Genomic DNA, 120,000 nt, shown 5'->3' with positions numbered 1-120,000 from the left:
ACAATGTGGCTCTTACAGTACTCATAAAGTCCATGGCAAAAGAACTTTATGGGAACCTCAACACACTGAAGAACCTGCCAAATCTTACCTTGGAAAGGGTCATAGCCTCCTTCAAGGAAGAAGAAAGGAAGATAAAGAACAAAGTGGAGGGGGAGAACTCCTTCTCAGAGGAGTTCCCCTTCTTCACAAATCTTACCTTGGAAGGGGTTATAGCCTCCTTCAAGGAAGAAGAAAGAAAGATAAAGAACAAAGTGGAGGGGGAGAACTCCTTCACAAAAAAGAACTTCAAAGGTAAAAAGTGTTTCATCTATGAAAAGAATAATCATGCAAAACCTTTCAAACATTGTAGAAAAACCAACCACAATGAGAACAATTGTTTTCACAAGAAGGCAGAGGCCAATGTCACACAAGAAGAAGAAGAAGCCTATAAAGAACTTTGCTAACTATGAAAACTCATGGGCCTTTTAAAGGTCTACTACACAGAATGTGGCTTGACTACCATTGTACTCTAAGGATAGAACCACGTACAACTTCTAGTGAAACTATGTCATAGACTAGTGAAACCATGTCATAGGCATAGATTTATCCAAATGAAGTGTATACTAGGATAACGCTTGAGGGGGAGTGTTGGAGAACAAGACTTATATCTAAGTACAAAAGGATAAGTGAACATAATGGGCAAGGCTTGACAGATGGTATTTGTTTTACCCTCAACAATTTGCAGATTTTAGCCCTCATCTCTTTATAGATTTCTCATTGGGCTCCTCAGATCATGCCCCATTGTGGATGAATTTGCAGCTTAGCATGCCTCTGGATGATTTGCCACCCCTCTCCAGTAGATTATTGCATGTTAATCAGGCTTATTTCCGATATCACTATTTCCAGCAAATGATCAGATTTGCAATTCATCCCTTGCTTTTGCATGCCCAAGAGGACATGAATTATGCTTGGGACAGCTTTGTCTCTCGTATGCAAAATGTCATTAGGGAGTATGGCAACTGGCATATGACTGAATGGAGGAATGAGGTTAAATGGGCAAAAAGGACAGCACAACAATTGACTGAATTTTCTCAGTTAAGGCCTCTCTCTGATTCAGAAAAGGATTCCCTTTCACATGCTCAGTTTAAATTGACTGTTAATGATCATAGGAAATTGCACAAATGGCAGATTAGGGCAAGAATGAAGCCTCTCATGAATAAGGACTGCTCATCAAAAGCCTTTTTTCAGGGCTTGCATGCTACTCGAAAGAAAAACTCATGCCTAAGGGTAAGGAAGCTAGATGGCTCTTGGACGCACTCTTTCTCTGATCTCCAAGATGAATCTAAGGGTAAGGAAGCTAGATGGCTCTTGGACGCACTCTTTCTCTGATCTCCAAGATGAATGCCAAAATTATTTCCAGAAATTATTCTCCGCTCCTAGTTCCCCATCAAATCAAATGACCGAGGCTAGGACTGAATTTCTCCAATATGTTTCTGGAATAGTGGAAATGGATGAAGCTCTTACCTTGGAGAGACCTTTTACTGACACGGAACTTGATAATGCATTGTTCCACCTCAACAAATACAAGTCCCCTGGCTGGGATGGCCTGGTCAACGAATCTATTGGAAAACTTAGCCAAACCAAACCTTAACTCTGACAAGAACAACCTCGTTAAGGTTTGCTACACAAACTTTGCCAAAACTTCATTCTGATGGAAGAAAGATGAAGCTAAAAACCGAGCATTCAATGCTATTGCAAGTTGCAAGCCTAGTTAATTGGATCATGGTAAGAGGATGTAAGAAAATCCAGAGTCTATTTTTGAGATTCTCCACTAAGAATATCAACAAAAATACATGAGTTAGCTGCCTAGGACCAAGAGGCCCTGGGTTAAAAACCCCACAAGGTGCTTCCTCAATAGCACTGCCTACAGGTGTAAAGAGCACCTAGGAGGGCACCTACAAGCGATGAAAAACAGTTAACTATAGGAGGATCCGGGGGGGAGGGGGGGGGGGGATTCGTCCTTCTCAATAAGGCTATACAAGCCTTGGGCCACTTTTTTTCTAGGATCTTTGAGTTTACAAAAGTTCTTAGCTCTATTTTCATCATTTAACATGAGTGTTTGCTTCTTTCACTTGATGCACTCCCTTCTGTGCTTTTTAATTTGTATTTGTTTAAAGGTGCCTTCCAACAGCCCAACAAACGGTCATGCAAGTTAGAACTCACATGAAGCTGTTCTAGCCATCCAATGAAGCATAGTCCTTCAAGCTAGTAGACCAAGTAAAGAGCTGAAGAACCTAAAGTGTGTTGTATCAAGAAGGGAGACGAGCATAAGGACACAATTCTAATGACAAGGTAGAGGAAGATTAAGGCTCTTAAGCAAGCGAAGAGCTGATCATTGGGTTCCCTTGGTAAGATCACTGAACAGCCCTCACAAAATGGAGCAAGGTAACTCCTTGATTTCTCCATCAATGTCTAAATCCATCCCATGCATATAGTCATCTAGTATGTTCTTTGGAGCATACTATTCCCCAATTAACTTGGTACCTCCGCCTTCAAGCCATATCCCATGCTCTATGTAGTGTACTGGTGACTAGCTTCCTTTGGGTTCTCTTCCAATGTGCAAAAATCCCCCAGTAACATTCTCACATATGGATTCGAGCCTACACCTTAAGCTTCATGCCTTATCCATGTTAAGAAACCATGTGATTAATGGTAGACAACCAACAGTGATAAAACCATTTTGCAATAGAAGTGAAGCCTTAACCTTGGTTGTTTCACTCACATTGTAACCTCTTTAAGGAGAACAAGGCAAACCTATTCTGAACCCCTCCCTTAAAAGCCCCGTGTGTGGTCTTTGTGCCGAGTGGTGCTTCCACACTGCAGAACAACTCCAAAGAAGAAGAACTGGAATAGAAAATCTTGCATTTAAAAGACCATTCATATATTTGGTTCAACATTCAAGTGCGTTCAAAGTAGGAAATATAACTCCCACAACTTCTTGGCCGACAATGGAAGTTCAGGACTTCAAAAGGCATAGTGAAAATGTGATGTTGATTAGGCTCTCAAAAACAAAGATCACACACAAAACAATGCTTCTCACTTGGACATCATTTTATTCAAGTTTACTCCTTGAAAAGTACATAAGAATGAGATGACCTACACTTAAACTTTAAGGCATGTACTCAATTCTTGCAAATAATATGGCATATACGCAAACAAAATTGCATGTCAGCTTTATACACTGAGTTGATAAGGTATACAGACTTTACCAGCATTTAATTGGGAATTACAGTCCTCCACTTACTTAGTAGGGAATGATCAACGACACGCCTATTTTTCTTGCTAATTAGAATCATATCCTCAAATTCTGCATCCCAAATAACTTCCCCATCATACACGCAGTAATGCTGTACATGAAACACAGATTGCATGGATGACCGCTCCAAACCAACCTGTAACATGAAACATGTAACAGGTCATAACCCCGCTTAAACTCAAATAGTTTACTTAAACAATGAAGGCAGATAACACAGCAATTTAATTGAACATGTTATGCATCCGTTTATACACATGCATGTGTATATAATGTGTATAATGCATAAGATAATACCAACCCCCTCCTCCTTTTTATGTGTTCTTTTATTTATCAACTTGCATCAACAGAATTCCGAGTCACAAGTCAAATGAACCAATAACAGCAAACTCGGTCTGATTCTTGGAGAGGATCTCCCACTTCCTTCTCAAAAAGCATGTCTTCAACTCAAAGCCTCACTCAAAAGTAGGTAAACTATAGTGAATACTTGGTCAACACTCATCAAATCTGAGCAGACAATACTTGGTCAACACTCGTCAAATCTAAATGGATTGGTCAACCCTCCTCAACTTTCCTCAAAAACAGGCAAAAACAGTGATAACTTGCCCAAAAATGGGCAAAATTTGATCTAGCACTGACAGTGGAATCAAGTAGCCTTTGTTATTCAAACTCCTGCCTGCCCTGAGGTCCAGTAGAGCAAATTGGAGGGTTCAACAAAGGGGACTACCATATATAGAGAATTCCCCAAAAAATCTAGTGAAGCCTTGTCACTGCTGACATGTGGGATGGCCGTTGCTTGGTTCTTCAAGGTTTGACAAAGAATGCTTGTAGGCTGATTTTGTTAAACAGCGTACTGTTACAGTCAATACTGCCTTTTATGATGGAATGTGGTTTAAGGATAGAATCTGGGTGGACACCTCTCCCTTGTCTAGCCTAGGGACTGCAGAAATGTAGGTTTATAATATACAGTGCTTTTGCAGGATTTGGGGTGATACCATCCACACCCTCATGGCCACTTGAGCCAGAATTCAGGGATCTTCGAGGTCTACAGAGTGAAAGAGCGGCCAGTATATAAGAGAGTGGGATAATGGCATCTTTTTCACTGCCAGTCATATGGGACCTTGTTGGCAGCACAAGGCACCTGATTGGTTTAGATTCCCCCCTTGTTTGGGTTGAAATATCCCTTTTGTATATTTTTTCATACTTAATAGGAGTCTCTTTTTCAAGGGAGGGGAAAACAAGAAGTCCACAGATTTGCACTCCAGTAAAACCACCGATGTTTTAGCAACCTTCATTGAGGCACATGTATTGTGCTTTCGATAAAGCTTTTTTTTTTTTCCCGAGAAAAGATCCTTTCATTAGTTATATAAAAACGCCCGTAGGGCTACAAAAGATCTCTCCTGCTCATAAGAGAAACAGAGCAGTGAATACAGCAAGGCAGCCCGGGAGACTCTCCCCATGTGCTGCAAAATACAAGCATCAGTACAAAGGACTGAGAGGCTAAATCATACAATGGGGGGGGGGGGGGGGGGGGGGGAAGCCAAACAGGTGCTGTAATGCCAACGGGGGGATCCCGTGTGTAAGGTGTAGCAGGGGCCGCTGCGCCAGGTGGTGTGAAAGGCCTGGCGCCGCAAGATCGCCTCATCCGAGTCGCCCCGGATGCGGTCATACTGTCCTCGCAGGGTGTGGATCAGCTCCTGCCAAATCCCCCGTACAGTCTCTACTGGTGGCTCAGTCTCCTCTCAAAGGCCGTGAAACACTGGGCCCTCTAGGTGAACCAGATGGTGAGGCTGCTGATGAGCTCCCATCGTAAATCCCGCTCCTGCGTCCAGCTGGCGGACGAGAAATCCGGTGCCGGAACCAGGCGAGGCTGGCCCCTAATGAATCTGATGGCCTGACTGTCCTGCTCCATCTCATAGCCCATAGCAGGCCCTGACGAAGTCAACCAAGTAGCGGCACCCCACGTAAACATACCCTCTGAAGAGAGGGGGGCCAGAATACGCAGCATCCGCAGCCAAATCTGCTGCGCCTGAGGGCAATCCCAAAGGCAATGTCTCTGTGTCTCCATAGGGTGGCTGCATCGGACGCAGGCCGCCGGAAGACCGCTGTAAACAAGCCAGGTGCCAGCTGCTGAGCCCCTGTGGGCGACCAGCTACTGGAAAGTCGAGATCCTGCGGGCCTGTCGACTAGCCCAGAGCCGAGCCCAAAAATCCTCCAGGAACTCCTGTGAGAGTCCCTGTAGCCGCCAATGCCCCGCTGCAGCTGGAGAGACCATCCTCCTCGCCGTCAAAATATGCTGCCCCAACCGAACTGTATACTGGAAAAAGGTGATCTCTGTGGCCTCAAGGGATGCATAAGGATCATGCCACTCGTATTCCCCCGGGTCCCACTGTAGCCGGGCCAAGGGGCGCGCTGCATATGCCCATATGCGCCAATCCGGGAGCACATCTGCAGGGTCGGGGTCAATATGCCACTTCCGAGAAGCGGCGGCCACTACCCGTATCCTCTGAAAGGTGCACTCTACAACCAAAGGCGACTCCACCTCCACTCTCTGAAGTCTGCTCATCCTGAATCTCATAGTAAAGGCATCTGCCGTCCTCAGTGCAAGCTCTGACAGCAATCAGGATCACAAACTGTGTAAAGGCTCCCATCCACCGTGGGACTGCTGGCTCGAAGGGCGTGAACCACTCCTCTGTGAGTGCCTCCTGAATATCATCCCTCATAATCAACCCCCCTCTGAAGTGACTCAGCCTCTCCACCTGGATCTCCTCTGGAAGACTGCAGAAGGCCTGCCAGTCTCCAAAGCTACGTGCTGGGCCTGCCGCTAAAGGTTCCCAGGCTAGGCGAGGCCGAGAACCCAGCATAGCTCCAGATGAGCGGCTGTCTGGCCCGCTCCTCAACACAAGAAGGAGATCGCTGAGAGAGTCCCGGTCTCAGCAGCTCCCAAGCTCTCAGGATGCTCAAAGCAAATCTGTCCTCCCATCCTCTACTGAGGCCTGTCCTCCTCATCTCTATGAAGATCCAGCGAATCTCTGGTGCCCAAGTGCCCCCTGCTGGGGGAGCCCGAGCCTGCAACCGCTGCAAGAGAAGCTCTTTCCAAGGCTCAACGCCTGGAAGCAGCCCCCGAACAATAAGCTTCCCCAATAAGGCTCTACTCTGATCGACTGGATCTATAATGCCCAAACCTCCCTGAGCCAGCGGAAGTGTAATAACTGCCCATGCAACCTTTGCCCGGGCTGGCTGACCGTCCCGCCCAGACCAAAGAAAGTTCCTGATCAGCCTCTGTACCTGGCTGATGCAAGAGCTCGAGAAGATCCAGCAAGACGTAATGTACCACATGGTCGCTAACAGCACCTAATTTGCCACCACCACCCTCCCAGCCAAGGATAGTCGAGCTATACTCCAATACAAAAGCTTCTTCCGAATGCTCAGAAGAAGCGGGACAATCTGCTGCTCACGTGACAAATCTAGTCCAATCTGGCATCCCAAATACCGCACTGCTGTGCCAGGAGGAATCCATCTAAAACCGGGGTCCGGGCTCCATGCCGGAGTGGGAGCACTACTGATCCAAAAGGCCACTGTCTTGCGCCAATTGATCAATGCTCCTGAAGCTGCACTAAAAACCTGGAGCGACTGCTCTGCCCGAAGAAGATTGGCCTCTTGGCCATGCAAAAATAAGCCCGTGTCGTCTGCAAACTCAGCATCGAGCAGGTCCTCCCCCGGACTGGGAGCTGGAGTCCTCTCAAACCAACCTCCTCTGCCGTCAAATACATGCTCATAGCCTCCGCAAAGAAGAGAAAAAGAAAAGGGGCGAGGGGACACCCCTGACGGACTGATCTGGTCAGCTCAAAACTCGGCCCCCGTCCCAATCAACACCTGGCTACGAGCTGTGGAATACAGAGCCGCCACCCCTCTGATCCATCCTGGCTCAAAGCCCAGGCGAAGCATAGTGCCCTCTAAGAAACCCCAATCAACTCTATCGTATGCCTTCTCAAAATCGAGAAGTATCACGACCAAGTCCTCGCCAAGAAATCTAGCTCGGGCCGTCGCCTCCCAGAAAGTAAAGATGTTGTCAAGGATACTTTGTAGACAGTATTGAGGATCGTAATAGGCCTCCAATGCCGAATATCATCTAATACTCCCTCCCCCTTGGGGATAAGAAAGATCAAGCCCTCTGAAAAGCTCTGTGGCATCACCCCAGTGTCCAAAACATACTGAAAGCCCTGCGGAGGCCTGGCCCCAAAAGGTCCCAATAGCGCATAAAAAAGGCCGGCGTCAGTCCGTCCTCCCCTGGGCAACTATGTTGCGGCAGGACCCTCAAGGCCTCGGCAAGCTCAATCTCTGAAAGAGGCGCACTAAGAACTGTACGCATACGATCTGTGACCCTCCTCTGCACATGGGCCCACACAGTCTGTCTGCATGCATCTCGATCCTCAGTGGCTGGCTCCGCTGAAAGCAAGTCTCTATAGAATGCGGTGGCAATGGCTCTGATCTCCCCGAGCTCAGTAGCTACCGATCCATCCGGTCTACCAAGCTGACAGACTCTTGCTCGAGCATGGCGGGGTCCAGTGATCTCAAAAAACTCCCCAGTCACTCTATCACCAAGCTGCGTCCACTGAGAGGCCTGACGACGATAGTAAAACTCATGTCTCTGCTCCTCTGCCTCTCTAACCTCCTGGCGTGCCTGGCTCAGCTGTGACGCCACCCACTCACATGACGATGCTCCCGCTCGCGAATCTCTCCCAGTCGTGTCAAAGCTGCAACGTGCAAAAAAGAGCTAAGCTCGATGAGACCCTGGGCACACTGGCCTGCTGCATCCTGGTCAGAGCACGCTGCCATGCATCAGTGATCCTCAGTGACATGCAAAACCGGTCCCAAGCTGCAAGCTCCGTGCCGTGCACTGTAACATGACTGCCTCCCACCCTATCGGCCGGGTCCTCAAGCATGTTGAAGTCTCCCCCGACACACCAATGTGCGGCCTCTGGCAATGCATCCGTAACCTGGGTCCAGAACTCTGCTCTGGCACTAGCATGATTGGGCGCATAGACGTTCAGCACGCCCAATAGCTCATCATGCATCCTCAGAATGACGTACTGTGCTCTACCAGGCACAATGATCCCTCGATCCACAATGGCCTGCCGCCATACATCTGCAATGACCATGCATACTCCTCCCTGTCCACCCAGAGGACCAAATCCTGCAGACCAAAAGGTGTCCCATCTACAAGGCATCACCGAACCATATCTCCGGATCCTGCTCTCACCCAAGTGGTGCTCCTGCTCTCACCCAAGTGGTGCTCCTGCATCATCAAAATATCAATGCTACCACCAACCAGGCATCTCTGAAGCTCCTGCCTCAAGCAACCACGATAGCGTATAAAATGTGCTCCGCTAAGGCCCTGTACATTCCATGAGATGATCCTCATGGATGACCTGTTGAGGTGGATGCTGTCTCAGCCGTGCGGCGGGCCTTCGCCGGCGGCTTGGATGGAGAGTAGTCCCCATCCGAGCGGCTGCGAATCTGCCCACCCGGTGTACTGCAAGAATCACGGATCAAGCGCCAGTGGCTGTGGCCCATGGCGACTGCCTCCCGCTCTGACAGAGCAACCTCGTGTATACATACATATCCAGGGTCGCGTGCCAAGTCTGCCACTATGCGAACGACCAAATGTCGAATCCCTGAGGCATCCACACTCCCGGGATCCAAGAAAAAATGAGCCAACTCCCATAGTCGGCCTATCACATCTGTCACCTCCAGATCGCTCACATGATGAGAAAACTCAACTGCCTGAGTCTTCAAAGTGCTAAGAGCGAGCTCTAGAGTCCACTCCCGATCGCAAGGGCCACAGAGCGGGAACGAGAAGGCCACCGCTGAATCAAGTGCCTCCTCCCCGCGGGCCGGAGGTATCACTACATGAACTCGGATGGGTGTTGGCTCATGGGGGCCCTCTGCTCCAAAAAGCCGTGTGAAGGCGTAATCAAAAACCTCCGAGCGCTGTCTAATGCCGAGGCAACTCAGCTGACTGCGGATAGATGATATCCGTGAAGCCCGAATCGGCATGGTAGGCCTCCTCTGTGGTGCTCGAGCGAGGTCGGTGCTCAGCGCCCTCCGAACTGCAGGTGAACGCCAGGGGACTGCCAGGACCTCCCGGGAAGGTGAGGCGGGCGGGGGAGGAGGAGGGGGGGGCGAGGGGGGTGGAGAGGGAGTCACTGCCGAAACCGGAGCGGGGACGGGAGGAAGCGAAGGTGGGAGAGGGGCGGTGGGAGGGGACGGGGGTGGGGGTGGGGGTGGGGGTGGGGAAGGAGGGGGTGCTGGCATCTCCTGGTCCTCAGTCGTCACCGCAGGGGTCTCCTCGTGGAGAGGAGCAAAGCTGTTCCTCACGAGAACCCAGTGAGGCTGAGACTGTGGCTGCTGCTGCAGCGGTCTCTGAGCGTGCTGCTGCGGCTGTCTCCCTCGGCGGCACCCCTGTCCAGGCTGCCACTCCGAGGTCTCTGTGGCCTGAGCAGGTGTCCCGGAGGCAGCCTGCCTAGCCGCATTTGTGGGCGGGCCATCAGGGGCCTGCTGCTATGGTGAGGGTCGGGGTCTCCTGCGAGGGCAGGCCTTGGCCAGATGGCCGACCTGCCTGCAAATGAAGCACTGGTTCGGGAGCCCCGAGAACTCCACTCTCTGATCAATCCATCCCCCCCCTATCCTAGGTAGCTGAATGACCTTAGGAAGGGAGGAGATGTCAGACACCAAAACTCTGACCAAAGGTAGCCCAGCTGCTCTGGCCACCACTGAAGCTGCTTTGGGGCCAGTCTCTAGTATTGAGCCCACCAATGCTCCTAGCCTAGAGAGGAGCGGAAGATACTCCCGGCGGAGTCCAGGGAAGCAAACTGTAACATGAAAGAGGCGCTCTCCCTGCTCAGCCGCTGCTGGGTCAAAGCCGTGCTGCCAAGGTCTGAAGAAAGCCCGAGCACCCCTGATGTCAAGGGGACTCATGGCAAGGACCTTGGCCACGCTCTGGGCGGTCTCGAACTCGATCTGGTAATGTCCATGGCCCAGTAGCTGCACGTCCAGGATCTTGCCCACATCTGCAAGAAGGCGGACTTGGAGAAGATCCCGGATCTCCCCTCTGTTGGGGCGAGTGCCGACTATACGGCAGATGGTGGAATGAGCCTGGAGGCGTTCCACCTCTGCGGTGAGGCTCGCTTCCTCTTCTGGCGAAAGAGAAGGCCTGATGGGGGTGTCCTCAGGGGCGGGCGAGGGGGCTACGGATGAGTCCCTCTGAGGCGGGGCGGGAGGAGCCTCCATCAGAGTCTGAAGCTGTGGCGAAGGCGAGGCGAAAGCGGATATCCTGCAAGAACCGAGCTGCACACCGAGAGGCGGAAGACGAAGGCTGGAGAAAAAAGGGAAAAAACCCCCTGGGGGCGGAAGTCAGCAAAAAAGAAGGGGGGGGGGGTGAAACGGCAAAGGAGAAACCCTAGGGGGGGAGGCGGGAGCTGCGCACAAGAGGGGAGGGGCGGAGGAAAAGAGCTGGCGGAGGGGAGGGGCGGGGCGCTGCAGAGTGGAGGTGGGCGCGAAAGAAGGGGGGGGCGCGAAGGCGAGGAGGGGAGGCGGGCAATGCAGCGAGGGAGGGGGACGCAGCAGCAAAGGCAAGCGGGGGGAGCAAAAAAGGCGGCGGGCAGTCAGCGAAGGAGGGGGGCGCAGAAGCGAAGCAGGCGGGGGTGACAAGGGGAGGTGCGAGGAGAGAGGGGGGGGGGCGCAAGGAGAGAGCAGGCAAGAAGAGCGGGGGGCACAGGTATGCAGGCAGTGCGAGCAGGGAGGGGGGGGCGGGAGCTTCAGCGAGCTGCGTAATTTTGTTCTTACTTGGTCTTTGTACGTGATAAAGTTGAGTATTGCTTTCGATAAAGCTTATGTGTCACGATTGTGACTAACTCTCTTAATCTCTCTTTAATTACTCATTAATCCCTTATTAACTGAATGGACACCTGTGAAGGGTCACACCCTTACACATGGGCCACTATCAAAGGACATGTCTATTCATTAAAAGGCACACCCCTAAGTCCAAAGGACATAACCATTGACTCAAGAGCCACACCCCTTCCCAGGGATGTCTCTTCACTTGTACCCTTTCGGCCTCTATTTAAGAAAGGCCCCTGTCTCAATGCAAATAACTCATCTCAACTCAATCTTTCTATCTGCATTTGTCTTATGTTCGTTAATTAAGTCCAAAGGACATAACCATTGACTCAAGAGCCACACCCCTTCCCAGGGATGTCTCTTCACTTGTACCCTTTCGGCCTCTATTTAAGAAAGGCCCCTGTCTCAATGCAAATAACTCATTTCAACTCAATCTTTCTATCAGCATTTGTCTTATGTTCGTTAATTAAGTCTTAATCATGTTAATAAAGCTATAAAAGCTTTACAGTGGTATCAGAGCAAATTTTTTTTCCTACCCGTGGGTTGTGAAGCCCTCACCCTCTCCGTGGCACTCCCTCGTCCACCCCTCTTCTCGGTGTTGTATGGAGGTGGAGGAAAGATCTTACCTGCAGCAGATGTCTAAAGATTAAGCCTCGCTGAAATTTTTTTTTTCCCCGTCCCAGCCCGATGGGAGTTCCTGCAGCCGTCCCCCTCTGCCCGCGCCCTCGGTGGTCCCGTGAACGCGGCCTCGCGCACCAGGAGTCATTGCCCTCGCGCCTCGTGCCTAGACGGGTCCTTGTTGCCCTTCGGCCTCCGTGCCTGGCCGCCCTACAGGCGAGTTCCACCCGTGGCGGTACACCTACGAGTACTCACTTAATGTTTTGGTGGGTCCGCGTGGCAGTGTTGGCAGGTGTGAGCCCTTGCTTGCTTAGAGCAATTGCCGGCCCTAAGCCCTCGTCCGCCGAATAGCGCCCGCCACCTTTCGCCTTGCTGGTGGCGCCCCTACGAAGCGATACCTCTTCGCTTTGCTGCCGTCACCTTTACACCCATAACTTAAGGCTTATAATTAAGCCTTTTATACACGTGGCTTCCACCAGCCACGTGAGCAGCCGGCAGCCAGCACCGAACAGCCACCCGCCAGTGCAAGGAAACCGCCAGCCGACCAGCGCACACACACACAAAAGAAAAAGGGAGAAACCGACGGCCAGCCGCCGACCATTTAAAAAAAAGAAAAAAGAAAAAGGAGAACCCGACGGCCAGCCGCCGACCAGCGCATTAAAAAAAAAACCAACAAGCGTGCGCGCTAGTGTGAACCGGCACCCCTTTCCGTTGGCGATTCGGCAACAAACCCCCCCCCCCCCCCCCCCCCGCCTGTCAGGATGCCACCCTCTTCATGTACGCCCCTCTTGTCTCCAGCAATGGCTTTCTTGGCATGCATGTTGACTACCTTTCACACTTCTCCGGCTACCTTGTCTATTTTCAAGGTTTCTTTGGCGCGTATGCTCGTGGTAGCACATGTTCCATTGAATGGTTCTTACTAGCGCAATCAAAATGAAGGCATTTCAACTACTCCTGAAGCCTTCTCTGGCAACCTTTTCGTCACACTTGATCCATGGTGAGCCAAAGCCTCCTCAAGTTGCCGGCAAGCAACTCCTCGGCGTACAACACCCACAACAGGTTTCTTGTCCTCAGCACAGTTCTGTAGAGACCACCAGACATGAAATACCTTCGTTCGAGCCTCTGCATGCTCGTCGCAAACATTCTCAGCATTACAACAGTTATGAGAAAGATCCATCTTTGAATCACTATCAACAGAAGCAGCAACATGAAGCTTCCAAAGGATCACATCTTGGAAAGAAATCGACCATATCAAGATGGGCTTACTTAGTGGCACGTGTGTCCGACCCTAGTCGAGTACTTGGTCGTGAACGTCGCAACGTTGGACAAGTTTCCCCTCACGAGCAATGCCCTACATTCAAGTCCTTGCAAGCTCTTGGTGGCAGTGTTGAAGACTTACTCATTCTCACGTTGTGCAAGAGGATCCTTGAGAGGTCTAAGAGGCGCAAACAACCTCAACCTCCCCCTTCTACATTGGAAGCCTTAATACCTGCTCAGAAAGTTGAAGATTTAGAAGATTCTTGTACATGTGTGACAAATACAATGTCCACAACTCCTTTTCTTGCCGTGACCCAGGCAGAAGCAATAGCCTGCTCAACGCCCGTGCAAAACGTAGTCTTTACCTCTGACCAGATACCTGACGCTGTGGTGAATGATGATTCTTCTTCAAAAATGAAGACTCCAGTCCTTACCTTCAGTGGTGCAAAGGATAAATCAGACGCAGACTCTTGCAGCATGACTTCAGTCGCTGCAAATGAATCTTTGGACATAACTTGTCCCGAGAACAACTTTCTAAGCAAAGAAAAGCATATGGAAGATATTTCTTCTTCATCTACGACAACCCTTGAAGACATCCGTGTTCCAGACAAGCCAATGGAATCCCTTTCAGATTTCCAAATGATGGTCACTAACCAAATGCAAAGTTTGGTGACACAATCCTTGATATTGGAGAATCAAGACAGTTTGCTTATGGTTTCTCTAAAGGTAAATGAAGATTCAGTCTTTTCTTGGACAAACCTCGAAGTTACCAATGATGTTAACAAAAGTTCTACTCAAGTTACAGATATGATTCTCATGCTTTTGGTAAAGATGAGACAAGTTGCAGATGCAGTTAATATTTAGTTTGGTATATGCAAGATTGTTATGGTCAACAATAATGCCATGACATGGGATCTAGCAGCTAGAGCTTTGGATGCAGAAGCAATTCAATCATTTTCTCTTCTTCCAGAGTCTCAACAACTACCCCTGGATTTTATTTTAAGTGGGAGGGAATGTCACGATTGTGACTAACTCTCTTAATCTCTCTTTAATTACTCATTAATCTCTTATTAACTGAAAGGACACCTGTGAAGGGTCACACCCTTACACATGGGTCACTATCAAAGGACATGTCTATTCATTAAAAGGCACACCCCTAAGTCCAAAGGACATAACCATTGACTCAAGAGCCACACCCCTTCCCAGGGATGTGTCTCTTCACTTGTACCCTTTCGGCCTCTATTTAAGAAAGGCCCCTGTCTCAATGCAAATAACTCATCTCAACTCAATCTTTCTATCAGCATTTGTCTTATGTTCGTTAATTAAGTCTTAATCATGTTAATAAAGCTATAAAGTGTCGATTGGTGGAATTATCCTGGGTCTACCTAAGCCTAGTAGAACACATAATGCTATTATAGCACGATTTTACCATTTTGACATAGTGGTTTTTTTTTTTTTTTGCATGAGCTACGTAGGTCATTCGATAGCCTTTGAGAGTCAATCAACCAGTCAAGTCCCTTAACCCACTTGGAGAGAATCATTCATGCATATAGAGTCAATAGAAGCCTTAGGGTTTGCATCAGATCATGGTTGCATATTGCATATCATTCATTCCATATGCACATAGACCACATACACCATTGCAGAAGCCCTAGTATTTTTATCATATGTATTAGCATTTATCTCGTATTTTTCCATGATATTTTCAGCATTATTACCATTATTCCATAGTAGCAAGTGGTGTAGCATTTAATGCTACAGTCAGCCAGCTCTTGCAACCAACCGACTAGCCCTTGCTTATATAAATAGCCATCGCTTGCATCTCATTCAAGCCATAGTTGTTTCCGTATGACGTATGATATCATGTCGTACGGAATACCATACGGACTCAACGGACTTTTCCCAAAAAAAAAACACCCAAAAAAAAATTTTATGGGAGTAATGGTTTTGTTTTTGCTTGTCTATGGCTATTTGAGCTTCCTCTGTACTATGATGCTTCCCTCCTTTTTAAAATACTCCATATCTCGAAATTGAAAATATCTAAGTTTATAAGTTTTTTTTTTAACACCGTATTTTATCATTTGATAAGAAAAAAACATATATATCATACCGTATTTTCCTGTACGGTATCATACCCATAGTAACATGAAACGTTTCATCCGTTTCGTCGTTTCGAAGGTTTCGTTTCCTCTGTTTTGGACGAAACGCAAAGGTTTCGAAATGACACTTCTTATATACACATATCAAATTTATAACATAGCCAACAGAAAGATGAAGATGCATGTTTTGGAACTAGTGGGTATGAAATTCATGATTTTGGGAGTAGGTGTTTTGGTATTTTCAAAATTTGGGCAAGAAAAGGAGAGAAAGAGAGGAGGAAAGAAACAAGTTGAAAGGGAAGAGGGAGGTGAGAAGAAAAGGGAAGGAGGAGAAAAGGAGAGAAAGTTGGAGGACAAGAAAAGGAGAGAAAGTTGGAAGACAAGAAAAGAAGAGAAAGAGGAGGAGGGAAGAGGAGGGGTGGACCGTGGAGGAGAAGAGAGAAAGAGGAAAAGGGAAGAGGAAGAGGAGGCATGGAGGAGAAGGAGTGAAGGAGCGAAAAGGAGGAGTGGACAAGGAGAAGAGGCAGAGCAACAAGTTGCGGCCGAGAAGAAGTGTTGGATGCGTCAAGTGGCAAATGGGCAGCAAACAAGGACGGAAATGACGGCAAAAATCGCATTTGCAAAAAAAAACCCCCCGCTTGTTTTTTTGACCTCACTTTACATTTGGGCGAAACACCATTTCGATGGGCAGGTTTCGTTTTGTTTCGAAACGTTTCGTGCCGTTTCGAGAGGGCAAAACGGGTTTTTATGTTACTATGATTGTACCTGACAACTATGATTCAAGCATCTCAACATTCAGCAGTTGGCTCATCATCGATTCAACCTACAGCAAGTAGATCTCATCATTCATCATCATTTGGAGCAAGCGTTTCAGTCCTACAGCACTAGGAGCATCATCGCTTGTACCATCAGCAAAACACAGCATCCACAACATTCAGCCAGCAACCTTGCTTCATCCACCTTGCGTTTTCAGCATACAACAGAATTCAGCAGTCATACATCTCATCGTTTTGCTACAGCCACTTTGGTGAAGGTAAAACGCAGCATTCTCATTCATTCATACTGCATAACACAGAAGAGCGGCGTCAGGCTGAACTCGCTACTCAAGAGCACCAACGAGAGCTCGGTTGAGAGCGCATGTTACTCGAACACCAACGGAAAAGGAAGCCATGCATCTAAAATATCAACACCTCTCTTCGATTTCCCCACCCATAGGTGCCACCAACCAGCATCCTGGGACATCAACAACCATCATCCAAACTCAACCGAATTTTAGTGAGTATGATGGTAAGTGTGATCATTTAGCTGTCAATCAATTTATTCATCAGTTTAATGCTTATTTTCCATTGGCAAAGCTAACAGATTCTCAGTACAAAGTCCACGTAGCAGCTCCCCACCTCACGTGGTGAGGCAGTCACTTGGTGGCAGCAATGGTCTAGTATCCATACAGACCACATCACAACATCACAGGTGTCACAGCTTTTCACTGGGATACCTTTGTCCATGACCTTAAGACTAGATTTCTACCCCCCCCCCCCCCCCCCCCCCCCCCCCCCCCCCCCGTATTTGACTAACCTGGCAGATGAGTTCTATGGACTTAGACAAAACGAGTCACCTGTGCTTCAGTTTTCCAGTAAGGTTATAATGCTCACCACCATTCATCATCCACCACTTCCATGCAGGTTGCTCTTTAGCCATTTGTTGAACAAGGGAGTTGGAAAATAAACCCTCTTTCAACCGAAATGAGGTCATCTCCTTTATGCACTGTACACGATCATCATCATTATTATAGAAAGTGTTTACCACTTTATAAAAATCTTGCACCACCTCAACGTTGGACATCAAATCCATATTCCAATATTCAGGATCTAACATGTAAGCAGCACTGTGCAGTGGTGAATGCGCTCCAATCCATCTAGCATGAAAGTACTTCAACAGAACTTTTCTTTGTCTACTGGAGAATGGTACACGCCATTGCTTTTCCACCACTGAATGCTCTAATTTCTCAGGACACTCCAAACTCCGCTGGACAGTCCACCATTGCATCCATGCTTTTCTCTAGTTCAGGGAGCAAGGAACCCAAGCCTAAGAAAACCCCTGAGGAAAAGGCTAAAGTAGGCATCAGTGGAGGACATCTTCCTCCAGAGGAGAAAAGGAAGTACCAGTCAGACAACATATGTTTTTTCTATCATACCATTGGGCATGATAAGAAGGATTGTCAAAAATGGCAAGCCAAGCAAGCCTCCAAAGAGCCTTCTCCCCCAGTTGTCACAGTATCTCCCACTCCTCTAGAACCGCCTACTACCACCAATGCGGTTCAGCTCTTACCTTCTATGCATCCCATGCTATCGATGGTGCTTGATGCTAAGCAGGAGAGTGAGGCTACAACCACACAAAAAAGCCTGATCTGAGCTTATGGCTCTGCCAAGCACCGCCAGTTCATAGTCCTTGTTGACATGGGTAATTCTGAGGACGCCATCTCTCCCCAGTTGGCTACCAACATGAGCTGTACCTTAGTGCCCTATCATTTGGAGGTGGACGGATTTACACCTCGTCTCCGCACCCACATTTCTCAAAAGGCACAACAGTTTCCTTTTCAAGTTCAAAAGGCCTCATTCCAACGAGATTTCATTCTCTCTCCTCTTTTGGGGTGTGACATGATCTTAGGAATCCAGTGGTTTTGTCAGTATGAACCTATTTCCAATTGGGAGCAAGACACTTTTATTATCTCTAAAGGTTTTCCTGAGCCTGGCATGATTCGTAGGGATAGGAACATTCTTGGCATTCCTTTGATTTCTCATCTCCAAGCCCGATGAGCTATCCGCAAGGAAACGAAAGAAGCATTGATTTCTGTTCATGCTCAGACAGCTTCTATCTCATCAATAACAGTTGTCTCGTCTTCTTCTTTAGTCCCTCAATTGGCAGATCTCCTTTCTCATTCAGACATTTTGCTTAAGAATGATCTCCCATCGAGTTTCCCACCCTCTCGTCATGAGGATCATCATATCGGGACAGAACCTCCTAGCAAGTTTCCCTATCGTCTTTCCAAGACTTTCAAGAACAAGCTAGAACAACAGTCAGTACTCAAACATTTGAAACATGTTCCTTATGGGCGAGTTTTTACAGTCAACACAAACCAACAAGCACTTAGGTGGCTCCCAACGATGCCAAGTACCCAGTGGAGTCATCCGCACACCAAATGGAGTCAGCTCTTCTACCTGCTTGGAGGACTGAACAAGTACATCCCTAGTCAGCATTACCCAATGGCCGATGCTCTTAGTAGAAAAACCCACATTCAGACCATGCAAGAGTCCATGAAATTGAAGTTACCTAACAATTGGACGATGCATGATGTTTTCCATGTTTCTTGGCTAAAACCATATATTGCACTAGAAGTTTTTTACGTTTCAGATGAACACCAGCCAGACGTAGTAGACGAATCAGAGATCGTTGAGCCTGAGCTAATCCTTCTTCATAGTTGGAAGCATGGTTCCGATCGAAGACTCCGTCAGTTCTACACGAACCGAGATCGAGGTACCCATGAAGACGTTTGGCTAGACGAGGAGTTCTTTCAAAAGTACCCCCAGTTATTGGCGGACTACTTGGAAGCCATGAACCTGCCGCCAAGCTAAGCAAAAGGGAATGTCATATGCACTCTGCGCTATAGTGCATGGTGACAAGATGGCTCATCATCAGTGCAACACTCTACAGGAGTAGAACTCTTTAGGTTTCAATATCTGTCGTATGTCGTGGCCCCATTGTAATCCTCAATCCAGGATATGTCAAGCAGAAGCTACGTAGGTCATTCCTTAGCCTTAGAGAGTCGGTCAGTCAATCAAGTCCCTTAACCCACTTGGAGAGAATCATTCATGCATATAGATTCAGTAGAAGCCTTAGGGTTTGCATCAGATCATGGTTGCATATTGCATTTCATTCATCCCATATGCACATAGACCACATACACCATTGCAGAAGCCTTGGAATATTATCCAATATTTTTATCATATTTATTAGTATTTATCAGGTATTTTTCCATGATATTTTCAGCATTATTACCATTATTCCATAGTAGCAAGTCGTGTAACATTTAATGCTACAGTCGGCCAGCTCTTGCAGCCAGCCAACCAGCCCTTGCTCATCCATTCAAGCATCTCAGCATTTAGCAGTTGGCTCATCATCGATTCAGCCTACAGCAAGTAGATCTCATCATTCATCATCATTTGGAGCAACCGCTTCAGTCCTACAACACTAGGAGCATCATCGCTTGTACCATCCACAGCAATCAGCCAGCAACCTTGCTTCATCCACCTTGCGTTTTCAGCATACAACAGAATTCAGCAGTCATACATCTCATCGTGTTGCTACAGCCACTTTGGTGTAGGTAAAACGCAGCATTCTCATTCATTCATACTGCATAACACAACCTAGAATCAGTCCCAATCAGCCCCTTCTCTCAGCCTCAGATTTGCAGCCTTCCTACATTCCATTGAAAGCATGTATAGGCTTGAGATCGGTCATCATTGATGCTTCTACAGCCATGTACAGTTCAGCCCGACTCTCAATCTTTCAAAGGTCTTGCGTTTGGCTTATCTATAGTCCCAAGTCAATCCTTCATTCATTCTCTTCAAAGATAATAAAGCAAGTACTCCTAGCAATAGGAGGGGGGCCTTCAGTGGGTAATTTGGGACCCAATAAGGTGTACAGATCTATCTCTCTCTCTCTCTCTCTCTCTCTCTCTCTCTCATCTCTTAAAGTTTGAAGTGATAAAGTGGATTGCTAAAGACTCGCAAAACTCAGGATAAAGAAGGCGGTGCGAGACTTTGTGTGACAGGATCCTTCATTGTGCATAATTCCGCTACATGTTACAATTAGACCTTGGCACAGATACTCTATGCATATGTCTCTAAGGAACCATCTGATTGGGAGAGAGAAATCCTTTCGATCAAAGTTACCTATGATGTACTAAGTAAGCGTATTACTGCTAGTAACAATTAAGTTATGTTTTGGTATGGGATTCCCTGGAATTTAGAACTCAAAAGTATGTAACTAGACTTAGCAATACAAGAGATTTCAACTCATGCTAGTTATTCTATCAAAGGTGTTCGGAATAGGATAGTTTTGGCCTGATAGGAGCATTCTTCAAGGAATGCTACCCAAGAGGAGGATGCGTGTATATACTTATTTATTGTTGAAATACCTAATAATTCTATGATTTTGTGAACAAAGAAGGATGTTATATACCTTCATAAGGTCAGAAAAATCTGAACTTACGAATTGAGAGATTTGAGAAAGAAATAATAGTGAAGAAGGACAAAGACAAAAACAAAGCATTTGAAAGATCAAAAATAAATAAACTAACAAACCTAGCTACTAAGGAGAGGAAATCAAAAGATGATATCAAACGAAGACTTTTAATTAAGACATTAACAAAAAAACAAACAAAACAAAACAAAACAAAACAAAAAACCCAAAAAAAACAAAAAAAAACAAAAAAAAAAGCAAAAAAACAAAAAACAAGAAACAAGAAAACAAAACAAAACATTTACATGAATGAAAGAAACTTTAAAAAATAAAAAACACACACACACAAAAGCATACACACACTTCTTCCTCATAAGAACTTAAACCTTTTGAGCTAAGATACTAAACAACAACACAAAATGGTGAAACAAAGAACTATGTTAACTCCTAGGGATTTTACCAAATCTTGATGTAGTCGGGCAATTTAACTAGAATTGGCTTTAAGGATTCAAGTTTATCCAATTTTCCAGGTTGACTCCATAAACGATAGGAGAACAAGAGTTTTTCCTCAAGAACTTGTTGTGGTTGAGGATACTGTCTTTTGTTCCACTTGAGCTCGATCTTGTTGCTTGCATGGGCTTTTTTGGAAATAAAAGCTTTGATTTAATCTTGTATATGATTGTTGGATTGTGGAAAGATAAGGCAAAGGTTAACTCAAAAATCGAACTCTTGCAACATTTGAGAATCTATCGAGTTGAAAGCCCCCCCACCTCTACATGCAACCCCCCCTCATTGCGCGCCTTCACACTTCCCGCTGCCCTCACCCCTGCCTCCTTTGTGCTTCGCTTTGCGCAGCCCTCCTCTCCACCTTTTCACACGCCTCCGTCCTCATCGTTGTATTCTTCACTTCGCATGCCTTCGCGCTTTCCCACCACTCTCATCCCTGCCTCCTTTCCACTTTGCTTCGTGAAGGGAGATTAGAGTTAGGGTTTCATGTGGGAGACACATACACAGAGAAGAAGGGAGAGAGAGAGAGAGAGAGAGACATATGTGGGGATAAATCAACTCATGGAATGTGAGTGTGTGACTCCCCTATCACACATGTATATTTGCACTAGTACACATAGTGCACTTAGTACATTAAAAGTACTAAGTGTACTATGTACTATAACTTATGGGCTTGTATACACTATAAGGGTGGGCATAATGCCTTTACCCCAACAACCTCCCACTTAAAGGCAAAGTGCCCTTAAATGAAGGAAAAGAAAAATCAGCATGTACATGATAATATACAAGGCCATATCAAGGCTGAAACTGGCCTCATCCAATGCCCATCAAGTGTCTGCAATGAGCAAATCGCTCTGGAGGCAAACTCTTTGTCAACAGATCAGCCAGGTTGTCATCCGTATGAATCTTAATAAGCTGAATTTGCTTGTTCTCTATCACCTCTCTGATGAAGTGATACTTCACATCCACATGCTTCGTCTTTGCATGAAAGACAGGGTTCTTTGCCAACTGGATGGCACTCTGACTGTCACAATGCAACAATGGAATATCCCCTGTATAACCCAAATCAACCACTAACCGAGATAGCCATAATGCCTCCTTGCAAGCCTCTGTGGCTGCAATATACTCGGCCTCTGTAGTAGATAAGGCAGTGCACTTCTGCATCCTGGATATCCATGACACAGCACCTCTTGTGAATGTAAACACATAACCGGTAGTAGACTTCCGGTTATCTGGATGACCGGCATAATCCGAATCCGTGTAACCATGCACTAATGCATCCTGTTTGCCAAAGCATATGCACATATCCTGTGTGACCTTCAGGTATCTCATGACACCTTTCACTGCTTCCCAATGCTTCTTGCCAGGGTTGGCCATGTATCTAGAAACCACTCCCACTGCAAATGCATTGTCCGGCCTGGTAGCAACCATGGCATACATGAGACTGCCACAAGCTGAAGCATACGGAATCTTGGCCATATCAGCCCTGCCACTATCTGACTGTGGGCTGTCCATAGCACTAAGTTTCACATATGGAGGCAAAGGAGTACTAGTCTTCTTCCCCCCGTCCATATTGAACCTCTGCAAAACTTTGCCAATGTATTCCTTCTGAGACAAATACAACACATGCTGATTTCTGTCCCGAAGTATCCGCATACCCAAAATGTGATTTGCATCACCCAAATCCTTCATATCAAAGGTCTGATGCAGCCTCTTCTTCAAGGCATCCATCTCTTTACGAGATTTCCCGACAATCAACATATCATCAACATACAAGATGAGGATCAATAGACTGCCATCCAAAGCTTTCTTGGTGTATAAGCAGTGATCTATGTCACTCCTCCTGAAATCCTGTGATTTCATGAATGTATCAAATTTATGATACCATTCCCTTGGTGCCTGTTTGAGCCCATAAAGACTCTTTTTCAGCTTGCATACAAGCTTCTCCTTTCCATTCACTGCATAACCCTCTGGCTGTTGCATATATATCTCCTCATGCAAGATCACCGTGAAGAAAAGCAATCTTCAGATCCATCTGAATCAAATCCAGATCATCATGAGCAACCAAAGCTAATACAGCTCTAAGTGTGGTCATTTTGACCACTGGAGAGAAGATCTCATCAAAGTCCATACCATATTCCTGCTTGAAGCCCTTAGCCACTAACCTGGCTTTGTATCTTAGCTTTGCATCAGGTGCAACTTTGAGCCTGTAAACCCACTTGCATGGCAAAACCTTCTTTGCCTGTAGGCAAATGCACCAACTTCCATGTTCCATTTTTGTGCAGAGAATCCATCTCTGACTTCATAGCACGCTCCCAAAGAGCCTTGTCTGCCCTCTGTAAAGCCTCCTTATAACATGAGGGCTCCCCACAGTCAGTGAGCATCAAGTAGTCAACCCCTGGAACAAACCTGTCAGGGGCTCTGGAGGGTCTTGTGGACCTCCGTACCCAATGACCATCATTTGCAGGTTGCTGTCCAGCCTGCACATCACCTATTGGTGGCTCCTGTTCCATGCCATAAGGTCGAAATATCATCCCCGGTATCTCCTCTAACTGTGGGATATCCATAGGGATATCTTCTGCCATCTCTGGCTGTCCATTTGGACCATTTTCAGCACCATTTAAGGGCTGGTTTTGTTGCTGTAATGGCTGATTTACAGCCCTTGGTTGTTGTCCATGATGTCCATCATCATCAAAGATGACTCTGCCAGGCTCCTGTTGCCTTGTAGGCTCCTTATACATGCATGTTTCATCAAAAATGACATCATTGCTGCGTATAATCTTTCTATTCACTGGATCCCAAAGTCTATACCCCATTTCACCTCTGTCACCATATCCTAGGAATATGCATTTGTGAGACTTAGGATCAAGTTTGGTGCGTATTTCCCTGTGTATGTGCATGTACACAACACAACCAAACACTCTCAAGTGCTTGTAGGACGGAGGCTTCCCTGTCCATACTTCCTCTAGCACTCTCCCACCAAGCCTCGTGTTAGGTGACCTATTTATAAGATGAACGGCTGTCATAACAACTTCAGTCCAAAAACCATGAGGTAACGCAGCATGTGACAACATAGAACGGACCTTCTCCTGAATGGTCCTGTTCATCCTCTCTGCTGTCCCGTTTTGTGGAGGATCATAAGGAGTAGAGAGCTCCCTCTTGATGCCTTTAGCATCACAAAAGTCCTGAAACTGTTTGGACATATACTCTCCACCATTGTCGGAACGCAAAGCCTTCAGTGTTTTGCCAGTATGATTCTCAACATGAGCAACAAACTTCTGAAACACTGAGAATGTATCACTCTTCAAACAAAGAGGATAAACCCACACCTTGCGTGTGGCATCATCAATAAAAGACACAAAATATTTTGCCCCTCCCAAAGAAAGCTGAGGCATCTCACATACATCTATATGCACAAGCTCTAACTGAGCATCTTTCTGTCCAAGAGCTTTCTTGTGGGGGCATTGGAGTTGCCTGCCATATATACAATGCTCACAAAACTGAAAACTTGAGAACTTTAGAGAAGGCAAGTAACCAAAACGAGACAATTGCTCCATTCCTTTGACACTCATGTGTCCCAACCGGCTATCCCACATAGAGATTTCCGACAGCTCGGTTGCATTTACATTAGCATGGTGACAAACACCTGCATGCATGAAGTAAAGAGTGTCCACCTTAGAGCCTCTGGCAACAACCAGTGAGCCCTTACTAATCTTCCACTTTCCACGACCAAATGTGGTAACATAATCAGCATCATCAAGCTGTCCCTTTGGCTTTGCATCTTTGCCTTCATCTTTGTCTTTGTCTTTTCCTTTGCCCTTTTCCTTTTGATCATTCTTCCATTTGTAGCATTGCTTTTTGATATGTCCCTTCTTGCCACAATAATGGCATTCCAAGTCCTTTTTGGAGCGGAACTTGCTCCTTCCCCGTTCTTGGATTTTACCCCTTTGCTGGGATCTCCCACGTGCATTCATTGCATTGGACTTTCCAACAGAGTTGTTCTTCCTGTTCGTCTCCTCTTGAAGGAGAGCACCCTCAACATCTGCATATGACAGCATAGCATTCGAATTGCTAGTGGCTGTCTTGAATGTGTCCCAACTCTCTGGCAAAGTGCATAAGAGAAAGGTGGCTTTGAACTCATCGTCCATTGCCAACTTTTGATTGATTACCTGGCTGACAACACCATTAAACTCATTTAGATGGGCTGTCATAGACGCCCCTTCCTTCATTTGAAGACCTATGAGTTTCTTCAACCAATACACTTTGCCTGAGGCACTTTGCTGGGCATACAAGTCCTGCAATCTTTGCCACATTCCCCAAGCTGTCTTCTCTTCACGTATGCTGAAAAGTAGTGTGTCTGACACAGACAACATGATAGTGGATCTTGCCAGCTCATCCATATCTTCCCATTCTTCAGCAGTAAGAGAAGCGGGCATTACACCCCTTTCTTTGATGGGCTTGTGCTGCTTCTTCTGGAGCAACACATTATAGCACTGGGTTTGCCAAATGTCATAATTATGTGAGCCTTCAAGCTTCTTGATGTGAAGCAATGAAGAGCTCTCACCTGTGGTTGCCATACCAATATGCAACCTTTGTCAATGCCTGACTCCCTGCAAGATGTGCAAACACTGCACCAAAGGCACACAAGGTGCTCACAGTTGTTCTCCCAAAGTTTATCTCCCACTGCAGAAGCACAAATGCAACTCTACTCCCACTATATGTGATAAAATCACCAAAATCTGGTTGCTGCAGATTTAGGACAACACCTTAGATGTGCTTTGTTCCCCTTCCAAAACACTGTACAACAGTTCTAAGTGCTCACCAATGATGTACCAAATCTGTACCGGCAAGTACAGCAGCTGAAAATGAGCCTTTTCTTCACTCAAATCAATGTACAGCCATGCCAAAACTTGTACAAAGTTGTACCAAATCTGTACCAGCAAGTACAACAACAATAAATGCTCTCCTGGCTGTCCAAATGAGTGAAAATCAGACTTTTACAGTCCCCACCACTGCATACAACAGTCCCGAACAGAAATTGGGCAAAAGCCCCTTGACTGCAAGTGGATTTCTGAGGATTCAAGGCATAAAAGTCTTGCCTGCTGCTTTGCCAAGCTCAACAAGCATAAAATCTTGAAAAGCCCCTTGATTCAAGATCAATTTCTGATCATACATGGTACATTAACTCACATGAAGGCATCCAGAGTCTTCACAATGCTTCCCCCTGGCCACATATACATCCAATACATAAAAGCCCCTTGATTTACAGGCACATTGAGTGCTTGACAGGCATCAACACATTGCCCAAAGCATCAAATGCCAGTGTTGCCTGCATGCAAATCAACCCAATCGGCACAAAAGCCCTTTGATTTGCACTCCAATTTCCTGCAATTTTGGCCCAAATGTGAGATTGCTCACATCATACAGCATGTATGAATGCCCAATGGCACAATTACATCAAAAGCCCCAAATTTTGACATCCAAGTTCCTGCAAATTGACGCGGAATGTGACCAATGTCACCCAATTTTGCCAATTTTGCTCAAAATTTGAGCAATTTGGCACCTGTACCTGCTCAATTGATGATTGTACCTGCTCAATTGATGATTGGACATGCAAATTCCAAAATTGAAGCAAATACCTCAGGCAATTTCTGATTTATGTTGCAAAAAGGGGGTGTCGATGTATTTGATGACTTGTATGAGATGCTGCTTCTGTTGTGCAGGTACGGATGCTGCTTTGCTGAAGTGCTGACTCGTGCTGATGCTGATGCTGTTGCTGTTTGCAGGTAAGGCTTCTACAGTAGGGCACAGGTGGGTTGCTGCAAGAGCCACAGGAGGCATCGACTGTCACAGCTGGCGATGGTGGGCACAGCTGGCGATGGTGTTCTCAATGGGCGACGCAGGGCAGCTACCGTGTATATACCCGCCCAACGCCTGCGAGCGCTTTTGCTTTAAGCTGCAAGTGGGCGTGAAAGCACCGGGGACGCCGACGACCTGCGCTTGGGCGGGCGCCAGGTGTTTGTTGCCGCCGCATCTTCTCGATCACTCGAAAAGGTCCATAGTACCTGGTTGCAAGCTTAGGATATGCACCCTCTTTGCCAGGCCTCTTTGCAAGTCTTGCTTTCTCAAATTTCAGCAATACCCAATCATTCTCTTTAACATCCAATTGCCTTCTATGCTTGTCGGCAGCCTTTTTATGCTTGTCTTGTGACCTTGCAATGGCTGTCCGCACCTGAGCAAAAGCAATATCCAAGTCTCTTACATACTCATCCGCTGCAAATATCTCATCCTTTGTGCGAAGGATGGGTGGCAAAACCACCTTACCATAAACAATCTCAAACGGGGCCTTTCCCGTAGATGCATGCACCGTGTTGTTGTATGCAAATTCCACAAGCGGCAAGTACTTCTCCCAAGAAGACTTCTGATCCGCCACATAACATTTCAAGAGATCCAACACGGCTGAATTTGCAGCCTCACTTTGCCGATCCGTTTGAGGGTGATAAGCTGATGAGAAGTCCAATTTGCTGTACATATTATCAAATAAGGTCCGCCAAAAGAGACTTGTAGTCCTGGGATCTCTATCCCCCACAATGGACTTCGGCATTCCATGATGTTTGAACACTTGTGCAAGATATATTTTAACCATATGCTCAACTTTGATGGTCTTTTTGACCGGCAAGAAATGAGCTTGCTTGCTAAACCTGTCCACAATTGTCCAAATTGCATCATTACCCTGTTGGGTACGTGGCAAGTCCATAATGAAATCCATTGTAATACTTTCCCATGGCTGCGTGAAAATAGGCAATGGCTGAAGCAAACCTAGTGCCTTTTGCCTATCAAATTTGATCTTTTGACAGGTGATACATGCACGTACATGTGCCTCTATGTCCTTCCGCATACCTGGCCAAAAGAAATACCGCTCAATCATGTGCGTAGTAGGCATTATGCCTCTATGACCAGCATATGGAGGAGCATGGCACTCATCCAAAACCTTTTGCCTTATGTCAGACACCACACATAGGTAATTATCTTTCATGAGATAACCCTCTTTGATCACATATGAGGCATGTGCAAAACCAGCTATCAGATCAGCCCAAATAGTGGCAAAATCAGCATCCGTATGATACAAATCACGCATGATAGACAAGTCCCCATGAGAGGCAACCGAGATAGCTGCTACATACGGCTTTCGTGACAATGCATCGACCACTACATTCTTCTTTCCCGGGGTGTGCAAGATCTGAAAATGAAACATAGAGAGGAAATTGGCCATCCTCATATGCTTCTCTGACAATTTAGTTTGAGTAAGAAAATATCTCAAACTCTGGTGATCTGTCTTCACAGTGAAATCAGTCCCAAGAAGGTAATGTTTCCATATAGTAAGTGCATGAATTACAGCCAAGAGCTCTTTCTCATAAATGCCAAGAGATAGCTCTGCATCATGCAATCTACGACTCTCATAAGCCACGGCATGTCCCTCTTGATTAAGGACAGCCCCTATGCAATTTCCAGATGCATCACATTCCACACAAAAAGGCTTTTGCAAATCCGGAACGATCAACACTGGACCATGAGTAGTTGCATCTTTCAATTTGAGGAATGCATCTCTCTCTACATTAGTCCATTTGAACACGGCCTTCTTCTTTGTCAAATCATGCAAAGGAGAAGCAATCCATGCAAAGTGCCGAATGAACCTGCGGTAGTAAGAGCATAATCCAAGAAAACTACGGATCTCATGCACCGAACTCAATTCGGGCCAATTCCGAATTGCATCAATCTTTGCAGGATCCATCCGCACTCCATCTTTGGACACAATATGTCCAAGATAATGTATCTCTGACAAGAAGAACTCACTCTTCTTTGCATTTATGAAGAGTTTATGCTTATGGAGCTCTTCAAAAACAATAGCCAAATGAGCTTTATGCTCTTCTTCGGTCTTTGAGAAAACTAGGATGTCATCAAAGAAGACACCTGTAAATTTCCTGTACCCACGGAATATGCGATCCATCATTCTATTGAATGTAGCCGGGGCATTTGTAAGACCAAAAGGCATAACAAGATACTCATAAAGCCCAAATGTTGTCCTGAAAGCAGTTTTGTGTACATCCCCAGGCACTACACGCACTTGGTGATATCCACTCTTGAGATCAATTCGGCTAAAGCATGCCGATCCATCCAACTTGTCAAGGATGTCGTCTATGCGTGGAATCGGAAACCTATTCTTGATGGTAAGCTTATTCAAAGCTCTATAATCCACACACATACGAAAGGATCCATCCTTCTTTTGAACCAAGAGGACGGGTGAACAATATGGGGAAGAGCTTGGCTGAACCAAACCCTTCTCAAGAAGCTCATTTACTTGCTTCATGATCTCCTCTTTTTGGGATGCACTTACACGATAGGCTGGCCTATTAGGTGGTGAGCTACCCGGCACAAGATCAATGCGATGATCCTCCGGTCGTACAGGTGGTAACTCATTTGGTAACTCATCAACAAAATAATCATTGTGCTCTTGCAAAAATTTCAGCCTATCATTACAAAGAGTGTTTACATGTACATTATTTTTCTCAACATGATCTCGTACAAAAATCAAGTACGCGAAAACACTCTTTTTCATTACTTTCTTAATTTGTACATGAGATACAAGGGGAATGGTATCACCCTCTTCACCAGCATCAATTACATGTTCTCGGCCTTTATGCACGAAGGTGATCCTGTTAGTCTTGTAAGCCTTGCACGGATCAATACGTGTATGCCAAGGCTTTCCAAGCAATACATCACAGCCATTCAAAGGCGCCACAAGAAAATCCTCATGATCCACATAGCCTTGAATGTGTATGCGCAACTTGCCAAAAATAGGCATGACCTGCACTTCTCTACCAACAAAGGCAGCCCCTGCTTCAATTTGAGGACCCATATCCTCCACTTCAATACCCAAAGCAGCTGCCATCTCAGTGGATATGAAATTCTCCGATGCACAATCATCAAACATGAACAAAGCGGGTTGATCTTTGAGCTGTCCCCAAGCTTTACATACAACCCTATCTTTGCTATCATGTGAAGTGTTGCCCTGCACATCCGGAACCATATGCACATTAGGCTTCGGTACATTAGCATTTTCAGCTTTGTTCTTCTTATTTGGACATGCTTTTGCCATGTGCTCAGTGCTGCCACAAGTAAAGCATTTGCCTTCACGCATATATTGCTCCTTCTTCTCAGCACTAAGACCAAAGTTTGCCGGCTTATAAGGGCGCTTTTTAGCAAACTTATTTTCAGCTTTTGGACCTGATTTGACTTGGTTTTGGTCCCTTTTTGGTGGCTGTCCATCATTTTGCAGGTTTTGGACAGCCCTCTCTTTGCCTTGAAATGAGGGTTTAGTCTTATCGGATCGACTCAATTTGAGTTCCAATTGCTCGGTGGCGGTGGCGGCTGCGATTAATTGGTGTAAGGTATGACCAGGATACATTTGTAATCCCACTTTGTACACGGGTTGCAATCCCGATTGAAACCTTCTCTTCCTTTCCGCCTCGGTGACATGCATAAATGGAGACACCTCCAAGAGCACTTTCCAAAACTTTTAATTGAGCATAGAACCTCTCCTTGAACTCTTCCCATGATCTACCAGGATTCGGTGAGAGCTTCTCCGTGAGCCACCAATGGGCAGCAGTGGCTTTCATGAACATGCTTACATGCCGGATCATGGATTTCTGAGTGAAATCCTCATCACTGAAAGCAATATCAAACTGGGCAATAAAAGCAAGTGCCTTTGATGCATCATATTCTCCATGATATGTGTCAAACTTCACGGATTTGTCTCCGGCTTTGAAGTCACGAGACTTTGATGCATGTGTGTGCATCTCAACATGTTTTTCCCCATGTTTGTCCATTGGGACAGTCCCTGTAATTGGCATTATTTTTGGACCAAAAGGTGATGCATAAGGCATAGATACATGTGCCCTGTAAGCATGAGGCATGGCTGGCCCCTCAACATGCATTGATACATTTTCAGCCATAGCTTCTCCCTCACGAGCACACTCGAGGGCATGAGTGGCATGAGAGATACGCGGAATACCTGCACCAACAGAAAATTGCAGCCCATGTTGCATGTGTTGGTTGTGCATGTACATTTTCAACCGGCAATGGCATTTGACATACATTTTGACCACTGCCATAAACATTGTATCCTTCACGGGCTACATGAGATATTCCTGCATGGCGTGAAGTCACTGATTGTTCCTCTCCCATAGCATGGAGAATCATCCTCTTAGACATAATTTCTTGTTCGGGCACTTGTGGGGATTCCAAGACATGTGGGATGGTTGCCTTTTCTGCATAGGCATCCTCGGTACGAGCCAAGTATGCACGTGCTGCATCCCTTGGTTGCACGTGCTGCATCCCTTGGTTGCATGTGCAACTCTTGAGCAATCATTGCCATTGCATGATCCATATAAGATTCAGCTTTCTTGGTCTTCAAACGGTCATGTACCGATGGATCCTCGCGGTGATAGAGATTCAATTCTTCTTGTTGTGCATGGAGAAGAGCCTGCATACGAGTAAGTTCAGCCCTCAAGACTATCGACTCTTCTTCTTGCATCTTCTCTTGCCACGAGACGGCTGTCCCACATATTCATGTTCCCTATTGTGCACCACATGAGTTTGCTCATCCTGTAAAGCATTGGAGACATGCATTTCATTGTCCCTGCCTCTTGTATTAGCATCTCCAACATTCATTGTATGGCTGTCCATAATGTTCTAAGTGTAGAGATAGCTAGTGTTCACGGTGATCGTCTCTCACGATAGAAGTGAAAGAGAACCGTATGCTCTGATACCAATGTAACTTGGTTGAACACAATGCTAATCAATACACTTAAATACACTAAGATTTGAAGGACACTTGCTCAAATACAAGAAGTAAATTGCTGAATTGACAAGAGGCACACAATGAGCCGGAACGGCCGACCCCTCCCTTGAGTAAATTGTATTACTATTGGAGAAATTCAATACATAGTTTCACGGGCATCCATTGCCAATTCCTCTATGCCAATGCATATGAAATTCAGCATTTAGAAAACAATGGTGTGTCGATGTAGATCACCAAGGAGCTGCCTTGATGCCCGGCCCGACTTCAGTGCCCATATTCTCTACCATTGGCTCTATGTTCTACCAAGCAAGGTAGCAACATCTTCAAGAGCACATAGGACAAGAGAAATACTACACAGGGCGGCTAAACAAGGAGTCCTGCCCTTCTACTGAGTAAGTAATGACAATACATTGTCCAATTACCTTACCAGTCTTCATAGAAGTTGTTGCAAGCGGAGGCCTTCGCGTTGGAAGCTTTAGAAGTGTTGATATCTTCGATTTGCCGCAATCCTTCGCGACAAAAGTCTTCAAGAGGATGAAGGGAACCTTGGAAAGCTTCCCCTATGGTTCAACTTAAGAAAGGAAGGCTGAAATTAGGGTTTTCAGCAAAAAGACCAGAAATTACAGAAAAAATGAGAGCTGTTTTGCTGAATTTCAGTCATTGGGAGTGAGTAGGAGAGTGATTAGCACTTGAAAACACTCTTGGAAGCTTGGAAAACACCCTAGCAAGTTGGGTATGGCTATGGAGAGCTTGGAAATGGAGAGAAATGGTGGAAAAACAGAGTTTTCAGCCTCCAAAAATCCTCATGAAGAGAAAACACGAATTTCTCTTAATAAGTAAGTGAATTGGGGTCCAATCAAGTGAAGGGACATGGGGAGATGCCCATTTATGAGTAAAAGGGGAGGATCAGGTCCTGGACATTGAGTCTTGTCCGCCTCGGGACTTCGGTGAGTGTGAACTTGGAAGCGGTCATAATTTATAAGTGACTTTTGGGCGCCCAAACTTTAATGAAATGGGAACGCACTCACTTATAAATATTGGCTAAGTCCTAAGGACTATTTGAGCCTAGATTGGGTAATACTTACCACCTGTTCACATGCCACACAACCATGTCAGCAGACAGTTTCACACGCACGGTTCACGGACAGACGTCTCCTTACCCGGAACTACACATAGGTCATGCAAGCATGAAAACAGCATGCAATTTCATTTGCAGGCAAGCACATAAAGATGCTATGCAATGCAGCATTGGCATGAGCAATTTCCGTTCATGAAACCATATAAGACCAGGCGTTTCCAAGCAAGTATACGCAATACCAGACCCAGTGGAAAGCCAATCCTCCAGGCGTTTCCGGGCATGCACACAAAGGCACAAGTCCCAGCGGAAAGCCAAGTCCTCCAGGCGTTTCCGCGCATGTACACAAAGGCACAAGTCCCAGCAGAAAGCCAAGTCCTCCAGATATTCCGGGCATGATAACATCAAGTCCCAGTGGAATATCATATCCAACTATACAGCATGACACGTGTCAATCACCTGCATAGGCATATTCCATAAGCCATGGACACCAATCCAATATGTACATAGTGTGAAAGCAAGAGTGAACCATTTGGGTGGCCAAATGGTGACAGAATGTGCATCAATTGGACATCAAAACTGCCTTCTTGAATGGTGATTTGCATGAGGAGGTCTATGTATCTCACCTCATGTTTTTTTTCAAGAGGACCACGCAGCCAAAGTGTGCAGGTTATGGAAAGCTTTGTATGGCCTTAACCAAGCTCCCAGAGCATGGTACGAGAAGATACATGCATACTTGGTTACACATGGGTTTCGTAACACTCCCACAAAGAGCACCCTCTACGTCAAGAAGACTTAGGAGAATTTGCTGGTCATCGAGATCAGCTTGGTGTATGTCTCTACACATGATAATGTGGCATATTTGTTCACGAAGACTCCTCCACTTGAAAAGCTTGAAGCTTTCCGCAAAGGTTTAAGCTTATTACCTTTTGGGGATTGATCAACCATATCCCTGTACGCATTCACATCATCACTCCAGGGGGGTTTGTAGACATCTATGTCATGGGCAGTGGTGTGTGAACACTCTAGGATCAGCTCGGACACTTATCTTTGTACTTGTACTTGGTACACTCATTCCAAGTCATATCTAATAGAGTTGTGTGCCATCTCTTCCTCACAATTGCTTCGCTATGTAAGTGTGTACTGTGTAATGTTGCTGCTAACCCTAATACATGTTCAAGAAGTGTGATTCCACTACCATAGATAGAGGGGTAGCGGTCTCACAACTGGTATCAGAGATGAGCCAGGTTTGGATGTAATATTACGATGTCTAGATGTATTTTTATCGTATGATGGAGCAACAATTGGCCATACCCTTCTATCTCCTTGCAATGATCCTTATTTGACTGGATGTTACGAAAGGCATAGTTCTTTATAGACTACTTCGGCGAGATCTTAAGAGTTCATAGATTGATACATAGGACTCATAGACACTATAAGAATCATGAGGCACCGACGTCAAGCTCAAAATGTTGTACCTCAGATGGAGCCATTGGATAATGATGTTAAGGAGGTGCTCCATAGAAATCAGCTAGGACCCTTATGAGGCGAGGGCAACAACCTTGGAGAGGCAGTTTTGATTTGGACAAATTCTATGGTTGAGTACTTCGATATTGCAGGGTACAATGACAGAAGCAAGATGGCTCTTGCTAGACTAAAGATTACAAGTGTGGCTTGAAGCAGTTGGAGAAATTACATTGAATCTAACTATCTCAATCAAGACCAACTGAGATGTGAGGACATGAAGGCTTCTTTCCCGTGTGGGACTTCGCACATACCAAGTACAATGATACAAGAAACAGACCGACGGCCAGCCGGCTTCGGCCAAGGTGGCTTAGAGGGTGATTACTCGACCGCGGACTAACTGAGATCCGAGGCAAAAAGCAAACAATCATCACCATCGATGCAGCCGTCCCCCCGACTGGCTGAGCCCCTTACAGGATCCCCCCCCTCCCCCTCTAATGGCTGGGAGCTTTCACGCACGACATCCCTCTGACGGTTTTAGGATCGGATAGGGGTCCACTCTCATTTTCTCAGTCAAATGACATGGGCGTCTGACCCTCTCCCTAGCAGAGGACTTCAATGGTGGCTCACTTCAGAGGGTCCGGATCATCGGCTTCCATGGCTAGCACATCGACCCACCTCCATCACAAGTAGCCCGAGACAGGCCCTAGAGACTCTGCGTTTAGGAAAGCAGACCCTTGACGCAAATTCAATGGGACCTCGGTGAGTGGGAGTGGACATACTCTATTAGCCTTGAGAGCCCCACCACCTTTTCACTACTCAACGAGGCTAGGCCGTCGGATACAGATGCATGAGATTGACGGTACACCCGCTTCAGCAGATCACTAGTCCTCCCAAGACATCTTGCCTAGGTTCCTCAGAAGCTACTGGAAGTGACTGTGGGGTAGCTTCCGGCCTCAAAAGGTCACTTTGTTCCTCTAGAAGGTGGCTCACACGAGTTTAACAGTGGGCACGTGATTGGCCATTGGTGGTCATCCAACACAGTGCATGAGATGCAGCCACCGCAGGATTCGCAAGCAATGACATTGCCTTTGGGACTGCCCCAAAGTGCAGCAAGTATGGCAAAGGATTCTTGGGTTATTCACCACCTCTAGGGCTGCCTCCCGCATCATTAGATAGGGGGCAGTCGCCTGGGTAACAGAGTCAAGGCCCGCCCTCCACTATGAGGAGACAATTGATGGCCAGGCCCTCGAGCTCACACACTACAGGATCAACACCCCCGGTTCTCCAATAGAGACATGGTCCCCTGGCACTTGCCAGAGATGGGAGATCATCAACAGCATAGCGGCACGGCATATTTGGTGCACACTATGCAACGAGACCATTGAGGGCTCCCTCACACCCCCAACAGAGTACATCCATGACATATGGACAGATATCATTCATACCATCCACAACCAATGGGAGAAGTTATAGGGAGGTTTGAACTACATGCGAATATGTCGAGAGGCCTTCCTACGACGTACGCATTTAGCAGCAGGGTCCCTTCCTTTCTCGTACATTGGAGGAGACCACACTTGGCACTATAGGCCACCGGTTTCTATATCCCCGCTCCCCACCCCCCTCCCCCCCTCCCCCTCCTTTGTATGAGGTAGTTTCCCTCCAAGAGCAACCAACCATGGAGGGGCCTATCCTCAACTAGGGTTTGTACTCTTTTAGAGGTTCTGTGTCGGTATTTTGGCCACAAGTTGGTTTTTCATATAACTAATAGAAGGATCTTTTTTCCAAAAAAAGAGAAGAATTTGGACACCTTGGCTATGTGAAGACTTTCATGGCAATAAAGAAGAGATTCTTTTGGCCTAAACTTACAAAGGATACACTAGAGTCAGTGCTTAGTCTGCCAAAAGATTAAAGCTGAAAGGATCAAAATACCAAGAAAGTTGCATCCTTTAAATATTCCACAAATGAAAGGGAATGTATAAGCATGGACTTCATTACTAGATTACCTTTGATTAATGCAAGATATGATTCCATCTTAGTGTGGTAGATCGCTTGACAAAGGTCACTCATCTGGTTCCAGTGAAAAGACTCATGTTGCTCTTGATTTTGCTAAAGTCTTTTTGAAGGAAATATTCATTCGAAGCTGTGGAAACTGATGGCCAAACAAAGAGGTTAAACCAAGTAATCGAAGATGTTCTCTAAGCATTCTATGGATGAGAGCTTAAAAGATGGATGAATTATCTTCATCGGATAGAATTTGTTTATAATGCATCACAACATCGAAGCATAGAGATTAGTCCATTTAAGGCACTTTACGAGCAAGATTGTGTAACACCATTGAATTGGTCCGATCCGCTAATCTGAGTGAAAGTGTCGAAGCAAATGTTAGATGAAATGGATCATCAAATGCAATCGATAAAGAAGGATATCAAAGTTGTTCAAGATAGATAAAAGCAATATGTTGATCTAGAGCGAACTTCCAAAGAGTTTGAAGAAGATGATATGATCTTTTCTTCATGTGCGATCCAAGAGAAGTACGCTATCTTTGGGAAAGTACAAGAACCTATCACATTGTGGACCACATGTAATTACAAGGAGAGTTGTAGATCAAGCTTATAAGCTTTTGCTTCCTCCATACTTAACTGTCTTTCATGTGAGCTTATTAAAGAAGTATATTCCAAATCCGAGTTATATATTGGATGATGAGCAAGTTTCCTTTCCCGCTCAAGATCAAGTGTAATTGGAACCAAATGTAGTTTGGATATATATAAAAAAAACCCTCTGGAATAGGATCTTAAAGGAATATCGGATCAAGTGGAGGTTCTTCTAGGTTGATGATACTACATGGACGAAAGGAAGGATACATAAGAGATTATCTCCAATTTGCGAGATGAGAACATCTCGATCTTCAAGTGGGAGAGAATGTAAGATTCCTCTTACTAAGCAGTAAATTTATTTGAGTATAAAAAATATTCTGTCCAAATGTGCAAGACCTCATAAATAAATAATTTAAAACAGAAAAAGCCTTTTTCAGTAAAATTACAAAGATTCATGTACATAAATAAATGAGAAAACCCCGAGTACACATGTGCACATTAGTGTGAACACCTATATTTAATATAGGTCAAAAAGAGAAAATGATAAATTTATTAGAAAAATAAATAAAATTTATTAAAACAAGTTTCATTATTTAATTAAAAATATAAAGGTCAAAATTACAAGGGTTCTAATTAGTAAGTACAACTACATATATGTGTAGATTAATTTAATTTAATTGACAAAGGGAAGGTTCAAAACCCATGGTTTGACCAAAATAAGATGGATTTAGGTTGATAGATAATAGTTAAATTATCCATGGTATTTTGTTAGTGATATTATGTAGTATGTGGTTTATGTAAAACAAGAGTCGTACATTCTCTATTAGTTCACTTTAGATAAAGTACATGCATGTAACTCTAAAGTTGAGTTTAGTCTCCAAATTGTATGTTTTGCATGGATTGCATGGGTAGGTATGGCTTGACATTAATTCAAGTATTCAAGTAGACTATGTGCATGTAGAGGCTCCTAGTCACCCTTTTCAAGTATAAATACTCTCTCCCTTTCATGTAGAAATCCACAAATTTATCTTGGAGGCTAGGGAAGCAAAGTCATTTAGCCAAAGATACAATATTCAAATGCTCATAAATTGCATTTTTCTTATTATTTTATATTAAAATTTAACACTTTTGGTCTAAATTAAATTAGAAATGCAATTAATAATTTTTGCACAATTTCCTAGTCCAGAGACCTCTAAGGTCTAGCCTTTAGACCATTTTCCCTTAATTTAATATCCAAATCTAGAAAATTTTATTAAAAATTTTAAGAAAAACATTTTTATTTATCTTTAGGCCTTAGAAAAATAGATGTTCGATACCCTACTCCCAATCATAGAAAAAATTATTAATTCATCGAATTGTGAAAGAATCCTTAGGCCAATTCTAATTCTAAACAGAGAAAGAGAAGTGATCTTCTAAACAAGTAGGATAGAGGCCAAGAATATGTTAAAATCCTAAAATTAATTCTAGAAAGTCAAGTTGATTCAATTATGACTAGATTAAGTTAGTCTCACATAAGAAGCTTTTATTTTCCATACAAGTGCATTTTTTGATGATATCTTGGTATTTTCCAAGAATGAGCAGGAACACCGCCAACATCTGTGGACACCTGATGTACCTCTTGTACCTGCTGTGCACTTGCTGTGGGCACCTACTATACCTGATGTACCTGTTGGGAACCCTACTGTACCTGCTGTACCGCTTGTACTACCTACTATACCTGTTGGAAACCCTACTGTACCGCTTGTACTACCTACTGCACCTTCTTGAAACCCTGCACTTGCTGTACCACTTGTACTACCTACTGTACCTTCTAGAAACCCTATTGTACCTGCTGTACCACTTGTACTAGTTGTACTTGCTGGAGACCTTGTTGTACCACTTGTACCGTCTGTTGTACTTGCTGATACCTCTCTGTATTTGCTGTACCAGCACCCATATTGACTGTATTTGCTAAGCAACCCTTGTACCTGCTGTTCATGCTGTACCGGAGTGTACTCTTGAACCTACTCGTGTTCTTGTGACTGTTTGTGCACTCGTATTTGGAGGGCTTGAACCCTAGTCTCTGCAAGAGGATGAGCCAGGCTCAAGTACGAGAGCGCCTGTTTGTGCATGGTCATGGAACAACAGTTTCGCGTTCATCCCTCTCCAGGCATATGAGACTAGTGGTCAAGTCACGGTGACTCTTACGACGAGTCCTGCGTCAACATTCTACTCCGACACACTTATGTTTGGGTAACTTGTCTTCATACTTGCATTGCATTGGATTATCTGGCTGGCAAGCCCTTGGAACTTTGTGCAGATTTAAATACTCCAATAATATACTTCAGTATTGAGGGGGGGGGGGGGGGGGGGGGGGGGGGGGGGGGGGGGGGGGGGTGGGATTGGCCTGTTCGTAGCCCAGTGATGATGTACTGTGCAATGCTTGTCTCTTTTGCAGATTATCTTGTGCAATGATATATCATTCAGTTGTTATGTGCAATGTGGCTTTTACATATTAAGTGTGGTGTGTGTATTGTTCACGAGACGGTGCCCAAGGACATTCACACCTAGCTGGTGTACTTTCAGCCTCAAGCCCCCACTTCCACCGGGAGGGGGTGCATGCCCTTCGGACAGGATGGTTCCATAGCCTCGGAGGTGGCTTCCAGTGTATTACAGATCTCTTCTCACAGCTTACCTTGACTCTCCACAAAGGGAGAAGGCTCGCCAAAGGGTGGCGGCTTGTATAGTCGCATGTTTCAGACCGACGACCCCCCCCCCCCCCCCCCCCCCCGCGGGGCGTACCTGGACTCCCCAAGAGGAGATAGCGGCTGCACTTCAAGCACTACCTTGCCAGAAATGCCCTGGAGAGGATGGCCTCCAGATTTTCACTATTCCTCCGTCATTGGGATCTCATGGAAATGGGCTTTCCGGCTGCTTTCAACAAGGTCGTGCAAACTGGCTCACTTCCCGAGCGCTTGGCAGAGGGTCTCATTTGCCTCATCCTGAAGGAGCGTGATGATTGCTTAGAGATTCAACAGTGGTGGTGATCGATCACCCTCTTAGGGACAGCCTATAAGATCCTCGCCAAGGCAATCAGTCTCCTCGTCCAGCCTCACCCCCTCACTCTGATCCACTCCACCAGATAGGTTTCATCCGGGATCGGAGTATCCTGGATAACATCTTCACTTTTTGGGAGGCTACTGTGATGGCCAAGTTCCAAGGATAGGACATGGCAGTACTGCTGCTAGACTTCGAGCAGGAAGGCCTACGGCAGGGTGGATTGGGCCTTTATGGAGGGGACTATGCTTCACCTAAGCTTCTCCGCCTCTTCGATTCGGGAGAGAGATCCACCCTCTACTCTGGAGCTCACAACCAGGTTACTGAGGGGACACCTGGGAGAAATCTGCCATCTCCCGCCGTGGTGCACCCGGGATGCCCCCACTGGCCCCTTTCCTGTTTCTTTGTGACGAAGGCCAGCGAGCCTCTTCCACACATGGCATCTCCTCCATCTAGCCCTGATTCAGGTTCCCCCCACCACCCAAGAGGAGGGAGACTGACAACCCCTCACTTGGAACCCCTACTTTTGCATCCCTACTGGCCACTTGGTGGGTGCCCGATCTCATTTCTCGTTCGGCCGCCTCTGCAAGCAGCCGGCCCAGGCTTTGGGCACCACTTGGGGAGGTTTCCGTTGCATGCCAGAGCATACTCAGCACACTCACCTCCACCATGATCCTCCACATCACACAGCTATTCCCCCAGATGACTCTTGGCGTCCTTCACTCATACAGGTGTGCCATTCATGGGATTTGGTTTCTCCCATGGCAGGGAGCCCACTGGCCCAGGACAGGCCGCATGCGCCAGCAATGGGAGCTCATCAGCAGCTTAGCAGCTTGACACATCTCGCATGCTCGTTGCAGCAGCGAGACCATTGATGGAATGACTACCCCACCTGTGAAGACCACTGAAGCCATATGGGTGGATCTCATTCACACTGTGAGAGGGTGCTTTGAGCCCTTGACCAGTGAGTCGGAGAGCATGCAGCAAAGGCGAGAGGCGTTCCTTTGCGCTTGGACCCCAAACCCTTCCTTCCTGAGAAGGACAGGGGAGTTTACTAGTGGATTATTGTTATTATATTGTCATGTAACAAGATGGTATGTGCCCGGACCAATCCACTCCCAATTGCCCATCCTTGAGGAAGACAGTCCACCAACAATGACTCCTTATGGCAAGTCCTTGCCATATGGGACGCCAAGGCTTGACTGGTGTGATATGTATGGACGGAGCCTTAGCATCTATGCTTGGGGGAGATCCTGTGTTGTACAGGATCCATGGTTGGGTGGTGAGCTAGTAGCAAGGGAACCTTAATATGGATTAATCTTGTGTTTGTCTTGTGTTTAGGTCTTGAAAGGATTCTGTCGCGAGAACCCCTGATTCTGTAGCGTGAATCCTTGACAGTAATCAAACTAAGAGAACGTAAGAAACTCCAAGGATTGTCACTTTGCTTTGATACCAAATATCACACTTCTTGCTTGGGCCAAGCAACGATGCAAAAAAATGAGAAGAAGAAGAGCTGCCTTCAACATGCACAAGCGTGCATTGGCGTGGAGGAGAACCCAAAACAGCTAAAGCAAACACACTAGCATGGCATGAAACACAATAACAACCCAACCATTACATACCAATCAACCTCCGGGCGCCCTATGTGTGATCAATGGAGGCCATACCCTATCTTTTGCCTGTCAATTGGTCCAACACGTGTGTGTACCAATACGCCCTCTCTTCACTCCCAATCTTCCTTTGGCCTCTCTTAGCTCAAAGCATCAAATTATTGGCCTTGATCCACTTGATCCTTGCCAAATTAATATTCATCCACACAATATACAGAAAATTAGGTCAATTCAGCGTGAACTTGCAGTTCATGTGATTAGCGTTAATTAGCAGCTTAATCAGTCTTGGTGATAATCAAGTCATGCTTCTGCACACGTGTAACACCTAAGCTCGACTATTTGCACTTTAGTTTTGAGAGAACAACCATTATGCAGGCTGAAAACAATCTTTACAGTGGCTACTTTTCAACCCAACCGCTTGCTGCAGGGCATCTCCCACTAGCAGGAACATAAGATGCTGGCTGCTCCAAGACTAAAGAAACTGGATGAATAAAATGAGGACTAGGGAATCCCTTTTACAGGTGTGGGTTATTTTTTTGAGAACTAACTTTTTCAAGTCAGATGGCCTTTAAAATCCCATATTTGACCTTTTGAAATAACTCCTTAGGGTCATTTTTAAGGCCCTAACTCTTTGGCCCAACCATCCCACGTGGAAGCCCATTTCCACCACAATTCATATCAACTGCTGCTTAGTTCTCTTGATGATTTCCCACTCTTTCCCTAGAGGCCATCTAGCACTTCTGATGCTTCAACTTGCACTGCTTGGCGAGTTGACTCTGGGCCATGATTTCCAATACCTTTGCCTTGATATTTGTCCTCTTTTTCCGTGTCACCACGATGGTGAGTGCTTGGCATGTCACATGGGCTCTAACCTCGCTCTCATATGAAATGTTAAGAGGAACGAATACAAAATGCGCATTTTAGCTGCCAATGGCGGAACATGCACTAGGTTTACATTACTAAAAAGTGGAAATGGAGTACAAGTGAAAGACTAGACTCCTTGTATAGAAGCATTACCCTCCTGTCAAAAGTTGGTCACTTGCCAGCAGATTTTACGTCTGAATCCATCACCTGACTTTTGACCCTATACTAGAGACACAACTATCTGAAAGCCTGACCCAAATCATGACATCCCATACCACCTGGTCCCACCTCACAGATATTAGGCTTGAGCCTGGCATAGGCCTCCTGACTTCCCATGTCTCTCCCCACTTACGGGGAATCCCCCAATACAGAGCTCTCAACTCACTCGCAGTTCATTAAGTGACGTTCCCTTCACATAAATCACTTTACACAGGGTCATTAACCTATAAACTAACTAATAGTCAATTATTGTAATAAGACCTCCAAATAATCATTCTTTTATAAGTAGCCCAAAGGTTTACAAAACTCATCATTCCTTAAATTTGTACATTTCTTGCAAGTACGACACAATGGCTGATGTTTCTCCTATCAATTGGTGTTAACTGACAAGCACCAAGCCACCAGCCTGCACAAGAGTGAACCAACTTAGCCATCTCCTTCTCAACAAACTTCCTTTCTTATGAATGCCATGTGAATCCCATGATAGAATTGGGATTAAACCTTTGCCACAGAGTTCCTTCTAGTAGCATTTGTTTCTTACCATCCCTTCAGGCTATTTTTGTTTATTATCAACGAAAAGCTCGAAAAGCACTTGCATAAAAACCCACAATAACTTGTGATCTCTCTAACATTTGATGCCTCATCAACAAGCGAAATGAAATATACACTTGAATAATAGCGCATATGTAAAATAAAGTGAACCACAAGATAAGATGTAACATGCAAAAGAAAATGATCTTCTTCAGTCAAATTTTTAGCATTTGAAACACCGCATGTGGAATTAAGAAATCAGCTTCCAACCCAGACAATGTTCAGTGACTTCAGTCTGCTTTATCCACCCTGCACAAACTAAGCCTTGAGCTTTTAAAACCCAAAGAACAAGCACAGGAAGATTTCTTACCACACTTAACGAGAAGACTGCATCCTCCTTCTCTAGCATTCCTTGAGTGCGCTCATACAAAGGACTTGTCTCATCAATGATGTGTCTTACCAACATGCCATGGTTGAGAAAGGCAATTTCTGGCCTAACCTGTGCAGCACCATGATACATCTATCAAAGCTTCGCATTAGTATCTACATATCACTGTCTAAAAAACTTAACACATAACTTATACTGAGCTATAAAAACATAGTAGTTAATAAGCCAAAACTAGTGTCACCATTTGGTCCATCTCCATTTCTAGAGCCACTTCTATGGAACTGTCACTCCATAGAGCGGCCAGATTTGTGCCATATTCACATGGGGCCAGGCCAGTGTCCCATGTGAAAGGGCCAGTTTTATGGTGTCACATGGACGCGAGCCAGATCAGTGCCACCCGTGTGCAACCAGTGCTGCGTCACATGGACGAGAACCAATTTCGTGTCACCCGTGTGTGATTTGCTTCGTGCTATATGGACGGGAGCCTGTTGGTGCCACCCGTGTATGGCCAGGATGGTGTCTTACCTATGGGACTGTCACTCCATAGGAAGACCAGGACATATTTATTTATGTTTGTCGTGCCAATTTTGTGCCTGACACGAACCTCTTGTACAAGTTTCATGAAAGGGAGATTTCGTCCATTATTTGTGCACATGCATTTATGCCTGCATGCATAAATTTGTTTTTGCATGACTTGTTTGCGTGTGACTGCCTGTTATGCCGTGCCAATACACTAGACGGGGACGCCCCCACTGTACCGTGGAATGTTGTTTGCTGACTTGATGGTGTGGCGTGTGAACAGGTGGTAAGTATTTTCATTTTGCCCTTTTTAAAAGGTAAAATCCATAAACTAGAGTAAACCTTAATTTTTATAAAGCAATGTGTTCACACACATTTAAAAGAAAAGGCTGGACATTTTTCTAGTGTGGGTGCCCATAAGTGTTAATTATGTATTAAGGTTTTATAACCTTTAAAAATAAAGGCTTTTGCATGGACTCTTTTTGGAAATTCCCCACATGTGAGGTTGGTGGATTTTCTCTCTGCATCGCCTCCTTACGGCTTCTGTACCCACCTCCTTGCTGCTTGTTGTACCCGCCTATTGAGCTGCTGTACCTGTACGTGCTGTACCCATCACACAGCCTTGCAGTACCCGCCACACAGCCCTGCTGTACCCGCCTGTAGTACTTAATGTGCTTGTGTACCTACTTGTGTACCTGATGTACCTGCTGGCTGCCCATGTGTACTTGATGGCTGCCCACGTGTACCTGACCAGTACCCACTGTACCTGCTGGCTGCCCACGTGTACCTGCTGGCTGCCCATGTGCACCCATTGTACCTGACTATACCTGCCTGCTGAATTCATTGTACCAGCTGTACAAACAGTACCTGTTGTACCTGCACACGTGAAGTTCTTTATGTGCTGGATTGTACCTGCTACAAATCGTACCGTTGTATCTGGATTGTACTCACCGTACCAAGTGCTCTCATATTTTTCTCATTTGTATAAATCTGAAATTTGAAAATTTAAATTCAAAGAATGCTTTAAGTTGTGTAGTGCAGGAGCAAAGCATGTATATGCTCACCATGCTCAGGAATGTTCTTCCTCGTGTGGTCAGTATATTTCCCTGTGTGGTGTTGTTAACCGCGCTCTCAAAGCTTCTTCTGAGAGCCAGTGAAGGTTAGACTCCCCAGGGAATTTGGGAGCAAAGCTCATTGGGGAGAACCAAGCCACGTTCCCTCTGCGGTGTACCCTTGGCCTGCGTTAGTACGGGCGTGCCTATTGGTGCAAGGTCCCGGAAGACCAGTGAGGGGCAGGTGTCCACCCAGTGAAGGTGGGAATGAGCCTGTGATTTGGGGCTACTCCGACCAATTCCTCTTCATCGACTTGAACCAGTTTTATTTGGTTGTTTTCACTCCCTTGTGGAGAAATCTGGCATGTCAGGCCCGTGACACTTGTACAAATATAAATACTCCAAGAAATACAAAAAGTATTGAGGGGGGGGACAGCCCTTTCCGGCCCCAGTGCTGGTGTCATTTGTATTTTCAGTGTTTCCAGTATTTGTGTTGCTGATGTTGTTTCCATTGTTTAATAACAGTTAAATTAAGTGATCTAAATATGTGTGTATTGTCTTCTAATCTGTAGGCCTCCAGTAGGGAGCGGTCCCATTGGTATCAGAGCCCGGTCGTCTCTCTTTCTCAAGAAGAGACAGAGTTTTGAGATCAGAAGCAAGTACGAATACTTAATTCAATAGACAGCCAGGGCTACCCATTGGAAGTGCCCAATTCAAGGGTCCAATCAAGTGCTTCACGGGATTCCGATGCATTGCATGGAAGGCATAAGCCTCTTAAGAGAATCTATGACAGTGCATAGATGGGACAACCATCACGTGGTAAAGAACCCATGCACGAGGAAGAGCCCAATGCATTGAGGGCTGAGTTGGAGCACATGAAGAGGCTCTTGCAGGCAAAAGAGCAAGAGCTGAAATTCTTGCATGAAGACGCTCATGTACAAAGTGTCATAGAAGCAAGAAAGTTGATGCTATGGTGGACATGACTTTTGAGTCTATGGCTCGAGAAGTGGGTAAGAAGCCAAGGGAGTTGGCACTCTCTTATCTTATCCGCAAGGGTGACCTTAAAGAGGGAGATGATGGACACCTTATGTTCAAGAATCCACCCCATTTGCAGCATGGAGACCCAACCTCTCAAAGGTTGAGATCATACTTGCATAAAGAAGAAGTTTCGGTCACCTCCCGCCATGCATCCACTCCTCAGGGCACAGGAGGAAATAGATTTATGCATGCTCAAGGCCATTTGGATTCTAGGTATGTACATCATGGGAACAGAGGTCGGCATGCAAGCCAAAAGACCTTCCCTATTGAGTTGTCTCGTGGCGAGACAAGGCATCTTTCAGCGAGGTCACATACAGTGGGGCCACAAGAATCAAAGAGCCATGTCACTTTGGCTAGTGGAACACCTATTATTGCCCATGAAGCTCATGTAGAGAGAGCTGCCCCGTTGGATAAGGGGAAGAGAAAAAGAGAAGAACATGTACCATATCCCAAGAAGCTCAAGGAGTTCAAAGCCGGGGACAAGTCCGTGAAATTTGATGCCTTTCATGGAGAGTATGATGCCTCTAAGGTGCTAGCTTTTGTGGTCCAGTTTGATATTGCTTTTAGTGATGAGGATTTCACCGAGAAGTCCAAAATTCGTCATACAAGCATGTTCTTCAAGGGGACAGCTGCCCATTGGTGGATCACTGAAAAGACCACCAAAGACCCCATTTGCAAAAAAAGAGCTTCCGGGATGTCCAGAAGGGTGGTAAAGCTGAAAATACCCCGTCCAAGGATCATGGGCCAAAAAAGATCAAATTTGGCTTGACCCCCGAGCAAAGGGAGCAATATGCAAATGAGGGGAAATGCTTTTCTTGTGACAGCAAAGAGCATATGTTTAGACAATGCCCCGACCGCAAACCAAAGCATGAGGACAAGCAACCCAAGGCAAATGTACATGCAGTTCCCGATGTGCAGGGAAACACAAAGCATGATGGAAAAGAGAGGATGGTATGCAAAGCATGAGGTCAAATCAAGGATCAGCTCGCTCTATTTATGTTTGATGATTGTGCAACAGATAACTTCATCTCTATTCAGATGGCAGTCACCTTGGGTATTGAGGTTGAGGACATGGAACCTCAAATTGAAGCAAAAGCTGCCTTTGTTGGTAAAGAGGTGCAGGTTACCCCACTTGTTGGGAAGTTGCGCATACATATTCAGGGTTACCTTGATCATGAGCATTTCTTGGTTGTCCCACTTAATGGATGCGATGTATTGCTTGGCAAGCCATGGCATCATAGGCTTGAGCCCCGCAAAGAGTACAAGACAAACAGGATTTCCTTTATGCATAGAGGCCGCATGCATATTATTGATGCTGGCAAAGAAGGGGATTCTATTCCACTTGTATCTCACATCCAGAGTAATAAAGCAATGAAAAAGAGTCTTTCTGCGTACTTGGTTTTTGTTCGTGGTAGCATTGAACCAAGTCATCAAAATGTGGATGTTTTGACTCAGGATACGCTGAATTTTCTTCATGCATATAAAGATTGTTTTGCTGATGCATTGCCTGGTGAACTACCTCCTCAAAGGCCCGAGGATCATCGCATAGATCTTGTGCCAGGTAGTTCTCCACCTAACAAACCTGCATATCTTGTGAGTGCCGCACAACAAGAAGAGATCATGAAGCAGGTTAATGAGCTTTTGGAGAAAGGTTTGGTTCAGCCAAGTTCCTCACCTTATTGCTCTCCCGTGCTTCTTGTTCAAAAGAAAGATGGGTCATTCCGCATGTGTGTGGATTATAGAGCTCTAAATAAGCTCACCATCAAGAATAGATTTCCAATCCCGCATTGATGACATTTTGGATAAGCTTGATGGCTCGGCTTGTTTCAGCCGTATTGATTTGAAGAGTGGTTATCACCAGATACAAGTGGTGCCACAAGATGTCCACAAAACTGCATTCAGGACAGCTTTTGGATTGTATGAATTTTTGGTGATGCCTTTTGGTCTCACCAATGCCCCAGCTACATTCAATCGTATGATGGATAAGATATTCCGACCCCATCGAAAATTCACAGGTGTATTCTTTGATGACATCTTGGTTTTCTCCAAGAATGAGCAGGAGCATAGGACTCATTTGGCCATAGTGTTTGAAGAGTTACGGAAGCATAAACTCTTCATTAATGCCAAGAAAAGCGAGTTCTTCGTTTCAGAGATACACTATTTGGGTCACATATGTTGGGTTTTATGCTGTGTATGCACCCACGAGAGTGCTAGTGATCATCAGTAGGTTACTGAGACACTTTTTACTTCAGTTAGTGGAGGTTTTTTCTCCCAGTTTTAGCTTAGTTTCACTTATAATGGTTTATAAGTGATTTGGTCCACCTGGCACACTTTATGGCCGGACCATGTGAACACACCTTTTAGGTCACATCTTTTGTGTGGCTATTGTACTTCATTTTATCACAATCAATACATGAGCAGTCGTGTTCCTCTCTCTGACTCTCACGCCTCCTGTTGAAGCACCTTCCAAACCCTAACCCTAACAGCTCAAACCCTTCATTTGGTATCAGAGCCAAGTTCACATAGCTGTCCGTACAGTTCGCCTGCCATCAGTTCGCTTGTTTTTACTTCAGCTGCAGCCACGTACACAGTCGCCCTCAGCTGCACAAACAGCTGTTCCGTACACTGCTCCGTACAGGGTAGCCTGTCATGCCCGTACAGTTCCACGCCATCAGCTGCAGCCACTTCAGCGCAGACAGCCGTACAGCTGTCCGTACAGGCCCACGCCACCAGCTGCTCGTACAGTCAGACGCCAGCAGCAGAGCAGGTTCGCCCAGCACTTGCAGTTCCGTACAGTACTCTACTCTGGACAGTCTGTTCCATACAGTCGACCAGTACCTGCTCCGTACAGTCACTGTACAGTCGACCGTACCTGCTCCGTATAGCACACCAGTACCTGCAGCAGACCAGCACGTGTCTGTTGATACAGGCGACACTGTTCCGTACAGTTATTCTGTACAGCAAACTGCAGTCGACCTATTTCTGTACTTCTGTTTCGTACAGCCTGCAGTCGATCTATACCTGCACTGTTCGGTACACTTGTTCTGTGCAGCCTACAGCCGAGTGTACCTGCAAAATCACATTTTTGGTAAGCTTTACATGTTTTGAAATTTGGGCATTTTCTCTGTGAAAGTTTTCTGGCAGATACAGGGAGGTTTTCTTGCAAAGAAATCTCTACATGCTTTTGCAAGGTTTTGGGTGCAGTAATTTTGGGAATTTTTTGGGCATTTTGGCACTGTGTGAGCCATTTTTGTTGCTCTACTCAGTCAGTGGTGCATTGTGTTGCACATTCAGAGGATTGAGAGTGCAGGCATATTTGGGTAAGCTGTATTCAGCGAAGTACATTTGCTTTCAGGGTTGTTGCTATTACAACATTGTGCATTGGCATAATGGCAAATCAATAGCAAAGTGATGTGTTCACGTACTTGTCTAAGGAAGACAAGTTGGATGGCATGAATTACTCCTTGTGGAGTTTTATGCTGAGAAATGTGCTCGTGGCAAAAGGTCTTTGGGATTTTGTTAGTGGTGATGAACCACGTCCAGGTCCATTGGCTCCAGAGACTCCTCCCCACGGGGGTGCTCGTGGAAGAGGACAACAGGCACAGGCACCAAGTCAGCCTCTGCCTGTTCAAAGAACAAATGCTCAGAAGACATGGGTTGCCAAAGATGCACAAGCCTTGTCACTTATTGCATTGTCAATACAGAGGTCTATTATACCTCATATTCGTTCAGCTGGCTCTTCACGGAATGCATGGGTGACTTTGGAGCAAATGTATGGTGCTCGTAATGAGGCACAGATCTCATTTTTGAAAAGAGAGCTGAAAAATCAGAAGATGCATGAAGGAGATGATATGTCTAGCCACTTGAACAAGCTGCAGGATTTGAGAGAGCAACTCATCAATGTGGATGAGATTATTCCTGAGACACGGCTTGTATCCACCATCTTAAACTCTTTGCCAAGATCATACTTGGCTTTTCATACCTCTTTCATTCAAAAGAGTAAACCATGATACTTTAATTAACATTCTTAATCACTAATGCTTGTTACTTAGTTGTTGTCCATTTCTTCTTTAGCACAGTGTGGTATGCAAGTCAACTTTGATGATGACAAATGCATGGTCAGAGACAAAGCTAATGCCTTGACCTTGATGCTTACTGGTACATTATGTCATGGACTCTATCAGTTGGATGCATTTCAGCCAGTGGATCAGTCTGCTTATAATGCATTCACTCTTACTCCAGCTATGGTTGATGCGGAGTTATGGCATGCTCGCATGGGGCATCTAAATTTTGGTAGTCTTATGCTTCTGCAGCGACATAACATGTTGACATACCTACCTCTTATGGAGAAGCCTCCAGATCACATATGTGAAGGATGTATTTTGGGAAAAATGCATCGGTTTTCCTTTCCAAGTGATCAGGCTCTACAAGCAACTGCAAAGTTGTAGCTTATGCACAGTGATCTTTGTGGTCCCATGCAGACGAAGTCATTAGGAGGTTGCTTCTATTTTGCTACATTTATGGATGACTTCTCTAGTATATGTTGGGTCTATCTGTTGACACAGAAATCACAGGTATATGATGCATTTTTGGCCTTTGTAGCACTTGCTGAAACAGAGTCAAGATGCAAGGTTAAGACTCTCCGTTCTGACCGAGGGGGGGAATATGTGTCACACATGTTGAATTCCTTTCTTGAGAGTAGAGGTATCAAGCATCAGTATACTACTCCTTACACTCCACAGCAAAATGGGGATGGCCAAATGTATGTTAAAGGCAAAGAAGCTACCACATGTCTTTTGGGTGGAAGCTATTATGTGTGCTTGTCATATTTTGAATCGATGTCCCACAAAGGCAATGGTTTCCATTACTCCTTTTGAGGCTTGGCATGGCCGCAAGCCTTTGGTATCACATTTTTGTACTTTTGGGTGTCTAGCATATGCACACATACCCAAAGAGTTGAGGAGGAAGTTGGATGATAAAGCCACCAAATGTATTTTTGTTGGGTATAGCCGTGAGAGCAAGGGCTACCGATTATATGACCCACTCTCCAAGAAGATATTCACTAGTCGGGATGTGATTTTTGATGAAAAATCAAAAATATCCATGGCTGGTTATGATGCAAATCAGGCTGAAAATGATGTGTTTGAAGGTCTACTACCTATGGAGTTTCATTCCACAATTGGTGATCCAACCCATGAGGGTGCAAGACAGCCAGCAAATCATGAAGGTGGTGCAGAAATTCAACAGGAGATTGAGCCAGAAGTTGAGCCAAATATGGGGCAACAGGCTCCACAAGTCAGACATATACCTAGATGGTATTTGAGGACATTACAGGACAGCCATCTAGAGACAGACACGAACCAATGAGCATGCACACATCATGGATTTAAATATGGTTATGGCAGCCAGTTTACAGGATGATGATGAGCCTGATTCATTTGTGGATGCACGAGACAATGTGCATTGGAACAAAGCCATGCAGGATGAACTTGATTCTATTAAAAAGAATCAAACATGGGATTTGGTTGATCTGCCCAAAGGCAAGAAAGCCATTGGTACTAAATGGGTCTATATGTTGAAAAGACATGCAGATGGATCCATTGACAGGTACAAAGCCCGTCTAGTTGCAAAGGGCTATGCACAGAAAAAGGGCATTGATTATGAGGAGACATTTGCTCCTACATCCCGTATGTTGACACTTAGGAGTGTCATTGCATTGGCTGCACATCGTGGTTGGGTTGTTCATCAGTTGGACATCAAGACTGCTTTCCTACATGGGGACCTCGAGGAGGAAGTTTATGTAAATCAGCCCATAGGTTTTGCAGAACATGGTCATGAAGGGAAAGTATGCAGGCTGAAAAAGGCCTTGTATGGTTTGAAACAAGCTCCACGAGCTTGGTATGCAAAGATAGATGCTTTCCTGCTCACTCAAGGCTTTGTGAACAGTCCATCAGAAGCCACTTTGTATGTAAAGAAAGAAGAGAAAGATCTGCTGGTCATCACTCTTTATGTAGATGATCTTTTGCTCATGGGATCAAATGATGACAAAATTGCAGCTTTTAAAGAGATACTGCAACAGATGTCTGATTTGGGGCTCGTACACTACTATTTGGGCATACAGTTTGTGCAGGATAACAGAGGCATTGGGTTGTTGCAATCTCGGTATGTTGCTAAACTTTTGGAGAAGTTTAAATTTCAGGATTGCAAGACTATTAGCACTCCTATGGAGCCTGGGATGAAACTGTCACTACAGGATGACAGTATTTTATTTGATGCCACTACATATGCTCAGGCTGTTGGGTGCCTTATTTACTTGTGTACTACACAGCCAGATATTCAGTATGCCGTATCTCAGTTGAGCAGATTCATGCACAACCCGCGATTGTCACATTGGCAAGCTGTGAAGCGTGTATTTCGGTATTTGCAGGGTACCTTGTCTCTTGGATTGCTTTATCCTGAGGGGGGTGACATGCAGCTATATGCTTACAGCGATTCAGATTGGGCTGGTGATTTTGATACCATACATTCCACTAGTGGAAATTGTTTCTTTCTTGGCTTTCATGTATTTCTTGGCTAAGCAAGAAACAGACCACAGTGGCCACTTCGTCTTGTGAGGCAGAGTACAGAGCAGCCTACACTACTACCGTTGAGTGTGTGTGGCTGCGTCGTCTTATGACTGATATGGATATTTCAGTGGAGGAGCCTACACCTATCTATACTGATAGTCAGAGTGCCATTGCCGTGGCCAGGAATCCTGTGTTTCATGCTCGCACGAAACACATTGAGATTCACTATCACTTTGTTCGGGAGAGACTCCAGACAGGTGATATCAATCTGACTTACTGCCCTACAGATCAGAATGTGGCAGACATCTTCACCAAGGCATTACCATGTCCGAAATTCGAAGCATTCCGCACTGCTTTGAATTTTGTTTCCTTTTGGTGGATGATGTACAGTGATCACATATTACTCCAGGGGGGTTTGTTGGGTTTTATGCTTTGTATGCACCCAGGGGAGTGCTAGTGATCATCAGTAGGTTACTGGGGCACTTTTTACTTCAGTTAGTGGAGGTTTTTTCCCCAGTTTTAGCTTAGTTTCACTTATAATGGTTTATAAGTGATTTGGTCCACCTGGCACACTTTATGGCCAGACCATGTGAACACACCTTTTAGGTCACATCTTTTATGTGGCTATTGTACTTCATTTTATCACAATCAATACATGAGCAGTCGTGTTCTTCTCTCTGACTCTCACGCCTCCTGTTGAAGTACCTTCCAAACCCTAACCCTAACAGCTCAAACCCTTCAACATTGTATCCAAGGATGGTGTAAGAATGGATCCTGCCAAGATTGAAACCATTCGGAATTGGCCAGAGTTGCAAAATGTACATCAAGTACGTAGTTTTCTGGGGTTATGTTCATATTACAAGTGCTTCATGAGGCATTTTGCTATGATTGCCACCCCTCTACATGATCTCACGAAGAAGAAAGCCACTTTTAAATGGACCCCAAAGGAGCAGGATGCTTCTTCCAACTCAAGAATGCTATCATATGTGGACCCGTATTGATCGTTCCTGACTTGCAAAGGTCATTCATAGTGGAATGTGATACTTGTGGCGATTGTATAGGGGCTGTCCTACATCAAGAAGGTCATGCAGTTGCAAACGAGAGCCGTCGATTGCAAGATGCCGAGCTTGATATGGATATCTATGAGAATGAGCTCTTGGCTGTAATTCATGCCTTAAAGATATGGAAACATTATCTTCTTGGGGTTGAATTTGTAGTCAAGACAGATCATCAAAGCTTGAGATACTTTCTATCTCAAACAAAGCTTTCGGAGAAGCAGATGAGAATGGTAAACTTTCTTTCCATGTTTCATTTTCAAATTGTACATACTCCGGGAAAGAAAAATGTGGTGGCAGACGCATTATCCAGGAGGCCTTATGTGGCTGCAGTTTCAGTGGCCTCTCATGGAGACTTATCTGCCATGCGAGATTTGTATCATTTGGATGCTGATTTTTGCCATATATGGACTGATTTGATGGCTAGTCACTCACACGCCTCTTATGTGATCAAAGAGGGTTATCTTATGAAGGATAACTGCTTATGTGTGGTGAAGGATATGCGTCCAAAGGTTATGGAGAAATGTCACGCTCCACCTTATGTTGGTCATAGAGGTATCATGCCTACTACACGCATGATTGAGAGAGATTTCTTTTGGCCAAGTATGCGTAAAGACATTGAGGCATATGTACGTGCATGTCTTACTTGCCAAAAGGTGAAATTTGATAAGCGAAAGCCTCCAGGTTTGCTTCAACCATTGCCTATTCCCTCGCAGCCATGGGAAAGTATTACTATAGACTTTATTATGGACTTGCCTAGATCCCAGCATGGGAATGATGCTATTTGGACCATTATGGACTCGCCTAGATCCCAACATGGGAATGATGCTATTTGGACCATTGTGGACAGGTTTGGCAAGCAAGCTCACTTCTTGCCCGTCAAGAAAACCATTAAAGTTGATCATATGGTGAAGCTTTTTCTTGCTAACATCTTCAAGCATCATGGTATGCCGAAGTCCATTGTTGGGGATAGAGATCCCAAAACTACGAGCCTCTTTTGGAGGGCTTTATTTGATAACATGGGCACTAAACTTGAGTTTTCATCAGCTTATCATCCCCAAACGGATGGCCAAAGTGAAGCTGCAAATTCAATTGTGTTGGATTTGAAGTGTTATGTGGCAGATCAAAAGACAACATGGGAGAAGTATCTTCCACTTGTAGAGTTTGCCTACAACAACACAGTTCATGCCTCCACGGGAAAGGCCTTGTTTGAGATTATTTATGGCAGAGTGGTCTTGCCACCCATCCTTCGTACAAAGGATGAGATTTTTGCAGCTGATGAGTATGTGTGTGACTTGGATGTAGCCTTTGCTCAAGTGCGGACAGCCATTGCAAGGTCACAAGATAAGCATAAAAGGGCTGTTGACAAGTATAGAAGAGACATGCAAGTCAAGGAAGGTGATTGGGCATTGCTGAAATTTGAGAAAGCTAGGCTTCGGAAGAGGCTATTGGAAGGTTGGCGATTTCGAGCTTGTGATCTATGGCTAGAAGGTGCCTTGGATTATCCCATAAGTGGAAGCATGGGAAGTTGAAGAGCCATATATAGGCTAGAGTGGCACCTTGTCATAGTCATCTCCTCCGGCCGGTGTTTTGGGAGGCAGCTCACCAAGAGATGGGAGCCCGGTGGAGGGATGCTGTTGTGCCCGTTGGGGGTGTTCATGGAGCTCGATGGTGATGCGTCTCCTACGTGCGTTAGTCTTCCGCTGCACATTCTGACAAGGGGCCAGGACGAGAGGGATCATATCCAAAGCTTTCTACTCGATATTATGGACCCTTCCAAGTGATTGACAAGATCAATGAAATGTCCTTCAAGCTTTCTTTACCTAGCCATTGGAAGATTCACAATGCTTTTCATGTGAGTCTTTTGCGGAAGTATGTGGGGCCAGATCCAGAGGAGCCTGTCACAGAAGATTCGCCAGAAGTTGATGAGCTTGAGGAGATCCTTAAGCCAGAGCAGATTGTATTTCACAAGGAGAGAGAGTTACCACAAGGGAAGCTTTCCAGGAGATATCTTGTGAAATTTAAAAATTATTTACTAATTGATGCAAAGTAGGTAGATGAGGAATATTTTGCTGACTACCCTCAGCTTCTATAGGCATATCTTGAGGCTTTTCAGTTGAGGTCAACTGTTTAGAAGCCCGGGGGGATGTCTCCATTTGGTCCATCTCCATTTCTGGAGCCACTTCTATGGGACTGTCACTCCATAGAGCGGCCAAATTTGTGCCATGTTCACATGGGGGCAGGCCAGTGTCCCATGTGAAAGGGCCAGTTTTATGGTGTCACATGGACGGGAGCCAGATCAGTGCCACCCGTGTGCAACCAGTGCTGCGTCACATGGACGGGAACCATTTTCGTGTCACCCGTGTGATTTGCTTCGTGCTATATGGACGGGAGCCTGTTGGTGCCACCCGTGTATGGCCAAGATGGTGTCTTACCTATAAGACTGTCACTCCATAGGAAGACCAGGACATGTTTATTTATATTTGTCGCACCAGTTTTGTGCCCGACAGGAACCTCTTGTACAAGTTTCATGAAAGGGAGATTTCGTCCATTATTTGTGCACATGCATTTATGCCTGCATGCATAAATTTGTTTTTGCATGACTTGTTTGCGTGTCTGCCTGCCGTGCCAGTACACTGGACAGGGACGCCCCCAGTGTACCGTGGAATGCTGTTTGCTGACTTGGTGGTGTGGCGTGTGAACAGGTGGTAAGTATTTTCATTTTGCCTTTTTTAAAAGGTAAAATCCATAAACTAGAGTAAACCTTAATTTTTATAAGGCAATGTGTTCACACACATTTAAAACAAGGACTGGACATTTTTCTAGTGTGGGTGTCCATAAGCGTTAATTATGTATTAAGGTTTTATAACCTTTAAAAATAAAGGCTTTTGCATGGACTCTTTTTGGAAATTCCCCATGTGTGAGATTGGTGGATTTTCTCTCTGCATCGCCTCCTTACGGCTATTGTACCCACCTCCTTGCTACTAGCTGTACCCACCTATTGAGCTGCTGTACCTGTACGTGCTGTACCCGCCTTACAGCCCTGCACTACCCGCCTTACAGCCCTAATGCACCCGCTTGTAGTACTTGATGTGGTTGCTGCCCACGCCTGTACCTACTTGTGTACCTCCTGTACCGGCTGGCTGCCCATGTGTACCTGCTGGCTGCCCACGTGTACCTAACCAGTACTTGCTGTACCTGCTGGTTGCCCACGTGTACATGCTGGCTGCCCATATGTACCCGTTGTACCTGACTGTACCTGCCTACTGAATTCATTGTACCAGTTGTACAAACAATACCTGTTGTACTTACACACGTGAAGTTCTTGATGTGCTAGATTGTACCTGCTACAAATTGTACCGGTTGTATCTGGATTGTACTCACCGTACCAAGTGCTCTCATATTTTTCTCATTTGTATAAATCCGAAATTTGCAAATTTAAATTCAGAGAATGCTTTAAGTTGTGTAGTGCAGGAGCAAAGCATGTATATGCTGACCATGCTCAGGAATGTTCTTCCTCGTGTGGTCAGTATATTTCCCTATGTGGTGTTGTTAAACGCGCTCTCAGAGCTTCTTCTGAGAGCCAGTGAAGGTTAGACTCCCCAGGGAATTTGGGAGCAAAGCTCATTGGGGAGAACCAGGCTACATTCCCTCCGCAGTGTACCCTTGGCCTGCGTTAGTACGAGTGCGCCTCTTGGCATACGGTCCCGGAAGACCAATGAAAGGCAAGTGTCCACCCAGTGAAGGTGGGAATGAGCCTGTGATTTGGGGCTACTCCGACCAACCCTCTTCATCGACTTGAACCAGTTTTATTTGGTTGTTTTCACTCCCTTGTGGAGAAATTTGGCCTGTCAGGCCCGTGACACTTGTACAAATATAAATACTCCAAGAAATACAAAAAGTATTGAGGGCGGGGGGGGGGGGGGAAGGGGGGGGGGGCTTTCCGGCCCTAGTGCTGGTGTCATTTGTATTTCCAGTATTTGTGTTGCTGATGTTGTTTCCATTGTTTAATAATAGGTAAATTAAGTGTTCTAAATATGTGTATATTGTCTTCCGATCTGTAGGCCTCCTGTAGGGAGCGGTCCCATCTAGAGGCATATCTATTACAAACTTGAGTAGACAATAAAAGCACTATCAAGAGCTATTCTTCAGCCAAAATGAATGAGTCAAGTTCTTGTCACTGAAACCTCAAATGATAATTGCCCAAGTGTTCCTTTTTTACTTTCCAATGAGAAGCCAATCACTGGCCCCATTTGCAGAAAGCATAGCAAACACCCCTACCACATCCACTAGAACATTGAGGTTGCTTAAACCTAACAACAGCCACTAGCACTACCACTCACATCAACTTTACTTCTACTCCACCTGCTGTTTAATTCAAGCAAGTAAGTAGCAAAGTATACTAAAGCACTACCACTATTCTCCAGATACATCCAATAGGGCGGAAAAAAAATAAGCTATCATCCTTATGGCACAAAATTGTAGTAGATCACACACTCTGCTCCCCCAAAAAAACACGCCAAGACAAACATGCAAGCATGTGCACACGCACAATTACACACGTACAAGATCTATTACCTAATTGATGAAGTGTATTTGTCGTGCTATATTTCTCTTAAATTCCATGGTCCAACAGAAAATTTTGCATGCATCCCCTTTGTACTCTCCACCTCTGTCTTATCCCAATATCTTGATCTCCTATTTTCTCTCCTTTTCAACAAGAGCTTTCAACTCCTTGAATTTGCAAGAAGTTTATCGCTTCTTTTTCAAAAACAATACATGATCTATACAGGAAAACCAAGCCTGCAATGACTTAATCGGAAAAAGGTAAGAGATGAATCCTATACCAGCTTCAAAGATTGTGATGTTCGAAAATAGGTCCCAGATCTTGTTATTGTGTTGTGCTTGTATGTAAGGTCCACTTTCACGTCTACCAATTCACAAGGTTGAGGGCCGACTAAAACATACCTTGTCAAGAGAGCTCTGCAGCATAGTGATTAAAAACAAAGCATATTAGTGCTCGAAAATACACAAATCTTGTAAAAGATGAAATTAAGAGGAATTTCTGCTCAAAGAAGGAAGGAAAGGTCCTCACCTATGGCGAGCTTCTTTCCTAAGCCGCCGATTGCTGGGAGGCGGGCAGACAAGTGCGACTGTTGAACACTTGACAGGTGTTGAGGGCTGTGATAACCTTGCAAAAACTGAGGAATCCATATTAGTGGGGTCTAAAATATGAATTCAAACAAATGCACTGAAAGGAGCTAGCCATTGAATTCAAACAAATGCAGTTGGAAGGCTTGCACAAGTGCTCCCTTTACCTGCACCACTCAGGAATACAAATATAAGCTGAGCGATTAGCGCATTCAGATTCGCAACCACCAAAGTGTAGGGAGACAGCGGAGCTAACTCCGGTTGCAAGCCTGTTGAGAGTGAAACACTGAACATAAACACCTGGAAAACTGTGTGCAAAGACAACTGAAGCCCTGGAATCCCCCCTTCACCATCCAAACCAGAGGTTTTGAAAAACTCTCGAGCTGTCTCATCCAAAGCTAGCCCGTCAAATGCCGGAAGATACAAGATGGTAAAGATGACACTAAGAAGAATCGGCGCAGCAAACATGCCCAACACAAACTCGAACAAAGACCTCTTGAGCATGAAGATATAGAAATCGTATATAACTGAGAGAATGCCCTGATCCTCCTGCAAAATTGTGAAATTGTTGAGACCCTGATGTCCTTTGAATTCAGGGACATCTGATGACCTATATGCTTCAAATTCATCATCACTTTCATCAGTATCTTCATCCATTGACAAAAAACTTGCAATTTGAGAGGCTGTCGAAGAGAGAGGGTCCACAACATGGCTTGTAACCTGCTCAACAATTTGCTCAGCCGTCTGAGATACTTGCTCCGCAACCTGGCCAACCTGTTCTACTACAGGATCAGGTAATACCTCAGTCACTTGATCCACGACCTTCAGCACTACTTGTTCTGCAACTTGAGAAACTTGTGCTGGTAGCTTTTCCACCTGATCCACCACATTCACTACTTGCTCTTTTATGGAGCCAGGAATGGATTCAGCCACTTGTTCTACTACCTGACCAACTTGCTCCACAATTGGGTGTGTCATAGCATCAGCTTGTACAGCTACTTCTGCAACTTGATTTCCAGTTTCATTTGCAAGGCTTGCATCATCAATGGAGACAAGGCATGCTTCACTGGAGCCAAAATGCCCTGGACTTAACAAGTCCGAGTCCCCCAAGCTACCATCTGAAGCTGGTTTAGTGACACTCATACCTTCAAAATCTGTCCCATTTTTCTCTTCATTTCCAGAGCATTGTCTACCTTCTACTTCACCTGATTCTACATTCTGCAAGGATCCCAAACTGTCTGCTGGTCTTTCAGCACTTCCAACTTCCCTCACCTTTTTGATATCTTTGCATCTATCAATTTGCAAAAACATAGGTTTCTGGTGATTAATACTAGAAGGCTGGTCTCTTTCAAGTACAATCGTGGAATCTGCAGATCTTGAATGTTCAGCCGTGTTGGAAGAAACCCAATCCTCCCTAGATTCACAAGTTTCTTTGCTTGATGGAGATGCAAACCCATCAGCTTGTATCACACTTTCTGGAAAAACAGATCTGTAATCTTCCAATAGAGAGGTGTCCATGGTTTCACAAGTTACGATAGCCCCATTTCCACTCTTACATTTGGCTTCCATCAGGTCCTCCTCATTCCTTGGCATTCCATTATCTACTGTCTGGACAAAATTCCCCTTAGGAATGCTGCTATCTTCTGCTACCCTGCCGGCACTATTGTTGTCCGCTTGTGCAAATTCTCTATTACTTTCTCCTGGAAACTGTTTCTGCCTGACCACTTCACTCTTTAAAGTTTCCAATTCTTGATAGTATGGATCGTTTGACCAGAAGTCACCATGAATGCTGTCATACATATGAATATCTGAGAGCAAGCCTCTGGTGCTATTTTTCTTAACAGTAACATCAGAATCCTTATCACAAGGCAAGTCATCACCAAACATATGGCTGTCAGAATCGTCTAGAAAAGGTTCATCAACCATCTCCTCTCCCTGCCACAAGCAAAAACATCAAATTGATGTGCCAACACATCTTCCCCCGCCGCACAATGAGAGAACTATTACCCTTCATTCAACCCAAAAAAAAAAAGTACTCTATATTGCCAACTCTGAGAAGCACAAAACTTGAATAATAAAACATCTGTATGCATATGTGTGTGCATGCATGAAGTCTTCTATGGGGCTATAGTTTCACCTCTAGGAAAGTTTACTCACAAAACTCAAACCATCAGCATTATCATCCACAGCAGATATGACCATCAGCTTAGGGTGACATGGTGTAAGAGTAGGTGCAGAGACTACACAAAAAGACATGATCACCGATCATGTGCATAAAGACTCTATCACTTTCTTGCCAATACCAGGCTTGAGTATGGACACTCAGCTGACCCTTCCGCACTCACCATGCATGAGACCTTGTTTTATCATAGCACCAGGGGCCAAGTCCTCAAAGCCTTACGCATTGCTCAAAGCTAGCCAATGGGTGCAAGTTTCAGCCCAGAGCAGCACAAGAAAGCTCGAGATATTGGCTGAGCATCATGGGTGAGTCCAGCAATCCCTAAGCACTGCATAAGCCCAGGCAGTATGTAGAAGCTTAAGCTCAGTTTCTCTGCATTTCAAAAGCAAGAGAATGTATTTTTCAGAGCAAAATAAAAAATTTGGCATTGAAAGTTGAGACATCAAGCTTTGCCTTAACCTTCATCTGCAGGCATTCTAGATCCCCATCCTCATCGCCATCACCATTGGCATTGACAAGACCATCCCCGTCCCACAAACCATCACCATCAGAAATAAGGAGACGTATTTACCATGGCCTGTTTTCCTTTCAAAAATCTACGCATCAATCGGTTTGACAACTAAAATTTTCAGAATATCCTATGAGCAAAAATTTCAAAAATACACTGAAAGGACGATCAACAACATGACCAACTGAACCAAAACAGAGAGAAAGTGATTGAGCGAGAGGTCTGACAGAAGAAGGCGCGCATGAAGGCTCTCATGCACATTGTCTTGCCGTACCGTGTCTCGTCTCCTACGGCTCTTTCGAGCATTACTGCCATGGACTGCGCCTGAGAATCGGCCAACGGAGGCCCTAGTCTGGACATTGGGTGCAGGCTGCTGCTGAGCTGATTCAAGGCTTCTGCGTGTGTGGTCTGGGAAGGCCCTTGGCAGAGGCATTCTTGTCTGTGACGAGAGAGAAGAAGATGAACATGCGGATGCGGAGTAGATCACGGCATTCACTGCACTCAGCGATGGCGAGAAACCCACCATCGCTACCACAGTAGGGCAACGCTACTGCGGAGAAATCGATTGCCACGATGAATTTGAGAGGGAGAGAGAGAGAGAGAGAGAGAGAGAGAGAGAGAATTTGCACGCGGCAGCCAACTTAGGAGAGAGAATATATATTTATTTAATAGCCTAATGTTCATTGATTATTATTCCAAGCTAGATGGAGACCCCTTGTCCAGAACACGTGTCCTTGCTGGAGCCGACGGTCGGGGCACCCCCCCCCCCCCCCCCCCCCAAAGCGCAGCCAAGGAGGTAACAACTTGACTCTTCATGTTCTACGTTTCCCTATGATCAAAACGTTTTCCAACCTTCCTTACCTTTTCACGTGCTCTTACAATCTCTTACATCTTGAATGTCCACCTAAATCTTAGGAGGCATGTAAACCCCCTTAGAGGGTGGTCATATGGAATGTCCACCTAAATCTTAGGAGGCATGTAAACCACCTTAGAGGGTGGTCACTGGTCACTACCACCATTTTTGGACTAAATATACTAAGCATAGCTTCTTCCTAATCATCTCTCTCTCTCTCTCTCTCTCTCTCTCTCTCTCTCTCTCTCTCAGCATGATTAATATGAAGTTGTATACATTGTAGCCAATAACATTTCATATCAGCTATGTACTTATCAACCTTAAAGTGTTTAATACTATCGAAATCTGATTGATATTAAGTTGTATAAATTGTGTGCATACATTTTTTGTGCATGTGTGTGTGGTATGTGTGTATGCACACAACGTGCACCCACACGTGCGTGTGTGTGTGCATGTGTGTTGGTTCTTTAATGATTAGTATGAATCCAACTACTCTACTTTTTTGTTTTCAATTTTAAACAGCTCCGCATTCCCTCACCTAGTGCTATTGTTGATATTAAGGATCATTATGTGTTACACTTTGTAGTTTTCAACTTTATGCAACCCCACCTTCCCTCCTTAACAAACAAACAAAAATTCTTACACACATGCATGTGTATCTACAAATGACGTGTGCATGTGTCTATGTGTGTGCACGTGCATGCACATGTATCTCAATGAATGAGGGGGCGAGGGGGGAGGGGGGAGCGGGGCAGGGAGTCTAGGCATTGTTCATATGGATAAGGAAGAGGAAGAGCTCACATGCCATACTTTCTTATGTCAGCCAAGAAGGTAATATATCACTTTTAGGTCCCTATCTCTTTTCAATTTTTAGATTACAAAAGATTTTCTACCTCGTGACATGATCTCCTCTTCAAAGGAACATAATGCGTGCCTAAACCAAATGCACTCCCACACATTTCAATTTTTCATCATCATTATGCAATGTTTCCTCATCACATTTCTATCATGCATCTCTAGTCTCTTTCCAAAATTTCATGTCTTTGCACTTTTCTTATTACATCCCTACTTCAATCCCTTTTCACAAAGTTATGTCTTTACACTCAGCTGTGAAATTACACTATTGCATATCAAATGGGAAATTGCAAATGTGCCTCCTAAAAGGTTCCTTATAAAATGCCCCAAAAACTGTCATTTGTATTTAAAAATCATTTAAAAATACAAAATGTTAAAATTAGAATATGCTCATTTTTAAGGATTTCAATTCAAAGTAATTTATGATTTGTCCTTTTTGGCATAGATAAATATCATTGAATCTAAATAAGTAATAAAGTAATTCTTATTTTTTTTAATAGATTCTAAATATTAATGTTAAACAAAAAGTGATCAAGAAACACATTTACAATAAATAAATCTTTAAATTTTATATTGTATTCTATTTCAAACCTAATTGGTAATACAATTATAAGATAAGATAAAATCATTGAAAAAAGGTTTAAAATTTTTATTTTTTTTCAAAGTAGTACATAAAAAACAAATCATTGCTTTTACATTCTCTACACTTGTCCAATTTGAATTTGATTGCACATGTGATCTCTCTCTCTCTCTCTCTCTCTCTCTCTCTCTCTCTCTCTCTCTCTCTCTCTCTCTCTCTCTCAAGTACCGAGTCACTGTTGGGAGTGAAAATACCATGAGAGTATCTACTCCTACTTATACACACACTCTTTTCCTATCTAAATATAGGTGTTGATTCCACCCACCCTAGGAGTTTGTGGTCTAGGAGACTTCTTATGCTATGGTGCTATTCTCACCTACTCTCGTGCCAATTTAGTAATAATAAGTTTAAAAATGGAGCTTATACACATTCAAACATAATTTCTCTTGTAAGTCCATAAAAGCATATCACCAATAAAGCATACGGTCAATCATTAACAAGAAGGAAACAAGCCCATGGAAGCATATCACCAATTAAGCATATTGTCAATCATTAGCAAGAGGGAAACAAGAAAACATTATATTGTTTTGAGATGATGCATGAGTGGAAAAAATGACTTATATATAAATGGATAAGATAAGTTATAAAGGTTTGAGACTAGTCCTAGGCCCAAATTCATGTATACCACCTTAATCTAACTCTCTACACCTTTATTTCTTAGTACAAATCAAACAAGCCTAAGTGCATTATCAAGCATACCATAGTGTCTTGAAATAAACCCTTAAATAGACCTAAGTGCGTTATCGGGAATACCATAGTATAGTCATGGGTTTATAGTGCTACTTATTATCCCATTAATTAAATAAGATCAGCTTTTTGTTAATACAGAGTTTGGTTTCACTCATTTGTCATTGGAAACCCATATTTGGTCGATGTAGACACACTCCTTAATTATGTTGAATCTATAGTGTGAAAACTTCTCACCCTCGGTGTGATGGTGCAATACACAATAAAATTTTCTCAAGCTTAGCCTATGCCTTATTCATTAGCCCAATACATTGTTGGTGATCATCTCCTTGCCCAAACTTACTATTTTTAAAATTTATATTTTTAGTAAGTTAAGTTTGCCCAAAACAATGAAAATGAGCATTGCAATGTAGCCTTTCATAGACATAACCTTTAGCCAAGAGTTACATAATCCCCAAAATGAAGTACAAACTCTATATTTGTGTTGATTGTGTTAAAAGGTATGCATAGCAATAGATGACAAGGATTTATATGAAGTCTACTGGTATGGGTTTGATGTTGTGGAAGGGCGATTTGTGCCACAAGACTATGATAAGTGACATCCATGTGTGATGTTTCTTGGACTCTCATTATAGAGTGAGTAGTAATGAGATTTATGGTTTGTGTGTTCTCTTTTATCCATTGTTGATTAAGTTTAGTTCTTGCTAGTTATTCCTAACCAAATTTCACTTTGAAGGTAATTTGTTGTGAGCCACCTTAGCACCTAGAATTTTAAGTTGGTATCACCCCCTAGGGATGTTCCTTAGGAAGTTCTTGATGTGCTTGATTTAGGGATGCTAATTTCTAGTGATTAGTGTTAATTAGTGTGTAGATATTATTAGTGCACCCTCTATATTAGGGTCTAACCTTGGGACTCAATTGCATTATGATTCTCTCTCCTTGTTTTGCTGAATCAAAGAGTTATCATCGTCTTTCTTGTGAGGGCACAAGCTTCTAGAAGTTTCATTGGTGCAATCTCCCAAATTCACAATAAGAAAGAGATGGGTAGCAGATTTAGATAATTTGTAGGCCACTATTTTACAGCTTAGTACCCATCGTTAATTAGTGTTAATTAGTGTGTAGATATTATTAGTGCACCCTCTATATTAGGGTCTAACCTTGGGACTCAATTGCATTATGATTCTCTCTCCTTGTTTTGCTGAATCAAAGAGTTATCATCGTCTTTCTTGTGAGGGCACAAGCTTCTAGAAGTTTCATTGGTGCAATCTCCCAAATTCACAATAAGAAAGAGATGGGTAGCAGATTTAGATAATTTGTAGGCGACTATTTTACAGCTTAGTACCCATCGTTAAGCAAGAGCTAAACCTCAATAACTTAGGCTTCAAAATCTCAAGGCTAGTGGCATCAAGAGTTCGAAATCAGCAACACTCTAAGTTAGCAACTCCTCGTCCAAGCAGCAAACCTCCTCTTAGGTGATTCCAACAATGTACCAATCTAAGCTTGTGACGGGAAAAAAAACACAAAGCCATAGCTACAGAGAAACATATGTAGCTTACAATCGAGGAGCTTTCCACTCTTTACACATCTATGATAGAGAAAGAAAGCGAGAAAGGGTAGGAAACGTAAGAATTATGTCAACAATAACCCTACATTGCAAAGCATTATTGGGTTATATTTCGGCTCGTCTTTGGTCTCTCCTAGAAACACATTAGTAAGAGAAATACGCTACAACCATCATGGGGAGATTTTTGTTGGTGGGCTAAGCTTGTTACCCTTGAGGTCTCCAATCTTCACACCACCATTTTCCTCTTGCAAGCATTGTCAAACACCACCATGTTGCACCACTATAGGTCCTCGTCCCTCCTTGCACCTCACACAACTCATATAAGCTAACTAGTATGAACCAAAGAAGAAGATTATAGAGAGGTTAGCAAAAAAGCAATATTCTATTGTACAATGGGAGAGTATGTTGTATTATGAGAGAAATTGACTTATATACAAGGCCATAAGTGTTTACACACAAATTGTAGATATCGAAGGCTCATAAATGGCCTATTTCTTATACAATGCTTAATCTCACAATACATTTCTGAAGTACGTTCATAAGTTATCCATTCTCGCTTGCTACCGCATGCTCTTGGAGTGTGAATCGCCATAAGTATTTAGTTGGACCATTATGGGCACCCATCCATGCTGTAGATTTGGACATCGTTGCTTTATAGCTTGATTGTACATCCTTTTGGTGTGTCCGTCATTGTTCTTTGATGTAGAATATTAGTGGCCAATCCTAAAATGGGTTAACATTCCTCGCTTTCTAATGTCTATTGCATCTCGAGTATAAGGCTTTGTTATGGGAAGAATTAAGAAGCTTGTTGATGTTGCCTTGATACTGAATGAATGCTCTCAACGGTCATTTTTCCTCTAGAAAGGAACACGAGGAAGGTTAGTTATCAAATGTTATGGCCCATTTTGGTCTCTCTTATAAATGCATTTACAAGAGAAATACCCGAAGAAGTTAGAATCATTGTGTGGGGATCTTTGGTGGCCAATCTCATAACCCTTGAAGTCTCCAAGCTCCACTCTCCTCCATGGTTGTTTTTGTTGCTCCTTCTCACAAGCATTATCACACTGCCACTAACATGCCCTTGTCCTTCCTCTCAACTCATACAAGCTCGTTAGCATGTATTAGAAAAGAAGATTAGAGAGAGGTCAGCACAAGCACAATACTATATTGCATAATGGGAGAGTGTATTGCATTGTGAGATAAAAGTGAATTATATACAAGGTCGTAAGTGTTTACACACAACCAATGGTTGATCGAGAATCCAAGGCTTATAAGTGGCCTATTTCTTATACAATGCTTAATCTCATAATACATGTATAAAGTACATTCACAAGGAATCCATTCTAGCTTGCTACCAATTTCAAAAAAGGCATGACAAGATTGCTTCAGTTGTCTTGTATGTACATGACTTAAACATCACATGTGACAATAAAGAACTAAAGCAACATACCATTAGTAAACATCAGGAAGTATAGGAAGCTAGTGGAGAGTTTAAATTTTATGACTAACAGTAGAGTTGATATCAGCTTCATAGTCTGTGTTTTGAGCATGTTTTCCAAAACAAGCAATGAAAGAGTCATTAGAAGCAAGGAATGTGAGTAATCAGAGGTACTCTTAAGTACATCATCACTTATAGTGCAAGTGACCCTCTTATGGGTTACTGTGATTCAGATTGGGCTGGAGATTATGATTCCATGAAATTAGTTTCTAGATATTGTTTTTTGTTTGGTTTCGATGCTTTCTCTTGGACCAAAAAGAAGCAGCCTATAGTGGCACTTCTTCTACAAAAGTTGAGTACAAGGTAGTTTGTTTTACTACTAATGAATGCTGCTTGTGAAGTGGTATGACTGAGGAGGATTTTAGTGGACATGAGAGTTCAGATAAGTGGGATTATAGCCTTGCAATGCAGCACCGGAGTTTAAATTAGTGGGACTATAGTCTTGCAATGTGACACCCATAGTTGTATGGCTATTACCAAGAACCCTGTGTTTCATGCTCGAACAAAGCACATTAAGATTCAAAATCATTATGTGCGAGAGTTGATTGAGGATGAGATATAGTGGAGATGGAGTACTATTCAAAAAATCAGAACTACGCCGACATCTTCACCAATGTTGTTGGGAAGGACCAGCTCTTCGCATCGTCATTAACTTGGCATTGCAAATTGAGGAGGGTGTTAGTATACACTCAATGCCCACCTCTCAGCACGTATCTCATATCAATGTTTGGTGCACATTTATAAAGGCCCATATTATGAGGAGAAGCCATTAGTGCACATGTCTTGGTGGGAACCCAGCTTAGATGTCAAAGGGGTCGTTATTATGACTATTGATGGTTAGGAGATGGTCAGGGGTTTGAGCATTAGTGGGCTAGCCACGTTGAGGGTGGTCATCATGTTTATGCCACGTAACTACCCACGTTCTATACACACCTACCACACCACTTGTAGCACTATATATGGATATAGTTATCATAAGCTAAGGTATACAATGCTTGTGAGTACCCACACCCTCTACACTCAATAGATCCTCCATCTTGAGTCTTTCTAGATTGCTATCTAAGCTCTAATTGAGAGTGCACAGGTGGACAGCACCATCATATTATACATATCTTATAATTTTAAATTCTCTCCATTCTCTATCTATTGTCTATTGTACTTTGTTTTACTATCTATCTTTCCACTGTTATGCTATATTCTTATTAACAACCTTGTGTGTGTGCGAGGTCAAGAGCTCTAGCTCTCTTGACCTTGTGTGTGTGTGTGTGTGTGTGTGAGGTCAAGAGCTAGAGCTGAAAGAGGATGACATCTTCATTTAGATGACTCTATTAGCCGAAGGACATTGGCTCAAGGGCAAAACATATAGTCAAGAAACTACATCACGACCTTGTATGCATGTGCAAGGTTGAGCTAGAGTAGAAACAGGATGGCATCTTGATTCGGATAGCAAGAGGACATTGGTTTAGGGGTGAAATGCATCTTTGTTAAAGTGTTAAGCAATGTCCCTCATCCTCCCCTCATCATATTCCAGTTATGCCAACCCAGAATCTCAATAGAATGTTGGATAAAAGTGAAACATCTCTCCATTTGTTTTTCCATTACTTTCATAGAATTGAGCAGTTATTTAGCTTTCTTTGTTAGTAAATCTACACTATCATTTGCATTGGCTTTGTAATACTTCACCTCCTCCTGATGATCTGTTTCTTTTAGACACATGAATTCTTTATATCATCAAGCTTCTATGTTTTGGTAGCATGCAGCTCTATACTAGATTGAGCTTTCTATGTGAGAAGTTAAATCTTTTCAGCATCATTGTTTTGCTTTTCAATCATTTTTGCTTAACTCATTTCTAACTACTAGGATTTGACATTTTAAGAGCTAGGTTTACATCAATAAGATCTTTTACTCTATTTGAGTAAACAATGGCCTCTATTTTATGGCTTGCACCACCCTTTATAAGATTTCTCAAACATCAAGTCATGCTTTCCTTAACTTATCATGCTTTCCTTAACTTATCATGGGGACCTACCGATTTTTGAGCTTGTATTTCTTGGCATATATAGCGGGTCTATCCTGAGTACCCTTGGTGATCTTTTGTAGATAGCTGCCAATTCTAGTAGCTCCAGGAAGGATGATCTCCATGCTGGCTGAATAATGCCGTAAACAATCTACAGTCTAATTACCATCAACATTTGGTTGTATCTCTTCATACCCTCCTCTGTGTTATGCAAGGTACTTGATCTGCCATCTCTTGTAGAACTAATTGGATAATTTAGCCCATAATTCTAATTTCTAGTAAATTTGCAAAGTTTGGATTTGCAAGCTTGGTGTGCCTAGCCACACTTTCCCATAGCATTCCTACCCTTATCATTGGCATTAGTTCCTACATATCCAGCCTCGGAGCTTTGACGGGGTAAGGTAACCATGGTTGTTTCTGTCTGTGGTTGCATAAGCCTACAATAATATTAGAATGGTCGGATCGAATGGTGTGATTGGTCGTAATGCTTTTAGTATAAGATTGGGTTGTAGTAGTGGGGTTACTTGTTCTAATTATCAATTCATATTCACTAGTAGCAGGCATATCAAGGATGACATCTATACTGTTAGAGGTAATTTTTAGTTATTTAGCAAGAGATTATTTGCTATGGAGGATTGTTCACACTAACTGGCATAACTTTTGGCAATTCCTTGGCGTCGAGAGTGTTAGTGGGAAATTCAAAGAAGAAGATGAAGGGTCAGTATCTTTTCGGTTGTATTCTCTTTATTTTTATTTTCTAGTAAGAGAAATGTCATGACTGTAGCATTATATGGTAGTGATGCGTGTGAACACACTTAGGACTATCGCGGCACTTTTTCCCTCACTAGGAGGTTTTTTCCCGAGTGTGTATTTACACCCTCTTATCTACTCATTTTGGGGTGTGTAACTGGCACACATTTATTTATTCTAATCTAGTGAGTTTATGTGCTCTCAAGCTTCTCTATCGTGTGTGTGTGCATTGTTGCAACCCTAACCCTAATTCCAATAATTGGTATCAGAGCTAGCTTCCTTGACACTTGCTCTAGTAGTCTGCCTCCCTCCTCACGACCCTATTTTTGTCTCTGATTAAGAAACCCTCTTAATAGAAGAAGGTATATACTATAGTGGTTTGTATACAAAGTATACATCATCTTCGGGGTCCGCGATGCAATTCACGCGCGTTGCAGGCACATTTTGGGCTACATCAGTTGGACATTAAGACTGCATTATTGAATGGTGATTTACATGAGCAGGTGTATGTATCACACCCTTCTAGTTTTGCTATAAAAGGAGAAGAGACTAAAGTATGCAGGTCAAAAAAGGCTCTTTATGGCCTTAAGTAGGCTCCTAGAGCATGGTATGAGAAGATTCATGCATACTTGGTTGCAAATGATTTTTACAACAGTCCAACAGAGAGTACTCTTTATGTGAAGAGGATTAAGGATAAATTTTTGGTTATCGTTCTATACGTTGATGACATGTTGCTCATGGGACCTGATATAGATCAAATTTCAGCCTTTAAGGCTGATTTGCAGTCATCGTTTGAGATGTCAGATTTGGGGCCCTTGCATTACTATTTGGGGATTCAGTTTATGCAGCACAATGATGGCATTGTTATGTTGTAGTCTAAATATATACAGAAGCTATTGAAGAGGTTTAATCTTGAAGATTGTAAACCTGTGGCTACACCTATGGAGACAAGTACTGGACTTAGTCTTTAAGATGCAGGAGACTCTTTTGATGCTAGTTTGTATCAGCATGCTATTGGATCTCTTCTTTATGTGTGCAACACGAGGCCAGATATATAGTATGCGGTCTCACAGTTGAGCAAATTTATGCATAGCCCAGGTACGAAGCATTGGCAAGTTATTAAGCAGGTTTTTCGCTATTTACAGAGTACTCAGCATTTTGGATTATTTTATCCAAAGGGGGGTGAGTCACAACGGCATGCTTTTAGTGATTCAGATTGGGCTGGATGTTATAACACACGAGTGTCCACTAGTGGGTTTTACTTTCCCCTTAGTGATTCATGTATATCATGGCTCAGCAAAAGAAGCAGCCTACAGTGGCCACTTCCAGCTGTGAAGCTGAGTACAGGGCAGCTTTTACAACTATAGTTGAGTTTGTGTGGCTCAGACGTTGTCAAGTAAAAATCTGAAAGGTGTTTTGGGTCTGTGTACATATAGGGTGCGTGGTGTGTGAATAAACTTTGCCCTGAATGCTCTAGCAAATGTACAAAGTGAATGCTTTTGCAGTGAGCTCGTACACGCGTGTTGTTTTTTTGGAGCAGGTGCTTGAGATTGGAAGTTTTTTTAATTGCAACAGTGTGGTGTGCGGGTGGTTACCAAATGCAGAGCACCAACTGTGATGGTCGTATTTTAGTAAGTCATGATGCTACTGATGGAAGGCTGTGGACAGCTCTTGTCATGTTTTGGAAGGTCGTGGATGCCGCACATGAATCTGAAGCACATGGTGGTGTACAGGGTATTGTGGCCATTATTGAGGCTTGAGAAAAATAAAAAATATATAATATAAGTGTGGCCAGCTTGGGAATAGCCATGTGGAAGCCTTCATAGCTGCCAATGCACCATCTAGAAGGCTAGTGAAGACGTAAAGGAGTGAAGGTGGCCGCTTCAAAAAACCGCTTCGAAAAAGTGGAGCCCGGGTCCAGAAAGGCGCTGCAGAGCGTACGGCGAAGACAGTGAGCCGCCTTGTGCCAGAGCCTCTGGGGTGGTTCTGCTGACAGGCGCAAAGGAGAGGGCTGTAGTGAAGAGGGTAGCCGCCTTGTGCTGGAGGCGGCTCTGGTGATTCAGCGGCGACTAAGCAAAGAAGGTGGCCTTGTTGTGTGTGGTTGGCGCAGCGACGACTGGCAGCTGCTGCTGGCGACAGGAGAGAGATGGTGCTGTGTTAACCTTAGTTGGCTGTGGTGGTGGCGGCAACTGAGGGACCGCCTACTACAGAGGGAGTCTTGTAGAGACGGGCTGGTGTGGGCCGCATGGGTGAAGCCGTGGTGGCGACTGGTGAGCAGTGTACAGGAGCCGGTGGTGATTGGAGGAGAGAGAGGGTGTGAAAAAGGCACTGCAGAGGAGAGGACAACGACCAGAGTTGGGCTGGATGCAAGAGAAGGAGGGTGCTGCGTTGAGCAGTTAGTGTTGATGTTGAAGGGATTGTGCAGAGGCTGACGAGCAAGGAAAGCTGCAGAGGCTCTGAGGTTGGCGAAGCTGCTGGTCACGACACACAAAGAGTGAGAGGTGCTGAAGTTGAGGGTTAGCTAGTGGGGCGCCCTCTGAAGAGAGAGTGGCTGGTTTTGTGTGGGCGATGACTGCACGCAGAGAGTGGATGCTGACCATAGAGAGAGCCTGGAGCGCAGTGCAGAGTTGGAAGCCGTCTCAAGTGTCACTGGCACGTAAAGCAGCTCTGCAGAGGTGGCTGGTAGTGCTGAAGATAGGTGAGAAGGGCCGGTACCATAAGAGTCGAGGGCTGGTGGCAGTGAAGCAGAGAAGAGGGGACAAGTTGGAAGTCAAGGAGGGTTGCTGGTGGGGCACCCTCTGAAGAGAAACAGAGATCGGGAGACAGAGGCTTGGTTGTCAGACGCAAGGGTGAATTCCCTTGGCAGTAAATCCTGGCCAGAGTCCTGGTTTTTGGTGTAATTGCTGAGTTTGTACAGTGTGGTTGGTGCTATGTATGGTTTTGCTGAATGATCAGTTGTTTGTGTTGGTTTTGAGCTGTCTTTATGGCGTGGGTGGGTGGTGAAGTGTGAGAAGTGTTCCAGCCGGTGGCTGGTGGTGCCCCCGTTCGTGTTTGTGTTTCCAAGGTTGGGAGGTGAAGGGCTATAGAGGCATGGTCTTTTTTCTTGTTTTCACCTCACATTGATTCTGGTGCCCCCACTGAGGAGAGCTCAGGTATATTTCTCTTACGAGGGTGTATGCCCCAGAGTAAGAGATTGAAGGAAGGTGTTTCTGGTTTTTCTTGGGATTTAAAGTGAAGCTTGGGGATCAAAATGATGTCGTATCCAGAGTTTTTTGGTGGTCCTAATGAAGATGTAGCAGATTTTCTTGAAAGAATGGAGGTTGCATGCATAAGTAACCACATCAATGAGCCGTATAGGTATTGCGGCTGTTGAGCATCTACTTGAAAGGGGATGCAAGGATTTGGTACAGAGCTTTTGAAAAGTCGTTAAAGGATGTTAAGCCACGCATTCCAATGACTGAGGATGGATTGAAGACTGCTCTTTTGAACAGGTTTAAGAAGATTGAGGATCCAGATAGGGTTTGGCATGAAGCGCAGGGGTTGATACAGGGCGAATTGGAGCCAATCGATGATTATGTGAAGAAATTTTCTTTGCTGTGGGAGACTTTGTGCAGGGCTTTGGGAGATGATCAAGTACCTTCGGACATGATGAAGAAGGATCGTTTTATTGCAGGATTGAAGGGAGGTATTCGCTGGAAGGTGGAATTAAAGAAGCCCAGGTCTTATGAGGATGCGGTGGAGATTGCCAAATCAAAGGATTGGAAATTGCAACGGATGAACCAGCTGGGGATGGTTCCAGTGGCAGTGAGGCCTGAAATGAGAAGGGTAGAAGTGGTACCGATGAGAACCGTGCTGGAAAGAGTGCAACCGACAGAAGCTCAGGTGAATAATGCCATACCACAGGGGACAAAGATGGTACCCATAGCTGTTACAGCTTCTGATGAAGGGCTTCAACATGACATGAGGCAAATGGTGGATTGTATGAAGAATCTGAGTTTGAAAATGATGGAGAACACAGGTGGTGGACGTGGCCGAGGCAGAGGTTATAATCAGGAAGGAGTTGAAGGTCAGACAGGCTATGGAAGTGGCCGTGGTTTTGGCACGGGTAGACGGTTCATTCCTACATGCTGGAATTGTGGAGAACTTGGACATCTAAGTACAGATTGTGATAAGCCTCAGCGAATGGGGGGTGATATGTATCCCTTACCCTCTTAGATTCCTAATCGGGCAAATGATTATGGAATTGAAATCAAAGGTGAAGCAGGAACCAGTGGATTGACAAATGAGGAGAAAGGTAAAACTAAGGTGATAGATGTGGTCACTCTTGAGAAGACAAAGGAGGCAGAAGCTGATGTGATGCCTTTGGGGAAACGGACGCCATAGGAAAGGGAAAGCAGGGATGCTGCAGGGCCTAGCAAGAGGAAAGGTAAAGTGAAAGAAGGAGGAGATGTAAAGGTCAAGCAGAAGAGAAAGTCTCGTAGGAAGTTTCAGGTGACTGATTTTCCACTGGGGGTTGGGCAGGATAGCTACAATTTACAGGAGGACATGGCTGGAAGGAAGGCTAATATTACTTTTGGGCAATTGATAGAGTTAGCTCCCAACTTGAAGCGGCAATGGAAAAGACTTGTGAACCCGAGAGAGAAGGAGCCTGGCAAAGGGATAGTGACTGTTCTATCTGTTCAGGAGTTGCCTGATATATGTCCTGTGGTGAATGTGTGGTACAAAGGGAAGAATCTGGGAGAGGCATACATAGATGGTGGTGCGCAAATTTGTGTAATCACATTAGCAGCTGTGGAGAGGCTTGGTCTTAATTTTACCGAAGCGTCTAGTTTCCGTATTCGGCTGGCCAATCACCAGAAGGTCAAATGCTTAGGTATGGTTAAGGAGTTAGAATTGCAGGCTTTTGATGTAAAGGTGCTTGTGGATTGTCATGTTATACCTGCAGGAATGGGTGCATTCCCCATCATTTTGGGAAGACCATGGCTAAGAGCGGTGAAGGCTGTTCAAGATTGGAGGAAAGGAGTCATTACTCTGTATGACTGGAGAGGGGATAAAAAGCAATTTAATATGGATAATCAGAAGCCTGTTCATGATGAAAGGGAAAGTGAAGCTGATTCGAGTGTTGATGATACGACCAGTAGCACCACTACTAGTGAGGGAACAGAAGACACTTCATCCAGTGAGGAGGATGCAGACATGGATGCCGTGGTTATTGATGAGGAAGTTCTTGGTGATGAGGTTGCCCAACAAGAAGAGGCCATACAGGAAGAATGCGAGGAGGTACAAGTGAATCATGAGCAAAGGTATGCATGTGATGTGAAAGAGTCTGCTTTTGAGTCTTTGGATGATGAACCTTTGTGGGATGAGTGGGATATAGAAAGTCTGCAGGATGATGAACCTGAGTTGGAGCTGGATGATCAAATGTGCATTAATGTTAAGAAAGCCACAAGTAGAATTGATGCTATGAAGAAGGAGCAACACCAGAAGTCTGTGAATGATGTTGATGCTATGGATGAGATTATGGATGCTGTGATAGATGAATTTCTCATTGGCCTTGATAAAGATGAGCATACAGGAACTGAGGTGGATGCTTTGGCAATGGTGCCTTTTTGAAGGGGAGTTTGTTTTGCCTGTAGTGGTTGGCTTTGATGGTGATGCTCCTTATGTTGATGGACAAGAAAATGTTATGGCACAGCAGGTCTTTCTTGATGAAGCTTTCATCGATTATTATCCTCAGCAGGAATTGCTTCACTAGTTCTCCGATATTGGTGTTGATCACATCAGTGATTTTGGAATTGAGATGAGACAAAATGGTATGTATGTCAAGAGCTTTGTTTCCAGAAGTTCTTATGTTTTGATGTGGGATGGCAAACTATGCCTTGGGAAGATGACAGTGTTTCTTTGATCACATGGAATAGAGATGTTTTGGTCACCTTGTATGATGCTCAAAGGATTGACGGAGGGAAACATGGTCATATGCTTTTTGCTGCTGATCATGAATGATTCAGCAGGCTAGGGGTTGGGCAAAGTATGTCAGGTAAAAATCTGAAAGGTATTTTGGGTCTGTGTACATATGGGGTGCGTGGTGTGTGAATAAACTTTGCCCTGAATGCTCTGGCAAATGTACAAAGTGAATGGTTTTGCAGTGAGCTGGTACACGCGTGTTGTTTTTTTGGAGCAGGTGCTTGAGATTGGAAGTTTTTTTTATTGCAACAGTGTGGTGTGCGGGTGGTTACCAAATGCAGAGCACCAACTGTGATGGTCGTATTTTAGTAAGTCATGATGCTGCTGATGGAAGGCTGTGGACAGCTCTTGTCATGTTTTGGAAGGTCGTGGACGCCGCATGTGAATCTGAAGCACATGGTGGTGTATAGGGTATTGTGGCCATTATTGAGGCTTGAGAAAAATAAAAAATATATAATATAAGTGTGGCCAGCTTGGGAATAGCCATGTGGAAGCCTTCGTAGCTACCAGTGCACCATCTAGAAGGCTGGCGAAGACGTAAAGGATTGAAGGTGGCTGCTTCGAAAAAGTGGAGCCCGGGTCCAGAAAGAGATCGCTTGCTGAGGCGCTACACAGCGTACGGCGAAGACAGTGAGCCGCCTTGTGCCAGAGCCTCTAGGGTGGTTCTGCTTCTGCTGACAGGCGCAAAGGAGAGGGCTGTAGTGAAGAGGGTAGCCGCCTTGTGCTGGAGGCAGCTCTGGCGGCGACTAAGCAAAGAGGGTGGCCTTGTTGTGTGTGGTTGGCGCAGCGACTGGCAGCTGGCGAGACGAGAGAGAGATGGTGCTGCGTTAACCTTAGTTGGCTGTGGTGGTGGCGGCAACTGAGGGACCACCTACAGAGGGAGTCTTGTAGAGACGGGCTGGTGTGGGCCGCGTGGGTGAAGCCGTGGTGGCGACTGGTGAGCAGTGTACAGGAGCCGACGGTGATTGGAGTAGAGAGAGGGTGTGAAAAAGGCGCTGCAGAGGAGAGGACAGCGACCAGAGTTGGGCTGGATGCAAGAGAAGGAGGGTGCTGCGTTGAGGAGTTAGTGTTGATGCTGAAGGGATTGTGCAGAGGCTGACGAGCAAGGAAAGCTGCAGAGGCTCTGAGGTTGGCGAAGCTGTTGGTCACGACACACAGAGAGTGAGAGCTGCTGAAGTTGAGGGTTAGCTGGTGGGGCACCCTCTGAGGAGAGAGTGGCTGGTTTTGTGTGGGCGACGACTGCAGGCAGAGAGTGGATGCTGACCAGAGAGAGAGCCTGGAGCGCAGTGCAGAGTTGGAAGTCGTCTCAAGTGTCACTGGCACGTAAAGCAGCTGCAGAGGTGGCTGGTAGTGCTGAAGACAGGTGAGAAGGGCCGGTACCATAAGGGTCGAGGGCTGGTGGCAGTGAAGCAGAGAAGAGGGGACAAGTTGGAAGTGAAGGAGGATTACTGGTGGGGCGCCCTCTGAAGAGAAATAGAGACCGAGAGACAGAGGCTTGGTTGTCAGACGCAAGGGTGAATTCCCTTGGCAGTAAATCCTGGCCAGAGTCCTGGTTTTTGGTGTAATTGCTGAGTTTGTACAGTGTGGTTGGTGCTATGTATGTTTTTGCTGAATGATCAGTTGTCTGTGTTGGTTTTGAGCTGTCTTTATGGCGTGGGGGTGGTGAAGTGTGAGAAGTGTTCCAGCCGGTGGCTGGTGGTGCCCCCGTTCGTGTTTGTGTTTCCAAGGTTGGGAGGTGAGGGGCTATAGAGGCATGGTCTTTTTTCTTGTTTTCACCTCACAACGTCTTATGGCTGATTTGGGTGTTGGTGGACAGTTGTCTAGCACTATGATTTTCACTACTATGACAGCCAGAGCGCATTAGCAATTTGCAAGGAACCCAGTGTTTCATGCTCACACTAAGTACATTGAGGTGCATTACCATTATGTCAGGGAAAGACTCTCTGCAGAGCAGAGATCAGCTTGGTCTATGTGCCTACACATGACAACATGGTAGATTTATTCACGAAGGCTCTTCCTCGTGTGAAAAGTTCAAAGCTTTTCATAAAGCTTTGGGCTTAATGCCTTTTCAAGATTGATCGGTCATACCCTGTATATGTTCACATCATCACTCTAGGGGGGATTTGTAGCATTATATGGTAGTGATGTGTGTGAATCTTCTCTTTGCTACGCATTTCGACCAGTTCAGTAGTAGTGTCAACAATTCAGTGGGTTGGATGCTATTTAAGTTTCAGTTCGGGGGCAAGGTTTCCGTTCCACGACCTTGCCAATTTCTTTTCGAAGTTTCAAGCTTTTCGGTGAGCCAGTTTTGGTCAGGTATTCATCTTCATCTTACATTCGAATTTGATTTGTTACAATGACCTCAGAAGATTCCGAGCACCCTAAGGGTCAACAGCATGGCGGTCATCCATCTTTGGATACCAATATGGCTAATCTGGATGCGGGTGATCACGGATTTGTGGATTTACATGCACATACTTTATTAGAATTACACACACACACACCGTATTGAGCAAAGTTTACTTGTTCTTTCTCAAAGTTTACAGACCATGTAAGAGACTTTTAAGCAGTTGGTCTCGCTAGTTTAGCATTTCAGAGTGTCTTGGTTAATACTCTAGGGGCATCTACTCTTGGGGGATCAACTCAAGACACCAAAACGCCTGGGAATCAGGAAGTGGCAGCTATGCTCAAGAGCATAGAGTCTCCTTTGTTCTGCGGGGAAGAGAAGGAGCGTAATAAAGATGCAGTGAACACTTTTTTACAAAAGTGGACAGACTTGTACCTTTTGAAGCGTTCTCTTGATGTTGTTCGCACACTCGAGGGAAGTCTCATGTTTGAGGGCAAGGCCTACACGTGGTGGATGAATCTCGGCGCGAGAGCAATCGACCTACGACTTGGGCTGATTTTGAGGCACTTTTTGGAAAGAATTCTTACATGAGAATGAGAAGGATCACAATTGGGATGCTTGGGACAATTGTAAGATGGAAGGTCTTGCGTTGACCAATATATTTCCAAGTATCGCAAGATAATTCTCAAGCTCAAAGGTTTGGATGATTTTCAGAAAGTACGTGGTTTTCTGCGTGGTTTAGATAATGAATATAAAACTAAGGGTAAAACTCAATATCCTAAAACTTTGGAAGAGGCCATAAAAAGTGTGTAGATCTTCGATGATACGCACGGCCAAGACACCTTGGGTTGGAGCATCCGACTTCCGTAGTCCTAAGGGAAACAAACAGAAGGGGGCCAAACAAGGTAGTGATGTAGTTAAGAAGGCCAAGGGGCCAAGGGGCCAAGAGGTCCCTTGTCACCACCTCAGATTATGAGTGAGCTAAAAAGGAACAATTATGTTTTATTTGCATGGCTGCTGATCATGATAAATAGAATTGTCCAAAAAACCATGGCAAAGATGTCAATAAGGGCAATACAGTAAGGCAGTGCACACAGTGCAAGTCTTGCCACTTGAAGCTTCTTAGAAGTTTTTTGAAGTTTAAGTATGGCATACCAATGCCACGCATGAGTGTTGTGTAACCTCTATGGGACACGGTGGTTAAGCAAGTATCACTTAGTATTCAGGGACATGAAATGCACTTAGATTTTCAAGTTATGCATATTATGAGAGCTGATGTTATTTTGCGTTTCCAAAGGCTTCGCATCGTTGTTCAAACATTTGTATGAATCGAAAACAGGATCAGTTGTTCCATCATATTTGTCCATGATTTTGAAAATCTGTACGGATGTGTTTTTGTATGTCATTAAGACCGTGCGAAGGTACTAATGTGGGTAGGAACTCACATAGAACTTAGGCGACTCCCCTTTCTAGATTAGTCATCAGTATGTCCAAGGTATGAGCATCTAGGGGTTGAAAAGGGTTGGTACCTATAGATGACACATTTGTTGTTGGCATGGAAAATGATATTAGGAGGTGCATTTGGGGCATGGATCTCAATGGCTCGAAGATGTCAGCCATTGGGTTCAGTGAGGGTGTCAGCCCACATAGTCCCTCTATGGTTACCATGTCTTGCCGTTATTATCAATTGCTCTGTTAATGAGTAAGCACATTTTTTTTTACTTTTTTAGGTTTTCTTATAGCCCGTTATAGCCTTAGGAGGTGTGGCATTCTGTTCATTGGGTCAAACGAGTGTCCGTTTGCCGTAATAAGGTTAGGCACTACACGCACCTGAACGATCTCTTAGAGATATTTTTTCGAAAAAAGTGTATGCCAATAGCATCTCATATGAAAGAGATCTCAAAACCTATTTCCCATCACTGTGTCAAGATGATATTTTTTTTGAAAAGATTTTTCTTGTTTCGTAGCCCGTTTTTGAAGGTGTTCCAAAAGGAATTTGGAAAAACTCTGTATGAGAGAGTTGTAGGGTTTTTTGTGTACTACAACTTTGCCTCTCTAAGTTTTTCGTGATTTCGTCATTTAGACACTCAAAAAGTAGCCTGAAAATGGTTTGTAATCATTTTCACGCTGTTTTGGGTGATTTTTAGTGCTTTAAGGGCCGTTTTTGGGTGGAATTTTGAGGCTGTTGGTCGGAGGCCAAAATGATCGATTTTGCCCTCGGACGCTCAAGACTAATTTTAAAGAGCTCGATGGCGGTTGTCCAATGAGCACTAGAGCGTGCTCATCGGATTCACAGTTTATGAGATATGAGCATCTAAATATGGCTGTATTCCAGAGGTTTTTTTTAGGCCGACAGAACTCCCTTCACAACGTGAAACGGACTTTACGGATTTTATCAAGTTTGATTATTTTTTTTCCACAGGGGCTATTTCACGGCGTGAAACAATAGGTACGGTTCATGACATGAAAGCTCAGTATGAGCACTATTGACCACTCCCATAGTGATGGTCAGACAGAAAGGGTCCACCAAGTACTCGAGGATATGCTAAGAACATATGTGAGTAAAAGGCAAATTTGTTTTCGAGGACAAAAACTCTTCCAAAAGGGGGGGTAGTGTTAGGACACAGGTAGGACTAGGGGGAGTTGGGTGGTTCAGGGGAGTCCAGACATGTGTGGACGGCCAGGGCTATTTTAGCCGACTAGGGTCTATATCCGGCGGTTGGTGGAGAGTTGCCCTATTCTTTTCTAGCAAATTCATGGAGGTCTCATGGAGATCTCACAAGAAATTAGGGGCCTATGGATGCAATAAGTATGTTCATCTTTTGATATATCCCAATAAATTAGGGACCTATGAATGCAATAAGTATGTTTATCTTTTGATATATCCCTTGCCTCATCATTCGAGTCTAGGAGTTGTGGTTTTTTAGAGATGAATAATTTGTGTGCACATTATGTATATCTTCCTCCTCGAAAAATATAGGGTATTCTATATGCTCTTGGTCAAAATAATACACTAGAGTAGATGTTAAAGACGTTAGATGTGTAGTAATAATGCCATAAGAACACCATAAGGATGATACATGGTGCTATTGTACATTCACATAATGTGGATTCAAATAATCTTCCTATATCTATTCTAAACTCCTTTTTTATTTTTGGGAGTGGAGCTATCGATGTTTCTATGGAGGGTTTCATTAAGTCCAGAAGCTCTTCTCCCTCTTGAAAGTTAGTAGAAAGCAATAAGGCTCTACACCATGATTTGAAATTTAGCACTGTTGGATAAAGGATTAGTAATATATAGCCTTTGAATCTTTTAATTCTATATCCCCATGGAATTAATCCCATTATTATGGTGGGGTTGGTGTTTCTTGTAAAATTTTGTTTTATTAATGCTAAATCCCCCGATGTTAGTCACTGACATTTATATTAAACTAGCAAACGAGGAGGGTTAGTGAAGCAAAAAAAAAAAGAAAAAGAGTAAAGGTTTGTAGAGGGGCGGAGGAGTTACTGAAAGATATGTAAATGGCACTGCCCTTTCCCTCAACCCATTAGATAGGTCACTAGTCCCTGTGGGAGTCGTGGGGTTGAGTTGTTTCTAAAAGGCCTTGGCGAAGTTGTATTAGCTGAGCTTCCTTTTCTTCCAAAGCTTATGTAATATGTTCCTCCAATTTTTGTTCACCAACTCATCCCTTTGCTTGATGAGAGCTTCATTCGTGTCTTCCAACCTTGAGATATTGGTCTTGGCACTTGTCATTTGCCTATTTAAATGTGCCACTACCACTTGGTGGCTCTTGATCATTGCCTCCTTTTCCTGTTAGATTGTGTTCTTATTTTTTCATTTTGCAATGCTTTGTTTAGCTCTTTGCATGTGTATATATAACCTTTTAGCATGGGTCTTTTCCTCCTCCATGGCCTTTAGCTGCTTTTTGTAGCTTTATTCTATTAGATCAATATTATACTCAACATTTTGTAACCTATTTTGAGCATTGATCCTAGCTTCTTTTTCTACCACTGGTTATTTTAATGAGATTTTAATAAATGTTGAACTTTTGTGTTAGCATTGTCAATTACCTCAGCCAATTGAACAGTTGTTTTTCTTGCATGTCATGCATATATACCTTGAGATCTACATGTAGTTTCCTTTCATGAGTTAAACTACTATTTTTATCTTCCACCGGATAGAAGCTAATCAAGAAGGATTTCTCTGTCATACAAGAGTAAAGACAGATACCAATGGGATATTTTTAGACAGTTGGAAAAGGAGAACATGTCATCTTAGCTCAACAAATTTTGGCAAACTTTATTACAACTTTAAGCTATAGAGAAAGTGCATAGAAAAGAGAAAAAGAGGAAGTTTATAGCTGGATTGAAGCCAGTCATTAGAGCGGAAGTGAACATGTTCCATCCTCATTCTCTTAGCAACGCCGTTTCTCTAGCGACAAACTGTGAGAAGGAGAATGGATTTTTGAGGGAAACTACAATGGGCGGATTCTCATATTCCTCGATTTCCTCGATTTAGCCCTCTTTCCAAACCTTCCAAACCTTTAGAGAAATTTCATCGCGTAAAAGTGAAGCAGTGAAGGACAATGGTTCACAAGCAAATGAAAAAAATATCAAACCAGCAAAGAAGAATAACAATGGATATGCGAAGGAACACAATTTTGACAAAACAAAAGATTAATCAAACGATATTTATTGACCTTACCAATGAAGCTGTGGAGGAGATTGGAGTTGCACGAGCCAGGGCTGAAGACCATGGGAATACAAAAATAGTTAGGAGGAAGAGGCCAAAGTCTTTGTCTACTTTAGTCCACAATGATGACTATCAGTGATGTGTAAAGCCTCTAAAAAGTAAAAGTAGATCTTGTGTGGATAATCTCGGTCATGCTAACTGTTGTCATTAGGGTGGCACATGCAAGCTTTTTAATTAAACGTGCACATACCCAATGCAATGGAGGTGTATCTATAAGGCTCCCTTCAATTAGTTTCTTGATAAATGCCATTACATAAAATCTACAAATCAGTTGCATTTGGTTGTTTTGGCACCTACAATGTTTATCGACATATGTCTCAATCAATGATAACCAAAAAATGCCATATACATATGTGACAAAGGACACTATGCATACGAGTGCCCAGAGAAGAAAAAGAATCGAGTTGCGGCCGTGAACGTGATTGAAGAACGAAGACAACGGCAACCAACCAAAATAAGAGGGTACTCCAAATCATGACTTCTACAAAGTATAGAAAGGAAGAATGTATGAAATGTGCATGGTGTGAAAAATATAGAGTAAAGGGACCTTAGGGAAAGGGAAAACGATATACAACCATTCAACTTGGTGCTATTCAAAAGCATATGCACTGAAAAGAACATGAAATGGTGTAGTGAAAATGCCAAATGATTGTGTATAGAAAGGAAGAATGTATGAAATGTGCATGGTGTGAAAAATATAGAGTAAAGGGACCTTAGGGAAAGGGAAAACGATATACAACCATTCAACTTGGTGCTATTTAAAAGCATATGTACTGAAAAGAACATGAAATGGTGTAGTGAAAATGCCACTAAAATGCCTCAAGATGCCTCAAGATGTTGTTTTCATGAAAGATAGGAGCATAAAAAGAGTCATAACTTGCATGAAATTAATGTACTTCATTTCCAAGGAAAACTTAGCAATCATAAAGTATGAAAATTAATGTAATTTAGCATATGCACTAGAAGTTTATTCAATCACTACAAAACCTTGGGGACATAACAACTTTTTCTAGCAGCATTTCAGCAACGCTTTTTTTGTTGGGATGTCGGGGATTCCGTTCTGCTCTGTAAACGAAAGTACGTTGCTGTGAGCAACGTCTTTAGTAGCAAAATTTCCTGCTACACTGTGATTTCGCTGTTGAACAGCGAAAATAGCAACGAAATTATGATGTTATTTTCGCTGCATGAAATTATGGAGAGTTATTGGATGCCGAATTCTGAAAATACATGTCACATACTCACAGAAAATGATATATAGTTTTAAAAAAACATCCATTAAAACCCTTGGAGCCATGTTTCGAGCAAAAATAAATAAAAAAGATAGTTGAAAACTTTTGAGAAGCGAAACAATGTCAAGATAAAAGCATTGGACTATAGTTCAATTTTGTAAAAGCCCAATTTTAGAAAATCTACGCTATTTATGGCTTCAAGGGCTAAATTTATGAATTATGATTTAAATACCATGTGTGGGAGAGGAGTCGCATACGTCCAGGGGGAGCATTTCACCCAATCTTGTGTTCTTTGATTTTGATGCTCTTGAGTTATGCTATGGTGTCTATGGTTTATTTTCTTTATTAATCAATTTGTGGAATATTCAAATATCCATATACTAAAGGTCTCATAACAATAACAAAGGATTAAAACAATTCACATGTGAAAATAGATAAGAACAGTACATAATTTGGTTAATTGTACATGATGTACCTTCAACCTAGCTTAGGGTTTGATAAAGATGCTGATTTAAGTGATGTTACTTTGATGTGATTTGAAGTACTAAATCGGTACCCTATACATCAAGCTTGTATAAATATAGTCTAGCTTCTGAAATTTATGTAATGAATGTACTCTCTAATTCTTAGAGTGGAGATCAAAGTAGCAGCACACATAGATGCAAAGTCAGCAGAGACATAAATAGAAATACAATAGTCAAAGTAAATTGATGAGAATGAGTGAAGTACAAGTGATGAGACATGATAAGATCACTTACACACACTCATAAGAGTGTGCTCAGGAGGAAAAAACTCCTAAAGAGGGGGAAAGTGCCCCATCCCATTATTAGTATATGTCCACACAACATTATTATATAAATGGCTATAAACCCCCCTTCTTGTAGTGTGATGTGAACATGTAAAGGGATCATGTGTCTAATCAGGCCCCAAGTGGCAATAAGCCCAAAGTTTTGTAAAAAGATTTAAAAGTCTCTCATAAGAGAGACTTTGTGAACATATTTGCCACATTGTCATGCGTAGAGACATAAGCTAGGCTAATCTCTCCTACAATGAGCCTCTCCCTGGCATAATGATAATGCACCTCAATGTGCTTTGAGAGAGCATGAAACAACGAGTTCCTTGCAAAATGGCTAATACACTTGGGTTATCAGTGAAGATGGAGATGGGGGATTGATGTCTAGCACCAAGATCTGTCGAAAGCAATCTAAACTATACACACTCCAATGTTCCCTACCTTATACTCAATTTCATATCTCGAAGTGTCCACTATGGGATCCTTCTTCCTAAGCTGTGATAAAGATGAATCACACACTCCACTGTTCGCTACCCTATAGTCGATTTCATAGCTCAAAGTGGCCACTATCAGCTCCTTCTTTTGATAGCCATGATAAAAATGAATCACTAAGGTGAAAGTAAAAGCCATTAGTGGTGGACACTCATATGTCATAACATCTAACCCAATTAGAATCACTGAAACCATGTAGCTGAATATCACAAAGTAATACATCAAATGGTTCACCTACATCTTGGAGACTAAGCCTATCTTTGCTGACGTAGCAAGCTTATAATCTTTTAGACCAAACTGTGTAAGTAGCTCTATATGTACTTTGATGACTGCAAAATCACAATACCATCATCACATTGTTGCATAAATTGTATGCCCAAATAATAATGCAACGAGCCCAAATTTTTCATCTCAAATTTATCAATAAGTCTAAATTTGTCATCTTAAGTGACACATGTAATTTAACCTTGAAAGCTAAAATATTATCCTCATTAGGGCGTGCAAACAACATAACATTAACTTATAAAATGATGAGCACAAATCTTTACTCTCAATTGGACTGTTGCAAAATCATTTGTAACTAAGTATGCATTTATCTTCTCATACCATGCTCTGGGAGCCTTCTTAAGGCCATACAAAGCTTTTCTTAACCTATATACTTTAGACTCCTATCCCTTCTCAATAAGACCATAAGGCTGAGATACATAAACCTTCTCATGTAAATCACCATTAAATAAGGTAATCTTGATACCTAACTAATGTACATTCTAACCATAATACACTACTAATGTAATGATACACACAATCATAGTCATACAAGACATAGGTGTAAATGTCTCATCATAATCTATGCCCTTCTTCTTTTGGGCATAACCCTCCATGGAGACACCTCAAGTCGTGCCTGAATCAACAATCCCAATGAAGAAGAAAATGTCAAATATATGGTTAAATTTTCAATTAATAAATTGGGACGGTACTTTGAAGGTGATGAGTTTAATGCATTACTACCACTGCCAACAAGGACATCACAGTAATGGGAGTCCTAGATATGGTGGTGCGAGAGTGAGCATAATCACCAAAATTTGCTGAAAGAAGATGGCCAAGCCACATCTAGAAGTCTCAGATATCATTGTCAAGATGACTGACGGGACTGTCGCCAAACCTATTGAGATGTTACGAGATTTAAAGATCAAGGTTCTTAAACATTGGGTTAAATATACTTTCGTTGTGTTATGGACTTTTCCAAACAACCCGTTTGAGATGATCTTATGATACCCCTTTATGAGAGAGGCAAAGATGATGCATGACTAATCTAAGAACCATGTCTACCTCCAATAAAGATTTCATTCAGGATTGATCTTGTGACTGGCCACGTACATCCTACGGGTATCGAAGGACTTTTTGAAAATTGTTCAGACACGACCACTCATTATTCAGCCCCATTGTAATACTATTATTCTTGCAGAGAAGAGACCAATGTAGGGAAGAATCCACCCTATGAGGATGCTGAAAAACAATCTATTGAGCTTGAAGATGATCTAAACTGGATACATATGATGGCTACAATTGATAGTTAGGAAACCAAAGGATCTACATGGGTTACACACAATAGTGATGAGCTCCCCAAGGTTGTGCCATTATGAATGATTCGTGCTTTACATTCCAATGTCGAAGGGATTGGCTATTGTGAATATAAGTCCACATGGGATGACTATGGCACAAGCACCAACGATGGTGAGGAGTCTAAAATAGCGACACCAACTCCTCAGATACTACAAGCAAAAAAAGAGTTGATAACATCAAGAGAAATCATGGGAAGTGAATTTGAAACAGTAGGGAATAGCTATCAATCTGATATTGAATCCCAATCTAAAGAAAGGGATGAGATTCCTCAAAAAACCAAGGAGTATCTTAAAAAATGGCAAAGACGTAAACAATATGCGACCAATCATCATAAAAGGCTACAAGAGAGGACAACTACTACCCAATGGCTATAGTATGTTGGTGCATTTGATGCGCATCGCAAGTTTATTAACAATTGGGGAGAGAAATTACAAAAAGTTATGTATTGCAACCCTCCTTCCACTAAATTGATAGCCAAAATCAATGTTGACAATGACAAACCAAAGCTTAATCGTTCTGCTAGGTGAAAGAAGAACAGAGAGTTGGCCCAAAAAGAGAAAGAAACGGGAGCTGTAGCTAAAGCAACCAAAAACAATGAGGAGTCAACACCTAATTTACGCCCTACCCTAAAGCACTATAAATCGTTTGCACAACTGGGGACCACAATTTAGTGTTTAATAATGTCACACAAAAATTGACAACAAGTGAGGCAAAAGGAGTCTATGATGATCCAGCTGAAGTAAAGGAAGTAGACTTGGCTGGAACCTGGGGAAGACCCTAAGCCAGTCTTTATAGAAAAACACCTTGTTCTTCAAAGTTAGGAAGCTGAACTCATTGACCTCCTCAAGGAATATAAGGATTGCTTTGCATGGACTTACCATGATATGCAGGGGGTACCCGCGGAGGTTATGCAGCAGATAATCCCCTTGCTACCAAATGCTAAACTTGTTCATCAACGACTTTATCCAATGAATCCAAAGTATGCTAAAACTGGTAAAGAAGAGATAGAAAAGCTCATCGAATGTGGATTCATCTATGAGATTTAACATTCAGACTAGGTGTCACCCATTGTGGTTGTGCCTAAAAAGAATGGAAAATTGCGAGTATGTGTCAATTTCAAGAAGGTCAATGTAGTAACAAGATGAGATCATTACTCCTTTTTGTATTTAAAACTTGTACTCGAACGAGTAGTTGGCAAGGAATTATACTGCTTCTTAGATGGGTATTTAGGATATAACAAAATTTCCATTGCTCTAGAGGATTAAGCTAAAACTGCTTTTGTTATATAGAACATGGAGTTTATGCTTCCATTTGGCTTGACAAATGCACCAGCCACATTCCAAGGCTTATGAACATTACCTTTAAAGATTTTCTAAGCACGTCTCTTGAAACTTTCTTAGATGATTTATGTGTTTATTCATCTCATGGAAGGAGAATTTATCATCCTGCTTGGTTGCCAAAGGTATTTGAACGATGCAAACTTTATCACATATCTCTAAACCCATTCAAATGCCAATTCTGGGTTAAACACGGAGACATTTAATGAAATATAGTGTCCAAAAATGGGATTTCCATGGATGAGAGAAAAATAAAAATTACCTCTATAGACGATTTATCCTCTTCTATGCCAATATTGCATGATCATTGTACAAGCTTCTCATCATATTTGAGTGGACAGAGAAGTGCCAACAAGCCTATACTACCTTAAAGAAAGCTTTGGCTAGTGCTCCCATGTTATAAGTGCTAAACTAGGATGTTATCTTCCATGCGCATATTGATGCTTCTAACTTTGCCATTAAATATGTCCTAGCTCAACTAGGTGAACGTAAACTGGACAGTTGAATGAGGTTGAAATGAATAATACCACCATCGAGCAGGAAAAATTAGCAATGGTGTATGCTGTGAAGAAATTCCAGCATTACTTATTAGCTAATAATTGTTTTTCTACATTGATCATCAAGCCTTGCTATACCTTGTTAATAAACCTTGTGCCACAGGGAGAATCACTAGGTGATTGTTGATTCTTCTTGAATTTGACTTCACACAGTGGTTGTAAGACCTGGCAAAAAGCATGTCATAGCTGCTCATCTATCTCACGTACCTAATGGTGAACTACCAATTGGAGTAGATGATGATCTACTTGATGCTAGACTATTCAAAGTTGAGGTTATACCAAAATGGAGAGAGAAAATCGTTAACTTCCTAGCTAATGATTTTGTAGAGGGAAAGAAGTTGAGGCAAGATATAGCAAGGAGGATGCTAAAAGAAGCAAAACCTTACTAATTAATTGTTGGAACTCTTTATAGAAGAGGTAAGGACAATATATTGAGATTATGCTACCCTAGGGAGGATGAATACTTATACATCATTGAATAAACACATCAAGGGGTAGCTAGTGGACACTTCACAAGAGATGTTATGCCAAGAAAAATACTTCAATCAAGGTATTGGCGACCCACGCTCTTTAAAGATTACACACTATTTGTTAGAGGATGTGAGATGAGTGCCAACGATGAGCTAAACCACAAAAAAAAGGACATGATGCCCTTGCACCCTATGTTCTAGAACCCTTTATGAAATGGGGTATAAATTTTGTGGGACCCATTTAGTCCATCCTGCATGTAGCACCCAAGCAAGATACATTTTAGTAGCTATGGATTAGGTCACAAAATGGGCTAAAGCAAGATCTTCAAGAAAAGCGATGGTTGTGGCTATAGCTAAGTTTCTTTATGAGAATATCATTGTCCTTTTGAGCTGGTAAGTGACCAAGGGAAACATTTTATAAATGATATAATCCAACATCTCACCATAACATTCATGATCTAGCACCACAAGTCCACTCCATATTCCCACCCACAAGCAAATGGTTAAGCTGAGAGCACAAAAAAAGTCCCCATTTCCATATTAACAAAACTCTTGAGGCTCGACGCAATGATTGGGAATTCAAGCTCACAGTAGCTTCATGGGCTTACTGAACATCTTACAAAGTTGCAATCAGTTGCACACCATTTAAGATAGTATACGAGGTCAAGGCGGTAATTCCCTGGGAATTCATGATACCCAACTTAAGGGTAGCAGTAGTGTGGCTGCAAGACGAGGGTAACATGTTGGCCACTCAATTGTTTATTCTTGAACAACTGGAGGAAGAAAGGCAAATTGCTATGCAAAACATGTTGATAGAAAAGGATCGTCAAAAAAAGTGGTTTGATAACAATCTCAAGGATAAAGAAATTAATGAGGGAGACCTTGCACTTATGTACAGAGTCCAACGAGAAAAAGAAACTCAAGTTTACCGAAAAAGAACCATTTTGAATTTCCGAAATAATACCCCAAGGTACCATATGTGTTGAAACCCTTGACGGGATTAAAACCATAGGCTCCCTTAATGGTAGTAAATTCAAGAAGTATTATGGTCCTTTTATTTAGGAAGCCTTGCGAGCTGCACATGATAAGAAGGTAGCCAAGGAAAAAGCAAAATTAAAGAAAGCCCAAGCTTGACAGAAAGGCAAATACAACAGCAGTAATGACAAGAAGCTATTCTTGGATCCGCATAAGCCTTTGTTGGAGAAGTTGAAGGAGACATAGAATGAACACATAGCACGAACATCCACGTAATTGCCTAGCCCTTATGGTAAAGTGCTCTATAATGCATTGCTTGACATGGGAGCTAGTCACAATTTAATTTCTTTCAATGCATGGAACTAGTTAGGAAAACCTCAACTCGTAGAAACCTCTTTGAAGATGAAAGGTATCAATAGTAGGAACACCAAGGGTCTTAGGCTACTACAAATTGAAACATATTATGATAACAAGCACCTGGTGGGAGACTTCCTAGTTATGCCTACAAGAATATTACATGAACTAGTAATACTTGGTTGCACATGGATGACATCTACAAGAACATTACCTGAACTAGTAATACTTGGCTACACATGGATGAAGTCTTCAGGATGTATTATTGATTGGTCAATGAACCATGTCTCTGTGGTGGATGAAGCCTTAACCCCCACAACTAAACATTCTACTCATAATCCTATTCCACCTCACTCTTGTCGGAAGTCCCAACAACACGAGGAGGAATATTCAAGATCAACCAAATCTAAAGAATCCACCTCCACCTCATTGTCTATTGTTCAAAGTATTCTTAATTCTTTTCCCTCCACATGACTAACACCTCTGGAACAATTGATACAACGGGCTAAAAAGTGGCAACCCAAATCTACCTTGAAATGGGTTCCCAAGATTTCTTTGTCCATACAACCTCAACCAACCAAGCGAAGGAGGCCTCAACGAAATAATCAACACAGAAATTCTAAACTATAGGTTACCCCAAAATGGATACCCAAATGCTTATTAGAAGCTCAAGGTAACTAACGAGGGTAACTGTTGTATTTGTATCCCAAAACAAAAATGTATTTTTCTTTTCTTTTTCTTAGGTAATGTAATATATCAAACTTGACCTTCGTGATTAATGTATTTCAATACTTACTTTTTTATTTTTAAACTTAAAACCATAATTTTTTATATTTTAAAAAAAGAAAAGAAAATCTTGTAAATATATCACTTAGCAGTTTCATTTATGAGGCTAGATGATAGCTAGGGATGGTTTCACAAGAGTGATAGTGTGTAGAGACTAAGGTCATAACTATAGGCATATTCTTAATTTAGTTTTGGTTTAGATAGAATTTGGACCAACCTTAATATTACCCTTGTAATAACTAGGAAAATTTGACCAATCTCACAATAAAAATTTCATCACTTCTTGATTAGGTGTTTCCATTGTTCTTAAAGTTTAATTATTTTTTACTAGAACACCTTATTGGTTATAACATGTTGCCTTGCAGATCTTACAAGACCTCCAACATTTCCACAATGTTAACCCATGGCGGACATGGCGACGTACGATATTTTACGTCATTAATTTAAATATTCTGAGTCATGGGCCGGGCTTGTCGGCACCATATGTTAAGGATGAAGGGATTGGGTGATCGCCGATGAGAGGCGCACCTTGGATATCAGTAGGATAAGGGTTAGGGTCGACCGGCCATGTATGGGCGCCCAAGTGTGAACGGCCAAGTCACCTATAAGGGTCAAATGTAACCCTAAAATCCTCATTCTCATGTGTTGTGAATACAAGAGTGCTCTTGCCTTATCTCTTTGGTTTCCTTCTCCTGCGTGTGTGTGAGAGAGAGAGAGAGAGAGAGAGTGAGAGAGCGATCGAGCGCACTGTGTAGCGGCACGGCGACGGCGGCGAGGCGGTAGAGCGGCGACGGCGGCTCCTCCTTCACGGCTGCGACGCGGGAATCCTTCAAGGCGACGGTTGAGCGGTGAGTGACACAACCTTTTGCATTCTGTTTGAGCTTCCTTCCCTGGTTGTATGCTTACAGCCATTCGTGGCTCGCATACGGTGTCTGGCAAGTCCCCAGCTACGACCTGTGCGGCAAAAGCGCACATTTTTGGCGCCGCTGCCGGGGAGTTGCCCTGCACCAAGCTCCAGTTTGCAGCTCGGTTGCTGCGTGAAGTTTAATCTACACTGTAGGAAAGCGAATGTGTGTTTGTTGTTGAGGTGTTTCTGTGTTTTGCAATCTGTTTCTGCAATTTGACTTCTGCATCTCTGTTTCTTTTGTTATTTTTCCGCTCCGCGTGTGGGCGTGCGTTCTGTTATCTGGTTTCTGCGTGTGAGAGGGATTTTTGAATCCCCAGATCTGTGCTGTGTGTGCGAACTGCGCCGCGGCCAAGGCTGAACCCCAAGGAAGCCCTAGAAAACTTATCTCACAAAAAAAAACAGAAAATAAAAAATAAAAAATTTTATTTTCAAAGAAAGAACCGAACGTGTGGAGAGGAAAGATTTTCTAATTGGAGAAAAATTTTTTGAAAAGAAAGAACCCCAATCGACCCACGACCCACGACCCCGGCCTCGGTCTCGGTCTTTTGATATATATATATAGGAGAGTGAGCCTCCATAGCTTTCTCTCAAGTGAGAGCTTATGGGAAGTTGTGCCCTATATGTAGCCCACTCCCCAAGGAGTAAAGTGAGCATGTGGGATAAAGCCCTCACCCTTTCCTCCACAAGCAAATAGGCTTTTGCCCCTTTCCCCCAAGGGAAACGGACTGTTTTGAGAACTACAGGAGCTCTAGATAGGCGAACACGGTGCTGTAAAGCACACTAGGATCCTTTGAACGATACGCTCGTTTCGAGCTATCACACGCCCTAGTCCAAGTTCGACCGTAAGTAAGGGGGTCAAAAACGAGTTAAAAACAATCTAAAAACAATCTAAAAACAAGTAAAAACGGGGTGGGAAACACCTAAGAAACCACTTGTGTGAGTTTCAAGGGTAGTTACCAACGCACGTAGGGTACCCACGTCACATGCATCTACGTTCTGGTCGGGTGCTAGAGCCTGAACCACTAGAAAGCGTTTCAGTCTACGCAGGCTCACACCATCCCTCCACGTTGGCATCTTGGCCTTCGGCTGGAACCCAAGGGAGTGCAACCCAAGATCCACGAATAGTGGATAGTGACTCATCCTCTGACTCAAAAGCCATGGAAGGGCACCTTACCAAGAACCCCGAGGAGACAAGCCAAAACATGCCAGTGTGGGCCCCACAACCCAAATCTAGCATGTTTAGTCGTCTAATAGAGACCTTTAGTAGAGCTACACGCTCGGAACATGCGACAAGCGAAGTAAATGAAGAAGGAGGGGTAGTGGATTCGCCATTCACATCTTATGTAGACCCTACCCTCCCAAAGAGTGTCCATGTGGATATTCTACCCACTTCGTTTAATGAGGGCCCTACTGAGCTACCACCTTCCGATACTCTTCCTAAAGTAGAGGTCCCTAGAAGCCAATCCATAAGAAGTGACATTGCGTCCACTTTAAGAGAACCGTTTGGCACACCAAGTCTAGATGGGATATTTCTCAATGAAAATTGGGAATATGATCTACACACAGAGACTCTAACGGACCTATACACGGGTTACACATACCATGTAGGTTGGTTAGAAGTCCTACGATCTACATCTAGCACCACTAATCTAGAAGAGCAACAGCACATGATATGTGATGTTATTCATAGAATTATCCAATTTGAGAGGCAAAATAGGGGAGTGAACCTAGTTTCCACTGGTCCTATGAGGTTTTTGGATACGGGCAAGGCCAAACAACCAACCTTATCACAATTGGAGACTCCCTCGGTGAGTCCCATAGACCCTTCGTATGTTGTTTCGCCTGGAGTCTCAATGCAGGTTGAGCCCACGAGCAGTAACTTTAGCTTTCCAACCTTGGCTCAACTTTCCATTAGGGAATCCGCAATGCCTACCCCAATGATGAGCATAGCTGAAAGTGCACCTGTTATTACCGCTGTAGTTAGTACGACACCGCTACCTAGTGGAACAGTACCTACAACAGTGCGTGCCAGTGCCTATCAACCATATGTACCTATCGCTACTCATGCTCATGTAGCTCCTACGCCTCTTAGTATGCCAATGGCGTATGCTCCACGACCACCTTATCATAACCATTATCCAAGGGGAGCTAGGCCTAGCCACATATCATATCCTACGTCATTTGCCAACATACTCAGACCAACGCCAACTCCTATCAGCCAGGCTATCCCAGAAGTGCCTCCACCAACTATGCCTACTCACTTAGGTGATCTCGCAGCGTTTGCTCAGACGATCGGACGATCCATTGCGGAAAACATGCGGGGCATGCCTGAGAGAGAACCTAGAAGCAAGGCAGTACAAGTGGCTAAGCTCACTCAAAACTTCAGTGGTAACGAGGACGTTAGGAAGCACATTGAAGTCTTTGAACACGTGTGTGATTCCTTGGAAGAGCACAATGAGCTGCATAAGTGTAAAGCCCTAGGCTTAACCTTGAGTGGGAAGGCCGGAGATTGGTATCGAACCTTAAGGGTTGAAGAGCGCACTCACTACCCCACTCTCAAGAGATTGTTCTTGAAAGAATACATACGTGAGGGTGTGCTTTGGGGGGTAGCATCTCAACTCCAAAAAGCTGAACGCGAGGAAGGGGAGCATCTAAATTCTCGCTGCACTCCCGATGAACGCTTCAATAACAACCAACTCCTCGATAGATTCATCCGAGGATTGCGCCACGAGGACATTTACAATGGCCTAGTCATTAGAGGTCTTACAACGTGGGAAGTAGTCACTGCTAATGCAATCCAGTTAGAAGACAACTTGATGATTGCAGGTAAAAAGGTGTCTTTAGAAACAAAATCCGTTAGTTCGCAAGTATCTGGGCACGAGCCAATGACGATAAAACCTATTGCCAAGGAGCCCAAGATATCTGAAATGTCTGTGAGACCGACCTTACTAAGGCTCTCCAAGAATACTTTAGGGGTAATCGAGCTCCTCAGAATAGCCATATGTACCCAAGGAGAGAGCAACAATGGTGTTCGGTGTGCTTAGGGCCACATAGCACGAGTGAATGTCCCACATTTAGAGTCAAATTCAATGGGAATGGCAATGCATGTGGTAAGTATGGCCATCAATCTAAAGATTGCCTAACACTTAAGCGAATGTTGGCAAACCAGGCACCACTAGCTTGGTCAAACACACCTCAAGTACCCGCGCTAATGCCTGCACAACCTATCGAGCAACCATCACAGCACATAGTTCCAAGGAATCCGAATGTAGTCCAGTCTGTGCCGTTACCACCGCCAGTGCTAGGACCACAACCTCCACACCCACCAAGGATTACCCCAATAAACCAGATGGGTTGTGAGTCACATAGTGCATGTGGGGATTATGAAGAGGAGATAGACCCCACTGCTCCATACGGGATTGATACATTTGAAATGATTCCCCAGTACTACATGGAGGATCATTTCGGGCAAGTCAAGCCTGTATATCAAGCGGCTGCTCTTGCCACAAGAGGGCAAAACCTTAATACCATGGCAAGGAGACCACCTCTTCAATGCTACGAGTGTGGTGGACCGCATCGTGTAGCGGAGTGCCCTAATAGGCTACAGAAGATCTCTACTCAAATGCAACCAAATCAAGGGAGCACATCGGGAATGCCGGTACTTACATGTAATCGTTGTGGCATAGATCATTTGATCGCTAAATGTCCACATAATCCTAATGCACCCAAGATTACGCCATTGAATTTGGTTGAGGTCACCAACCAAGCACGAAGAACCACACCCGTTGTACCCGCGAATGTAGTTACACGGTCAATGCTTCAAAATCAAAACTACATTCTTGAAGAGAGGGATACTGCATCAATCGCTCAGGCAAAGAAAAAGAAAACACGACGAAAGAGATCAATTAATGCCACGAGCTCCAAGCCCAGTTCAAAGACTAACATAGGGACAGGAGACGACCCCGTGTATATGAATGATCCTGAAGATGATTCTGATTCAATAGAAACCATGGGGACCAAAGCTACTACCTTAAGGGAGGAACCCACTCGGGAGCTCAATGAAGGAGAATCAAGCGAGTACATAAATAAGGGAAAACAGAAGGAAACTTCCTCGGTCCCACAACCAAGTCAGTTAATGCCCTCTCGACCACCCAATCTGACTGAGACTCCCCAAGACAAGCCTTGTGGGCCAAAAACCCTCAAGAAAAAGATTGGTACTTACCCAAACCCAGTCGAGGAGATTGAACAAGTGCAACACTTAAGGGTTTTGGTGGAAGAAACACAAAGAGAACTGGAACCAAACCCGAGAAAAGTCAAAATTCCAGATACAGTGTTTCCTACGCAAGTTTAGCCTCACAGGAACCATAAACCGTTAGCTATACCTAGTATCATTCGGGAAGAAAGTGAGGATAGGACATCCGGAAGTGGGCAAACACCCTTTTTGCTTGAAAGAATGTTTAGTGAGGGAATGCCTGATCCCATTGAAGAGGAAGTGATTCCATCTTCACCAGTCCCTAGTCAAGGGGCGATGTCTCGAAAAGTACCGTTGAATGTGTCCAAGCTAATGGATTTCATGTCCTCCGAGATCAGAACCACGATCATATCCAAATTATACGGAGATCCTGAGCTATTCTTAGCTCTTCGGGCATTTCTCAATGGAGAACTAAAGGCGGGGTTACCACAATTTGCAAATATGGATAGACCCGACACGCTTCAAGATGAAGGGGAACATTGGGATCTACAACCCAACTTAGATGAAGATTCGGTCGTTGAAATACCTGTTAACAAGTTGGGACAGTACTTTGAAGGTGACGAATCTAATGCAACCCTCCCCATTACTACCAAGGGATTAACTCTAAAGGGAATCCTTGATGGTGGTGCTGGAGTGAGCATTGTGACTAAAAACTGTTGGGAATCTATGGGAAGGCCTCACCTCGAAGTCACAAACATAGTGGTTAAGATGGCAAACGGAACCATAGCTAAACCTATTGGAATGTTAAGGGACCTTAAGATCAAGGTCCTGGGATACAAGGTAAAACATACCTTCATTGTAATGGATTTCTCCAAGCATCCTATGTCATATCAAATGATCTTAGGACGTCCTTTCATGAGGGAAGCACAAATGGTGCGTGACTGGTCGAAAAACCATGTCTATCTACAATTCCAGGACTCTGTCATTCGAGTTGATCTTGAGAATGGTCGTGCACATCCTTTAGGAAGCAAGGTTATCATTGATAATCGATCGGATACCACTATTCACTCCGCCCCATTAAGGTATTGCTATACATGCAAAAAAGAGACTGATGATGGGAAGGATTCTCCTTACATGGATGTCCTACCGGGTATGACTGAGTCGGATAACGTGGATTGGGTACACCTAGCGGCAACCATAGACACATGGGGAAATAGAGGCACAAGTTGGGTAACACCTGAGGGGCAAGATATGCCACCGTTAGTGCCAATAAACATGATAGGTGTTATGCACTTGACTCCTGATGGCGAGAACGTGGCAAACTCCACCGACACTGAAAGTAGCGAAGACTCTGACCAATGCAACTCTGAGTATGAATCTCAAGAAGAAACTGACCCTGAGCCTGATGGGGAAAATGGATCAAATATTCACCCAAATGTGGAAGCAAGGTGCTCAAGGCATAGGACAGTGACCTCCTGCAGTTCATCCGAAAGTGAAGATCGACCAAGTGAGTTCGAATCTGATAGAAACACAAATCAAAAATTTGGTAAGAAGAAAACGAGACATAAGCGCCAACGCTATCGAGCTAATGTACGAACTGCAATAAATAAGGAGAGATCCACTGCAGAATGGCTTAGTTATGTAGGAGCCATTGATGCTTATCGCGGAAGATAGCGGATAATTGGGGACGATACCTCCAAAGTGTCATGTGGTGTATTCCGCAACCTCATGACATCGCCCAATTAGAAATCGAAGAGAAGCCGAAACTAAGTCGTACTGCAAGAAGGCGGCAAAACCAAGAGTTGGCTCAACAACAAAAAGAAGCGGAATTGAAAGAAAAAAGCCTAGCACAACAAGAACCAGTAGACTTACACCCCGCACCCGAGCATTTCAAATCATTCACCACAGGGGAACGTAAAGTAGTCTACACAAAAGCCCAACGAACGCCTACCAATGGGAGTAGCGGTGTCTACGATGGCCCTGCGGTAGTTAAGGAGATAGACTTAGCAGATCCGGGTGAGGAGTCTAAACCAGTTTTTATTGCTCAAGACCTCACCAAGGCGGAAGAAGCTGCACTTACGAAGCTTCTTAAAGAATTCAAGGACATATTTGCTTGGACATATCATGATATGAAGGGTGTTCCACCCTCGGTGGTGCAACACACGATTCCAATGATTAGCACTGCTAAACCAGTCCAGCAACGTCCCTACCCAATGAATCCTAAGTACGCAAAGATTGTACAAAAGGAAATTGAAAAGCTGGTAAAATGTGGATTCATATATCCTATTGAGCACTCAGAATGGGTTTCTCCGATAGTCATCGTGCCAAAGAAGAATGGGAAACTCAGAGTGTGCGTTGATCTCAAAAAGGTTAATGCAGCCACTAGAAGGGATCATTACCCCTTGCCATATTCTGAACATGTGCTTGAAAGAGTGGCAGGCAAGGAGGCATATAGCTTTTTAGATGGGTACTCGGGTTACAATCAGATCATAATTGCAGTCGAGGACCAAGCTAAAACAGCATTTATCACGGAGTTTGGAGTGTTTGCCTTTCGCGTCATGGCTTTTGGCTTGACCAATGCACCTGCAACATTCCAACGATTGATAAACACGGCCTTTAAGGAATATCTAAGGGACTTCTGTGAAGCTTTCTTAGATGATCTTTGTGTTCATTCCTCTTGGGACGAGCACTTGATGTGTTTACGAAAGATATTTGAAAGGTGTAGATTATATCGCATCTCCTTGAATCCTTTCAAATGCCAATTTTGGGTTAAACACGGAGTTATCTTAGGACATATAGTGTCCAAAAATGGGATTTCCACTGACGAGAGTAAAATCAAGGTCATTCTAGAATTGCCCCCACCCACCAACTACAAGGGAGTCCAACACTTTATGGGCCACGTTGGTTATTATCGAAGGTTTATTCTATTCTTCGCCGAGATAGCTCGACCATTGTATAAGCTTCTCATCGAGTTTATTTGGACCGAAGAATGTGACCGTGCCTATGAGCTATTAAAGAAGGCCTTGGCGAGTGCTCCAATCTTGAGAATGCCTAACTGGGATTTACTCTTCCATGTGCATATTGATGCATCAAACTTTGCTATTGGGTGTGTTTTAACTCAACCTGGAGAACACAAGCTAGACTACCCCATTAGCTTTGCCAGTCGCCAGTTGAACGATGCTGAGATGAACTACACCACTACGGAGCAAGAAGGGTTGGCAATGATATATGCAGTAAGGAAATTTCGTTATTACCTCCTTGCCACCAAGTTTGTTTTCTATGTGGATCATCAAGCATTGTTGTATCTGGTAAACAAACCATGCTCCACAGGAAGAATCACACGATGGCTATTGATTCTTCTTGAGTTTGATTTCACTGTTGTTGTGAGACCTGGCAAAAAACATGTTATGGCTGATCATTTGTCTCGCATACCTAATGGTGAGGCTCCTACGGGGGTTGATGATGACTTACCGGACACTTCCCTGTTCATGGTGGAGACAATGCCTGAATGGAGTGAGAAGATTGTTAACTTTTTGGTTAATGGCTTTCCACCCAAGGAGCTTCGTAAAGATCTAGCTCGAAAGCTAATCAAAGAATGCGAACCCTATTGCCTGATAGCCGGGACTCTTTATAAAAGAGGAAAGGATGATGTTCTTAGGCGTTGTGCCCGAGAGGATGAGTATCTATACATTTTGCAAGAGGCACATATGGGCGTAGCCAGTGGTCACTTCTCAGGAGACTTAACTGCGCGAAAGATCTTACAATCAGGGTATTGGTGGCCCACTATGTTCCAAGATGCATCACTCTTTGTGAAGGGTTGCGATGAATGCCAACGATATAAGAAACCCCAACGGAAAGATCAGATGCCCCTACATCCAATCAAAGTAAACCAACCATTTGAAAAGTGGGGTTTAGACTTTGTAGGTCCAATTAGCCCAGCGGCACGCAACACACAATCTCGCTATATTATTGTGGCCACTGACTATATGACCAAATGGGCTGAAGCGAAAGCGACACGTAAGGCAGATGCAAGGACAACAGCCAAGTTCCTCTTTGAAAATATAATCACACGATTCGGTTGTCCTTTTGAACTTGTGAGCGACAATGGTACGCATTTTATAAATGAAGTGATTAAGGAGCTCACAACAAATTTCATGATATCGCATCATAAATCTACTCCTTACTATCCGCAAGCGAATGGCCAAGCCGAGAGTACCAACAAGACTTTAATCTCTATTTTGACAAAGATAGTTGAAGCTCATCGCACGGATTGGGATCTAAAGCTTACGACAGCTTTATGGGCCTATCGTACTGCGTACAAAGTGGCTATTAATTGCACACCATTCAAAATGGTATATGGCCAAGAAGCAGTCATGCCATGGGAATTTGTCATTCCTAGTCTTCGTGTTGCTACTCAAGAGGGTTGGGATGGTAATCCCTTAGCAGAGCGTCTGTATATCCTTGAGCGACTAAATGAAGAAAGACAATTGGCTGTATACAATGCCCTTGTGGAGAAGGATAGAAGGAAAAAATGGTTTGATCGCCATCTAAAGGACAAGGACATCAAGGTTGGGGATAAAGTTCTAATGTATGGAGTGCGAAACGAAAAGAAGAAGCTCAAATATGCTGGTAAGGGACCATATAGAGTATGTGAAATTACTCCGCAAGGTACCATCAGAGTGGAGACTCTCGACGGAGTTGAAACCATTGGATTCCTTAATGGGAGTAAATTCAAACGATACTATGACCCCCTGAGCCAGGAGGAGTTACATGCAATCCATCAAAAGAAGGCAGCTAAAGAACAAGCTGAGCTTAAAAAGATACAAGCGAGAGTCGAAGCCAAAGAACGTCAACAGCGTGCTAGGAGACAACGAGAAGCCAACTTGGGAATTACGCAAGTATTTTTCGAGGAAGCAGAGGAGGATGCAGTGGAATCTGACCCACCTCTAAGATACCCAATTGAGTTACAGAGTCCTTACGGGGAGGTGTTGTATAATGCATTATTGGATACAGGAGCTCAACACAATTTGCTATCATATGGCGTGTGGTGTCAACTGGGAAAACCACCTTTAACCAAGAGTTCTATCCAAGTTCAAGGAATCAACAAGAAGAAAACCCCTGTCTCAGGAATTCTGCACACTCCGGTTGCTTATGACAAGGGAACCATAATTCAAAGCTTTTTGGTTATGCCTGCTGGTACCATGGAAGGGACTATAATCTTAGGGCGCAAATGGATGAAGTGCAATATCGATTGGGCAACCAGACAAGTCACAACGCAAGAACCAACACGAGGTCTGACTGCTCAAAATCCCGCACCTAAGTCATCCACTCAAATATTAGATAATGCAAAATCACAAAGTCCAGTGGCAAAACCATCTTCGATTGTTGGCCACCCCTCTAACGCTTCAACGCCAAGAGTGGAAACAGGCAAGGTGGTCCCTAAATCTTCGCTTACTATACCAAAGAGTACATACAAATGGGTCCCCAAAGCTTCGTTAACAGCTACTTCCCCTGCTCAATCTCGTTCAGCCACCAAGAAGCCTCGTAAAAGGAAAGTAGCTACCCACCCGAGAAAGGGCAATGTAACATCGCGATGGATCCCTAAAAAATTATTAGTAGCCCAAGGGTACTACGAGGGAAATGACCAAATTTGGGTCCCTAAACATAAGCTGAATCCCTCTACGAGGGAAATGACCAAATTTGGGTCCCTAAACATAAGCTGAATCCCTCTACATCACCTGTAAAACCTTGCAAACCAATTGTTGCCACCCCAACGATAATTCAAGATCGTGGTAAGGGAAAGGTAACAGAGTGCTCCACACCACTTCTTCCAGAGTTCGTTTGGATTCCCAAACGATATCGATCATTACCACCTAGCTCAGGAAGGGGGGAGCCACATGAAGCTTCTAGCTCCTCATGCCAGGCACACGCTGATATAGAAGTTTCTACATGCTCTACACCTACTCTTGTCAACACCCAACAAAAAACCGACGATGAGTCTACGTCTCCCCTTGTAATAGTATCGTCGGAAACCATTTCCTCCATTCGTCAATGGGAGCTTACCCTACCATCTCTACAATTGGATGTGGCCACAAGGGTCATAAAAAGCTATCTGCCCACATCACAACCTATGACCCGCTGGACAAATTGGTTCCAAGAGGCTGCAACATCATTGCAAATAATATGATCTACCCAAGGAAAGGGGGAGCATGTACTCACGCTCGACATTCTAATGGTTCCTCCTTATAACCTTCTCCCCTGACCATATAATTGCCAAATTCAAGGGGATGTATATATATAGCTTCATACATTTAAAAAAAAACAAAAAATAGTAAAAAGAGCAAGAGCACAAAAACAAGAGAAATATCCGTATACAATCAAGAACTAGATTGACCTGTCATAAACCTACTGATGCTATATCTGTGTTTGCAGATATGGCAGATGCACGATCATCATACACTTCATCCACTCCCACCTTTGGTGAGAGGTATCATCTATACCTTTCTCAGATATTTCACATGTGCTATCCTGTAATTGAAACTGAATGGGATCATATAGATGTACTAGCCAGAGAAGAAAATGTTGAGGAATTAGAATGGCTAATTCGCCTATTGACCATGACTGACCCCTACTCCGTAGAGGACATATCCCCGATAGCCCAATGCTTTCCTTTTCCACAAGATGACTATCCTCGCATGGTTACATTTTTGATGAGTTTATGTGGATGGGAAAATGAAAAGGAAATATCTGACAATGATGAATGGATGGATGAAACTCATGGCACTACTGAGGTTCACTTTATTTGTTTGGATGATGTGGATAGAGGCTTAGCCTTAGGGCTAGAGCCAGGACTCTACAACATCCTCTTACCGTATCCTCAGTAGTAGTGTGGTGACTGGTAGGTAGGTTAGTGTTTGCAAGTTTTTTCTAGTTTAGATTCCTTAAACAAGTCTTGAAATTTTCACACTGATGTGCCTCTCGAGGTATAGTGCTTGTTAGTTGACTGTACAGGTTGAAAAGTTTGAGGTGGGTTCGCTTTCAAGTCCTGAGACTGCCGCAACGTTCATCAAAATATATCTACATCAAATTGCAAGCTGTCTCATCGAATCAAGGAGATCTCCAATTACAGGTGTAATTCTTCCATACCCACTCTTTCGTTTTTACTGTTCAATTAATTGCATAAACTATAATGCATGACCACATGGAAATTGTCAATGTACTACTTAGTTTTTGAAGTTGCTTGCATGCTAGTGTAAATCATTAATGAGCTTAACTTTATTGGAAATATTCCTAGGCAGCATGACGTCTTTAGTTAACCTTGGAATACGATTGTCTTAGGTCTAGGGTCAAACCATCTTAATGTTTGACACTTGGCCATGTGTGTGTTGACCTCTAGGACATAGCTATTACCCCTTTGTCGAAAGGATGCAAGACAAATTATAGTTCAGGAGCAAAGATCAAAAGAAATAGATTTAAAAAAAAGAAAGCCTACAATAAATGGCAATACAAGTCTATGATGTGCTTTAATGTTGGCCTATCGCCTTATTGATACTTGGTAGGCGAGGAGTATTCTACTCCAGACCGATGCCTTGGTTGGTAGGGGGTAGCCTTGCCTAAAGTGAGCTAATAGATTCCTGGATAATGCCTTGTGTTAAACATGGTACCAGGATCAATGTTAGTTTTGCCTTAGGAAGGTCGCCATTGTGTGTAAAAATTGTCATGTGCATTTAAAAAAAAAATAAAGGCAAAAGGCTCCTGTAACTCTAATGTTTCTTGTGTTCCTAGACGCGTGGTATTAACTTGTTCTTAGAGTAGACATAGTGTGGTCATCTGTTTATTTATTAAGCTTGGTTATTTTCCTTGACTTAGGCCACTTATAAACCTTGATTAACCTTTGACACCTTGCTAACTCTTGAATTCCTTTCAATAATTTTAAACTCCTATTAATTTGCTACACTAGCTCACTCATGTGACCCTTAAACTAAGTTCTCATAGCAACATCCATTGTGGTCTCACATGCTTGAATTTATACACTTTATATCTTTTGAATTCCAGCATACCTTCACTCTACTTCCCTGTTTTGCAGACGGTCTACCACAACACCCTCTCGAGCTTACCATACCATAGCTTTCGAGGACGGAATCTACATCAGGAAGGGGGGCATGTTAACCCATGGCGGACATGGCGACGTACGATATTTTACGTCATTAATTTAAATATTCTGAGTCATGGGCCGGGCTTGTCGGCACCATATGTTAAGGATGAAGGGATTGGGTGATCGCCGATGAGAGGCGCACCTTGGATATCAGTAGGATAAGGGTTAGGGTCGGTCGGCCATGTATGGGCGCCCAAGTGTGAACGGCCAAGTCACCTATAAGGGTCAAATGTAACCCTAAAATCCTCATTCTCATGTGTTGTGAATACAAGAGTGCTCTTGCCTTATCTCTTTGGTTCCCTTCTCCTGCGTGTGTGTGTGTGAGAGAGAGAGAGAGAGAGAGAGAGAGAGAGAGAGTGAGAGAGCGATCGAGCGCACTGTGTAGCGGCACGGCGACGGCGGCGAGGCGGTAGAGCGGCGACGGCGGCTCCTCCTTCACGGCTGCGACGCGGGAATCCTTCAAGGCGGCGGTTGAGCGGTGAGTGACACAACCTTTTGCATTCTGTTTGAGCTTCCTTCCCTGGTTGTATGCTTGCAGCCATTCGTGGCTCGCATACGGTGTCTGGCAAGTCCCCAGCTACGACCTGTGCGGCAAAAGCGCACACACAAGCTTCTCCAATGTCAACATGTAACAAAATACCCATCCGGTATACAACCTTAATGCATCTTCATATCGACAAATTTCGAGGACGGAATCTGCATTCAAAAAGCGGGTAAATTAACCCTTATCAGATACTTTCTTGGCATTGATGTCACGAACACACCGAACAACGTCTATATCATATTGGCCAATAGACGTTTGGAAGCCTAGTTTTTATTGTTGAGCATTACAATGTGTTATTTTACATGTGTTTTGCTGATTATCTATTATAGGCACACCACATGACTTTATGTTGAGGTTACTATATCAATGGCTAAGTGTTTGCACTAGTGTAGGAGGCCTAAGATGACGGAGGACCTATTTTTTAAGCTTTGGTCGCCCAAGGGTGTAAACCCTAAAAATGAATTAGATAAGGCCTCTTGTAAACAAAACTTTGCACTCTTATGCATAATCTAAGAGTTCTCTTCTTCTCGACTTTCTTGCCTCTTGCCTATCTCTTGCTTGTTATGATTAGAGATCTTGTACGCTCATTGCATGTGTATTTGCGTGTGAGAGAGAGATTGCGTGAGAGGAGGTTCAAGTTTCCATGGTGTACGACGACAGGGGGCAATGAAGTGGAGCTCTTGGGTGCTTTTGTGCGGCAACAACACTACCTCTACAAGAATCCCAAAGGCAACTTGGTTTCACAAGGTGAGTGACACACCATGATTTTGTATTTGTGAGCAAGGCCACAGCATACCGGTTTCTTGGTTGAGTTGTTGGTGCTCCTAAGTGCGGTTGGGCAAAACCCCACAATATTGGGTTTAATGTGTCCTTGCATCCTTTTAATGGCACCAAGGCCTTTCAACCAATAGACAAACAAATGTCTTCCACAAGAAGATTATATTCCCATCTAGCTTCCATTCACAAGGTTCAATATATAATTTTAGGTTGATTTCCATAGTGGTACCTATTAGAATGCACATCAAAAATGTAGACAACTGCTGTAGAGAGCAATACACAGAATGCAAGAGAGAGAAGCTAGTGTAACTCTGCTATATATACACCAATAAATCCCAAAATACAGAATGAAAAGCGTGGGGGGGTAAGGGGCCATTTTATATGGCCTCAGGCTGCTGGTCGGCCAGCACTAAAATAGCTGATAGGCAGCCTAGATGCCCACAACTAGCAAAGAAACCTAGTCGGCCAGCAGAAGGGCAGTCGGCCAGGACAGCAGGGACAGAGCCCAGAATCCAGTCAGCCAGCATCTGATACAGCCGATAGGAAGAAGAAAGCCTCCCACACCTAGCAAAAAATGGGAAAAATACATGGAAGTGACGAAAAATGGGGAAACACCAAAACTGGGTGGGCACACCCACAACAGAGGCCCTAACATAGTGTACAAACAAGAGATGACTGCTAACACCCCCTCTCAGCTCTCCTGGATGTGGAATCAACCCCAATGAGCCTGGAGTGCCGTCAGAGTATAGCCTGAGGTAAAGACTTCGTGAAAGAGGTCCACCCGCATTATCCTCCATCGAACAATAAAGAAGTAAGATGTTACCAGCCAAGATCTTCTCACACGAACAAAGTGATATTGTATCTCTATGTGCTTGGTGCGGGCATGGAAGACCGGGTTCCGAGCAATAGTGATACAGCTTTGGTTATCGCATTAGATGACCGTGGGCTCCTTCTGTGGAAACCCAATCTCGCCAAGCAACCTCTGCAGCCACACAACCTCACAACAAGCAGCACCACAAGCAGCCCGGTACTCTGCCTTTGTCGACGAGACAATAGTTTGATGCCTCTTGCTGCTCCATGAAACTTCTCCTGAGCCGAGGAAAAAACTGTAGCCTGATGTAGATCTCCCGTGCCTGGATCTCCTCCCCAATCTGAGTCACTCCAACCTTGGAATCGAACTCGTTCCTTTGTTTCATCTCCAATAGTGTAGAAGAGTCCAAGATCCTTCGTACCCTGCAGATACCGCAAGATCCGCAATCCTGCATCCCAATGAGACTTCAATGGCGTCTGTATAATGAATGAGCTCAACAGCCCCACAGGAAAGCTCAAGTCCAATCTAGTTTCAGCAACCAGATCAATGAACCAACCAACTTCCGGTACACAGAGAGGCATCAACTGGCTCACAAGGATCATTCACTACTATAAGCTTCGTTGTTCAGGTCCATTGGTGACGTGATAGGCTTGCAGTTCTCCATCCCAAAGGCCTCAAGCAACTCATGAACATACCACTGCTGAGAGACAAAAAAACCCCTCTGGGTCAGACAGATCTCCAATCCCAAGAAGAAGTGGAGTAAGCCTAAATAGATCATCTCAAACTCCTTTGACAAGGCAACCTTCGTCACTGCAATGTGCTCCATATGACCGCCGGTGAGAATGAGGTCATCCACATAAAAGGATGATCAACGTGACCATGATGCGTTCCCGAAAGAGATATAGGTTGGGATTTGCAACCGATCTCTCGAAACCAGTCTGTCGAAAGAAGGAATCAATCTTTTGATTCCAAGCCCTGGGAGCCTGCTTAAGACCATACAAGGCCTTTCGCAACCTGTAAACCATCCCCTTTGATCCTGGAACCTCAAAGCCTGGAGGCTGCTCACAACATACACCTCCTCCTCTGCTGCTGCAGGTCACCATTAAGGAACACAGATTTAACATCCATCTGATATACGAGCCACCGCTGAGAAGCAGCAAGGGCAAGAACTATCCGAATCGTGGTCATCCTCTCTATCGGTGCAAAGGTATCCTCATAGTTGATGCCAGGCCGCTGAGCATAACCCTTAGCCACAAGTCTCCTGCATCGTGGACGCTTTGCAAGATTCATCACCCGCACATCTGAACTTCCAAGGAGATTCTCTTCATGGGTGATACCCTGTTGTAGAGAGAAGCCAAATGCTGCCAAATACCTCTGGCCAGCGTCATATGCTTTATACGATTGATCACCTGTGGTGTGCAATTGAGGAAGATGAAAGAACGGACTTTGGCATTAACATGATCCCATAACTGTGCTTGTGCCTCCCGTTCCTTCCGAATAGAGGGTAACTCCCCTTCGTCCAACTCCGTCCGTGGAATCCCAACAACAATGAAATCAGACAAGTCATAGGACGCCAAAACAGATTCCATCATTACCTTCCATATGCGGTAGTTGTTCTCGTCCAATTGGCGGTTCACCGGGAACATGGGGACTGTTGGGATCTTCACGTGCTTCTTAGCCATCTCAAGCAAGTCTGCCATCTCAAGGGTTCGCAAGGTCTTGTGAAGGGACGATGGGTGGGGAAAAAAGAAGAAGAAGAGGCTGCAAATAGAATGCAAGGTGGTTGTCCAACGGTGATGACCACCCGATCTCCAAGTCCCGTACAGCCCAAAACAGTCTCCAATCAGCATCTAAATCAGCAAATCCTCGACGTCCCACTGTCTCCAAGCTTCAAGCTACCTGGGGCTCTGATTCCATGTCAAAATGTATGGTGGAAATGAAGACAATTGCTATAGAGAGCAATACACATATGCAAGAGAGAGAAGCTAGTGTAACTCTGCTATATATACACCAATAAATCTCGGAATACAGAATGAAAAGTGTGGGGGGGAAGGGCCATTTTATATGGCCCCATGCTGCTGGTCGGCCAGCACTAAAACAGTCGACAGCAACCCAGATGCCCACGACCAACAAAAAAACCCAGTCGGCTAGCAAAAGGGCAGTCGGTTAGGGCTGGACAGTAGGTCGGGGCCCAGAATCCAGTCGGCCAGCATCTAATACAACTGACAGGAAGAAAACAGCCTCCCACACTTAGCAAAAAATGGAAAAAATACATGGAAGTGAGGAAAAATCAGGAAACACCAAAACTGGGCGGGCACACCCACAATAGAGGCCCTGACATAGTGTACAGACAGGAGATGACTACTAACAGTACCAACTACCTTGCATTAGGTCATGCCAAATGCCTTGGGTATCTCCAAGACGTACTTTTGCTAAGAGAGAAAAATTCTACCCTTTAACTAACTTCAACTAACCACAATCCCCAAAGAATAGTGCACGAGTCCAAGATCAATCATCTCAAACTTAGCACTAAAAGGTGATTGTGTTTGTGAGGCCTTTTTTTGTGATTGCTTGTCAAGATGAGGTCATCCATATATAGAAAAATGAATATATATATATATATATATATATATATATATATATATATATATATATATATATAAGGGCTGACAAAAAATATGAATATTCATGAAATAAGCATCACTCTATAAGTACTATTATGCTCGTGGAGCCTATTTCAACCCATATAGCACCTTTTATCTTCCTTTTATAATAAAGGATCATACACCCTTCTAGCTACTTCACATATGACTCCTTGTTTGAGGTCCCCATTTTTTAATTGCTTTTATGTCCAATTGGTTTGGTAGACAATCCACCCCCCTTGTGCCACCAAATCTAGAATGGTGAAATTGTGGCTATTGTGGTTATGAGAGCAAAAGAGTCTTGAAAGTGAGATGCTTATACCAATACAAAACCTACGACCAACTAATCGTACTTTGAACTTCCCCAAAGTACCATCACATCTTTACCCACTTGATTCCAATGAACATATGTTTTGAAGGGAAATCCAAAAGGGCTCAAGTATAATTTTTTTCTGAAAATGGAGTCATACTTTCTTGCATGTTTTAAGTATTAATCATGCTCTATAACGTAATGTATGCATGTGTGTTCATGTGTTGCTTAGTTTTTAGGTAGTAGACAGATTCTAGAATAAGGGATGCTTGAAGTTTTGGTATACTTTAGTAGTGTGTGTGAGAGAGAGAGAGAGACTTAACAGTTGCAATGAACACTTGATGAGTATACATAAGGAATAAAAAAAGAAATAAAGAATATCTTTGTGTGTGTGTGTGTGTGTGTGTGTGTGAGAGAGAGAGAGAGAGAGAGAGAGAGAGAGAGAGAGAGACTTAAGTTGCAATGAACACTTGATGGGTATACATTAGGAATGTGTGTGACTCTGTGAGAGAGAGAGAGACTTAAGTTGCAATGAACACTTGTTGATGGGTTAATTCAAGCTTTAGCTTTATAGTTTATGTGCATGTCGTGTGATATGGGGAGAGATGTAGAGCGAGCGGTTGCATGTCAACGAAGCTAAGCGAAGTCAAGAGTGGTTGCATGTCGGCCTCGTGGTGAATGAGATTTTGATCTTATTGCAGCTTACATGGATTGTCTTGCAATCTCAAGACCATGTCTAAGAGGAAATTCCGCCAACCCCATGTGTGGACTGTTAGTCCTAACAAGTTTATAGCCTCTTTCTCAATGTGGCAAATATATCTAAGCTATGTCTATGACCTCCTAGGCCATCATTTTGCACATGAACACAAGGATTGTCCGAAATAACATTAATGCCAACAAACATCCATAGGAGGTGCACACATGTGCATGGCCTTGTTAGACAGACTAGAATTGCTAGGCGGGCCACTTTATCTATGGTCTTGAGCTCGGGGAGAAGAAAAGGGGGGCACGAGGGCTGGTGTACCACTAGACTTATTAAATCCTTTCAACTTCCACAATTTTACATCATCCTCTCAACTTCCACACTTTCACCACATGTGGGATAACTAGCATCTCCTAGACTCTAATGCCCCACACTTCATCCATTAAAGATTTGCTACGTCCCACAAGAAGGGGCCTAGGCTACTCAACCATGGCTTCTCATGATGAGAGCCAAACATATACGATATATTAGGCTATACAAATGCCCTCTTGTAAGGTCTAGAAAACTTAATATTTCTTTGGGAAACCATTGAGTTAACTCAAATCTCTATAAAGAGATTATCAGAGAAATTTCTTTGAAGTTGTGTTCTCGTTCTACAAGATAGTGGAAGCCATATGCCTTACTTATTGAGAATAGCTTTCATTACATGAGACAAGAAAAGAGCGCTTGAAAAAGGAGATGTATTGTTTTAACCAATGACAGTTGGGTTCTCTTGTTAATTGGTGCTTGGTAGAGGCATGCTTATTCATTGAGGTGAGTCAAGTCATCATGAAAACACCGTTTTGGATACATAGCTCTTGGCAAGGAGGTGGTGACTTTAAAGCCCACATGTTCTTCTAACAAATGCTTGTAGATCGTTGTCAGCTACACAACCATAGCCACCCCTTTAAAGCCCACATGTTCTTCTAACAAATGCCTATATATCCCCTCCTGTTGTTAGCTACACAACCATAGCCACCCCTTCCCTTGCCACACAAAAAATGGATGGAGACTATGCAAGCTATTGAAATTACCGTAGTATTTCTTTGATATAGTGTTGATACATTATTGATAATTCCAAAGGGATTCTCTTAAATTTGAATAATACACTTTTGTAAAACACAATAGGGATCTTACATTATCGATAATTCCAAAGGGATTCTCTAATACACACGTAAATAACAGGGGCCTATTACAAAGGGATTCCCTAATGTTTGAATAATACAAGAGGGGTCTTACAAATCGTCCAAGAAAAATCAAAGGCTGCTCAATGCAGAGAACAAATCAATGGTACTTTGAGTACCAACTATTGCTTCACATTGCTTTAAGAGGAGGTAGTTACTCGGTTGAAGCATTGCTTTTATTGAATTTATCACAGAACAGTATCACTCGATCGGGTGACACCATGTCAATTAAGATGAAGAATATTCTCACCCAAATCACTGGGTTGAATAGAGTGACACTACCATGTCAACTAAGATGAAGAATGTTCGCTCAAACAAGCAATTCAAGGCCAATTCACCCGTGTGTGCCTAGCCAATTAGCAAAACTCTTACGCAAGGCACCCATTCACTATTTTCTCTTCTAAGCATAGTCACAAGAAACGTTTCGAGGTTTTTGGGGTTTTGTTTTGAAAGGTTGTCCCTCTGCTAGGAAACCGGAGGTTTCGAAAAATCAATATTTTCATTAATTCTTAAATATTAAAAAAACTTATAGAAGCTACTTAAAAGCATAGTTGCCTTGTCTTTTTAGCCATCTCTTCAATTCTCTCTCGAGGTAATGAAGTGCACAAAAGTGCCACACTTTATTAAATTTTTGCCCTGAGCCACCATGTGCATAAAATATGCCCTCATTCACACAATAGCAACTGTGTGAACTTTGCTTTCCGTCTCATGTGAAATCAGCCCTCACTTGCGTGCTACTACCTCGCAAGGTATCACCACAATATTTGCAAACAACACACTTGGTACCAAAAGTCTCATACCTATGAATGAAAATGGTGTCTTCCCATACATCCCTTATTGTTTCAGCGAGGTATCATGGACAAATCACTTGATTAGATAGCGAGGTATCATGGACAAATCACTTGATTAGATGCCAAATTAGCTTTTGATTAAAGAGGAATTTTGCAAAATTTAAGAGAAGAAAGGAGAAATTGGGCAAGAATCAAGACATTGGAGAATGAGGCAAGAAGCCAAAGAGAGAAAAGAAGAGAAAGGAAGAAGAGAAGAGCAAGAAGAGAAGAAGACGAGGAGAGAAGAAGAGGGGAGAAGGAGAGACTTGAGAAGAAGAGGAGGAGGAGAAGACGAGAGAAGAAAAGAAGAAAAGGAGAGAAGAAGAAGAGCAGAAAGGGAGAAGAAGGGAGAGCAGGGTGGCAGACTACGGGCTGCGGGGAAGGGAGGCGTGGGAGAAAAAAAAATGCACAAATATCGCCGATAGGTGAAAACACGGTAGGAAAAGAGAGAAAAAAATAAACCTCTAAATTTGGACGAAACGCCAACTTCGCAAAGGTTTCAAATTTGTGTGTCAAAGAGTTTTGGGGTAGAAACGTTTTGTTGCTTTGAAACGCGTTTTTTGTGACTATGCTTCTAAGTTATGCGACAGTTTGAAATTGGCCACACTCTCCATGCCATATTTTCACCACCTGCCCTGCCCAAGTTGCTATCACGTTGCCTCACCTACATTGCTAGTCTCCATCTCAGCCACTTTGCAATTTCAGAGGCGAGTTTCATTTTCTTGATTCCAAAATGCTCCTTTGATACTTCCTCCTCATTATCTTTCTAAAACCAATATATGTTCTTCCTTATAAACCCCCTTTTCCCTACATCATCAAGGGCCACCAGTGACGTGACAAAAGGAGCAAGTCTACAAGAGTGTTGTTCTCAACATCAATCCACCTGAATGAGACTTGACAAAATTTATGTTTAAATCTACAAAGCAAGACTACAGACATGTCTGGCTGCTACCTTACTCCCCCCCATTGTGCAATTGATCAAGTGAATAAGAAGCTTAAAACAGTCCAGTTGCTTGTCACATAAGCCTTAGAAAAACCCATGACTAAGAGTTTGTCTAAATATAGAGAGCACGACTACTGACAGTTCTGGCTGCTAACTTACAAACTCCCCCCCATTGTCACGTAAGCTTTAGAAAAACCCATTACTAAAAGTATACTTTATAAATCGCGTAAGACTACCCGCATGAGTCAATCAATACAAGAAATAGGCATGAATCACTGCAGGACTCTTGGGTATTTCGCAGTCTAGTAGTGTGTCCATTGGTGTGAACACCCCCTTAGGGTATGAACAGCCCTTATTAAGGTCTACGTCAAAAGATGAGGCTTGATGCATATAAAAGCATGTGGAAAATCATCAAAGGAAAAATCATCAAAGGAACAAAGAAGAAGCCTTCACCAGATGGCAAAAAAAACCGTTATATGGGAGGACAAGAATGACAAAGCAATCGCACTGATTGGCTTGGGACTCGCACGCAATCCTTATCCACCATGTGAACTTCAACAAAACAGCCCAAGAGGTGTGGGAGAAGCTAGAAAACCTACTCGACAACAAAATCAACAACTCGAAGGTATTCATTCAACAAAAGTTTTTTGATTTAAGGATGAGTGAGAATCAGACTTTGGATGAATGTTTGAGAAACTTAGGCTCCATCATTCAACAATTAGCCGCCACCAAAGCACAAGTTGATGAAGATTATATGAAAGCTGTCCTATTCACCAAGATAGAAAGGACTTCTACAAAACAGCCCAAGAGGTGTGGGAGAAGATGGAAAACCTACTCAGAACAAAATCAACTCCTCAAAGATATTCCTTCAACAGAAGTTTTTTTGTTTAGGGATGAATGAGAATCAAACTTTGGGTAAGTGAGCGTTTGAGCAACTTAGGCTCCATCATTCAACAACTAGTGCCACCAAAGCACAAGTTGATGAAGATGATATGAAAGCTGTCCTATTCACCAGCATAGAAAGGATTTCAAAATACAATGAGATCCTACCCATACTACTAACATCGCGTGAGAGAGAATATGATGAGTTGGTAGCAATTCTTATTGATGAAGACCACCATCTTAAAGAGATGGCTAAAGTATCACTTGAGTCAGAGAAAGTCTTCCTCTCCACAATGAAAATAAACAAGAAAGAAGGATGATCAAGTGCACCTATTGCAAAAGGCTTGGACATACAGAAGACGGGTGTTTTAAGATGGCCAAAGAGCAATCAAAGGACCATGCTAATCTGGTGCAAGAACTAGAAGATGATAAAGATGAAGCTGAAGCATCTGTATCAACCAAAGAAAAGTCCCTCACTGTCATGACTATTCTTTCTCTTAAAGAGGAAGATTATGATCGAGCTTTCTAGTCCTTTTTTATTTGAGTTGAGGGTTCTCTCCTTGGGATGTTCCCCAAAATATGAATCTTTTGAAAAAGTCATGGGTTCTTTGTCTAGAATGCCTCCCAAATTTGGGTTTCTTTTCGTAATGCTCCATCTTTCCCTCTTTACCCTGCTTGAATGAGGGGGGGTCGCTTTGGTATGCTGATGTCGGCTGTCTTTGTCTCCCGAGGCAAGACCTGGCCTTTGAGTCTTTCCCAAAGGCCATGCTTGTTAAGCCTCTGAGCCATGCTTACTAGCCTCTGAGTTTGAAGCAGGAACCACGTCTTGTTTCTTTGCTAGTAAGGACTATTGAAGGCTATCCAGACATCACCTTCATCACTCTGAAGGGAGGGGGAGGGGGGGGGGGTGTTGAGCATTTCAGATGAGGCTTGATGCCAATAAAAGCAGTGTACATGGTGGAAGTATTATCATAATTCATTCATCATTGTGTTGTGCAATCTCTCTCCATTTAACTCTCTCTCTCTCTCTCTCTCTCTCTCTCTCTCTCTCTCTCAAGCACCATGTAATCTCAACACAGACAACCTGGTACACAGAGCTCAGGTTAAATTATGAAATACGTAATGTTGTAATAATAGCTTAAAGGTATCAGATAACATCATGCATGACTTCATCAATCCCCAATATTAGTACAAAGGGAGTACTCACAGCGTGCACTGGCTCAGAAACCATCTCTGAGTACTTTCAGATTGCCAGTACCCTCAACTAGAATTTTCCCAATAACTCAGTCTCTCTCAAAAAGAATCTTGGGTAGATTTGCGTTTGCAGTACTATATCAGATTTTGCCTTGCATTGTAGCCTCCATCTTGCTTTCCTTTTGTATTTGCACAAGGACAGGTAGGGATCACAACCGTTTTAAAAATTTGTGGCCCTAAAATCTTCAGCAGCACTTCATGACAACCCAGAATAAACAGCAGCACCTCCAACGAATATTCATCGATGCCCAGGCTGACAACATTGACATGCACATTTTGTTCATGCCTGCACAAACAATGCATATATACCTCTAGTTACGAAAAGTCTCATGCACCAAACATATTCAGGTTTAACATGGTGAGTTCATCATACCCCTACCAAGTTCCCTAAATCATACATTTATAAGTTCAAGAATTTTACATCCAAACCCAGAACCCAACTGATTAGAAAGCATGGGCATGCAGTCAAGAAATTTTACCTCAGATTTGGAAACCTCCAGCTTGCTCATCCGTGGAAACAAGTTTACAAACATTTCTGCTGCTTTTTTCTGGTACTCGCTCTCTTTCTGCCTCAACTTCTTCAGTTCAAGTTTCACGTCCCTGGAAAACACCCCATAACACGTATACATCATACATAGTCATAGCCCATGCAAGATAGACTGCATGCTTGAGCATATACAGCTCACTTTAGATCTAATTAAATTACACCTCTATTTACTTGAATCTTCTAATAAAATCTCTGATAATTTTAATAAAATAAACTCAAAGCTTGAGAGGCAAAAGCACATACTTGTTCTGTGGATCAATTTCAAGGGCTTTCTTTATATCGGACTCCGCAAGGTCCAACTCCCCCACCTGCACATAGGCCTGCAGCCGCCTATAGAGAGCTTTCATATTCTCTGGCTCCAACTCCAAAACCTGCAAATTCCCATTGAAACAAGCCATGAGGAGAATCAATCATTTCCATTGGGAGGGTGCCCTAAATGGCAACAAAGCCTAAACTGGTTTAGGGAATCTGGCATGGAATCCACCTTTGAGCAGAGATCCACAACCACCCTGAAGTCTTCGAGCTTGAGCTTACACGCTGCACTGTTCAGATAGCATGAGACCCTTAGAGCTTCCCCTTGCTTCTTCTCTTCCTCAGAGAACGCCTGATTCTGCTCGATGAACTTTGCAGCCTACCAAGCAGTTTTCAAGAATGACATGTATTGCAGGTACATATCAGCTAAATCGTACTCTTGAGCTACACACGTTGTCCCATTACACTCATTGTGCTGTCCAAAATTAGAGAAAAACCATACCCTCTCATATTTCTTCGAAGCACGCCAATACTTCCCGACTTTGAAGAGTGCATTGCCCTCCTCTTTCTTCTTGGCTGCAGCTTCAAGCTTCTCGGCAGCATTCATTTCCCAAAACTCTTTTTCCTGTGAGAACAAGCAAGATCAAAGAGAATGCTTGAGATGCAGGAATGGTTCCCCATCCAGTGTTTCAAGACTTAGCCATTGAAGATACCTTCGTAAATGAAACAAGCTCCACTTCATACACCACAGTAGAATTTGGGGGCACAACAGCCAAGTCTCTCTTTGTTTCTACTGCACCAAACCCATACTCTGGAGTGATAGTTATTGAAGCTATCTCGCCTTTCTTCATCTTTGCAACCGCCAAGTCCAATCCCAAAATAACTTGATCTGTTTCACATACTCACAATGGTTACTGCAAACACAGTATTGGAGGCCTTAAACCACAAATTAAAACCACAGGTAAGGCATCACCTCCATCAATAATGAACTCATATGGGTCTCCATTCAAACCCTTCTTCTCAAAGACCGTCCCATCCGGCAACTTGGCTATATACTTTACTGGCAATCATTAAAAAGAGGTCAACTCAGAAAATAAGTCAGCCCCTCATTGCACACAGAACAAAAGAGGGAATTAAAGGAGGGTGCAGGTGTTCTGTACACAAGCGCACATGAGGGGGCACTTGGGGGGTTGAGGGGGAAAAGAAAGAGCGAGAGAGAGGAGCACAGAGCCAACACAAGTACAGACAGATTATTAAGCCAGCTATGCAATTTCCAACTCACCTCTTACAATAGTTCCGTCGTTGGGTTTCTCATAGCCTTCTCCAACTTTCAATATTTTTTTCACCACATTCTCATTGTCAGTTAGTATCTCAACGCTTTTCCAAGCGAGCAGCTCTAAATCAATGGTCAGTTTGGCATAGGGAGGAACCATTGCATGCTGATAAGTACCAGGAGATCCTTTCTCACCAAACCCATCTGAGAGAAGCAGCAACCAAACAAAACACTATGTATTCAAATACGTCAACAACTATGACGTGGTGACATGAAACCCGATTGCAGAATTATGGCTGAAATGACAAACCGGGTTTTTAGACACCAAAACTGGGACACGTACATTGTGGTTTCACATTCAAGGAAACCACCTCTCCTCTCCTCATTGTTTTTATGGCTCTCCCAATCGCAGGGCAGAAGTGACCTATACACAAAAGTAACAGTCATACAAGACATGTTTTCAATGTAGAATAAATGATGAGAGTATGTGTGTTAACCACAAGTGTAAATACTTCCTAACAAATGTAAGTACCTTCTCTCTCTCTCTCTCTCTCTCTCTCTCTCTCTCTCTCTCTACCTACCTACCTACCTATCCATGTATGTATGTGTGTGTATCTATGTATGTATTTATGTGTCCACATATGTGTATATGTATACATGTATCCATATATGCGCGCGCGCGTGTGTGTGTGTGCATACATGCACGGATGGATGTATACATATAAATATCTGTGTGCACGTACATGTGCGGATGGATGTACACACATACATATCTATGTATGTGCCTATGTGTGAAGCATCTATGCATATGTACCTATGTATGTTTGTTCATGTATGGGTGTATGTACGTTACACGTATGTGTATAAATGAATATGCTTATATGAATGTAAGTCTCTGCATAATTGAATGTGCTTATATGTATAGATAGATGTACCACAATGTAAATGCATATGTTTTTTTTTTGTGTGTGGATGGTTACATGAAACAAAAACGGCTAGATATATATTACACATGAATGGTGAGAAATAGAGGAAGAACAAGGGGTGGATGATAGAAGGAAAAATTTTGTGACAGAAATCTTGAGAGAAGATTAGAAAATGGGGAGGGAAACAGCGACTCAAAAAATTGACACTTCTGTATTTTGGCAAGGAAACAGATACTATAATGCATGCATCCATATATACAAACACATATTTACACATGCATGCATTTCACACATACATATATACATATGCATGCATGTAGGTCAATTACCGTATGAACCATTGTAATATAGATGCTTGGAACCATTATCTGGATATTGGGATCATCACACAAGATCACTGGACTCAAGCAATAAGGGTCTTTGCCAATGAAGAGATGAGTGAGTAAATCATATTAGTGGTATTGTATTTACATTGTTGTACGGTGTTGTATTCATTTTTGATGCATGGATGTGTAGGGAGACCAAGAAGATCTAGAAGATAAGAAAGAGTAAAGCGGGGACGATGAGAAGGACAACATAGCCTAGGCCCTGCCCCTTCACATTTTGCCATGTACATTTTGTACAGGAGATGACTTTTTGTACTAAATAGTTTCATA

The 120,000-nt window shown here is 43.6% G+C and overlaps 2 protein-coding genes across 6 annotated transcripts in view; both read right to left on the bottom strand.

The window, feature by feature from the left end:
* Nucleotides 1-3,077: 3,077 nt before the first annotated feature.
* Nucleotides 3,078-62,302, bottom strand: LOC147639339 (uncharacterized). Of its 5 annotated transcripts, none has more exons than XM_086790176.1 (7): nucleotides 61,581-61,698; nucleotides 61,288-61,493; nucleotides 59,110-60,877; nucleotides 58,887-58,992; nucleotides 58,639-58,774; nucleotides 43,544-43,672; nucleotides 3,078-3,431 (listed from the first exon to the last, which is right to left on the bottom strand). In XM_086790176.1, the coding sequence occupies exons 2-7, from the start codon at nucleotides 61,288-61,290 to the stop codon at nucleotides 3,255-3,257; spliced, it is 2,319 nt and encodes a 772-aa protein (XP_086646302.1). In that variant the 5' UTR covers nucleotides 61,291-61,493; nucleotides 61,581-61,698; the 3' UTR covers nucleotides 3,078-3,254. The 5 variants fall into 5 exon arrangements, with proteins under 5 accessions (XP_086646302.1, XP_086646294.1, XP_086646287.1 ...); XM_086790168.1 differs by having other exon boundaries at nucleotides 43,544-43,693; nucleotides 61,581-61,696; XM_086790161.1 differs by lacking the exons at nucleotides 61,288-61,493; nucleotides 61,581-61,698 and adding an exon at nucleotides 61,904-62,302.
* A 53,875-nt stretch (nucleotides 62,303-116,177) lies between these two features.
* Nucleotides 116,178-120,000, bottom strand: part of LOC147639338 (peptidyl-prolyl cis-trans isomerase FKBP62-like) — a 57,137-nt gene continuing 53,314 nt past the window's right edge. Inside the window, exons 5-13 of the mRNA XM_086790149.1 lie at nucleotides 118,762-118,842; nucleotides 118,428-118,622; nucleotides 118,119-118,205; nucleotides 117,859-118,034; nucleotides 117,648-117,770; nucleotides 117,378-117,524; nucleotides 117,137-117,264; nucleotides 116,826-116,946; nucleotides 116,178-116,632 (exon numbers count right to left, since the gene is read on the bottom strand). Coding sequence (XP_086646275.1) covers nucleotides 116,627-116,632; nucleotides 116,826-116,946; nucleotides 117,137-117,264; nucleotides 117,378-117,524; nucleotides 117,648-117,770; nucleotides 117,859-118,034; nucleotides 118,119-118,205; nucleotides 118,428-118,622; nucleotides 118,762-118,842 — 1,064 coding nt within the window. The 3' untranslated portion in view covers nucleotides 116,178-116,626. The remainder of the gene's footprint in view (nucleotides 116,633-116,825; nucleotides 116,947-117,136; nucleotides 117,265-117,377; nucleotides 117,525-117,647; nucleotides 117,771-117,858; nucleotides 118,035-118,118; nucleotides 118,206-118,427; nucleotides 118,623-118,761; nucleotides 118,843-120,000) is intronic.

Source organism: Cibotium barometz, chromosome 4, assembly GCF_041138505.1.
Source record: "Cibotium barometz isolate CiBa-2024 chromosome 4, ASM4113850v1, whole genome shotgun sequence".
Classification (NCBI taxonomy): domain Eukaryota; kingdom Viridiplantae; phylum Streptophyta; class Polypodiopsida; order Cyatheales; family Cibotiaceae; genus Cibotium; species Cibotium barometz.
This window is presented reverse-complemented; position numbering and strand designations above follow the sequence as displayed.

What these genes read in the sequence shown, in the direction of transcription:
- LOC147639339 (XM_086790157.1), bottom strand. Translation starts at nt 62,155, where the DNA reads ATGGTGGGTTTCTCGCCATCGCTGAGTGCAGTGAATGCCGTGATCTAC. An exon ending in TGTATTCCTGAGTGGTGCAG is followed by an intron (nt 58,993 to 59,109) that starts GTAAAGGGAGCA and finishes TGGATTCCTCAG; the next exon opens with TTTTTGCAAGGTTATCACAG. An exon ending in AGGAAAGAAGCTCGCCATAG is followed by an intron (nt 58,775 to 58,886) that starts GTGAGGACCTTT and finishes ACTATGCTGCAG; the next exon opens with AGCTCTCTTGACAAGGTATG.